Source organism: Bubalus kerabau, chromosome 10, assembly GCF_029407905.1.
Source record: "Bubalus kerabau isolate K-KA32 ecotype Philippines breed swamp buffalo chromosome 10, PCC_UOA_SB_1v2, whole genome shotgun sequence".
Lineage (NCBI taxonomy): Eukaryota > Metazoa > Chordata > Mammalia > Artiodactyla > Bovidae > Bubalus > Bubalus kerabau.
Window position 1 is genome coordinate 17,982,794 of NC_073633.1, and position 121,026 is coordinate 18,103,819.

The 121,026-nt window shown below is 48.5% G+C and overlaps 3 long non-coding RNA genes across 12 annotated transcripts; 2 read left to right on the top strand and 1 right to left on the bottom strand.

Annotated features, from left to right (window-relative positions):
• Positions 1-219: 219 nt before the first annotated feature.
• LOC129620927 (uncharacterized) lies at positions 220-89,303 on the top strand. 10 transcript variants are annotated; one of them, XR_008698866.1, is made up of 10 exons: positions 220-370; positions 1,060-1,160; positions 8,715-8,891; positions 25,256-25,328; positions 47,540-47,634; positions 48,157-48,382; positions 85,729-85,820; positions 87,152-87,238; positions 88,005-88,070; positions 88,646-89,303. It is a non-coding gene; the product is annotated as an uncharacterized LOC129620927 (long non-coding RNA). The 10 variants fall into 10 exon arrangements; XR_008698865.1 differs by lacking the exon at positions 8,715-8,891 and having other exon boundaries at positions 226-370; XR_008698864.1 differs by lacking the exons at positions 220-370; positions 8,715-8,891 and adding an exon at positions 899-955.
• Positions 22,112-23,196, top strand: LOC129620930 (uncharacterized). Its single transcript, XR_008698876.1, has 2 exons — positions 22,112-22,190; positions 22,933-23,196. It is a non-coding gene; the product is annotated as an uncharacterized LOC129620930 (long non-coding RNA).
• Positions 72,629-80,506, bottom strand: LOC129620928 (uncharacterized). Its single transcript, XR_008698874.1, has 4 exons — positions 80,378-80,506; positions 79,224-80,152; positions 73,718-73,882; positions 72,629-73,435 (listed from the first exon to the last, which is right to left on the bottom strand). It is a non-coding gene; the product is annotated as an uncharacterized LOC129620928 (long non-coding RNA).
• Positions 89,304-121,026: the final 31,723 nt, after the last annotated feature.

Consider the following 121,026-nt stretch of genomic DNA (forward strand, 5'->3'; position numbering starts at 1 on the left):
ACAAGCCTTGGTGTGGAACTCCAGTTCTGCCCTGGACATGCTGGGTTGCTGGAAGCCTCTGTTTCCCCATCTGTAAAGTGGCTGGCTGGCTGCTTCTCAAGGGCATGCTGAGGGTTCCAGATGATGGAAGGACCGGTGTGAGAGCTCAGGTGCTGCGCACAGTGCCTGTTACCATGGAGATTTCTGAACGAAGGCCCTCCCACAGGCACAGGCTTTCAACAAAGCAGGATTTCCTGGTCTCCAGGACCCATTTGGAACCTTAGCTTCTCAGGCAGCCGCCTTGGACCTCCTCTGCACCCGTGCCCTCAACTCCCAGCCTTTCATAGCCTCTGGCTCCAGAAAGCCTTGGGTCAAAGTCTGGAATGTAAATGTGAGCCGCAGCCCAGGCCTCACTACCTGGCCATATTCCATGAGCCTGGAGACTCAGGCAGAGGGGACCTGGTGGCTAGAAAACCCCAGTGCTAGAGGGAATGCTCACCCAGCGAGGACTCACCACTCACACGCCCACAGGGAGTAGGACAGTGGCTCAGGGGGTGGCATGCAGCCTCTTTCATACTGGGGAGCGTGTGCCTAACCAGCTCAAAGGAAGTGTTTTTATACACCCCCCTACTCAAAGCACTAGCCCTGAAAGGCAGGACTGAAGACTGGCGACTTTGTGATCTGGATTCCCAATCACCAGTGTCTGCTCTGTAATGTATTAGGGGATAGGGAGGCTTTTATTTTTTTTACAAACCAATAAAATCAGCCCAGCGTGGAAGAGAGCAGTGCCCATCTGCTTTGCTTCTGTGATGGAGGTGGGGTGAGAGTCCTGGGTCTGACCAGGGGGGCGGAACCCAGAACAGGCAAGAGATGACTGTTGTTCTCTTTGTCCGATGTTGTCCCCTTGCGGGAAGCTGTTCCCCATCATCATCGGCCACAGGTTTCCTACAGGATTGGCCATATTGATGCTCCCCAGGTGGGGAATCACCTGACCCAGGCTGAGCCAATCTCTAATTTGTGCAGAGAATTTGGAATCAGAACCAAAAGACTTCAGCTGAGGCTGGCTGTCTTTGCATCTAGAGGCCAGGAGCTGTTGACTGCTGGGCTTTCTGCTACTGGTTGGAGTGGTGGACAGAGCCAGGGGCTGCAAGGAAGATGAAGAGACAGAGGAAAGCAGCAAGGTAAGAGGAGGGGAGCCCTGCTGGGCATCCACAGGGCTTTTAGCCCTGATGGCACCCTTTCCTGAGACCCACTGTGTCCTGGTCGAGGATTCTAGAAGGTACCCCAGGCACCTTTCTGTAACTTCCACGCCCCTCCCCCAATATCTTCCTTTTCTTGTTGTAGCTAGTTGTATTTTTTTAATATTTATTTTAATTCTGGCTGCTTTGGGTCTTTGTTGCTGCATGCGGGCCTTTCTCTAGTTGCAGCAAGTGGGGGCTACTCTGCAGTTGCTGTGCGCCGGCTTCTCGCTGTGGTGGCCTCTTTTGTTGCGGAGCATGGTTCTAAAGCTCAGAACCTATGGTGTGAGTTGCAGCTCACGGGCTTAGTTGCCCTGTAGTATGTGGAATCTTCCCAGACCAGGGATTGAACCCGTGTCCTCTCCATTGGCAGGTGGATTCTAACCACTGGACCCACCAGGGAAGTCCTTGCTGTAGCTAGTTTAGGCAAGTTTGTGCTGCTACTAAAATAATCCCAACTGATATGAAGAAAAGCACAATCAGACCTATTTTTCCATGACTGCCACTTACTGAGCCAGCTGTGTTGTTTCACTGTGTCCTTATGACTTTATATGGTAGGTAATGTATTATTTCCATTTGGCAGATGAGAACATTGAGGCCCAGAGAGGCTCAGCAATGTGTCCAGGGTCACACAGCTGACAGGAATGAATCTGGGCTGGCTGATTCTAGAGGCTGAGTAGGAGTCTTCCTGTGCACTTCCCTTCCCTGCTAGAAGGGGTTGCAATCAAAAGCCACTGGCCTGGGGGTTCTGTTGAGCCTTGTACAGAGCCTGTGATTCTCTGTTCCACTAAGTAGGTTTGTATGTCTTGAAAAAGAGTCAAGCTGGTGGAGGTTTAAATTTTTAGTACTGGGCTAGAGGTGGCCTCCTGAGGGAACTCAGCCAGGGCCTGGCCGAGCCCCCAGTCTAGGCTGGATGAGGATGCTGCCATTATGTCCTGCCACGGCTTTGAGCCCCACCTCTGAGTCATGGGCTGACCAGCCTCGGGCAGATGGTCCCCCCCCCCCCCCCAAGACCTAAGTCACCCCCTCTAGGAGGCCTTTTCCTGTGGCTCTAATCGTCTTTCTTCTGTTCTCCCTGATACTCATTTTGTCATGGCCCCAACTCAGAACCCTTGGCTGGGTTCCTCTGCTGAAGACTCATGCAGGACAAAGCTGACACCTGGGATAAGCTCAGCCCCTGCCCTCACCCCAGGTGGGGAAGGGGGCGGTGCTTGTCCTTGGAGACAGAGAGAGAAGACCCAGCACTGCCTGGGCTGTGAGAACCCAGTAAATTCTGGAAGAAATAGCACCTGGCAGCTCCTTCAGGAGACACAGGGAGCACTCTCAGGGATGGGCCTGGCTGGGTGCAGACAGGCGGAGAGAGACACAGAGACCAGCTGCCCCCTCCCTTAAAAAAATCTTGAAAATTTGCTCATTTGAATTCTATGTATGTATAGTTTTCAAAGTTAAGTGAGATCATATGATGTGTTTTATATCCATCTATCTATATCTATCTATCCGTAGGTAATAGATATCCTTCCAAATGAACAATCACTGGACCACCAGGGAAGTCCCTAGACATAAGAATTCTAAATAAAATGAAAGGCATTCTCACTTAAGTCCAGAGCAGAAAAGGCTCATGGTCCAGCCCATGACTGTTTTCCATGTTTGCCTAGGTAGAGTGGAGCCCAAGAGCAGTGGTGGAGGAGCTAGTGCCTGTGGCCTCTGGGCTTTCCTCTGTCTGGAGTCCCTTTGCCGGAGGTGAATTTACCCAGAGCTAAAGCAATATCAGCCTCAGAGCCCCTCACTCACAGCAGCCCTTCCAAGACTCTCTAACCAATGCTCAAGTCACTCAGTCAGGTCTGACTCTTTTGTGACACCATGGACTGTAGCCTGCCAGGCTCCTCTTTCCATGGGATTTCCCAGGCAAGAAGACTGGAATGGAATACTGGAGCCATTTCCTCCTCCAGGGGATCCTCCCCACCCAGGGATCGAACCCAGGCCTCCTGTGTCTCCAGCATTGCAGGCAGATTCTTTACCACGGAGCCATCGGGAAAGCCCTCTGTAACCAATACTATATTCCTAATTTGGTATTCTTATTCTTCAAACAGCCCTTGAGCTGTAGAAGCCTCAGGCCCTCACATCTGAACCCTCTCGACTCCAGCTCAGCTCTTTCCCCATGGATTTTAGTCACCTTGAGTCCCCAGCACCCAGCCTGCTCCTGGCCAATCATGCAGAACAGGTTGTGGAGTGAATGAATGAGGAAAGCAGAGGAACGGAACTTGTCCAAGGTCACTCTGAGGTCAGTAACAGAGCTGAGACCAGAGCCCGGGTCTCTACTCCCCATGTGCAGGGCCCTGCCCACCTCACCAGGTGACACCTTGGCCTGAGTTTTGCCCTCATGACATCCAGGAGGTGCTGGGAGCATAAACAGGGTTATGCTGTGACCTTGAGTAACTGGAAGGAGACCCAGCTGAGGGAAGACACCCAGGCTGCCCAGTGCATGGAGCTGCAAGGCTGGTATCTGTGTTCCTGACTCTCTGCCTGCTGTCCTCTTAGGGTCCTTGTAGCCAAGCATCCTGAGAGCCACCCTCTGGGCAAGCCCATCCCCCGAGTCCTCTTCCTCTCCAGGTCCTAAAAGCCATGTTGAGTTTATGTCACTTCTGGGGCAGCCTTGAGGGGGGTGGTGACAGGCCGAACAGATGATAAACATAGCCACGTGCGTTCCCTACTCAGGTTGTATGGTGTTGAATGAAAACAGCAGCTTAGACAACAAGATGATCCCCTTCTGGGGAAAATAAGTCCATATTGATATGTGTGTATTCACGTGAGGGCAAATCTAGAAAAACACCCAAAAAGTTAACAAAAGTGATCTCCAGGTAACAGAATCCTAGTGGGTTTCTTCTGAATTTTAGCTTTTCTGGGGTTTCTAATTTTTCTGTCATCATCAGGTATTACTTGTGGAGAGGCAGCATAGTGCAGCGTTTAAGAGTCAAATAGGGCTTGCATCCTAGCCCTCGCTCATTTTTAGCTGTGTGTGTGTGTGTGAGGGAGAGAGGGAGGCAGGTCACTTGACATCTTGAGCTTTAGGCTATTCATCTACACGATTAAGTGGAATTGAACATTAAGCGCTTGACTTATTACAGTGGAAAAACCTGGTGGACCCCAGCAGTGATAGAATTTAATACCACCAGTAATGGGGCAAACCCACCTGAGAAGCACACAGCATCGAGGTTCCTGGATCCAGTCTTGAGGAAACTTCAGACACATCAAATTGTGTGACATGCAGCAAGGCACCTGAACTGGATTTTCAAAACATGCCAATTGGATGAAAGAAGGGAAGAAAGAAAAAGTCTGGAAAACTATTCTAGATCAAAGGGGATGAGAAAGGTGATCCTTGATTGGGTTGTGAGTAGGATAGGGACGCTACGAAGGGCATTATTGAGACAGTTGAACACATTTGCATATAGAGAGGACATTAGATGATAGTATGCTGCTGCTGCTGCTAAGTCACTTCAGTCGTGTCCGACTCTGTGCGACCCCAAAGACGACAGCCCATCAGGCTCCACCTTCCCTGGGATTCTCCAGGCAAGAACACTGGAGTGGGTTGCCATTTCCTTCTCCAATGTATGAAAGTGAAAAGTGAAAGTGAAGTCGCTAAGTCGAAGACTGCAGCCTACCAGGCTCCTCTGTCCACGGGATTTTCCAGGCAAGAGTACTGGAGTGGGGTGCCATTGCCTTCTCCAGATGATAGTATCACAATGTTAAATTTCCTGAGTGTCATCACTGTGTAAGGATGTTACAGGGAAATATCCTTATTCTAAAGAGATATTTGTTGAAATACTTAGGGGAAGAATACCATGATGAATATACCATGCTGTCTGTAACTAACTCTTCAATGGTTCAGAGATAAAGTCTGTGTAGCAAAACTGAATTAAATATAATGCTCGGCACCGGGTGGATCTCAGTCCTGACAAGCCACTACTCCATCTTGCCTAGGGTTGCCTCTGCCCTATTTCCTTGAGATGCCCCTTGCCCTTCTACCCCCTCCCCTGAGCCCCCTTTCTCCTACCCCTCCCCATAGGGGAGGCTCTGGGAGAACAACAGGAGTCAGGAAACAGCCATCTCCCTGAGATTCAAGGCTTCTCCAGACTCACGCTCCTAACAGCCTCATTCCACCTCTGCCCACTCGCCCTGGGCCTTCCTTATTACAGACACACATGGGTTATCTTCCTCCTCCAATTTGCTTGCATAGTTCTCTTGGCTTAGAAAGCCATCCTTCCCTTTCCTGTCAATAAAATCCCACTTATCCTTTAAAGAATGCCCACACATGTGCTCAAAGGCCTACCTCTCTCCCAGCCCAAGGAAGAAGCATGCTTTCTTGGAATGGCTCTTGGGCTGTTATCCCACTCTGTGATGCTAAGGTTGGTTGGTCACCTTCATGAGCCTGGGAGCTCCAATTCACAGGGAACAGGTTGCAATCACCCGTGTCTGTAACATATCCTGAGCCATAGTAGACAATCTGCATGTGTTTATTGCCCAAGGGTTAGGTGCCAGTATGAATCTACGAATCGGGTGCTATTTGGAGAGAGATATATATATGCTGCATGGGGTCTTAGAGCACATGGGATCTTTAGTTGTGGCATGCAGGATATTTTTTAGTTGCGGCATGTGGGAACTTTGATCTTTGTTGTGACACGTGAACTCTTAATTGCAGCTTGTGGGATCTAGTTCCCTGGTCAAAGACCAAACCTCGGCCCTCTGCATTGGGAGTGTGGAGTCTTAGTCACTGGATGACCAGGGAAGCCCCCTTGAAGACTAGTTAAAAATACACATTGGTATGTTCAAGTAATAGAATACTTATGCAGCTATCAAAAGAATGACTTGGATTGGTATGGAATAATCCCAGATGTAACAGGAAGTGAATGCAGTGAGCTACTTCTTATTCGTGTAAGAATAAAAGCGTGTGTCCTTGTAGTAGCAAAGATTGCCTCAGGAAGAGGGGAAGCGGGGCTGGGAGGACGGGGAGGGAGTGAGAGTTCTTGAGTTTGTGCCTTGCATATGTGAACCTAGGTGTAACAAATTACATGATTTATATTTATAGTAGAGCACGCTCTCTCTGAGGGAGACTGAGGAAATCCTAGGAGTTGGGTGCTGAGGGAAAAGAGAAGCAGGTGAGCGTTGCCCCTGGGTGGAGGAGGCATCTGGTCTCTTGCCTGTGGCTCTTGCTAGAGGACCCAGACTGTGAGCCGCATGGCAGCAGAGAAGGGCAGTAGCCTCCCAGAATCCTCAGCACCGCAGGCATCTCTCACATATTGGAGTCCCGTCCTCTGGGCCCTGCAGCATCTCGTGCCACCCTCTTCCACAGAAATGTCCTGCCTCCACTTTTCACATGTAGAGTCATACTCAGCCCTCAGGGCCCTACTCAGTGCCTGTCTCTGTGCCAGTGATCCCCTTACTCCCTTATCAGAGGCCTCCTCCTTGCCATCTTGCTCACCAAGGCCCCTTTGCTCCAAAGGCCTCAGGGCTGAGTGGGCCCAAGTACGAGAGCAGAAGGAGGGGAGGGCGTTTAGAGGATTCTGGCCCCACTGGCCTTTCTCGGGCCCAAGGCCACCTGCTGCCCAAGCCCTTTGCTCGTTCCTGTGTTGGGCAAAGGACTGCCCACTCCAAGCCCACGCTCCCCTTTCATTACTTGAGGAGCAGTGGGAATGTCATGCCTCCTGGGACCCCTTTGCACAGGGAAGGGATTGGAACTTGGATATCACAGGATGCATGGTTAAAGGAATGCGCTTCCTTGGTGGCTCAGTGGTAAAGAATCCACCTGCAATGCAGGAGCTGCAGGAGACACTGGTTCCATATCTGGATCTGGAAGATCCCTTGGAGAAGAGAATGGCTACCCACTCCAGTATCCTTGCCTGGAGAATTCCATGGACAGAGGAGCCTGGTGGGCTACAGTCCATGGGGTTGCTAAGAGTCGGATATGACTGAAGTGACTTATCGTGCAAGCACATGTTTAAAAGAAAGTTATCCTACCATTTGTTAAATGGTTAAAACAATAAGGAAGGAAGGCTTTATTCAGGACTATTGCGATAGATGTTAAGACTTCACAATAGCAGGGAGAGATCAGGCTCAACTCTAGATACAGCAAACACAGCGAGGCTTAGAGCCAACAAGCGGATGAGGGGCCAGTGGATGGAAAATGACTAAGAGGAGCCATCAAGGGTAGGGGCGATTCTTACTAAACCAACTTAACAGGACACCTGTTTAAAGCAGGCAAGGTGGTCAGCTACCGAGGGTGGGGATTCTCCACCCTCCCCCTGGGCGGGGCAAGCCAAAGACAAGACCCAAAGACAAGACCTAGTTGAAAAGAGGAGCCTGTCTGAAGTTTGATCAAGGAGAGAGTGTTTGTCACATGTTATAAGGTCTTGGGAAAATTCCCCCTTTTATAGTGAGAAAACGGAGGAGGCTCAGAGCAGTCATTTGGGCATTCTGCTTTAGTTTACCTTCCCCCGCCCCGCCAGAGGCTCAGCCCCGAGACTCCTGCTGCCTCTGCCCCTGGCCCGCACGCTGTGGGTGAAAGGGCCTGAGCTCCAGCCCCACTGTGACTGCTGACTCAGTGCTGTGTAACCCTGGTTTAGTCTGGCCCATCTCTGGGCCTCTCAGTGTGACCCAAGAACAAAGCCACCAGAGTCTTCTGGCCAAGCCCTGGGAGCTCAGGGGAGCCGGGTGGTCCAGGCCTGGGCTGGGCAAGGCAGTAATTAGCTGAGAGCTCCTCTGGAATGTTAAGTACCCAGCCCTGGAATGCAGCTCCTGCCGGCTGCAAATACCCCCCACCATCAGATAGGCCCCATAGTGAAGATAAAAATCAGGGTCGGCAGGCATAGGGATGCTGTCTTAAGACACCACCCTACTACCACCAGGCACACTTCTCAGGCTTCTCCCAGGGTTGGGGTTCCCTCTATCTTGGGGCTTGCTTGGAACAAGTTTTTGCAGATGTGTTGTTGTTCAGTCATTCAGTTGTGTCCGACTCTTTGAGATCCCGTAGACTGCAGCACACCTTCTTTTCACTATCTCTCGGAGTTTGCTCAAACTCATGTCCATCAAGCTGGTGATGCCATCCAGCCGTCTCATCCTCTGTCATCCCCTTCTCCTTCCCTCAATCTTTCCCAGCATCAGGATCTTTTCTAGTGAGTCAGCTCTTCGCATCAGGTGGCCAAAGTATTGGAGCTTCAGCGTCAGTCCTTGCAATGAATATTCAGGGTTGATTTATTTGGATTGACTGGTTTGATCTCCTTGCTGTCCAAGGGACTCTTAGATGTGGTAGGGGCTTCTAAGATGACCCCTGCCTCCTGGTACTAATGCCCCTGTATAATCTCCTCTCCTTCCATGTGGGCTAGCCACAGGGAAGGCTTCTGACAAACCAAAGGCGGCAAAGTGATGGAACGTCACTTCTGATATGAGGTTACAAAAGGATCACGCCTTTCATCTGAGACACACTTTTGCTCTCTCTGTGGGAAGCCAGTTGCCGTGTTGTGAGCTGCCCAACAGAGAGGCCCATGCAGCTGGGCTCTGGTCAACAGCCAGCGGGACCAGCAAGGCCAGCAAGGAACTGAGGTCTGCAGTCCAGCTACACATGAGGCGCCAACTCCTGCCAACAAGCCCATCAGTGAGCTTGGCTGCAGATGCATTCCCCAGGTGAGCTCAGATGACTGCAGGCCTGGCTGACAGCTTGACTGCAGCCTGTGAGGAACCAGGAGGCAGAGGGCCAGCTAGACCCGGCCCAGGCTCCTGACCCACAGAAACTGGCTTGCCCAAGGTCACAGAGCCTTGGGACTGCCAGGTCCAGGATTAGAACCAAGGTTTTCCAACTCTCAGCCCTGTGTGCTGGGCCCTAGGCCAGTGGTTCTCAAACTTTAGTTTGCCTCAGAATCATCTGGAGGGCTTGTGAAAACCCAGACAGCTGGACCCTACTCTCAGAGTTTCTGGTTCTGTAGGCCTGGGTGGGGCCGAGAATGTGAATTTCTGACAAGTTTCAAGTGGTGCTGATATAGCTGGCGGAGGGCCACACTTTGAGAACCAGTGCTCTAGCGTGTCTCCCACATCACTCTCCTGATGGGTCCCCATAAGCATAGACCAAGGGCAGTTTGCCACATCCTGAGTGCCCATCTGGGCACCATTTCTTCTGAGGGAGTGGGGTGTGGGTTGAAAGAACCACAGAGGGCTGTGCCCTCTCTTGTTCATCTTTGCAGCTATTTCTGACCCGTAACACCCATAGATGCATATGACATTCCAGGATTTTATAAGGTAACATTTTTGGAAAAAAATAATTTCTTTTTATAAAAACCATACCAAAAGTATTTTATTTTGTTCAGGAATAGTTGTGTTAAGGAAACTACCAATAGGATGTCTATAGGAAGTGAGATCCTTCTCTCAGCTGTAATGTTTTCTGTTTCCATGTTTTGCCACTAGGGGCTGATTTTATCCATTACTGTATTTTATCTTTGGGGCACTTAAGTTTCTATCTATCTATCATCTTTATTTGATTTTAAAATACTTATTTATTTGGCTGCACCAGACCTTTGTTGTGGTATGTGGGATCAGGGATCTATCTTATCCCTGATCAGGGATCAAACTTGGGTCCCGTCCATTGAGAGTGCAGAGTCTTAGCCACTGGACCACCAGGGAAGTCCCTAGAATGTCTGTCTTGAAAGCTGATGCCTTGAATATTAGCTAATTGGTGGATCTGTTTGTATAGATATATATTCATATGTGGATGTGGATTCAAATACAGATACAGCTGCAGAGATATAGATACAGATGAAGATGTAGCAGTGATGTTCCCTAAGGGGAAAGGACATGCTCCCTCCCTCCTTCCCCCTCCACCCAAGTTGGGGGGGGCGGCCAACTTGGACACATCAGAGCAGCAAGGTGGAAGGGGCCTGGGTGCCTGGGCAAGCTCATGGACTAGTATCACCATTCCAGTCCTAGACAATCTACCCCTAGGTCATCACAGGAGAGAGAAGTAAACTATTCTGCCATGGCTCTCATCCATCACACGCGCATGTCCCCCAGCAGACTACAAGCTCCTTAAGAGTAGGGCCAGAGATTCCCTCTTTTGTCCCACAGCTCCCAGAACAGGGCCTAACACATTTTGGCTCTGGTTCTGCCCCTTAGTAGCAGGTGACGCAGGGCAAATGACTTCCCTGGCCTCCTTCCTCTTCTACAAAATGGCTAAATAACATTCTCATAAGATTCTCATCAAGCTTAGTGAGATGATGTGCGTGAAACACTTAGCCCTGTACACCTAATAGGAGATAAATAAATGGTGGATATTATCAGCTATAAGTGTTCAGAAATCAGATCATCCCCTCCCACCCTGTTTTTAAAAAATATTAATTTTTATTTCTTTATTTGGCTGTGCTCAGTCTTAGTTGCAGCATGTAGGGTCTAGTTCCCTGACCAGGGATTGGTCCCTGGCCCCTGGCTTTGGGAACATGGAGTCTTAGCCATTGGTCCACCAGGGAAGTCCCCTCCCACCCTTCTTTGCTCCCCTCCCAAACCATTGCTCCCAACGTCCCTTAAGGTAACATCTAACCCCCCTACCATGACCCCTAAGACCCTTTATGATCTAATCCTGACCACCTCTCTAGTCTTCTCACACATATTGTGAACTCTACAGCCAGACCGAGTTGTTCTGGAATCCTGTCTTTTCCAAGGACTTGTCCTAAAGGTCAGAGTGAAAGGTGTGAGATGTGCTAAGTCCAAATGACCCTGGAAAATTCCTTAAATGCCCATAGGTACAGTCATCCGGTCCCATCACTTCATGGGAAACAGATGGGGAAACAGTGGAAACAGTGTCAGACTTCATTTTTTTGGGCTCCAAAATCACTGCAGATGGTGACTGCAGCCATGAAATTAAAAGACACTTACTCCTTGGAAGGAAAGTTATGACCAACCTAGATAGCATATTCAAAAGCAGAGACATTACTTTGCCAACAAAGGTTCGTCTAGTCAAGGCTATGGTTTTTCCTGTGGTCATGTACGGATGTGAGAGTTGGATTGTGAAGAAGGCTGAGCGCCGAAGAATTGATGCTTTTGAACTGTGGTGTTGGAGAAGACTCTTGAGAGTCCCTTGGACTGCAAGGAGATCCAACCAGTCCATTCTGAAGGAGATCAGCCCTGGGATTTCTTTGGAAGGAATGATGCTGAAGCTGAAACTCCAGTACTTTGGCCACCTCATGTGAAGGGTTGACGCATTGGAAAAGACTCTGATGCTGGGAGGGATTGGGGGCAGGAGGAGAAGGGGACGACAGAGGATGAGATGGCTGAATGGCATCACTGACTCGATGGACGTGAGTCTGGGTGAATTCCGGGAGTTGGTGATGGACAGGGAGGCCTGGTGTGCTGCGATTCATGGGGTCGCGAAGCGTCGGACACGACTGAGCGACTGAACTGAACTGAACAGTATCCAGACCTAGAACTTCTTAGTGAGAAAAGCCCGAAACAGATTTCCTCCAGTGTAGGGAAAGGTGGCTTTATCTTTAGTTGAGCATCAGATAACATAGCTGGCTTATGTTTATGGGCCTCATGAGACCCAAAATATGTGTCTTTCATTAGTTTCACATTCAAAATGAAACATTCATTGATTCTCCTTCTGTGCTCCCAGTTCTTATAACATGCACTGCCTCTTACCTCCAAGCCTTTGGACATGCTGTTCCTTCCACCACCCTACCCTTGCTGTCACCAGCTCCACTTGGCCTGGCCAATCCTCATTCCTCTTTCAAACCTCTGTGCAAGTACCACTCCCTCGGGGAAGCTTTCCCTAACTACCCACCCCCCCTCCTCTCTGGGCAAGCAGAGTACCCTGAAACTCCTCTGTTCTGTGCAGCACGCCTCCCACTATACAGTCAGCCCTCCCCCTATCTGTGGCGTCTCCATCTGCAATTCAATCAACCCTGGATGGAAAGTATTTGGGAAGAAAAATCCAGAAAGTTCTAAAAAGCAAAACTTGAATTTGCTGCTGGCTGGGCAACTATTTACATAGCATTTACATTATATTTACAACTATTTACATGTCATTTACTCAGCATTGTATTAGGTACTATAAGTAATCTAGACATGACTTAAAGTTATACAGGAGAATTGAGGAGGAAATGGCAACCGGCTCCAGTATTCTTGCCTGGGAAATCCCATGGACAGAGGAGCCTGTCTGGCTACAGTCCATGGGGTGGCAAAAGAGTGAGACACGACTTAATGACTAAACAACAATACCGGAAGATGCCGGTTTGTTACATGTAAATACTATCCTACCTTAAATAAGGCACTTAAGCACCTCTGGATTTCTGTAACAGCGGGGATTCTGGAACCCATGCCCCCAGCCTCCCCAAGGGTGCGATGATTGTACATTTCTGCATGACGGCTTGTGGGTCTTTCCTACCAAGTTCTTCCTTCTCTTCTGTTTAATGCTAGTTCCCCGGCGCCTAGCACAGAATTTGGCGGACAAGCGGTGCCCACTACGCGCTCATGGAATGAGCTGGCCCATGAGGGAACTGTGGCCGTGGTGAGGGATTCCTTTGCCTGCATCCGCCAGCATCCTGGGGAGGGCAGGAAGGGGGCAGGGAGCGCTGCGGGGGCCTCTCCGCCCCGTCGTCCTCCCAGACCCTTTCCCTGCCCAACAGGGCGCCACTGGCCTGTCCCACACCCTCTCTGCCGCCTGCCCAGTGACCTAATTATTGTTTTTTCTTCCAGCCCCGCGGAGGGGAAAACAGAAATTCCTGGTGGATGACACAGGCCCGGCGGCCGCCTGAGAGCCGAGCACGGGACCGGCTGGGCCGGCTTCGCCCGCCCTGAACCCGCCGCCCGCCCCGCCACCAGGGCCGCGGGAACCCGTCATCAGCCTAAGTACAGAGCGGGCGGCGGGGCGGGCGGCCGGGAAATTGCCGGTTCCCGCTGACCCGCGGGGCCTGCGGGCGCCCGGAGTCTGGGGGCCCGGGGCGGGCAGGCAGGGGGAGCCTGGGGGGCACGAGTGAGCATCCCGGCTGGGCTGGCGCGTCCTCACCGTCCGCCACCCGGCCGGCCCCGGGAAGGGGAAGGATGGGGATCGCAGGGGCCGCGCTCGGGCCCCAGGGGGTGGCGGGAGGCGCCAGCGCGGGGGCGGGAGGGGAGGAATTCGGGCGGCTAGGCCCTGGGTGCGGCCCCGGCGCGAGGCCAGGGCCCCGTGGCGCACAGCGCAACCCAGAGTGTGCGCTTGTGTGTGGGGGCGGGGTGTTACCACCCCTTCCCTTTCTGGTCGCTAACCCCCACTCTTACAAGGAACACTGGGCTCGCGGCCAGACTCATGGGGTCATGCATTCCCACCCCGATGGACTGCTTCATTTGCCGTGTGTCATCTGTGGGCCCTTGATGCTGGAGGGAGCCTCAGTTCCCCCATCTGTGAAATGGGTTAACAACTAGGGATGGCTGCGAGGTGCGCGGTTCCACCCTCTTCTCTCCGCGTGGCAGATAAGAGCTGCGCCACTGTCTTTCGATTATTAGGGGACAAGGCACTCGGTCTCTCGGAGCCTTCCCTCAACTAATAGGAATTGAACTCCTACCCTGTGCCAAGTGTGTCTTAGGCTTTGGGGTTATAGTGATGAGTAAGAGCGACAAAACCTTACATTCTCAGAGGAGACAAACAGCAAGTAAATAATACATGGATATTCACATCAGATAAGGTAATCCTTCAGGTGGTGACAGGTGCTACTATAATGGGCTTCAGAGAGGAAGAAGAATGGTTCTGTTTAGGCTCAGTGGTCCTAGAACGAATGTCTTCGTGTGCAAGTGCCCTTTGAGCTGAGATCTGAGTGAAGAGGGAGGCACTTATCTAGGGGAAGGCTTTTTGGATAAAGCAAACAGCAGGTGCAAAGGCCCAGACTCCCCTACTCGCTCCTTGTTGGCAGAATCCACCTCTCAGGTTCCTGGGCTGCCGAAGCATAAAATCACTCCCTTTTGTCCCTCAGTCCGCAGGCAGGAAGCATAAAGAACAGATCTGGAGTCCGACAGACCTAGTTTTAGATCCTGGCCCCACTACTCACAGCTGTGTGACTTTACATAAGTCACTTAACCTCTCTGAGCGGTAGTTCTTCCATCTGTCAAATGAGGAGAAAAATGATGGCCTTCTTTACAGGTTTGTGTGCGGGGTCAGTGAGGTAACCCTGACATGTGGCAAGCCTAGACTTGGGCGTACCTATGTGCTTGAATGAATGATCTGTGGGATCCCTAGAAAAACCTCAGTTTTCTTCATCTGAAAATTGGGTCTTTCTCTGACTTGGGCTGGTCTTTTCTTGGTCTTGGTGGTAATGGGGAGATGTGGTAAAACTGTGAGCGACGTGGGCAAACTCTTGGGGACAGTGCCTAGCTGTGGTCTGGTGTTGGTCACCTTCTGAGACTCAGAGCCTTATTTGCAGAGGGAGAAGCCAACCACAGCTCCCCCACCCATATTATCCAAAGCCTACCCAGGCTTTGGATATTCAGTGGGGTTCAGAGAGAAAACCTCCAACAAGTCTAGGTCAGAGCAAAGCTATGGCATTGGCAAAGTTTGTATTTGATGTCATCACCCTCTTCCTGTGGCTCCCTCTCCCTATATCCCTGTATAAATTTGTCCTTCCTTGGGGAAGAACAGAAGCTCAGTCATACCTGAGGGAAGATCTCAGTCTTTGGAGATCGTTCTGCTACATTCTCTCATTTGACATGTGGGAATCTGAAGCCCAGAGGGGGCAAGAGCTGGCTAGAGAACACAGCAGTCCTGAGGTATGAGAACTCATACCAGCAGACGTTTGATCCAGAGTTGTTTTCTTCACTGTACATCATGGACAAATTCCACCCCTTTTACAGAAGGAAGAAACTGAGGCCCAGGGTGGTGATATGCATCAGCAGAGGCTTCCCAGACCAGCAAGAGGCAGTGAGGAATGGAGAATGTATTCCAGGGAGGGGTGGAAGGAGGTGGGAATTTTCCTGGACCCATCACATCATTGCCAGGCCCATCTGTTTTGAAGATAATCTTTCAGACTCCCTAAGGGAAAAGTCATTTGGGGAGATCTGTGGCCATTGCTTCCTCTTCTTACCCAGGTCCTAAATTCCCTATCTTGAAGGGTCAGTCCAGCAGGTACCCAGGTGCACACTGGTACCCTTGTCCTTCTGGCTCCACCGAGAGCCAGCTGTGATGGCTGAGTCCCGCAGTGCCTGGAGGCAACCATGGTCAGTGTGGGCATCACCGCACCCTGCCCAGGGGCTCTTGACTGCCGTTGTGGCCTGTGGGAGCTTTATCTCAGAACGTAAACACGGCGGCTGCCTCTGACAACAAGCCCCTCCTGGCCTGCGATTTTGCCACCAGCTGCTCCAAGTGCTTGCTTTTCATTCCTTCGTTCATTCGCTCAGGGCCTATCAGGTGCCGGCCTCTGCTCCGCATAGTCAAGGTAGAACAGTAGACTGTGACTCTTGGGCCTCTGGAGGTCACATTCTAGGGTAGGGGACAGGCAATACACAAATGTGCACAAAAATATTAGGGCAGATGGAGGTGAAAGGTGAGGGGTCAGTGAGGGATGGGGTGCTCTTTTTGATTGGGAAATGAAGCAGAGGCCCCAAAGACGTGGGGGAGGTGCCACGTGGCTGTCTGAGGCAGGAGCAGTTCTGAAGGTGGGAGCTGAAGGCGGGAAGGCCAGTGAGGCAGGAGCCCAGCTGGCATTCTCAGGGCACATCAAGGAAGGCAGTGTGGCTGGAGTGAGTGGGGTTGGGGAAGGGTGAGGGACCGGACTGCATTCTTTTTGGCTCTGAGTTGCCGCATTTCTTCTGTGTCTGTCTGGAATTGCAGCTGTGCCCTCCCAATGCAGCCCGGACATCCCAGGAGCTGATTACAGAGCGGGCTGTCTGAGCTGCCCCTTTGCTTCCCCTCTCTTTTGGCTCTCTCCACCCTTGCAGCCCCTTCACCTGTTCTACAAAGCAGGATTAAAAGGAGTTTGGAGTCTGAAATCTCTGGATTCCAGACTAGGCTCCATGACTTAGTGATTGTGTGAGCCTGGTGAGTGAGTTAAACTCTCTGAACCTTGGCTTCTGTGTCTGTAAAATGGTCCTAAACATACACACTGCCTAAATAGCGATGAAAGCTAAGTGTACACCCACCCTCTGACCCAGTGGGGGTGCTCCTCGGTACTGTGCCACCAAGAGAGGTGAATGCGCATGCCCAAAAGGCACAGGGCAGGGTGATCCTGGGAGCTGGTTACAATAGCCCTGAAATGGAATCAACCCTGGCGTCCATCAGCAGAAGGAAGGACAGCAACATAAAGAAACCATGGACAGACAGATGCAGCAATGTGAACGATACTGACACGCTGTTGAGTGAAAGAAGCCAGGTGTAAAGAGTAAGTCTATGTTATTCCATTAGTAAGAAGTTCAAGGACAGGTAAAGCTGATCTATGGTGAGAGACGCTGTCATAATGGTTATCTTTGGGGGTTGTGGACTGAAAGGGGGCTTGAGGGGAACCTCCGGCGTGTTGGAACTTGTTTGTCTTGGTCTGGTTGTCACATAAGTTTTTGTTTTTGGGGCTGCCTTGGGTCTCCATGACTGCGTGCAGGCTTTCTCTAGTTGCAGCCAGCAGAGGCTACTCGCTGGTTGTGGCGCCAGGGCTTCTCGCTATGGTTGGGGCAGAGCATGGGTTCTGGGAGCCCCGGCTTCTGTAGTTGTGGCGTACAGGCTTCGTTGCCCTGTGGCATGTGGGATCTTTGCGGCCCAGGGATTGAACCGGTGTCCTGTGCATTGGCAGGTAGATTCTTAACCATTAGACTACCAGGGAAGTCCCATCATGTGGGTTTATACGCATGTCAAAGTTCATTGAACTTGAGCTCCATGAATGACTGGAGATTCATGCGTGTCGTCCTATGTATATTTCAATTAAAAGGTAAAAAGTACACTACCTGGAAAGCTGGTGAAGAGTAGAGGAGATGGAGAATGTAGTTGTGCCTGTCTCAGAACTGGCACCTGGGGACATTCTCTGCTTCCCAGCACCACTCTGACAGGCAAGGACTGCCTTCCAGCACTGATGTTCTGCTGTGGTGGAGGTGGTGGTCAGTTGCTTGTGTCCAACTCTTTGCAACCCTATGGACCATAGCCAGCCAGGCTTCTCTGTTTATGGGATTTCCCCAGCAAGGACACCGGAGTAGGTTGCCATGCCCTCCTCTAGGGGATCTTCCTGGCCTAGGGATTGAACCCACATCTTCTGCATTGGCAGGTGGATTCTTTACGGCTGAGGCACCGGGGAAGCCTGATGTCCTGCCACAGACCAAGCCTTAGCTAGGATCAGGTGATGCTGTTAGAAACGAGGGATGAAAGGGGACTGGGTCTTCTTTTCTCATTGATTTGCTTCATCATTAAATGTGGTAACTCACTGTGGTGCTCAGATCCCCAGCCTGGTGTGCAACGAGGACCCTGAAGTGGGGAGCACTCGGCTTTCCTGGTGGGGGGGCCAATGAGATGGCATTGAGAGTGACGCTTCTATTTGTAGATGGGCAAGGTTCCTCAGAAAGAGCCTTGAGGACCCCAGGCCCACCGTGCAATGGAGGGGCAGAGCCCCACTCCCACCTCTCATTGACCTGCATCCAAAATGCCCCCAGGATCAACTGGCTGGAGACCACTGTACCACTTCAACCCTGTTCCAAAGTCACTGTCCCAATCCCAGAGAGGGAAGTGGCATCTCCAAAGCCGCACAGGAAGTTTGCAGCAGAGCAATCAAGGCCGTGGGTGGGTGGGAGAATGAGAGGCTCAGGGCTTGCGTTGCCAGCCAAGCTTTCCCCTTATGCCCATGGGGGCACGGCTGGGGGTTGTGTTCCCCTTGATCTGAAGAGGGAGGGCAGCCATAGTTGTAACCAGGGAAATACCCGACATGACAGGGGCTTCTCTGCCAGGTACCGTGGAGGGTGAACCCAGCTCTCTAAGGAGCTCTCTAAGCTCCTCCAGGACAGGAGCTAGGGCTGTCTCGTTCACTGCTGGGCGCCGGTGCCTGGCACACACAGTAGTGAGACAGTAAATGTTTGAGGGAAGAATAAATGAATGCATGAGGAAAGGCTGCCATAGCAGGCATGTCGATGCCAGGGAGGGAACGGCTCGTTCTGGTGCGCAGGGGTGTGAGTGTGTGTGTGTATAGGGAGGGGGTGATGCAGGGACGGTGTGTGTGTATGTGTGTAGGGGGTGATGCAGGGAAGGTGTGTGTGTGGGTGGGGGGAGGGGGTGATGCAGGGAAGGGGGGTGTGTGTGTGTGTGTGTGTGTGTGTGTAGAGGGTCACCTGGGCTGAGCCTGTGTGGTTGCAGGGGTTTCAGAGGGAGCTGCTGAAGGGTGGGGAAGGGCAGGAGGACTCTCTTGCAATCTGAATACCCCTAAACTCAGGTCCTTCCTTTATGAGCCAGAGGCCCCTGTGAAGCTGTTGGGGCCGGGGCGGGGGAGGTCCCTGCATCTAGAAAAGGCAGCACCTTGGTCCAAGATGCAGGAAACCTGGGTTCCCACCCTCCATTGCACTCCCAGCAGGCAAAACTGGAGAGGCAGTCCTCCTCCGGGGGAGTGGAGGCAGCCCAGGCCTCTCCCTCTGGGCACGCTGGCCCTTGGACAGGGACTCTCCCTTGGGACTCCTTTCCCTGGGAGGCCCAGGAGGACCTGTAGCCCACCCCTTGGAGAGAGCCAAAGGTCTGCCCTGGGTCACTCAGAGAGGAGGAGCAGAGCAGAGACTGGCTTCCAGCCTGGGGTCTCCAGCCTCCACTGTCTACCATGTGTAAGGGCCTTATTCAGCTCAGTCAGCACAGGGCAGGTAGCACCACCCAGAACCCCGCACTCTCTTCAGTTAAACTGGGAGCCCAGTGTCCCCGTGCAGGAGCAGGGCCCCTCCTGTGGGGGCCTCTTCTCTGACAGTGCTTGCAGCCTGTACCTGCCCACCTGCCAGGCTCAGGACGAGGCGAGGGCCGCCTTCAGAGAAGCCTGTTCTCAGGGCCTTGGTTACGGTGTCTTCTGATCCCCAGGGCAGGGCCTGTGTCTCCTGCACCAGATCCAAGACTTAGGTCTCAGTTCTCTAGCCCTTGGGCACTGAAGCTCACCCAAGGGAGCCCAGGGCTGGCTAGGACCGCTCACATACCTCCTACTGCAGGCCAGGCCCTCTGTAGACCTGGGGTGCCGGCCTGGGTCAGGTCTGGCTGGGGTAGATCTTCCAGCACCCTCTTCCTGGAAGCTTCTGTGGTCATGTCTTACTTGTTGCTGTGTCATCCTAGACCCCAGCGTAGAGTGGGGTATTGTGATATTGAAAAAGGTAACTTGGTATGCCATTTGAGAGGCTCTAGGAAGAGATCCCAGGCCCTCCACTCCACCATCCCCCTAACTCCCCGGGAGTCACAGTCTAGAATTCCACCGAGAGAGGCACATGCCTTGACATTCTCTTCATGAGAGTAAATCACAGGATTGGTTTATTCTGCTCTTGGGCCCAGAGGCCTCAGGAGCTTCTGAGAGCCAGACTGAAGATATGGGTGGGGAGAGGTCTGCTAGCCTGTTCTTCAGCCTCTAGAAGAGAAAAGCTGAGATCCCAGGGAGGGGTGGACCTCTGGAGACAGGCTTGAGCTACAGGGGCCCTTGGGGCTGGCGGGAACAGCAGGGCCTGTCTGGGAGGGAGCCTCTGACAGACGCTTTATCAGGCTCTGTCGCCGGCGTTATCTGTGGCTTCTCAGCAGAGAAAGAGCCACGGTCCTCAGCCACCCTCAGACCACTCCAGGGCTGGAACAAAGCAGCCGAGTCAGCTGGCGGCCCCATGGCTCCACTGTTAGGCCGTGGACTGTGCAGCCCTGGGGCCCACGTGGGGTATTCGGGGGGGTGGCTGGCTGGCCTGGCGACGGCCCGTCTGCTGGGACTCCTCCGCCAAGTCCCCACTGCCGCAGGGACCACCTCCCTGGAGCCTGTCTGCAGAATGGGGATGGGGCACCAGGTCACCCCAGCCCCTGCAGGGCCCGGCTGAAAATGTCAGCCACAAAGGACAGGACACAGGGCGGCCTGTCCAGGAACAAGGGCCAAGTGTTGGCGTGGGATGATGGCCGGGGCTGAGCTGGTCAAATGTTTACTTGGAATGGTTCCAAGTGGGCACCCTCCAGCCACGGGGGCAGCTGGCGTCTGGCATTGGGCCCTCCTCTACCCACCACCACGGGGCAAGACAAGAGTTCAGATCCATCCCAGATGGGCTCGAATCCAAAAGCGCTCAGAGGGGGCTGCCAGAATAGGCCTTGGCATTGTCACTCCCTCCTGGTCCCTACCCATTTTGAGGGAGAGAAATTGCTGGGAGGCCAGTTTCAATTGCTTTCCTTCTGGAAGCATCTGTTGCTCTGGCTTCCTGCAGGGCTGCCATGTATGGTTGGGCAGGTTGGGCACTGCAAAAGGACACCTTGCCACTGAAGTAAATGGACCTGAAACCTTGCAACTGGCCATGAGCTGCATCAGCCCAGAGGGTGCTTTTCTGCAACTGTCTGCTAGGAGGGGGCACCTTTGTGTGCTGAGCATTGGAGACATTAAGAAGACAACATGATTCTCTTGGTAGGACTAGCTCATAGTCTGTTACAGATAGGGTTGCCTGATATAATACAGGATGCCCAGTTGGATTTGAATTTCAGATAACAACAAATACTTTTTTAAATGTATAGTTGTGTCCTATGCAATTTTATAATGTTTGAGTGTCATGGGTGAATGCTGTCTGCGTGTCTGCATGTACTGGCCCTGTGCTCCGTCGTCCCTGACTCTTTGTAACCCCGTGGACTGACTGTAGCCCACCAGGCTTCTCTGTCCATGGAATTTCCCAGGCAAGAGTAATGGAGTGGGTTGCCATTTCCTCTTCCAGAGGATCTTCCCAACCCAGGGATCAAACTTGCATCTCCTGCATTGGCAGGCAGATTCTTCACCACTGTGCCACCTAGGATCCTCTCTGAAGTCTGGTTAAGTCAGACCTTCCCTCCAATCTCCCTTAGCACATAGGGCCCTTGGGGTCATGAAGGAGACTGTGGGAGGCTGAAGAGAGGCCAGTGTGGCTGGAGAGGAGCCGGAGAGGCAGCAGAGGTGAGATGGAGTGTGGACTCGGAGGCCGGGGTTCTCTGAGTGAGATGGGGCCACAGGAGGGTTTGAGCGGGGACCTCACATTGTAACAGGCTCCCTCTGCTGGTGGTGTTGAGAATAGGCTGGAGGGGCCTGACCGAAGCAGGCTGGCCTGTGAGGAGGTTGCATCCATGCAAGGGCTGGCTGTGGAGCAGTGATTTTGGAGCTAGAGAAAAATGGCTGATTGTGGATGTAGGAACTTTTGGTCATGGAAAATGTCAAACACATACAGAAGTAGCAAGGATTATGCAAGGAGCTCCCATGGCCCCATCACCCACTTTAACCATCATCAGCTCACAGCCAATTTTGTTTCATACAGACTTTTCACCCCTCTTGACAACTGGATTATTTTGAAACAAATCCCAGATATCATGTTATTTCATCCATAAATATGTCAGTATATATCACTGAAAGATAAGGCCTGGGTATATTTTGAAGCAGGAACTACTAGGAATTTGCCCCCAGACCTCAAGCTATTAAGAGAGAGGAGGCCCCTGACCTCATGAAACTCATGGCTCAGCCTTCTCGTGCTTTCCTCCTCAGGCCTCTTGTGCTTTCTCGTGCTTTCCTCCTCAGGCCTCCTGTCTCCTGCCCTCCCGTCTGCGTGCATTCCTAGAGCAATGCTCCTCAGGCTGGGGCCTGGGGACGCTGGCATGGACTCACTTTTGGAAGTTCCTGCCTTCTCCCCAGACCTCACAGCAGCTCGAAGCCTCCCCTCTCTCTGATCTCTTGAGAACAGGACGGTGCTGTGTCTGCAGCTGAGGTTCCTGAGGCCCTCACAGATGGTCACTCCCCGCAAACTGAGGAAAGGCAGGCACCCCTGGTGAATGTGAGGGAAGCGCCGGAAAGTCACAGGGTGAGAGACAGACAGGGACACAGATTCAGACATCAGAACCCCTTGAAAGTTCAGGGAGGCTTTTTGCTCTCAGAAGTCCACCCCCTCCAGGAAGCACCCGGGCGTACCTCTAATGTGCTGGGAGACTTTGCAGGGGTTCCTTCCCCTCTCTGGGTCTGGTCATGCAGGGCTTCTGCCTTCTCCCCTCCTCTCAGATTCTGCTTCCTCTAAGTCCCCCAGATGGGGGGAGTTGAGGGGCAAAGGCGGACTTGGGCACAGGCTGCTGGGAACATGCTAACCTTGGACCCAGCCACCCACACTTTGAACTCTGTGATGCAGGCATAGTATCCCCACTTTCCAGAAGAGGAAAGTGAGGGGCAGAGAAATAGACACCCAACTAGGATCCCCTGGTTTGTGGGCAATACAACCAGGACTTGAGTCCAAGGCCAAATGCTCAGCATGCTGCCCAGCTGCCCCCATGGTTTTTGAGGTCCCACCCCCAGGCAGGGCCCTCCTCAGTAGGCCGAGTTTCACCAGTGCGACCCAGATTCTAGCCACTCTGCCACCTCAGAACCTCCTGAAGCCTGTGCTCCTCTTAGCCTCCTCACGGTGATGCTGGGAGGCCGACTGACCTTCCTATTGCAATCACCTTCATTCCCCAAGCCCTGTCGAGGGCTGGGCTTCATGGACACCGGATACACCAACATGTTTCTCTCATTTCATCCTCACAGCAACTGAGTGAGGTATTATGCCCATTTTACAGATGTGGAAACTGATGCCCAGAGAGGAGCAGTGACCTGCCCGAAGCCACACAGCCCCACTCTGGTGGAGACAGGACTGAGACCAGAGTTCTCTGACTCCCTGCACTCCGTCCACTACACTGCAAGAAACTGGCTCAAAACACAACCCAGTGCCGTTTGGCTGTCCTGGTTTCTGGCAGCCTTTTGTTTTCTTCCCCAAACAACTCCTTTGTCTTAGTTTCACCTAGGTAGGAACACTTGATCTTTCTAATAATTGTGGGAGAAGGTATGATGATTGGTCTTTATAGGTGAAGTGCCACACATGCCTCCAGGGACATTGTGTTTAGAAACTTCCTGAAAGTTCCCCAAAGCTTGAGTTACTCCCTAGAGCTGCCCACGGATGCTTACGTTCTTCTAGCTCCCCCTACAGCCTTTCAACAACATCAACTCATCCTGCAAAACTTGCTGCAAAGTTTTCTTTCCCCTTTAAGTCAACACCTCCCACGGTTACCACATCTGGACCTTCTCCTCACAGGTTTGGACCCACGTTGTCCCTCCTTGCTCCCCATGTTCAACAATAGTCAAAGCACTTTTGCCTTTTGTAACTCCATCTTCAAGAAACTAGGATTTGGTACAGGCTTAAACTAGGGAGGCTGTCAAGCATGAGAATCACAAAAGCGTGTCTGGGTTTCCATCAACCTGAGAGCTCTTTGTGGGAGAGATCTGTGTTCTCCAATCAGATTACACTAACAGTCTTTCAGGGAAGGGACGTTGTCTCCCCCAGAGTCCCCAAGCCCTGGGTCAAGGCCCCTGTGGAGCAATGATGATGGCAGTGAGTGGGGAGAGGTGGCTCTGGGCTCTGCTCACCACCAAGCCTGTGGGGAGCACTCCATGTCTAGTAGAAGGATGGAGCCTCTGTTTCCTGAGGTTCAGGCAGGACACAGGGAGGACAGGAAAGCCCCGGTGGGGAGGCAGCTTTGGGTTCGTTCTGTGTACCCGCCTATCTGAGAACCCAGAGGAACTTGGATAGGCCTCAGCGAGACTGAGTCCTCCCAAGAGTGAGCGTGTTTGGGTTGAAGCTACTGTTCCTGGAGGCAGTAGCTGGGGACTCGGCATTCACTGTGGGGACGGGCAGGGTCCAGAGAGAGAGGGAGAGTAGAGGTCAGCTGATGTCCAAGTCCCTGTGGTCTTGGGGCCTCCACCTGGGATGTCCCGCTGCCCCTGGTCACCCCGCTCAGGGCTCCCATAGGCCCCCCAGCCCCTCACACAGGCACGTTCCTGCTCTCACCTACTCTTCTTTCTGGACTCTCTTTGCCCACTCATCCATCTGACTTTCAATCAACATTCAACTGATCATCTACCAGGTGCCAGGTTTTTGTTTGTTGGGGGTAGAATTCACTGAGGTACAATTTACATATTGTAAGCTCATCCCTTTTATTGTGTGAGGTTTGACAAATGTTCAACAGTGGTGTAAACACCACCATAATCAAGCTATTGAATATTTCCATCAGTATTTCCTTCCTGCTCCTTTGTCGCCAGCACTTCCTCCTCCTCCCAGCCCCTGATCTATTTTTTGTCCCTATAGTTTTGCCTTTTCCAGAATGCCATGTAAATGGAATCACGCAGCAGGCAACCTTTTGAATCTGGCATCTTTTACTCAGCATAACAGCATATGAGAGTCATTTGAGTTCTTCCGTGTATTTGTACTTGGTTCCTTTTTTATTGCCCAGTGAGTTTTATTTCCGTATGAATTGTATAGATTCCGAGTTGTATAGGTGTAGGTAATTTATTGGGGCTTCCTCAGTGGCTCGGCAGTAAAGAATCAGCCTGAGATGCAAGAGATGCAGAAGGTTCAGGTTTGATCCCTGGATTGGGAAGATCCTTTGGAGAAGGAAATGACAACGCACTCCAGTATTCCTGCCTGGAAAATCCCATGGACAGAGGAGCCTGGCGGGCTACAGTCCACAGAGTCAATAAAGAATCGGACATGACTGAAGCAACAGAGCACACAGGCGATTTATGCGTCTCCTCATCGGTTAATGAACATTTGGATCGTGTCTCGTGCTTGGCAATTATGAATAATGCCGCTGCAAACGTTCATGTGTAGGTTTTTGTGCAAAAAGGAATTTTCATTTTTCTGGGGACGATACCTCGAAGTGGGAGTACTGAGTCATAAGTGTATGTTTAGCGTTATAGGAATCTGCCAAAGTGTTATCTGGAATGGCTGTACTATTTTCAAAATAATAATAACCTTCTAAAGTCTAAACTCTAACTTGAACATCTTGACAAATGCCAGCAGGAATTCTGCTCCTAACTGAAAGCATCTCTCTTTTGGGCAAATGTAAGTCACAGAGAGTTGGACACGACTGAGCGACTGAACTGAGCTGAGCTGACTGAACTGAAGTTTCCATTTCTCTAGGTAAGTATCCAGAAGTGGGCCTGTTGGATCGTGTGTGGATTAAGTTTGTCATAAGAAGCTTCCAGACTACACTACCGCTAGTAATGTTCAAGTTTCAATTGTTCCACACCCTGACCAAGTGCCAGGTTTTGTTTTTTTTTAATGTTTCATCATGAAAATTTCCAACATCTAAGAAAGTAGAAAGAACAGTACTTTACTGAACCTCCACTTACTCATCAGCAGCCTTCAGCAACTACCTCCTTATCAGCCTTGGATCGTGTTTCCTCACCCCACCCACCACGACCCAATTATTTTTGAAGCAAATCCCAGATGTCATACCATTTTATTCATAAATATTCAATGTTACCTTTCCATGGTACTGTTATCACATCTAAAACATGCCATTATCCCAGTTAATATATATCCAGTCAGGGCTCACTTCCTGATTGTCTCCTGAATGTCATAACTTAATTTGTTTTTTTTTTTGCAACTTGGGTGTTTGAATCAGAATGCAAATAAGGTCTTCACATTGTGTTTGGTTCACATGTCTTTAAATTACTTTGCTAGGAAGTCACTTGGGATAGTTCTTCTCTTTGTGGTTATGTCACTAATTCAATGTATATATTTATTTGCTTCATTTTACTTTCATCTTTTATGAATTTATTTAAAATTTTATCTATAGTTACAAAGTCTATGATACAGAATATATTTACAAAGGTATAACTTCCATTTGTGCCCTCCTCATCCCATTCCCCCTTCCTCTAATTATTAATTTGAAAAAAATTATGCTTTATCCTTCAGTTAGGTTCAGTTCAGTTGCTCAGTCGTATCTGACTCTTTGTGACCCATGGACTGCAGCACGCCAGGCTTCCCTGTCCATTACTCAGTCCCAGAGCTTGCTCAAACTTACGTCCATCACGTCAGTGATGCCATCCAACCATCTCATCCTCTGTCATCTCCTTCTTCTCCTGCCTTCAATCTTTTCCATCATCAGGATCTTTTCCAATACATCACCTCTTTGCATCAGATGGCCAAAGTATTGGAGCTTCAGCTTCAGCATCAGTCCTTCTAATGAATATTCAGGACTGATTTCCTTTAGGATTGACTGGTTTGATCTCCTTGCAGTCCACGGGACTCTCAAGAGTCTTCTCCAACACCACAGTTCAAAAGCATCAATTCTTCAGCACTCAGCTTTCTTTATGGTCCAACTCTCACATTCATACATGACTCCTGGAAAAACTATAGCTTTGACTAGATGGACCTTTGTCAACAAAGTAATATCTCTGCTTTTTAATATGCTATCTAGGTTTGTCATAGTTTTTCTTCCCAGGAGCAAGGGTCTTTTAATTTCATGGCTGCAGTCACCATCTGCAGTGATTTTGGAGCCCAAGAAAATACAGTTTCTCACTGTTTCCATTGTTTCTCCATCTATTTGCCATGAAGTGGTGGGACCGGATGCCACGATCTTCGTTTTTTGGATGTTGCATTTTAAACCAGCTTTTTCACTCTCCTCTTTCACTTTCATCAAAAGGCTCTTTAGTTCCCCTTCGCTTTGTGCCGTAAGGGTGGTGTCATCTGCATATCTGAGCTTTATCCTTCCATTGATTTATATACGTGTACACCCATATGTGTGTGTATGTATATAAAATATGTCGATATACACATATATTCACATCCCTCCCTTCTTTTGTTAGTTAAGTGTGAGTACACAGCCACACTCTCCCCTACCTTGTTTGATTCACATTACATCTTGCCCTGCAATATCCCCCACAGTGGTCTGTTGAGAGCTCCTCTGTTCTTTATCATCAGAGGCCTCCTTTGTGTTGATAACCACAGTCCCCTGCTTATGGACATTTTCCTTCTTTCCAGCCCTTTGCTGTTACAAATAGAGTTGTAGTAAAAAACCCTGTACTTCCATCTTTTGGCGTACCAGTTGGAGTGCATTCCTAGCAGTGGAATTCCCAAGTCACAGCTTGAACATAGATGGTGATTTTGCTAGCTGTCGCCCAGTTCCCCTGCAAACAGATTGTACCATTTTGCGTTCCCATCAGCTGCACAGGGCTTGTTTCCCCATAGCTTCCGGAGCAGAATGTGTTGCCAAACTTTCAGATTTTTGCCAGTCGGATAGGTAGGAAATGGTATCTCTGAGTCATTTTGATTTGCATTTCTTTTACTTGATTGAGGTTGATCATCGTTTCATATGACTAAGGGCCATTTGGATTTCTTTTTCTGTGAACTATCTGGCAATATTTTTAGCCCATTTTTCTAGGAGGTTGTTGGTTTATTCTTTCTCTACTTTTAGAGGCTCTTTATAAATAATAGACATTAATCCCTTGAAATTTATAAATTAATATAAATTAATTATAGGACTTCCCTGTAGCTCAAATGGTAAAGAATCTGCCTGCAATGCAGGAGACCAGAGTTTGATCCCTAGGTTGGGAAGATCCCCTGGAGAAGGGAACGGCAATCCACTCCAGTATTCTTGCCTGGTGAATTCCATGGACAGAGAAGCCTGGTGGGCTACAGTCCATGAGGTCACAAAGAGCTGGACTGAGCAACTAACACACACAATCCCTTGAAAAGACCCTGATGCTGGGAAACACTGAGGGCAGGAGGAGAAGGGAGCAACAGAGGATGAGATGGTTGGATGGCATCATCGACTCAATGGACATGAGTTTGAGCAAACTCTGGAGATAGTGAAAGGCAGGAGAGCCTGGCATGCTGCAGTCCGTGGGGTCACAAAGAGCTAGATGTGACAGAGTGACTGAACAGCAATCCCTTGTCTGTGGTAAGGGTTCAAGTATTTTCTTCACTTGGTCACTGGCCTCATTTGCTCATTCATTCATCCATCAGTCTCAAGCCACCAGACGCTGGGGATGTGTTGTGAACAGAGTGGCCCTGAGTGGGTCCTTGTGACACCCGAGCCAGAACCTTGGGCTCATCCCAGCCAGTCCTTTCCCGGGCTGTCCCTTCTGCCTCCTGACCTTTCTCCTGCCACACAGTGACCACCCTTCCCGAGTCCTGCATGCTCAGGCCCTCAGCCCCTCCCAATCTGCACTCAGTGGGAGTCAGAAATGGAGTCGATCATCTCTCTGTCTCCCCTGACATGTCTGATACCTGATGAGGGAGTGAGTGAAGAAAGAACAAGTCAGTGAATGACTCTTAGGAGAATGACATAGACTCAATCCAGGAAGCCAAGAGCTTGGTTTGGCTGCAGTTCTTGTCCCTATTTTACTCCTTCCTGGAGTAGTGGTGGTGTGTACTGGCCCGGAGGATATCTCTTTCTCAGTCTTAATCCTGTTGACTTTCTTGCTTTGCTTCCTGTTAATATTTGTTTGGCTGCACCAGGTCTTATTTGTGCCACACAGGATCCTTAGCTGTGGCGTGCAAACTCTTAGTTGCAGCATGTCGGGTCTAGTTCCCTGACCAAAGATCCATCCTGGGCCCCCTGAATTGGGAACAGGAGTCGTAGCCCCTGGACCATCAGGGAAGTCCTCCTGTTGACTTTCAAATGGAAGTTTATGAGCCATCTGCTCAGGTCCAGCTGCTGAGGTACCCACTCCCTCCTCCCTCCCCTTGACCACATCACCCTGCTCTCTAAGCCTCCGTTTCCTTACATGGAAGATGAGGAAGGTGAACTTGGCTTCTACGACCCTTCTGCCTGGGGTGGGTTCTTAAGCCCATCTGGGAGCTTTCTTTACTGGGATGCTGGAGGCGCCCTCTGGTGGCCAATATTGGCCATGCAGCCCAGAAATGGACTTGGCAACCTGCATGGCCCTCTGAGTGGGTTTGTTTGTGTGTGTTTAAGTGCCCCTTTGTATTGGAATGATACACAGGAGATGTGTGACAGGCTCATGATACATACAGTTCAGAGCTTTACTAGATCTCTGATGAAAATGCAGAGAGAGAGGTGAGACCATTTAAAGGAAATGCAAAAGCTGGCAAAAACTTTCTGGCATCTGCTGGGGACACCTATGATTGCAGAATGCCTTGGGGCATCTATCTCACTCTTACACATTGAGAACATTACTCCTGTGCTCAAAATCTCATCCTGGTTCCTCTGCAGAACAAGGTAGATATCAAACTCCTGACCAAGGGCATTTAGGGCCTTCAGAAGCTGATCCCTACTTGTTACCTATGGCCCCATTTTCCACTCTTGTCCTTCTTTCCTGCCCCACTCCAGGCAAGCTACCTACCCCATTCCCATCTCCTAGTCTCTTCTCATGCTGCTTCTTCCCCCCAGAGTGTCCTGACTTCTCCCTTAGTCACCACACCATCTTTCAAAACTTGGCTAAATGCAACCTCCTCTAGGAAGACCTCCTGGGTTTTTCCATTTGGGTCTGAGCTTTCTTTCCACTGAACTCCCCAGTAACTACATCTGTCTCCTGATATACAGACAATTAGTGTTTATCTAGGTAACTCGGGTTGAAGATGTCCAGTTGAGTAGCCCCTCCTGTAGGATTGATTCCATGTCTGCTCCTTATCTGAGTCTTTCTAAACACGGAACCTTCCCCATTGGCATACAAGCTGCAAAGCCCTGACTCCCATCCTGTCTTGCATCTCCTCTGAGCTCTTGGCTTTAGCCGGAAGAGTCTTCTCTTGTGGAAGGAGGTTTGGTGGTAGAGGAGAAAGATGCGAGCCTTGGGCCAGACTCCTGTTGGACCCTGCCCTTCAGAAGGCAGATGGCTGCCCAGTGCACAGGCTCTAGCTGCTGAGCTGTGTGTGTGGGAGGCTCGTCTCTGGGTGCCCAGAATAAAGCATCAGATCCATGTCAGTGCCCGGCTCTTTCCATGTCAGTGCCCGGCTCTTTCCTTCAAGGACAGAAGTCATAACTGGAGCCATTGCAGGCAGATTCTTTACTGTCTGAACCACCAGGGAAGCCCACGGTGTTCGTTCCTCAGTCGTGTCTGACTCTTTGTGACACTGGACTGTAGTCTACTAGGCTCCTCTGTCCATGGAATTCTCCAGGCAAGAATACTGGAATGGTAGCCATTCCCTTCTCTGGAGGATCTCCTCCACCCAGGGATTAAAGCTGGGTCTCCCACATTGCAGGCAGATTCATTATTGACTGAGCCATCAGGGAAGCCCCCTGGCACTAATATTCCTGATTAATTGTGAAGTCTGCTTATGTCGGTTTGTTGTGCTCTCTAACATGAAATTCTCATATAATCCATTTGTAGATGAGGAAACAGAGGATCAGAGAGGCTGAGTAACTTGCTCAAGGTCACAGAACTCTGAGTATGAATGCTCAGTCTCTGATTTCCAGGTATCTCCAAATCCTGGCAGTTCCTGGAATGTTCTGCTGTCACTGTGTCTTGCACATAGTAGGTGCGTGATGAATTCCTGGATAATAAAACACGGACATAATGTCTGTATAACTATCCCTTTCTGGTAGTATTCCAGTCTGCCTCAGGCCTCTGTGTGTGTGCCCCAGAACTGGGATTGTCCAACAGGGGCATGGCTCTGGGGCTGAAGGGATAGTGATGCCTGGGACCCAGGAGAAGTGAATTCCCTGCATCTGGGTTTTAGGGGGAATAGGTCCTGGGCTTGGCACACATTGGCACCTGCTGGCCCACTGGGTGTGCTGGAAAGCTGTGTGTGCTGGGCTGCAGGGGGTCCCTCTCTCTCAGTTTTAATACTACTGACTATCAAACTGAAGTTTGAGAGCTGTCTGCTCATGTCCAGCTGTTGAGGTGGTCTTCCCTCCCCTTGACCACATCATCCTCTTCTCTGAGCCTCAGTTTTCCTACGTGTAAAATGGTCTTTAAGGCCCAGAGTGGAGCTGCTGAAGCCATCGGTCAGTTATGTTCCCCAGGTATAAATCTGAAAGGACCCTTGTCATGGCCACTGTACTGGCCTCCCTGATACTCCTGTCCCCAACCTGGCCTGGAGGATGGCCCCAGGGGCCACAGCTGGAGGGAAGGAGAACTGGGGCCGCTGGAAACCCAGGAGAGGAGCTGATTGGCCCAACCCGGGTCGGGTGTCTTCTTCTGGTCCAATCAGCTATGGCCAGGGGGTGGAGCCACATGCCGTCTATTCAGCAGGGCCTTGGAGCCTGCTTTCTGAACTGCAGGTGCCCATCGTGGTTCAAGCGCACTGGCAGGGCAGGTGAGGGAGTGCAGGGTGTTGGTGGCATTCTCTTGCTGACGGTGTCAGTGTGACACAGCTGGTGGCCCCATGGGGCCAGGAGCTGGACTTGAAAGGCTCTATGCCTACCCGATGGCCAATCCCCAGGACAGGAACTTGGGGATCTGTCTTCCCGTTAGCTTGGGACCCCAAGTAGGCAGGGAGCACTGAGGTTCAACAGCCCTGCATGTAGTCTTGGGTTTGGGTCCAGCTCTTCTACTCTCTTGAGCAAGTCGCTTCTCTCCTCTGGCCTCAGTTCCCTCATCTGCCCAATGGGTGTCATCATGAGCTGGTGGGGAAGAGACTGTGTGGTATGGAGGTTTGGGGCTCAGTGTTCAAGCTGACTTGAATCCAGTTTCTCCAGTTACTTGCTCTATGACCTTGGGAAAGTTACTCAATCTCGTGAAGCCTCAATTTTCCCATCTATAAAGTGGGGATGAAGAAGAATCTCTCTCTTTGATTCTTCAAATGGTAATGTGAGACTGCTATATTTTAAATGGATAGGCAACAAGAACCTAATGTATAGCATATGAAACTCTGCTCAGTGTTATGTGGCAGCCTGGTTGGGAGAGGGGTCTGGGGGAGAGTGGATACATGTATATATGTGTATGGTTGAATCCCTTCGCTGTTCACCTGAAACCATCACAACATTGTTAACCAGCTATACCCCAATACAAAATAAAAAGTTTTTGAAAAGGCAATGTGCTGTGTACCAGCTGGGGTACACTCACTCATCTCTTATCCTCTCCTCTTTCCTGGCTCCAGTCCTCACAGCTCCCTGGCTAATGAGTCAAGCAGTGATGGAGTCAGGCCCACAGTGGGGGTTCAACCATACAAGAAGAGTGATGTTGTGCTGCAGACCTCTTGCCTGGGTGGCCTCAACCTTGTCCAGTGTTTATGGAGTACTTCCTTCCTGGCAGCTAAGTCCTGTCCCTGAGGGGTTCTCAGGCACTCCTGCACAGGGCAGGCTGCATCCTTCTTTGTGCAGGCTCACTGCAGGCTTGAGACGAGCCTGTCTTGGATGTCTGGACATCTGGATATCAATCCAGTCTTTGCTGCTCAATCCCTGTGTGGCCCCCCACACTAAATAAAGATTCCATGAGCTGGGGAGGGAGGAGACTCATAGGAGAAGTGAGAAGAGAAGACAGATATCCCAGTTAGGTCTGGGGAGTCCAAGCATGAAAAGGCCTTGGCCTCTGGGGCAGATGAGGAGCTGGGAGGGGCCTGGACCTCCTTGTGCCATGACAGGTGCTGGAGTGGAAGCAGAAGTCACCCGGTGGGTATGCCCAGGCAGGTGGGCCTGATGTGTCCTCACAGAGCTCCCAGGAGCAGCAGAAGGCCTCTGTGTGCCCACGAATATTTCCACAGCCTGGAGAGGTGTGAACCTAGCAGCATGCATCTGATAGGCACAGGAGTGTGGTATAGGTGAGGTACAGAAGGCGGGAGGACCCGGAGAGGCTGAGGGATGCCCAGAGGGAGGCCATGTATGGTCCATGGACACCAGTGCCTGATGTCCAGACCTCTTGGGGGAGGACAGCAAGGCAGATCCCCAAGAACTGAATCTGCCTCGTGTTCCCCCTCCCCTGCCTCAGCACCGCATAATCACCACCCCAACTCAAGAACTGAGACGTAGTCTTGACTAAGATGACCTGTCCTCCATCCAAGTGACATGAGGGCTCAAAATAGAAATACAATTCAGTTAGATAAGGAAAGTTCTGTTTATCATGTACCTTGGTTTGTAGTCTTTGTACCTGCCGCCCAGGGATAAAGGGGGCGTGATACAGGTTTGAACAGGTGAGAAGAGGTAGCTTTCAAAGATAAACCAACATCAGTCTTTACATCTGTAAGGCTGGGCCACAAAACTCCCGCAGATTACCAGGGTAAAGATTTGTGATTCATGTCTTTGCCCCAGTCAAGATGCCATTAATTCTGGGGGCGCATGAAGACTGAACAAAGACTCCCCTGATGGTCCAGTGGTTAGGACTTTGCCTTCCAATGAAGAGAGTGTGGGTTCAATCCCTGGTCAGGGAGCTCAGATCCCGCATGCTTCATGGCCAAAATAACAAAAAAAACCAGTAGCAATATTGTATCAAATTCAATAAAGACTTTAAAAATGGCCACATTAAAAAAAAATCTGAAAAAAAAAAAAAAAGACTGAACAAAATACTCATACCAAATGAAACTGGGGTTAGAAGACAGATTTCAAGATACAGGATGAAAAGATATATAAGGAATATTTGATGTATAAGAAGAAATGACTACATGTAGCTAAATCGAAATGGATGATGATGTGATAATAATTTGTAATTTGTAAAGTAGGAATTCTTGAAACAAAGCCATTCTATAAGGGAAAACTTACTAAGTCAGAAATGAAATAAAGTCTGCAGTGTCCAGTGGGGTAGCCACTAGTCATAGGTGGCTTTTTACATTTAAATTCATTAAAATTAAATACAATCAGGTATTCAGTTCTTCAGTTGCACTAGCCACTTTTCATGTGTTTCATGGCCACATGGGTAGTGGCTGCTGGACTGGACATTGGGTATAGAACATTTCCAATATTGCAGAAAATTCTTTTGGACATCGTTGGTCTAAACTATTAGCAAATCCTTGGAAAGGAGAGGATGTTTTGGAGAGTAGAGAATAAAAGTGTTCTAAAGATCTTCTAGGACTTCGCTGGTGGTCCAGTGGTTAAGAGTCCACTTGCCAATGCAAGGGACACAGGTTTGATCCCTGCTCTGGGGCAGTTCCACATGTCACAGGGCAGCTAAGCCCGTGTGCCATAACGACTGAAGCCCATGAGCCTGAGAGCCTGTGCTCCACGACAAGAGGAGCCACTGCATGAGAAGCCCACACACTGCAAGTGGAGAGTAGCCCCCTCCCCTCCCCCAGCATCAACTAGAGAAAGGCCTGGGCTTAGCGATGGAGACCCAGTGCAGCCATGTATAAAAGAGCTCTTTTAAAAGGCCAGGGGAGAAGTAAATGGGCAAAACCAGCAGCAAAACTGAAAAGCAGAGTAGAAGTTCTGAATAAGCAAATGATGACGGTGGTGAAGCAATTTGACATAAGGAATAAAGAGAAAGTTGACCAAGCCAGGGAGAGGGAGAAAAATATAATCAGTAGCAAATATGAAACTAGCTGGGAGAAATAAAACCAAGGTCATTAACTATTGCAATAGCTGTGATCTGGGGGAATTCCCCTATCAGAAGTCAAAGATGTCATTTCCAATAGCTATATATAGAGAAATTCCCTGGGATATAACACGTAAAATGCTGAATAAATTTTTAAAAATACTTTGCAAAGACATAGCTTCAGTTCAGTCACTCAGTCGTGTCCAACTCTTTGTGACCCCATGATTCACAGCACACCAGGCCTCCCTGTCCATCACCAACTCCCGGAGTTCACCCAAACTCATGTCCATTGAGTCGGTGATGCCATCCAGCCATCTTATCCTCTGTCGTCCCCTTGCCTCCTTCCCCCAATCCCTCCCAGCATCAGAGTCTTTTCCAATGAGTCAACTCTTCACATGAGGTGGCCAAAGTATTGGAGTTTCAGCTTTAGCATCAGTCCTTCCAAAGAACACCCAGGACTGATCTCCTTAGATGACAGAAAATAAGGGAAATGTCAAAGTTCAGAAGCATCAGGAAATCTTGAATCCACAGAGGTTTTGGAGCCGATGTATCTGCCTATCTCTGGTGACCCAAAGTCTGGCTTTAACAGGCTACACAGCTTAGGGAAGAGAAGATAATTCTTGGGACCCAACCAAAGTGAGAAAGTAAGCTCCTGCATAAGCCTAGGATCCCAAAGGGCTAGAAAACTAGGAAAAATATTATCTACAGAGATTTGTCTGCCTCTGTCTTCACTGGGGTTGGAGCAGAGGAGAGAAGAGTCTTCCCTGAGAATCTCCAGGACAAGACTAGTTTCAGGGGTGTATGGCGCCAGCATCGCGCTGCCCATATTGCTCCCTGTGCTCCCCTCCTCCAAAAAAAACTAAATACATGCATTTTAAAGTGTTCCCCAGATGCCTGACGAAGTAATTGCAAATGCTCCCTGGAGAAACACACTTTAAATCTAGGCTTCAAAGAATTCACACAGATAAACTTCTGAGGAACAGAAGGTCATACTAAAACCATTAAATAGAAGCTACATGAAATGAGAGTCAGCAGAAACAACACTGCTGAATCAGACCAACAACAACTGAAGATATTAGAATTATCTGTTACAAAGTATGAAGTAATTATGTGGAGTTTGCTTAAGAAATTAGAGATGATTGAATCTATGACCAAAGAATGGGAGTAGCAAAAGTGATCAGATGAATCTGAAAAAGAACCAAATAGAACCTCTAGAAGTGACAGATATAATTGAAATTAAAACCCAATGGTTAATACAACATTGTAAATCAACTATAACTGGATAAAATATATTTTTAAAAGAAACCCAATGGATGGCAGACTAGTCCTGGGAAAGATGGAGTAAATATACTCTACCTGTCTCCTATGGAATGCAGTTATAAGCCCTGGATAGAATGTATGGACCAACTATTTGAGAACTTAAAAGGTAAGTGAAAAAAGTGAAAGTCACTCAGTCGTGCCCGACTCTGCGACCCCATGGACTGTAGCCCACCAGGCTCCTCTGTCCTTGGGGGTTCTCCAGGCAAGAATACTGGAGTGGGTTGCCATTTCCTTCTCCAGGGGATCTTCCCAACCCAGAGATCAAACTCAGGTCTCCCGCATTGTAGGCAGATTCTTTACCATCTGAGCCACCAGGAAAGCCCCAAATATTTATTTTATTGGGCCATACCAGGTCTTAGTTGCAGCATGTGGGATCTAGTTTCCTGATCAGGGATCAATCCCCGGGCCCCAGGCATTGGGAATGCAGAGTCTTAGCCACTGGACCAAAGGGAAGTCCCAAGGTAATTGATATCCAATAGATTAGAGAAGGAAACAAGAGTTTGAAGTACAAGTGAACTGGGGTGAGTATCGCATTTTTCTTCCCTCCAGTGTTGCCTGGCCTGCACTCAGAGGCAGACTGGAAGGGTGTACCAGGTACAGACAGAACAGCTTCAAGATAGAGCTCTCTTTCTGGCCTGAGGAGTAGGAAAGGGCCTCCTAAGGATATGAGGGAGAGTTTTCCTGTTTGTTCCTTTTCGTTTTTCTCCCAAGGTCTGCCATCCTAGCCTCCAGGCAGTCTTGCGGTGGTGGTAGCGGCAATGGTGATGACATCATCAGTCAAGAGGGCACCCAAAATTCTGAGAGAAGGAAAACCCTCTCTCTACCAGAAGACCTGCGAACACAAGTGAAAGGAGTGAAAGTGAAAGCCACTCAGTTGTGTCCGACTCTTTGTGACCCCATGGACTATACAGTCCATGGAATTCTCCAGGCCAGAATACTGGAGTGGGTAGCCCTTCCCTGCTCCAGAGGATCTTCCCACCCAGGGATCGAACCCAGGTCTCCCGCACTGCAGACAGGTTCTTTACCAGCTGAGCTGCCAGGGAAGCCCAAGAATGCTGGAGTGGGTAGCCTATCCCTTCTCCAGGGGATCTTCCCAACCCAGGAATCGAACCGGGGTCTCCTGCATTGCAGGTGGATTCTTTACCAACTGAGCCATCAGGGAAGACCTCAGGCAAACTGTTTTTGCTTCCCGCCACCCCTACTCTCTGTCCTCCCATTGCTTCGCCCCAGATGCAGATGCCGTCATAGGAAGTACATAGCAGAACTGGGAACCTAAAGTCCCAGATTTCTGGCTGGAGGATGAGGAAGGAAGCCCCCATGGATTTAGAAAGTGTTGGGTGATTGAGAGAAGAGAGCACAAGTAAGTGATCCTATAACTTTGTGTATGAACTTCTGGGATCACCTCCAAACTGTGGATGCATGGAAATGATCCTAAACAGAATGTGAAAGGTTTTGAGAACTGAACCATGGGGCAGACTGCCACCCAGGTCCCAGACGGGTCAATGATGTTGCACGTGTAGGACACACTTGAGCAACACTGCAAAAGGCTTTGGAAACTCAACCGATATTGGAACCAGAGCCCAGAAAGGGGGTTGAAATGTATGGCCTGAATCTAGTCTAGATAAATTATATGTATATAATATTACAATATAGATTTATATTATATATGTTATAAATATTATATATTTTATATAATATATATACACATACATATATATATGTATGTGTGTATCAACATTCTCCTTGATAAACAAAACCCAGAGTCACATAACATGGTATGTAAAATGTCCAGAATACAATCTAAAATGACTTAGGATATAAAGAATGAGAAAAATTTCAATTCTCAGTTAAAAGGCAATCAATAAATATGAACCCTGAGAAAACACAGATGTTGAAATGATCACACAAAGACTTTAAAGTATCTACTATAAGAAGTAAGGGGGACGTCCTTGGTGGTACAGTGGATATGAATCTGCCTGCCAATGCAGGGGACACAGGTTCGATCCCTGGTCTGGAAAGAGTCTACAAGCCCGTAGAGGAGCAACTGGGCCTGTGTGCAGCAACTGCTGAGCCCCAGTGCTGCAACAACTGAAGCCCGTGCTCCTAGAGCCTGTGTCCGCAACGAGGAGTGGCCCCTGCTCACCACAAATAGAGAAAGCCCACATGCAGCAATGAAAACTGGGCACAACCAAAAATAATAAAAATTACAGATGGAAGGGCGAGCGCTCTTGAGTGAAAAGATAGACCGTCTCAACAAAGAAATAGAAGATATGAAGAGGAGCCAAATGGAAATTACAGGACTGAAAAATTCAATGACCAAAAATTTTAAATAACTGGATGGATGGGCCTAAAGATTATCATCCTAAGCGAAGTAAGTGAGAAAGAGAAAGAGAAATACCATCGTGATATCACTTATACATGAAATCTAAAATACAACACAAATGAACGTAGCTACCAAACAGAAGCTGACTCACAGACTTGCAGTTGCCGAGGGGGAGCGGGGAGAGGAGAGGGTAAGAATGGGATTTGGGGTTAGCAGATTCAAACTGCTACGTGTAGATAAGCAACAAGGTCTTGCTCTACAGCACTGGAAACTATATTCAATATCTTGTGATAAACCATAATGGAAAAGAATGTGAAAAAAATATATGTATAACTAGGTCACTTTGCTATACAGCATGAATTAACATTATAAGTCAACTATACTTCAGTAAAATTTAAAAAATAAAATAACTAGATGGGCTCAATAGCAGCAGAATAGAGATGACAGAAAAGTTAGTCATCTTGAAGATATATCAATAGAAATTGTTCAATCTGAACAACGAAGAGAAAAAAGATTGAAAAAATTGAACAGAGTCTCAGGAACCTATGTTCAGTTCAGTTTAATCACTCAGTCATGTCCGACTCTTTGCGACCCCGTGGACTGCAGCATGCCAGGCTTCCCTGTCCATCACCAACTCCCGGAGCTCACTCAAACTCATGTCCATTGAGTCCGTGATGCCATCCAACCATCTCATCCTCTGTTGTCCCCTTCTCCTCCCGCCCTTAGTCTTTCCCCGCATCAGCATCTTTCCCAATGAGTCAGTTCTGCTCATCAGGAGGCCAAGGTATTGGAGCTTCAGCATCAGTCCTTCCAGTGAATATTCAGGAGTGATTTCCTTTAGGATGGACTGGTTTGATCTCCTTGCAATCCAAGGAACTCTCAAGAGTCTTCTCCAAGATGCATGGACCACAAGAACCTGTGGGACAATACCAAAGAGTCAAACATTCATGTCATTTTTCAGTCCTAGAAAGAGTGGAGTAAGAGTGCAGTTCAGGAAGTAATAATTGAAAAATACTTGCTGAATATTTTGCAAATGTTTAGGTTTAAGAAACTCAACAAATCTCAAACAGGATAAACTCAAAGAAATCACCTCCTAGATATATGAGAATCAAAGTTCTTTAAAAACAAAGAAAAAGACCTTGAAATTAGAGAGAAAAGCACCTTATCTGTAGCAGAACATTTATTTGACTGTTGATATCTCATCAGAAACTATAGGGACAAAAAGGAAGTAAAACAACTGTTTTTAAAAATTGAGGCATAGTTAATTTACAGTGTAGTACTTTCAAGTGTGTAGCAAAGCGATTCAGTTGTATGTGTGTGTGTATTATTTTTCAGATACTTTTCTGTAATAGGTTATCATAAGATATTAAGTATAGTTCCCTGTGCTATACAGTAGGTCCTTGCTGTTTGCCTATTTTATATATTGTAGTGTGTATATGTTAATCCCAAATTCCTAATTTATCTCTTTCCCCCTACCCCTCTATCCCCTTTGGTAGCCATAAATTTGTTTTCTATGTCTGTGAGTCTATTTCAGTTTTGTAAATAAGTTCATTTGTATCATTTTTGAAGTGCTGAAAGAGATGAACCACTAACCCAGCTTATCCAGTGAAAACATCCTTTAGGAATGAACATAAAAATATCCTGAGATGAAGAAAAATTGAGTCTTTGTTGCCATCACACCTGTTCTGAAATAGACACTAAAGGCAGTTCTTCAGGTGGAAGGGAGGTGATGCCACAGGGAAACTTGGAGCGTCAGGAGTGAAGGATGAATGACAGAAATGAGAACTATCTGGGTAAATAGACTGTTCACTTTCTCTTGAGTTATCTGAAATATGATTGACAGTTGAAAGCAAAAACCATGGAATTGGTAGAGGAAGTTTTCAGTGTAGATCTATTATATGAGTTATAAAGGAAGGAGGGTAAAGAGACTTCTTTTTTTTTTTTTTTAATTTTATTTTATTTTTAAACTTTACATAACTGTATTAGTTTTGCCAAATATCAAAATGAATCCACCACAGGTATACATGTGTTCCCCATCCTGAACCCTCCTCCCTCCTCCCTCCCCATTCCATCCCTCTGGGTCGTCCCAGTGCACCAGACCCAAGTATCCAGTATCGTGCATCGAACCTGGACTGGCAGCTCATTTCATACATGATATTTTACATGTTTCAATGCCATTCTCCCAAATCTTCCCACCCTCTCCCTCTCCCACAGAGTCCATAAGACTGTTCTATACATCAGTGTCTCTTTTGCTGTCTCGTACACAGGGTTATTGTTACCATCTTTCTAAATTCCATATATATGCGTTAGTATACTGTATTGGTGTTTTTCTTTCTGGCTTAAGAGACTTCTATGGTGGTGAGATTTCTACATTCGATTTAAGGTGGTAAATAAAGTATTTCTTCTTATTGTCTTCTAAGTAGACAATAAAAAGTTAAGTATGTATATTGCAATCACAAAAAAATTTATCTAAGAATACAGTAAAAATACAAGAAATAAACTAAAATGAAATACAAAAAACAGTTTAACCAAGGAAAGAAGGAAAGGGGAGACAGATGAACACAAAAACAGAGCAAACAAAAAATAAAATAATTAAACAACAGAACTAGGTCCAAACATATCAATAATAACATTAAATCGAAATGGGCTAAACATACCAATTAGTGAAATGATCAAAATGGATTTAAAAAGATACAACAATATGCTGTATATAATTATGATATAGATAGGTTAAAAGATTGAAATATGTGTACTAAAAACCACTGAACAATATTCTTTAAATGGGTAACTATATGATATGTGAAATATATTTCAATAAAGCTCTTAAAAATATTGAGATATACCATGGAAACACCAATCAAAAGAAAGCTGGAGTGGCTATATTAATATCAAAATGGGCTTCAAAGCAAAGCAAATTACTAGGGATAAAGAGGCAACATTACATGACAATAAAGAGGCCAGTTCACCAGGAGGACACAGAAATCCTAAATGTGCATGCATATGATAACAGGACTCCAAAATGCATGAAGGAAAAATTGATCAAACTGAAAGGAGAAATGGAAACTCCAAACGGAAATTTGGAAACTTCAGCTTTCCTCTCTCAGTAATTAATAGAGCAGATAAATAGAAAATGGCAAGGATATAGAAGAACTGAGCCATAAATCAGCTGGATTTAATTGAGGTTTATAGACCATTCCATCAAAATCCAGCTGAAAATAGTCTTTCCAAGTGTGCAAAGAATCTCCACTAAGAAAGACTGTATCTTGGGTCATAAAACAAGTCTTAACAAATGTATATTGAAATCATACCAAGTATGTTATTTGATTAAAATGAAATTAAACTAGAAATTTATAGCAGAACAATAACTGGAAAATCTCTAAAACTTGGAACTTAACACACTTTTAAATAACTCGTGGGTCAAAAAGAAAGTCTCGTGGGAAATTAGAAAATATTCTGAGCTGAACGAAAATAAAACATACCAAAATTTGTGAAATGCAGTTTAAGCATTGCTTAGAGGAAAATTGATAGTATTAAATGATTATATTTTTTAAAATCTCAAATATCTAAGTGTTCACCTTCAGAAACTAAAATAAGAGAAATATAAACCTAAAGCAAGCAGAAGGAAGGAAATAATGAAGAGCAGAATTTAGTGAAATGGTAAACAGAATAGAGAAAGATCAGTGTAACAAAAACTTGCTCTTTGAAAAAATGAATAAAATTGATCAAACTTTAGGTAGACTGACTAGGAAAACATGTATTACCAGTATGAGGAATGAAAGATGAATTATCACAATAGACCTCACATGCATTAAAATGGTAATAAGGTAATAATAATACAAACAATTCTACAGAATAGACAACTTAGATGAAATGAATGAAATCCATGAAAGTCACACACTATGAAAAACTCATCCAAGAAGAAAGAGGTAACATGAATAGTCCTATATTTATTAAAGAAACTGAATTTATAGTTGAATGCCATCTGAAAAATAAACTCCAGAACCAGATTTCACTGGCAAATTCTACCACGTGTTTAAAGAAGGCATTGAACTGATCTTTTCACATATGCTCTCTTCCAGAAAACATATGAAAGGGGAATACTTCCCAACTCATTTTTTAAACAACCAATATGCTATGTTCTTTATTATTAGTAATTAACTAATTTTTGGCTGTGCTGGGTCTTCATTGCTGCACAACCTTTTCTCTAGCTGCAAAGGGCACGGGCTGCTCTCTAGTTACAGGGTACGGGCTACTTATTGGAGTGGCTTCTCTTGCCGAGACAGGCTCCAGAGCATGCAGGCTTCAGTAGCTGCGGCTCCAGGGCTCTCGAGCACAGGCTCAGTAGTTGTGCAGTATGAGCTTAGTTGCCCGTGGCATGTGGGATCTTCCCAGACCAAGGATTGAACCCATGTTTCCTGCACTGGCAGGCAGATGCTTTACCACTGAGCCACAAGGGAAGCCCCAAACTCAATTTTTGAGACTAACTTTATTTTGATGCCAAAACCAGACAAAGACAATACAAGAAAAAGAAAACTACAGATCAGTGTCCCTCATGAACATAGATACAGAAATCCTCGACAAAATGTTTCCTAATTGAATCCAGCAATATGTAAAAAACAAGTGGGTCTTATCTCAGGAATGCAAGGCATTGAAGATCAATCAATGTAATTTACTATATTGACAGTCCAAAGATGAAAAACCACATGAGCCTGTCATTCAGAAAAAACATTTAATTAAATTCAACATCCAGTCATGGACATCCATAAAGTACTTTGATAACATCCACAAAAGCTCTCATAAACTAGGCACAGGGGACTTCCTTAAACTGATAAAGGGCATATACAACACAACCTGTATCATACCCAGTGGTAAAGACTGAATGCTTACCCTCTAGCATCAGGAGCAAGACAAGAATATTCGTTCTCATCATTCCTATTTAACCTTGTCCTGAAACTCCTAGTCAGTACCTTAAGTCAAAACAAGCAAACAGAAGGCATACAGGTTGGAAAGGAAGAAATAAAGCTATTATATTGGCAGATGACATTTCTATGCAGAAAATCCCAAGGAATCTACAAAAACATCTAGTGCTTGTAAGAGATTTTAGCAGTGCTGCAGGATACAAGATCAGCCCACAAAAAATCAATCATATTTTTACATACCAGCAGTGAACAATTGGAAACTGACATTTAAAAAACCGTACTTACAACAGTACCCCCAAAATGAAATAATTAGGTATAAATCTTACAAAATACTTGCAGGGTCTGTGTTGAGACTGCCCCCTTTTAAGGGACTTTCCTGGAAGTCTTGTGCAACATCTGCCCTCACGTGACATTGACTGTCACACGGGTACCCATGGCAAGGGTGCAAGGGAAGCTGGGAAATGCTCCACAAGGACTTCATTAATTTTCAATGTTAGGATCCTGAGGGGGTTCCAAGACCACATAGGCAGAGGCTGGCAGCTTCCTCTGGGTTCTTTTGGGAATGTTGTCTATCTCAGAGTAGATAAGAGCCATCCCTAGGAAGGACATTTTTTAGATATCTGGCTGAATGGACATGGAGAGCAGCTTCCAGTAACAGAGCTGAGGGCATGAATGTCAGATGGGCAATCAGGGGAGAGAAGAAAGAGCTGCCTGGAGGAGGAGTCACTGAGGCCTCGCAGCAGTAAGTGCTGGCTGGGCCAGGGCCCCCAGTCAGCGCCCACTAAGTCCATCGTCACAACCCCTCCTAAGGAAAATGTCCTGTGCCCCCAGGTAACCTCATTCTGTCCTGGGTTACCTTGTGCCACCCTTTGCCCTGGTCTCAGCTGATTGGACTCAAGCTTGGCACCTAACCCAGGAGCAGCCAGTTCACAGGAGGGTCAACCATCCATGTCTTGCTCAAAAAATTGTCGAGCCATTCAGATTCCCTGGTTCAACTGAACGGAAAGAACTTGCAGGTGGGAGCAGAACAAAGACATAGACGCTGGGGCACTGGGGGCCAGGTCTTGTCCTGGATCCCTGTGGTCTCTCAGCAGTTTGGACCGGGGCACTCCAACTCAGATCTTCATGAACTTCCCTCCCGGCTCCTGGTACAGTCATCCCCACCACCAACCCTCTCCTTCAGAGCTGGAGGGCCTCAGCTGCTTGCAACAAACATACCAGCCCTCAGTTGTTTTAAATCAAGGTCCTCAAGCACTTCCTATAGAAATTCAGTAGATTTCAATAATAGAATCAAAGTCGAGCTTTTGAGAGTTGGTTCTGGGGAGCGCGAAATATCTGACTTTGTTGTAAATATTCTTGCACATTCATTTAAAAAGTTCAGCATCAAAGACAGAATTCTTTGTGCTTGCAAGGATGAATATAAATTTTAGTAGAACACAGCAGCATGGTAAAAACAATATTCATATCCAATTAGGAAATTCATGGAGCAGAAATGAACTTGGAATCGGTGTGGTGCAAATATAATTGAAAATTGGGATAAAACAAGCTGTGATGGAATATCAATTGAAGTGGAAACTGTAGTCATTTGTATGTACATATGCATACATAAAGAGTAATTACACTACAATACTTTTTTGGCATGGGTGTTTAATATAAGACATATTTCAATCTGATCACAGGGCCAGGACTAGGAAAGGAGAGGTACAAAGTTTAAGGGGGGTTTCCCAGGTGCCTCTAGCGGTGAAGAACCTGCCTGCCAGTGCATAAGAGACATAAGAGAGGCGGCTTCAACCCCTGGGTCAGGAAGATCCCCAGGAGGAGGGCATGGCAACCCACTCCAGTATTCTTGCCTGGAGAATCCCATGGACAGAAGAGCCTGGCGGGTTACGGTCCACAGGGTTACCAACAAAGAGTTGGACACGACTGAAGTGACTGAAGCACAGAACAAAGTTTAAGGGGTAGCAAAAAACTCAATAATCGAGACAAATAGCACTTTTCTACATGTATTTTACAAATAAAAATTAATGCAAAAACCATGATAAGCAAAATATCCAAATTTTACAGATAGGATCTGTATTATCAATTTTCTTTCTGCCTCAGGTTCCCGCATTACTTGGCAGAGCCTTGCAAAGCAGTTTGTTTTCTCATTTGCTGCCTGTCATCAGTCAAATTTTTCAACTGTTTGAGCCTTTGAAGAATTACTTTGTAAATCATTTTAAGTGTTTACAATGGAATTGCACATTTTGTAAATGAATCCTTTAAATTTTGTTCAAAAGCAATTGAAAACCTTTAGTCAGAGTGTTCAACAAGCCTGCCAAAATAAACTTTAACTTTTATCAAATTTAAGGTACTGTAAGCAAAACTTTCATCAAATTTCAGTTATTTCACACTGGAAAACATTTTCACATATCTCTCAAAAGCAAGGGAGTTGCTGAACAAATTAAGTAACTAGAGCATGAATGGTGGCCAAGATTTAATTTAGAGATTCTCAAATTTTTCTTTAGAATGCCTTCATTTGTGGGAAGACTCTTTTGATGGATTTCCTACTTAAATTGAGAAAATTTATATTTTGTACTTGGATTGAAGAGAAGACAGAAGTTTATGGTTTTGCAGCATTTATAACTGGCAAAATAGTAAGAATTATCAAGTCAACTTATATGAGAGTTTTATCTTTGCATAACATTTGTTAAATGTATTCTAAATGGAAATACACTATCTGTGAAAATGTTGGGGCTGAAATAGTTAATCATTCCCACCTAAATAAATTAGAATTGAAAATATCCTCCATTTAGCAGAATCTTCTCTAAGCTTATCAGGTACCTCTGCAGAAAAAAAAAAAACAACCAACCAACCATATTCTTATTAAGAATATTGTAATTTATAGAGAAAAGAGGCCATGAAGTGTGTTAACAACTTCTTTTTTTACAGTTCTTAACCACTGGACCATCAGGGAAGTCCCAGGGAATCCCAGTTTTGAAAGTACATGATGCGATCAGGAGGGCAGATGGATCAGCACTTTGTAAAACCCCAAACCCAGCTAAACTAGGATGGGGGAGACTCGTGGTATCCAGAATTGTGACCGAATGATTCCCCGTGAATTCAGACAATGAACCTGCCGTTGGTTTGCTGCAGGAACCCTTCAAGGAACAATTGAACAGAGTGACTGCTGAGGGTGGGCTGGGGCCACCCTCCCACCCGGGCCATCCACTGCCCAGCTCCCCAGCACGGGGCTCCCCAACCCTCCAGTCTTCCCTGGCCTCAGCTGGGAGGGAAAGGTGACCTTGCTGGCTGCAGCTAGGCTGCAGAGGGAGGCTTTGAGGGGACAGTGGCAGGTGGCAGCTGCATCCTTGACTGTGCTGGAGCGCTGTGTGCACGGAGGAGCCTCAGTTACCAAGTGCCCAGCTCCACAGGCTCTGCACACACCCACACATGCACACCCCTCCTCCCTAAACGTGCTTCCACGCGTGGTAGGAAGAATAACAGCCCCCAATGATGTCCGCATCCCCACTGCAGAACCTGTGAGTACCTTACTTACCTGGCAGAAAGGGACTCTGGATATGTGGTTAGGGATCTTGAGATGGGAAGGTGGTCCTACGTTACCCAAATGGACCTAACATAGCCACAGGGTCCTTATAGAGGAAAGAAGGAGGCAGGAGAGAGGTTTTTCGGTTGGCTTTGGAGATGGAGGAAGAGGCTGCAAGCCAAAGAGGGCAGGCATTTCCATTCTGGAAAATGGGAAGGACAAGGAAGCAGATTCTCTTCTAGCATTCTTCAAAGGACAGAGCCCTAACAACCCATCATGGACTTCTGACCTCCAAGACTATAGAATAAGTAGTTTGTTAGTGGTTTAAGCCACTGGGGTATAAACCATTAACTGTTTTAATAAACCTTTTATAGTCAGCATCCAGATCAGGAAACAGAATTTTACCAGCTCCCCCAGAACATCAGTCATTCACAAATCACCTTCCTGATTTTTGACTCATCCACATACCACTACATGCCACCTCTGGAGTTTTCCTTACAATTGTTAACATTTTTCTTTAAATATTTACACTCCTTAAATATTTAAATATTTACTTAATGAAATCTATCTGAAAAGAAACTTTCTATCGCTTTGTGGAGTGTTAAAACTATTATAATGACCCAGTATTTATGGCAAGAATTTTATTTGAAAGCCAGTATAAAAATAATTGTTACCCACTTCCAGCTAGACCCTTCTACCTGCTGGAGGCTCTGGACCCGATGGCTGCTCCCTCTGTGTTAAAAACAGTGGTTTATCAGAAGAATTTGAGAGGTGCTGAGAACTGATGCACACCAAGCCCAGGCTTTCACTTATATCTAGTCATAAAGATTGAAAGAAACTAGCTAATACCATTTAATGACAAGTCTGCGTCTGCTCCCTCACTTATGTCCCAGGTCACCAGCATTTACCTCCACTTCATAAAAGAGCAGAGGGCTTGTTTCTGACTCCTCTCAAAGTGACCTGCAACTCACTGGCTGTGCAAGCCCAGGTGAGTGACTTAGCTTGTCTAGGCCCTAGTTTCTTTACCAGCAAAGAGTGAAAACACAGCTGATTCTTGTTATTCGGGGTAGTCATGTTCTGTAAAGTAGCTTGGAACACTGAGTTAGTGTGTGTGTGTGTGTGTGTGTGTGTGTGTGTGTGTGCTCAGTTGCTTAGTTGTATCTGACTCTTTGCAACCCTTGGACCGTAGGCTGCCGGGCTCCTCTGTCCATGAGATTTTCCAGGCAAAAATACTGGAGCAGGTTGCCAATTCCCTTCTCCAGGGGATCTTCCTGACCCAGGGATTGAACCTGCATCTCCTGCATTGGGAGATGGATTCTTTACCACTGAGTCACCTGGGAAGCCTTTTGTGAGCCTCTGATCACATTTTTTGCAATTGATCAAACTTAACCTTGTTTTATATGTATTTCTGCTCAGATACATTGCTTGATATATATTGTTCATTCAAAATGGACGCAGCTGCTCTAACACACCTGTTTTCTCTGTAATGCACATCACAACTTTCTTGCAGTTAGAGAGCACTTGAGCACGATGTTTGGGGCCATTTGAAAGAGCAAAATCACTCACAAAAAGCACAAAATTGTGAAGAGCCCTGCACTAGATGGATCACGGAAAGGACATGTTAACAGTGTGAGCTGAAACAGGAGGGTGGAGCATCGGTCGGCTTGCTGGACTTCAGCTGGGAATTTGCATGTGGGCCCACTCTTTGAATGTCCACCAGCAACCTTGAAGGCATGGTAAGCATTGATGGGGGTTATACATTTCTTTTTTCCCCCTCTTTTATTTTGTAAATATTTATTTTTATTTTTTAATTGAGGGATAATTGCTTATACAATTTTGTTTTTTTCTGTCAAACCTCAACATGAATCAGCCATAGGTATACATATATTGCCTCCCTTTTGAACCTCCCTTGCATTTCCCTCCCCATCCCACCCCTCTAGGTTGATACAGAGCTCTTGTTTGGGTTTCTGGAGACATACGGCAAATTCCTGTTGGCTATCTATTTTACATATGGGAATGTAAGTTTCCATGTTAGTCTCTCCATACATCTCACCCTCTCCTCCCCTCTCCCTGTGTCTATTCTCTATGTCTGTTTCTCCACTGCTGCTGCTGCTAAGTCACTTCAGTCGTGTCCGACTCTGTGCGACCCCATAGATGGCAGCCCACCAGGCTCTGCCGTCCCTGGGATTCTCCAGGCAAGAACACTGGAGTGGGTCCTGCCAATAAATTCTTCAGTACCATGTATGCGCACTAGTATATGATATTTATCTTTCTCTTTCTGACTTACTTCACTCTGTATAATAGGCTCTAGGTTCATCCACCTCATTAGAATTGACTCAAACGTGTTCCTTTTTTATGGCTGTGTAATATTCCATTGTGTATATGTACCACAGCTTCTTTATCCATTCTCTGTTGATGGAGATCTAGGTTGCTTCCATGTTCTAGCTATTGTAAATAGTGCTGCAATGAATAATGGGATACATTTGTCTTTTCAATTTTGGTTTCCTCAGCATATATGCCTAGGAGTGTGGTTGCTGGGTCATATGGTGCTTTTATTCCTAGTTTTTTAAGGAATCTCCATACTGTTTTCCATTGTAGCTGTATCAATTTACATTCCCACCAACAGTGCGGGAGTGGTCCCTTTTCTCCACACTACAAAGTACATTTCATTGAGCAGGAGCTTTGGCAAATTCATGATCCATGAGCAAAAAGGATGGAGGGCAGCACCACCTGCCCTGGATCATCACGAGTGTTAACAAGGTGACAGGCCTCCAGCAGCTTCCGCATGGTGGGTCCTCACCCAGGGAATCTTAAAGCTTGTTGTTTGTTGCACACTGGTCCTGTGGCTTTAGCGCCTCAGACTCAGGGCAGGGAGGTACCTGCTTTCACAGTGGGGCTTCTCTGAGGCCAGGTGACAAGATGCCCAGGGAAGCCCTGCACTGAGCTGGCACTGCAAGGCTTTGTTGGATTTTCCTGTCATACTGTTAGTTCAGCCTGAGCAGCCCATGGGTATGCCTGCTCTTGTGCTGGGGTGGCCGAGGATAGCCAGCGAGAGGGATGAGCTGGACCCCAAGAGTGAGGGCCTCCATAAATTTTGTGCTCTGGACATCTCGCCCCTCAACCTGGTACTGGCCATGGCACCTACCTGGAAGGGTTTTCTGGAAAAGCTGGTTGAGGCCAGGTGGTGGAGGAAAGCTGGGTTTGCAGATGAGTTTTATGTTCAGGGTGATAGGGAACTATGGAGGTTTGTGGAGCGGGCCCATGATGGGGATGAAATGCATTTTCTGAAGGTATAGCATTTCTGAATAGGATTCAGAAATAGCATTTCTGAAGGCGGTAGCATGGAGGAGGGGGGCTGGAGACAAGGGTCGAGGAGCCTGCTTAGTGGGAGGGAAAGGCCGAGGGAAGGCAGCTGCTGAGGTCTCCTGTGTCTTTCGAAGCCTCATATTTTTCCCTGGAATGGTGGCTTCCGGGAGCCCCCTGACGAGGGTGGGATCAATGAATGCCGTGAGCCTGCTTGTCTCCCTGGGGCTTCATCTGCTAAAGCCGCCAAGCATGCAGACCTCCCCGGAGCTTGACAGTCATTCGTGTTTGCTGAATTTTTCATTAAGAAAAATGGTCACCGAAGAGTGGCGGGTGAGTGAAGTTTCACCAGCACTCCTTGGGGTGCGAACCAGCCAAACCCAGTGGGGGTGCTTCCCTCCACAGTCTCCCACTGCAGGTGTGCGCTGGCCACACGTGTGCATGTGTGCATAGCACCCCTGAGGGCACATATGTATGTGCACACCTGTCAACACTGGCAGATGGATTGATTCTAAGTGTGTAACACACATAGAAATACTGTGCACCACACCCACAGGCTGACATGACCCAGCGCATCTCGGCTTCAGAGCCTGAAACTTACCAGGGAGTTATTAATCTTCCCAAGCCTCAATTTTCTCATCTGTAAAATGGAGATAAAAGTAGAGCCTCTCTCAGATATCTGGTGGGGCTTCCCAGGGGGTGCTAGTGGTAAAGAACCTACCTGCTAATGTAGGAGATATAAGGGACTCCGGTTTGATCCCTGGGTTGGGAAGATCCCCTGGAGCAGGAAATGGTAACCCACTCCAGTATTCTTGCCTGGAGAATCCCATGGACAGAGGAGCCTGGTGGGCTACAGTCCATGGGGTTGCAAAGAGTCAGACACGACTGAAGCTACTTAGCACCCACGCATGCACAGATATCTGCTACAAGGTTTGAGGGGGTTATCCACGTACAGCGTTAAGCATGGTGCCTGGCCCATGATACGTGTGCCATCGGTGGCAACTGTTAGCATTTCTCATTATGCTGGTGAGGACTCCTACACTTTTATAACCTCTGCCTGGGGAAGGACTTAATGGGAGGACCTGTGGTTATCTTAGCAGCTTTTGATCACCTTTTTAAAAATATTACTTTGAAAAATTATTTATTTGTTTTTGGCTGTGCTGGGTCTTCATTGCTCCTTTGCTGAGCTTTCCCTGGTTGCAGTGCACGGGCTTCTCATTGCAGTGGCTTCTGTTTTTGCAGAGCACAGGCTCTAGGCCCACAGGCTCAGTAGTTGTGGCACACAGGCTAGTTGCTCCATGGCATGTGGGATTTTCTCAGACCGGGGACTGAACCCGTGTTCCCTGTGTTGGCGGGCAGATTCCTATCCACTTGACCACTTACTTTTAAACTGTGCACAGTAGACTGTCAGTTTCTCACTTTGGAAATAGTAGATCTCTCATGTTAGGGGGATGAGAATAAACTTTCATTATAAAATCCTACAGAGAGAGGAGAAGGAAGCAGGGCTGAAAGATGAAGGGGAAGCCCAGTGGGGGGGGCCGCGACTGGTTGCAGCCCATCCTAAGGCCAGCTGCAGCTCCATGGGCCCCTCTTAAACTGTGTTCATGGCCTTCCAGCAGATTCCATTTCCTGATTAAGTAGCTTTAGTTGGATTCTGTTACCTGTAGCCTCTAGTCAAAGCTATGGTTTTTCCAGTGATCATGTATGGATGTGAGAGTTGGACCATAAAGAAAGCTAAGTGCTGAAGAATTGGTGCTTCTGAACTGTGGTATTGGAAAGATTCTTGAGAGTCCCTTGGACTGCAAGGAGATCCAACCAGTATCAGTCCTGAATATTCATTGGAAGGACTGATACTGATGCTGAAACTCCAATACTTTGGCCACCTGATGCTAAGAACTAACTTATTTGAAAAGATCCTGATGCTGGGAAAGATTGAAGGCAGGAGAAGGGGATAACAGAGGATGAGATGGTTGGATGGCATCACCGACTCGATGGACATGAGTTTGAGTAAGCTCTGGGAGTTGGTGATGGACAGAGAGGCCTGGCATGCTGCGGACCATGGGGTTACAAAGAGTCAGACACGACTGAGCAACTGAACTGACTGACCTGTAGCCAAAAGACGTGGCTCCTCCCTTCTCACAGCGCAACCCAGTGTGCAGAGATAGGAGGTGAGCAAGAAACAGCTGCCCTTCTGGAAGTGCTGGGGTGAGGGACTTGGAGCCTTGCTTGGCTGGGGATGGGGTGGGAAGGGGTTTCTCCATAGAAATGTCCTCTGACGTGAGCAAGGGAGGAGGAGATGGCAGTCATAGTAGGGGACACAGCTCGTCAGATACCCGAAAGGGAGCCCGGCACCGTCTATACAGAACATCATATCTGTGTCTTTATCTGGATCACAAACATTAATAGTCCCTGCTGCCTCTCCCCTCCCGTGTTTGTGGTGGAAACAGTGATGTTGTCTCATTTCTAGGGGCAGAGCCCAAGGTTAAGACAGCCCTGCTGTTCCTTCTAGTAGATTCCTGGAGTACACAGAACCTGGCTGAGGTGATGCTGAAGCAGCCGTCTGAGGCTGTGGAGAGAGGGGAGGAGGGGCCACCTGTGTCCTCTCAGAGGTGATGAGGACAAGGTCAGCTGGCTCTGGAGGCAACCGAAGGCTTCCCAAATGGGAGTGGGGTGGCGAAAGCACGGAGGGGAGGACTGGAGCTGGCAGAGGGAGCTGGAACTGCAGTACATGAGAGGGAGGCTCTGGGAGAGCCCTTCTGGGCACTGAGGGCCTCTAGTGAGGACGCGAGGATGGCACTTGGCCTGGGGGAGCTGTGGTGGTCTCCTGCATGAACACGGTGACCCACCCCAAGGCGGCACGCCTGACCCTAATTTAAAATTGTTAATCGCTCAGTCGTGTCCTACTCTTTGCAACCCCATGGACTGTAGCCCGCCAGGCTCCTCTGTTCATGGGATTTCCCAGGCAAGAATTCTGTAGTGGGTTGCCATTCCCTTCTCCAGGGGATCTTCCTGACCCAGGGATCCAACCTGGGTCTCCCACATTACAGGCAGATTCTTTACCGTCCGAGCCATCAAAAATATGTATATCTGTGTCTTAGACGGAAAGAGGGAGAAGGTGAGTGATGGCTTTGTGTACCAAGTGCGTAGCACCATCTCCTTTCATTCTTTCAGCCATCCTGTGAGGTAAGTATGCTTGTCCTCATTTTTCAGATGAAGGACCAAGACTCAGGCAGGTGATGCCACCTGCTGAGGTCACAGTTAGTGACCACAGAGCTGCCATGTTCTTACTGAGCAGGGGCTCGCGTGCCTGAGCTGCAGAAAGCTGAACTCTGACCGCAGGTGCTTGCAGCGAAGTGGTTTATTTGCAGGGCGCCAAGCCAGGAGAATGGGCCGCTCATGCTCTGAAGACCCAAACTCCTCCATGGCTTCCAGGCTAGGGTTTTTAAAGACGGTGTGAGGGGTGGGGGTCTTAGGATGCATGATCAGCACGTGGGCCTTCTTCTGATTGGTTGGGGTGAGGTTACAGGGTGAGGTTATGGGAATCACAGCCTACTGGTTCCAACCAGTCTAGGGTCCAGGGCTTGTGGTCAGCATGAAGTTACCATCCTCCACCTGGGTGGGGGTCTTAGTTTCTATAGAACACAGATATGCATCAGATTGTTGTCTATATCCCTTCAGGAGGAGCTAGGGGGCCTGTGATTCTGTTGTCCTAATAGTTACTCCTTGAGTCTGCTCTTTGGAACTCAGGAAAGCCTAAGAGACTAAAGTCTAATTCTACAAACATGAAGTGGGACACGGAGGGGGCTTTTGAACCCAGGAGGGCCCTGAAGGGTGCTGCTCAGGTTTCAGTCCCCTCTTCTCTTTGATATTCTTCAATCCTGAAGGGGTAGGAAAAGAAAGAGAATAAAGTTTTGGATGGAGAGATTAATCAAAGGTTCAAAGTTACAGTAAAACCACTCCAGTCCCACCCTCATCTTGCCAGCAAACCTGCTGAAACTCAGCCTGTGCTGCAGAGAGGAGCCTGTGCCCCGAGCAGCCAGGAGAAGCCTGTTAAATACTTACGCACCTTCTTTATGAGCTCAGCATCCTGGCTCCAGCCCCATAGTATTATTATCCTCACGATTCCCCACTCCTTTCCCAGACCCTGTTCACTCTTTGTTTACACATACTTCTAGTAAGTGGAGTGGTGGAAAGAGCAGAGATCAGTCAGAAGTCTTAAGGCAAGTCTGTTAGCATCTCTCTGCCTCTCTTCCCACATCTGGAAAATTGAGATAAAAATATTGCTTCAGCACTGTGGTTTTCCCTCCGGTTAGAGGATCATAAAGGTCGTGGCATCCTTTACAGGACATTTTTACATGCTCAATTCCATAATACAAAGGCACATCTGTGGAAGAAAATATAACTATATATCATGTCTGCAGGATAGTATATCTTTTTTAAAAGAGACATTGAACTTAAAATCAAGAAACCGTTTCTCTCTTTTTAAATTAGTATAGTTGCCTTACACTGCTGTGTTAGTTTCTGTTGTATATTGAAGTGAGTCGACCGTATGTATACATACACTCCTGCGTCTTGGACTTCCCTCCCACCACCCCATCCCACCCGTCCAGGTCACCACAGAGCCCTGATCTGAGCTCCCTGTGCCATCAGCAGGCTCTCATTAGCTATTTATTATAAGCCTGGCAGTAGTAAAATGCCTACCTTTGAATTATTTTCTTGTGCCCTGGGAAAGTCTCACTATATGATGTTTTAGACAGGACCCTTGGGTCCAGCTCATCCCACAGGTGCCTGTTTGAGAACCACTGGGGTAGATGGGGACTTCCCTGGTGATCCATTATCTAAGACTCCGTGCTTCCAGTGCAGGGATCTGGGGTTTAATCCCTGGTCAGGGAACTCGATCTCGTGTGTTGCGACTAAGGTCTGGTGCAGTCAAATAAATAAATAAAAATATTGGAGTTCCCAGGTGGCACAGTGGTAAAGAATCTGCCTGCCAATTCAGAAGATGCGAGTTCGATCCCTGGGTCAGGAAGATCCCCTGGAGGAGGAAATGGCAACCCACTCCAGTGTTCTTGGCTGGGAAATCCCATGGATAAAGGAGCCTGGGGGGCTACCGTCCACAGTGTCGCAGAGTCGGACACGACTGACTGAGCATGCTTGCATGAGCTGGAGATGGGAGACTAGTTCGCGCCTGTCCAGTCGCCTTGCTGTGTGACTTTGGACAAGTCACTCACCTGTTCTGGGCTTCTGTTTCTCCTGGATGCAATAAGGGGGTGAGGGTACACTAGAGACCATCTGAGGTCCTTTCCAGTTCCCGCCTTCAAGGATGGCATCGGTTCCTCCATCTCAGTGTCACGTTCAGGATCCCACCATCCAGGGGCAGATGTGAACCCATCTTTTCCTCCAGTTCCCCATCTGTGCATCTGTTCTGCCCTGTGGGAAACCATACAAGAGGGTCTTGGGCCAAGGAAAGACTGCTCCTTCCCCTCAACGGAGACCCCATCTTCCCAGTCCAGAGCCTTAAGCCCCCAAACAATTGTCTGAAGGGGATCCAAGCTATTAAAGTAATTTACATAGTAATTAACAAGGTTCCATTTGCTGATTCCTGGAGCCAGAACGCTCTGCCTCCATTTCCCTTTAGGGGTCCATGGTCCCGGGCTGGGACTAAGGTTTGCTGGGGTTTGACTGGTGGAGCGGTGAGGGGAAGAATTTTCCATGCTCACGTGTCTCAGCTCCACGCCCAGGGAAGAGGAACAATGATGGTGCAAGAGCCCCAGCTGGCTGGGTAATGAGGTCTGGGGCGAAGGGATGCCTCGTGAGCACGTAGGGCCTGAAACCCCAGAAAGAAAGGCAACCACAAGTCTCCTAGCCATGTGTCTGCTCTGCAGCCCAGGACCTAACCCCTCTCAGAGCTCCTCTTTCAAGATGACACAAAATTTCTCATGTCCTTCTGGGCCTCCTGACAACAAATTTTATGTGTGACCACAGCAAGGTGCAAAACTTCCCTGGTTACCCTTTGAGCCTCTCAGCAACCCTGTGAGGCAGATGTTATCTTCTCCATTGTGGGGATGAAGACACCTATGCCCAGAGAGGTGAGGTAACTTGTCCAGAGTCACACAGCCTGAAATAGCAGAGTGGGATGAGAACCTGGGTCCTCAGACATAATCCAGCTCCTGCAACTTGGCCAGTGGTTTCAAAACAACTCTGTGGAGCCCTGGAGGACTCTCAGAATGGTTTGCCTCAGGATAAGGGGTCGCTGGGAGGACTGGCAACTCTACCCATGTGTTCCCCCAGTTCAACTGGGACAATATTTACATGTTGGACATCTAGATGGGATTTTGTTTGGATTCCACAGCTAGAAAAGCTTTGAAAACCACCGCACTTCTAGAAAATTGTCCCAGGAAGGCACCTATCACAGGGCCACTCTCTTGAACACCTCTTGCCATGGAGCTGTGTGATGTGGCAGAATGGCTCTCTGAGGTTCTGGTGTGGGGCCCCAGACTCCTGGTCCTGGTCTCTCCTGCAGGTTAAGCCCAGGACCCACTGCCTGCCCAGCCCCTCATGCTCCCTCCTCCTCCCACCCGGCCTGACTGGCCTCTCTCACCAACCCCCGACCCCCAGCAACCTTCTCCCTGCTCTATAAGAGCTTCTCTTTGGCTTCAATGTGTCTATGGCTAACCAAGGAAAGAGACATCAAAGATGGGGAAGGACAATGGTTCTGGGGTTTCTACCTGTTTCAAATGATTTTCCTACACTTGTCACTCAGCAAACATTCTAGAGCCATGAAAGCCAGCATCTGAGGATAAAAAAAGGTACATGAGGGGACTTCCCTCGTGGCCCAGTAGTTGAGACTCCACGCTCCCAATGTAGGGGGCCTGGGTTTGATCCCTGGTCAGGGAACTTAGCCTGCACATTGCAACTAAGACCCAGGGCAGCCCAATAAATTTTTTAAAAAGGTACGAAAGCCCAAATCTGGCCCTCAGAGAGCTATGGGGAAGACACAGTACAGACTTGTCATAGTGGTTCCCCAGGGACAATGCACTGGAGAGGTGCAGTACTGGAGAGTGTCCCGGACCCCCGTGGAGGGGGTGACTTCTGGTGGGAGAGCGTGGCGGATGTCGAGGAAGAAGAAGCCTGGAGAAGCCTGAGCTCTTTGAAGGTGGAGGAGGAGTTGGCTGTGGGGGAGGGAGGGGAGCACCGTCTCACTAGAGGGGGCGGCACGTGTTGGGGCTCGAGGCAGGCAAACTGAGGGCCTCTTGTATGGTTTCACCTCTGTGTGTGATGCGGAGTGGAGGAGAGGGGCCTGGGGCGATGAGGGGGCCACCTGGTCAAGGTGCCGAGGGAGGGGCCGAGGCCCTCAGGCTGTGGCCCACTCGCTTCTGTAGTTCTGCAGGACCCCTGTGCTCAGGGCTTCCAAGGGGCCACTTAGGGCCGTGGCCACCAGGGAACTCGTAACCCAGGGGCTCCCCACCTTGGTGCCCGACTGCCCCTGGGCCCTGGGCCTGACCTCCTGGGCCTTGCTCCCGGCTAGAGGCGGGGCCAGTGGGATGTGTCACGGCTGCTCTCCTGAGACCTGGGGACAAAGCAGGAAGGTCATCGCTAGGGAGACAGCGGCTCCCCTTTGTGGGCCTCCATCCCTCCTTCTATGCAATAATGGGGTTGTCACGAATAATGGCCAAAGCCCCTTCTGGCCTGGATTCCTCCTTTCAGACAAGGAAAAGTGTTCAGTTTGGCTCCCCCCAAGAACTGGAGCACCAAATGGGATTTGAGTGCAGGTAGTGGGAGGAGGGCACGGTTACCCACTCCAGTATCCATGCCTGGAGAATTCCGTGGACAGAGGAGCCTGGCGGGCTGCAGTCCATGGGTCGCACAGAGTTGGGCACGACTGAGCACACACATGCACACGGGTTATTTGGGAGGTGATCTCAGGAAGCACCAGTGGGGTCATAAGAGGGGGAAGGAAAGGAGAGAACACGGGGTGCTTGATGAGCAGAGGATCCTGTGGGTAGCCAGGGCTCCAGTAACGCACACCTGCAGAGTTGTCCTGGTGAAGGGGATGGGACGTGGGCTCTTTATCCCCCATTCCTGTCTCTTGTAGAGGGCTGCTCCTGCATTCCTGGCACTTCTGACCTGCCCCACCCGTGGGTGCCGCATCCTTCTGCAGCCAGAGGGGGCCTTCAGGCAGGGAGTGGCAGAGGCTGCAATAAGAAGCCACTGACATGATGGCCATGGTGCACAGCAGGACAACACACGTGTGGACAGTGTGTTCTGCAGAAACCAAGACCTAAAGGGACTGAAGTGACCTCCTGGATCCCACTGTGAGTTAGGCTGGACTGAGGGTGTTTTCTGCCACACATCCCTCCCTCCACCACCTCCCTGTGGTCAGGTCTGTGACTCATCCTTGCCCCTCCTCCTTTACATGGTTTAATAAGAAGACTTTGGTGGCAGATACAGCAGTACCTTGAAAAACATTGATTGGTTTAAATCTATGAAACTTTGGAGCCCATCTCTGAAAAAGCCCCTCTCAGAAAAAGACCTTCTCTCCGTCTTTGCATCCCCGGCTCTGCACGTGGTAGGTCCTTTGTACACAAAGGATGAGCTGAAGTTTGGGTCATTTGTGTAGAACAGGGTGATGCTTATGTCTTTATGACCCTCAGTTCCCAGTTTGAAAAATAGTCATGGGATGCCAGCATGCTAACATTCTAGGCTCATCGTATTAGATGTTCAGCAGGATGCGTGGCACCTAGGGGCTCAACAGCAGTCTGGACTGCTGAAGAACAGATAGAAAATCACATAAGCTGTTACCCCAAAGGAAGGGGTGGTCACTGTGCGAGCAGGCCAGAAACATCATGAGTAGGACCATCATGAGCCCAAGGATCACGTTTCATGCCCCCCCCCACCCCTGCAGGACACCCCCGCCTCCCCACACCGGCCCAACTGCAAGTCTGAGGTCATGGGTCAGGTTGCCCCCTCCCAGCTGCACATTCTCGCATCCCTGAAGCTCTGAGTCAGGTTTCCCGCCTCCTGCGATTTCACAGCTCCCTGCCGGCCAAGCTGTTTTGCAGACCCAAGTTGGTAATGACAGATTCTTCTCTCCTGGCCCTCCACTGGTGAAACCACGGAAAGTATTTGAAACACGCAGCCCCGGGAATGTGCAAGCTTCCATTCGCTGGGCTTGGCAAGGACCAACAATTTCTCAGCCAGCACTTTTGACTAAGACTTGAACGGCTCAGGTTTCCCAGGAGCTCCTCAGCTCAGTTTTTCAACATTTATACCTTTTTTTTTCTCCCTCCTTCAGCACATTAACCCTAAAGTAGGTTCTGGATCCTCAATCCCTGGAAGCATGGCTCTCTGTTAGAGGCGTGGTTGTGGATGGGCCGCAGGAGAGCTGGCCTCAGCCTGGGAGGGGAATCTCCTGCCCACCAGGGCTGCTTGGGCCTGGACAGCGTGAATCAGAGGATTCTCTGCTGAAAGGGATCCCTGGAGGACTTCCAGATTTTCTGCCTCCAGAGAGATCTGGTTAACCTATTCCAGGCCTCTGTAACTTTGATTTTAAAATATCCTCCCCTGGGGTTGAAGGAAGGAAGAGATGATGGAAAGATCACAGACTGTGGACCTAGATCCACCTACGTGTCAACGGCACATCTTCTCCCTTTGGAGTTTCATCATCTGTAAAATGGCAGTAATAATAACCATCTCAGGTTATTGTGAGGTTTATTTTTAAAATTTATAGATTTTGGCTGTGCTGGGTCTTCGTTGTGGCATGTGGGATCTCTAGGTAGGACGCACAGCCTTAGTTGCCCCTCGGGGTGTGGGATCTTAGTTCCCAGATCAGGGATCAAACCCCAGGCCCCTGCATTGGAAGGCGGATTCTTAACCACTGGACCACCAGGGAAGTCCCTATCATGAGGTTTAAAGGGCAGCACAGGAAAGCACCTAGTGTAATTCTTGCACACAGTGGGTACACAGCACTTTCCTCTCTTCCTTGTTCTTGGTCACTGATTTTACAATCTCATCACGAAGTTGTTTGGTGAATGAATGAAGGTCTTGATCCATCTAAACACCCCCTTCTTCCCTCAAGGCCATGGAACAAGTATTTCTTGAGCATCAGTTCTGTACAAAGAGCAGAACTGGGCCTTGTGGTGACACCCCAATACCTAAGCCCAGTCCCTGTTATAAAGAAATTTCTGGTCTAGGGAGGGAGCTGGCACCACTTGGGAAATGGCAGGTAGATAAAATGCTGTCTACAGGAGAAATAGTCTCAGTGATTTTGCTCACTTGTTTACATATATTCACCCATTCCTGCAACAAGCATTTGCTATAGGAAGAGGGCTGGCCACCCTCGACCCTGGTGGTGGTTCTAAGGGCTTCTAAAGCAAGCTCTTCCCACTCTACCTGCCTGGTTCTATTTGCTGTGATGGGATACTTGAAAGTGCTCTGGAAATCCAAGAGCATACTGTTCCCTCTGCCGAGAACACCCTTCCCAGCTCACCCACCCTGTCCTGAGAAGCCCTCCCTGACTCCCAGAGGCATGTTTATCCGCCGTCTCTGAGCCCCGACCCCCAGCCCTTTAGTCATAACAGGGGTATCGCCCCCTCCACACTGTGCTTTGAGGGCCTGTTTCCGAGTCTGCTTTTGAGACGATAGCACGCCAGCACCAGGTACTGAAAGGGAAAATGGGGTGCCGAGGTTGGGCTCCCTAAAAGCAGAGCCTGAGATGGGGATTTGGACACACACAGCTTTTTTTTTTTTTTTACATCCTTAAGAAAGAGCTTTTGTTATTTATCATCATTTTATTTTCATAGCTAGAAAAAATGTTGGTAAATGACTATAGGAAATACGTTGTATACATCTGTGTGGGTGTAGGAAAATGCATTGCCCACAATACACAGATATTTTTATCCACTTAGGGCAATCATTTCAAGTCTTTTTTTAGTTTTGGAGTATAGTTCATTTACAATGTCATGTTAGTTTCAGATATACAGCTAAGTGATTTAGTTATACATGTATGGGCAGACAAGCCTGGCAGGCTACAGTCCATGGGGCTGCAGAGAGGCAGACACGACTGAGCATAGCACGTACGTACATTCATTCTTTTTTAGATCCTTTTCTTATATAGGTTATCATAGAATACTGAGCAGCGTTCCTTGGGCTACACAGTAAGTCCTTGTTGGTTATTGATCCTATGTATAGTAGTGTGTATATGTTCATACACATATTCCTGATTTATCACTCCCCTCTGTGTTTCCCCGTTGGTAATCATGTTTGTTTTTGATATCTGTTTAAGTCTGTTTCTGTTTTGTAAATAAGTTCATTTGTATCAATATTCAAAAATCAGATTACATATGAGTGATATCATATATTTATCTTTCCCTGCCTGATTTACTGCACATAGTGTGATAAACTGTTGGCTTATCCATGTTGCAGCAAGTGGCATTATTTTGTTCTTTTTATGGCTGAGGAATATTCCATTGTGTATGTGTGTGTGTACACACACCACGTCTTCCTTATCCATTCACCTGTCAACGGACAGTTAGGTTACTTCCACGTCTTGGCTATTGTAAATAGTGGTGGTATGAACACTGGGGTGCGTGTATCTTTTTGAATTGAGTTTTCTTCAGATATATGCCCAGGAGTGGGCTTGCTGGAAGCTCTGTTTTTAGTGTTTTTTACTTGCATGCTGTTTTCCATAGTGGCTGCACCAATACGCATTCCCACCAGCAGTGTAGAGAGGCTCCCTTCTCTCCACACCCTTGCCAGCATTTATTGTGTGTAGACTTTTTGCTGACGGCTATTCTGACTGGTGTGATGTGGTACCTCATTGTAGTTTTGATTTGCTTTTCTCTGGTAATTAGTGATGTTAAGCATCTCTTCGTGTGCTTTTTGGCCACCTGTATGTCTTCTTTGGAGGATTGTCTAGTTGGCTCTTCTGTCCGTGTTTTGATTGGGTTGTTTGGATACACCCCTAGCAGTGGGGGGTGGGTGGGGCACCCGCAGGGTTCTGGGTGGGGGAAGGGAGGGAAAGGATCAGGAGGGAGCACCAAGATCTCCACCAGAGCTTTCCCAAAATGATATACAGGTTCTGTGCACCTGTCCCCCATCTTTGTCATTTGTTAAAAGGACTCACAGGCAAGGACAGAGATGCACACCCCTGGGTGGGGGCAGGGCCAGCATCCCTGGGAGCTCTGGGCATGGGAAGGGGCCTGAGGGGGGCCGCAGGGAGATGATGGATCCTGGCTCATCACCACTCACCTCGCCCGGTGCCCCACTGCCCTTTATGCACCGGTGGCCCTGACCTTCCCCTGCAGACCCAGGCCCACGGGGTCTTCCCATCGTCAGTGTGACCTCTGCACCTGACCTCAGACCAAGCAGGCTGTGAGGAATTGCTTTGTCTCCCTGAGCCCACGGTAAATTCTTTTTAAAAAAAATTATTTATTTATTGGCTGCGTCAGGTCTTAGCGGTGATGCACGGACTCTCTAGCTGTGGCGCGTGGTCCACAGGGCGCACAAGCTCAGTAGTTGTACCGCGTGCGCTTAGTTGCCCACATATGGGATCTTATTTCCCCCAACAAGGGAGTCCCCTGCGTTGCAAAGTGTATTCTTAGCCACTTTGCAATTCACACCAGGGAAGTTGGTGTGAATTCTTAAAAGCAAAGGCTTCATCTTATTTTGATTTTCCAAGTGTCTGTCTCAGTGCCCTGGCATTTACTAGGTGACCGATCAGTATTATTGAGTAAATAACCTAGGTCGATGCCTTGGTGTTTCCATGAGGCAGTGAAAGGGCCTGGACCCCTTCCAATGGCAGTTTTGGCCAAGGATGCTCTCGTGTTCAGGCGAGAGGCCTGGGCTGTCCTTGCTCTTCCCACGGCTGCACCCTGAGCCCCAGCCAGGGCTGCAGTCTCCGCTCGGCCCCGCCCGCGTGCTGGGTGGCAGCCTTGGGCGAGGGTGGCCTGTGGGACATGGTGAGGATGGGGCGTCCCTGCTGGCCTGGCGTACAGCCTCCTCGGCCTTCATTTATGTGCCATCTGACTCCATCCCTCAAAGCCCATGTCTGGCCTTGGTCGGTGCAGGTAATGATGATATAGGCTCATTTATGCAAGATTATCCTTTTATCACATTTCCAGGCTCATTTATGAGGCTCATGTTTCTCCCCGAGGGCGTCATCAAGCAAGTTAAGTTGTACTATTTCCCTCCTGCGGAGAACTGGCGGGGGCCTCCCTCGTTGACGGATGAGGCCCGCTGCCTTTGCCAAATAGGGTCGGCGTGATGGATCTTTTACTTGTGAATATTATAGCTGGAAATTAGCATGTTTATTGAGGTAGAATGTGTTTGTTTACATTCCACTACCCATGGCATTACCTCTTATGACCTGACTTATTTAGTTGAGGATAAGCACAAATGATCCGCATTTTGGCACCCACAAAAAAATTAATGAACTTCCAGATATAGAATTCAGCCTTAAGTAAACACACCAGCGGGGTGGGTGGAGGCAGAGGACTGGGGAGGGCTTTGGGGGTTTGGGCGGCGAGCACAGTGGAGCATCTGGTACTCGAGGGATGGGGGGCAGTGGGTTCAAGTATCCTGTGTGGTGCACAGGGCTGGCACCCAGCCTGGCTGCCCAGTGGGGGTGATTTCTCAGGATGGAGAAGGAGGAGAGAGGCAGAGGACCAGGATCGTGAGAATTCCTGGGGATTCTCCTGAGCTACCTCTTTTTTAAAAAAATATTTTATTTTTTAGTTTTGGCTGCACTGGGTCTTCATTGCTGTCTGCAGGGTTTCTCTAGTCGTGGAGAGAGAGGGCCACTCTCTAGTTGTGGTCTGTGGGCTTCTCATGGTGGTGGCTTCTCTTGCTGCAGAGCACAGTCTCTAGGGCACAGGCTCAGTAGCTGTGGTGCATGGGCTTAGTTGCCCTGTGGCATGTGGGATCTTCCTGAGCAGGGATCTAACTTGTGTCCCCTGCATTGGCAGGCAGATTCTTAACCACTGGGCCACCAGGGAAATCCTGAGCTACCCCTGATTGTCTTGATGCAGGAGTGAGAAGGAAGGCCCAAGTGGGGGGACTCAGGGAGGGGAGAGAGTATGCTTGGCTAGGATGATGAAGACCCAGGTGAGTGATGATAGGTCTCAAGAGGCCAAGTTATCTCCTGGGAGTCTGCTCCCCTCCAAACACATCCACCTGTGACAGCTTTGAATCCCAACTTCTGTCCCCACCCCTCGTTGCTGATAGTCCACACAATCTGAGATGCAAGCACTCAGTAACTCCAAAACCCTCTTGTTTTATTTTTTAAGCTTTTGGCCACACCACCTGGGCATGTGGGATCTTAGTTCCCCGGCCAGGAGTTGAACCTGTGTCCCCTGCATTGGAAGCACAGAGTCTTAACCTCTGGACCACTACGGAAGTCCCTCCTCTTGTTTCAGAGAACTTGGAAGGACTTGGCCAAGGCCTTAGAGGCAGAGCGAAACCAGGAGCCTTGCTCCCAACACCACCGCTGCCTTCCTGTGCCTTTAAGGCTGCTCCCTCTCTTGTAAGAAGGCGCAGAGAGTGTATTCTCTGGGGTGTTTCTTCGTGGACCCAGGAAAGCTTTGTCCTCTGTGCCTGGCCAGCAGAGGCCTCAATTTCCACCCTGGAAACCAGGTACCTTTGTAGTTTAAATCACTTTAAAGAGCAGTTGTTCCTGGGGGATTGGGAGGGGTCTTGTTATTGGTCATTGCCTCCCGGGGTACAGAAGTGACTTAGGAGAGACAGAGGGAGACAGGAGGGTGCATGGTTGAGGCCCAAAGCCCCCAAACAGCATGACTGAGAGCCCCAGGAACAAACTTCACTTACATAAAAATTTTCCAAGTAAGCAAAGCCATTCTCTCTAAACCCTGAACATAAAGAGGGGAGAGGCAGGACGTCCTGTCTGGACCTCAGAAGCGGACAGAGCTGGCTTCTAATTCTGGTCCTACCTCTTCCTAGTTCTGTGACCATTGTGACCTTGGATGAGTCCTTTGATCCCTGTGGTCTCCATTTCCCCAGCTAGAAAATGGGGCAGGGGGATTATAACACTCATCAGTGTCGCTGTAAGATAAACGAAGAAAAGTGTCCGCTGTGCTTAGCACACAGTACACTTGGTAACTGTCAGTGAACTAGTGGGCATTAATATTGTTATTTTCCTTCCCAAACCAGGTGCTGTCACCTACTGTGGACTTCCAACACGTGAGGATTGGTGGAGGGGATTGAAAGAGATAGGGAGAGTGAGATCAATTTTCCCCACACTCCCCACCCCTTTCCTCTCGTTGGGTTCTAATGTGCGCGTGTGAGCCCTTTCCATGGAGCCTGCGGAGTGCCCACATGGTGGAGTGGGTCAGCACGAAGAGCCAGACTAGAGTTTGATCCATTTCAGCCTCAAATCTCCTGGCTCTCTGGGGAAGCTCAGTGGTTCTAGACCTCAGTCTCCTCATCTGTGAAATGGGGCCAGTGTCACTGCTAACCTGGGAAGCAGCTGAGTCCACAAGTAATTTGTCTCTGAATCACCAGCACCCAGCAGTGTCAGGCATGCAAGAGTTGTTCAGTGATGACGAGATGATGGGCAAATAGACTGGATGCTAAAATCAGGTTCCAGAAAACTTTCTGTAAAGGGCCAGGTAGTAAATGTTTTAAGGTTTGCAAGTCATGCAAGCTCTATTGCAACTACCCGACTCCGTCTCTATAATGCAAAAGCAGCATTATACAAGGTACAAACAAATGAGTGTGTCTGTGGTCCAATAAGACTTTATTTATAAAGTCAGGTGCTGGCTGGATTTGGCCACAGTCTTGACCTCTGGGTTGTGAGGCCATGGTCTTTGGATTCAGCTGGGCTCAACTCCTGGCACCTCTACTCTTTAGCTGTGTGGCCTTAGGCAAGTGACTTACCCTCTCTGAGCCTCCGTTTCCTCCTCTGTGAAATGGAGGACACTGGCTTGTGCTTTTTCGGTATTCCCCTCAGTGTGCCTACTAGGGCTGGCCTCAGAGAAGGAGCTCAAGAAAGACTTGCAGGATGGCTAAAAAAAATGGTCTCTGAAAATCATCACAACTCCTGATAAGTGTATAGTAAGTCCCCTACATACAAAGCTTCAAGTTGCAAACTTTCAAAGATGCAAATGTGCATTTGCATGTCCAATCAGGTATATTAGTTCACATGTCTGACATACATTTGGCCTGTGAGTGCATCCTTAACAACTGTTTGTGATTTGTGTACTTTACAGTACTGTATAGAGTTCTTTGCTGGTGGCAAAGAACCCACCTGCCAATGCAGGAGACACAAGAGACTTGGGTTTGATCCCTGGGTCGGGAAGATCCCCTGAAGGTGGGCATGGCAACCCACTGCAGTATTCTTGCCTGGAGAATCCCATGGATAGAGGAGTCTGGTGAGCTAGGGTCCATGGGGTCGCAAAGCGTCAGACACGACTGAAGAGACGTAGTGTGCGTGCATGCACTGTATAGAGTACAGCATCCATTTTTCAAGCCCAGAATGTCCAGAAACAGGAATAAAAGCAGCAGTGATATAGCTGGTATTGCTAAGAAGCACCAGCTGTTATTACTGTACTACTATATTTTTTAGGGTACTATACTATAAGATTAAAAATGTTTCCTTTATTTTTTGTGTTTTATATGTATTATTTGTGTGCAAAGTATTATAAATCTATTATAGTACAGTACTATATAGCCATTTGTGTTGGGTATCTAGGCTAACTTTTTGGACTTAGGAACGCACTCTTGGAACGAAACTCATTCGTATGTAGGGGATTTACTGTACTGCACTTTTGACTCACAGTGCATTTCACGTCCATCTCATTTCCTCCCCTCCCCTCCTATAGAATGGATATAGTAGTAGTATTATACTCACTTTACAGATGAAAGAAACCAGGGTCCAGAGAGACTTAGAGACTTTCCAAAGGTCCATTTGGGATGCCATAACAAAATGCCGTAGACTGGGTGGCTTATAAACAACAGAAATTCGTGTCTTACAGTTCTGGAGGATGGAAAGTTCAAGATCAAGGTGCTAGCAGATTAGGCGTTTGATAAGAGCCCACTTCCTCACAGGAGGCTGTCTTTTCACTAACCTCACACGGCAGAAGGGGCTGGAGGCCTCTTACCTAAGGCCACTCATCTCGTTTATGAGAACTCTGCCCTAAACACCTCCCAAAGGCCCCACCTTCTAACACCAAAACATTGACTGTTAGGCTTCAACATATGAATTTTGGGGAGACCCAAAGATTCAGTCTATAACAGTCAAACAAGTGAGGGACAAGAACAGGGATTCAAACCAGGTATTTTGGCAGCAAATCTTTGCATTTTCCACTACACCAGAGCTGTCTTAATAAACCTCCCCAGGCTACCTCCCCCTGCCGTGGGCAATCAGCAAATGGACTGGCTGCACAGGAGCTTGAGAAGTGTGTAGACTAGGGCCTATCTCTCTGTGAGAAGGGGTTATTACTTATCTCCTCAGATTTTGAGACTTACAGGCTAGAAATATGGGGTTCTTGGCTCTGTAGTGGAGATCCTGAACTGGGTAAGCAGACTGGGACTGGAGTCATTGTTTCAGTCTGAGGGGCCCCTCTTGGTGCAGAAAGGGGGTAAGCAGGCAGTTCTCACCTGCTCAGAGATCAAGCTTCTAACATTCTGAGAGCCAAAGAAACCCTGTATTAGGTGAGGAAGAGAATTTGGCAGCAAGTAACCATGATCCCTCAAAGCTAAGAGTTAGCAAAAATAAAAGCAAAACAAAAGATAAGGCTTGTTTTTTTTTCTCATGTGCTATGAACCACCAGGGTGGATAGGGCTGGGGCAGCAACTCCACAATGGAGTTGCTTTATCTTTAGTTGCATTATCTAGAAGTTGCATCTTCTATCTTTCTGCTCTGCAAGTGGCTTCTCCTCTTAAGGTCACCTCATGGTTGCAAGATGGCTGCTGGAGTTCCAGCCATCCAGGGCACATTCTAGGTAGGGAGGAGAGGGGTGGAAAGGGTGCTTGCCAGCTGAGTCAACTCCATTTTAAAGGAGATATCCTGGGGAGAGGAAGACTGCCATCCAAGAAGAAAGCAACTTTGGCTTTCATCTCATTAACCAGAATTTGTCACGGACTAGCCCTAGCTATAAGGGAAAGGGTGGGTATAGTACTTTGCTGCTCCAATCAGGGCTGTGCTAGCCAGGAAGAAGGGGAGAATGGATTTAAGGTGGTAAACCTCAGTCTTTGCCTCCTTCCCCTATTTGCCATCTAAATAAACTAAGGCCCAGGGATGGAAGGAAGTTGCCCAATATTGCACAGAAAGCTAGGGGCATGCCTGAAACCAGACTTGGCAACAGATGCCTCTTCCACTGTCTCTGCTGCTTCACTCTGTAGCCACACCTGTTCATGAATACTAAGGTTATTATTATTTATTGAGCATTAACTATGTGCAAGGCACTATGCTGAAGGCTTTCCAGGCTGGTTCCATGAAGTCTGCTATCAATCGTTGAGGTGGGCATTTCTGTTATTCGCATTTTACAGAGGAAGAACCTGAGGCTCAGCTAAGTGAGGTGACTGCTCCAGGTCCCAGAATTCCTAAGTGTTGGAGTGGGCTTGAATCTCAGGTTCCTGACCCTGACCGTGAGCAATTCAGTGTGTGTGATTGAAATGACGCAGCAGCAAGACTCCCACTAACCAAGGGGGTTCTGGTTCCCCACCCACCTGGCCAGCCTCCATCTCTGCAGCGCCTCATTCCAGCCAATTACTCCTAATGGAGTGATATGAAATGTAACTAACTTGGGGAAATATCTGTATACTTTAATTAAATCAGTTTGCAATTAGCCATCTGAGTAATGAAGCTAAGGTGTTTTATCTCCCTGTGCGCCAGCGGGCCAGGGGAGCTAGAAGGCAGGGGGATTTTGCGCGAATAGCGTGGTCTTAGAGACAAACTCCTTAGGGGTATGGAGGCAGGTGTTGGAAGCCCCAGGAGAGGATTTGGCCCAAATTTACTATGATTAAATAAATACAGCACCTCAGAGAGGAGCTACTAATTTGTGGGACTAAATTTTTAATGGCTACAGCCGGTTTTTCTTATTAAAGAAATAGCAGGGCCTTTAATCCAAACACCTCATGGCAAAAGGCTAAAAATTACACATGTGTGCCTTATGACCCCCAAGTCCCCAGACGTGGTAAATGCCTGGCTGGACAGGCTGGCTGTTGTCCAGCAAGTCTTGCTTAAGGCCTCCAGGGGCAGGGCTGGGACCAGGGTAGGGCGGGTGAGGCCTTTTCATTGGGTAGAAAATTTAAATGGGTGTCCAAGTACTCAATCATTTTAATGCAGTGTATTTTTTAAATAATCAAAAAGAATGCAAAAAAAACAAAAAAGGATAAACAAAATTACACAGTTTAAATAAAGATGGGGTTAATATCAATGCTGTGCCATCCTGAGCCATTTCAGAGTCTGGAGCCAAGGAGACAATCAATAATACTGTTGTCTTTCTTTAAAAGTTTGAGATTTGGGGGACTTTCCTGGTGGGTCAGTGGTTAAGATTCCATGTTTACACTGCAGCGGGGGCATTTGTTCCATCCCTGGCTGGGGAACTAAGATCCTGTATGCCATATGGGACAGCAAAAAAAAAAAAAAGAAAAGTTGAGATTTTGTTCATTAATGGACTTTCTTTGCATTGATTTTGAATTTTTTAAATATTGCCTTAAAATATTATATATCATGTTTATTATGGTTTTCGATGCCTCCTTAAATTGTATTCCCAGAGGCTAGGGTCTCAGTCTCCTTCCTGGCCCTGTCAGCTGGGTTGTTCCTCAGAGTTTGAGTTTTATTTGGTAAAATGGTCATTCTGTGTGCTATTCCAGGTCCCAGCTGGGTTCTCAGGACCTCTAAGTGGCAGACTTTATAGGTGTCTGAGACACGGGTATCACTTGGCACCCTAGACCATTAAAGCCAAGAGCAGCCTCATGATGGCTACAGACCCAGAGACCAGAAGCAACTGGCCTGAGGTCACCCAGCCGCTTAGTGGCAGAGCTGGAACTCAGTTTCCTGATTCCCTCCAGGGCTTTTCTACTCATCAGAGGAGAGGAGAGCCTTTAAGATGACCCAGGTTGGGACTTCCCAGGCAGTCCAGTGGTTAGGACTTTGCCTTCCAATGCAGGGGGGTATGGGTTTGATTCCTGGTCAGGGAGCTAAGATACCACATGCCTCATGGCCATAAAGTCAAAACGTAAAACAGAAGCAATATGGTAACAAATTGAATAAAGACTTTGCAAATGGTCCACATTAAAAAAAAAAAAAAAAAAAGGATGATCCAGGGTGAAAGCCATTGCAAAGCCATCCCCCACAATGGGAGGCCCAAAAACAAAATGGCTGTCTGGGGAGGCCTTACAAATAGCTGTGAAAAGAAGAGAAGCGAAAAGCAAAGGAGAAAAGGAAAGATACAAGCATCTGAATGCAGAGTTCCAAAGAATATCAAGGAAAGTAAGAAAGCTTTCTTCAGCGATCAATGCAAAGAAATAGAGGAAAACAACAGAATGGGAAAGACTAGAGATCTCTTCAAGAAAATTAGAGATACCAAGGGAACATTTCATGCAAAGATGGGCTCGATAAAGGACAGAAATGGTATGGACCTAACAGAAGCAGAAGATATTAAGAAGAGATGGCAAGAATACACAGAAGAACTGTACAAAAAAGATCTTCATGACCAAGATAATCACGATGGTGTGATCACTGACCTAGAGCCAGACATCCTGGAATGTGAAGTCAAGTGGGCCTTAGAAAGCATCACTATGAACAAAGCTAGTGGAGGTGATGGAATTCCAGTTGAGCTATTCCAAATCCTGAAAGATGATGCTGTGAAAGTGCTGCACTCAATATGCCAGCAAATTTGGACAACTCAGCAGTGGCCACAGGACTGGAAAAGGTCGGTTTTCATTCCAGTCCCAAAGAAAGGCAATGCCAAAGAATGCTCAAACTACTGCACAATTGCACTCATCTCACACGCTAGTAAAGTAATGCTCAAAATTCTCCAAGCCAGGCTTCAGCAATACGTGAACCGTGAACTTCCTGATGTTCAAGCTGGTTTTAGAAAAGGCAGAGGAACCAGAGATCAAACTGCCAACATCCGCTGGATCATGGAAAAAGCAAGAGAGTTCCAGAAAAACATCTATTTCTGCTTTATTGACTATGCCAAAGCCTTTGACTGTGTGGATCACAATAAACTGTGGAAAATTCTGAAAGAGATGGGAATACCAGACCACCTGATCTGCCTCTTGAGAAATTTGTATGCAGGTCAGGAAGCAACAGTTAGAACTGGACATGGAACAACAGACTGGTTCCAAATAGGGAAAGGAGTACGTCAAGGCTGTATATTGTCACCCTGCTTATTTAACTTATATGCAGAGTACATCATGAGAAACGCTGGGCTGGAAGAAGCACAAGCTGGAATCAAGATTGCCAGGAGAAATATCAACAACCTCAGATATGCAGATGACACCACCCTTATGGCAGAAAGTGAAGAGGAACTCAAAAGCCTCTTGATGAAAGTGAAAGTGGAGAGTGAAAAAGTTGGTTTAAAGCTCAACATTCAGAAAATAAAGATCATGGCATCCGGTTCCACCACTTTATGGGAAATAGATGGGGAAACAGTGGAAACAGTGTCAGACTTTATTTTTCTGGGCTCCAAAATCACTACAGATGGTGACTGCAGCCATGAAATTAAAAGACGCTTACTCCTTGGAAGGAAAGTTATGACCAACCTAGATAGCATATTCAAAAGCAGAGACATTACTTTGCCAACAAATGTCCGTCTATTCAAGGCTATGGTTTTTCCTGTGGTCATGTATGGATGTGAGAGTTGGACTGTGAAGAAGGCTGAGCGCCGAAGAATTGATGCTTTTGAACTGTGGTATTGGAGAAGACTCTGGAGAGTCCCTTGGACTGCAAGGAGATCCAACCAGTCCATTCTGAAGGAGATCAGCCCTGGGATTTCTTTGGAAGGAATGATGCTAAAGCTGAAACTCCAGTACTTTGGCCACCTCAAGAGAAGAGTTGACTCATTGGAAAAGACTGATGCTGGGAGGGATTGGGGGCAGGAGGAGAAGGGGATGAGATGGCTGGATGAGATGAGATGAGGAGAAGAGGATGAGATGGCTGGATGGCATCACTGACTCGATGGACGTGAGTCTGGGTGAACTCCGGGAGTTGGTGATGGCCAGGAGGCCTGGCGTGCTGCGATTCATGGGGTTGTGAAGAGTTGGACACTACTGAGCGACTGAACTGAACTGAACTGAATAACGTGACCCAGGGTGGATGGTGTTGACTGGCTGACCCAGTCCCCAAACACAACCCCTTCCCTCCCCCAGCGACTAGTGCAGAGGTGACCACATGACCCAGTTCTGGCCATCAAGACCCAGAAGTCTTTGGGTGGGGCTAAAGGGGACAGGACCAGCTGATGGCCCTTTGGCCTTTTCTTTGCCTGTTTCCCTTCCCCTTTCATGTCTTGAACTGGCTTTCTGTGTCTGGAGGTGAACAGCTGCTCCATGACCTTGAGGACAAGAGCCGCGTGTTAACAATGGCAGAGCAGAAAGACAAGAGGAGTCTGGGTCCCTAGGCCACTTTAACCCTCCGTTCCAGTCCTGGGCTGCCTGCTACATCCCTTTTCTGATGAGTTGAAATTAATGCTCTCTGCCCAAGCCAGGATTAGTGAGACTTCCTGACGGTCACTCTTTTTCTTCTTAAATTTTTGGCTGTGCTGTGTCTTCGTTGCTGCATGGGCTTTTTTCCGATTGCGATGAGCGGGGGCTTCTCTCTAGTTGTGTGCGGACTTCTCATTGCGGTGACTTCTGTTTTGCAGAGGATGGGCTCCAGGGCATGCAGGCTTCAGTAGTTGCAGTTCCCAGGCTCTGGAGCACAGCCTGAGTAGTTGTGATTCACAGGCTTCATTGCTCCATGGCATGTGGGATCTTCCCAGACCAGGGATCGAACTCATGTTCTCTGCATTGGCAGGCAGATTCTTTACCACTGAGCCACCAGGGAAACCCGATGCTCAGTCTTGAATGCAGCTCCATCACCCACAGCGACGAGAGAAGCTTTTGGTGAAATTCATTTGATATTCACGTGGCTCACTCCCTGCTTCATTTATGTCCTTGCTTCCTGTAGCCTCCTCAGAGAAGCCTTCCCCGACCACCCGATCTCCCATCACTCTCTTTTCCTTTGTCCTGCACTATTTTTTTATGGCCCTTATCAATCATTACCTGACATTATATTATGTAATTATTTGTTTTTGCCTCCCGCATTGGCATTAGTTCTGTGCAGGCCAGGTTCTTCTGCCTTGTGTCATGGCACTATCCCCAGTGCCTACAACAGTGATTGGTACATAGTAGGTCCTCAGTCAATATTGTTGAATGGGGCCTTCCTCGGTGATCCAGCTGCTAAGACGCCACACTCCCAATGCAGGGAGCCTGGGGTTCGATCTCTGGTCGGGGAACTAGATCCCATATGTGGCAACCGAGACCTGGTGCAGCCAAATAAATAAAGTGAATAAATATTTAAAAAACATTGTTGAGTGAATGGACCTACTCTGAGCCAGTCAGGCTGTGACCTTTTACCAGCTGTCTGTGAAAGCAAGTCAACTTGGTCTCTGGAATTAGGATTTCCGCTTCTTCTCGGGCTCAGCCTCTTAGAACCCAGGGTGAATTCCTATTATCAACCGCTGGACACCCTGGATCCCAACCATCTTGCCCCTGGACTCTGCAGCTGCCAGACCTGCCTCATGGGATACCCACCCCATCCATACCCAGTGGTGGCTGGGCACCCTCTCTCGCGTCCTTCTTCATCCTCACTCTCCATGTCATTGTCCTTGAGGGGTCCCAGGCAGTGTCGACATTGTGTGAGGACTGGCTTTCCTGTTGACAGTACATCAAAAGCCATTGCCTCCTGGTTCAGATTTCCAAGATGGAGCCTGCCTCAAAGAAAACAAAATGAATGGGTTTGGTGTGCCAGACCCCATTAACTGGCTGCCTGAACTAATCAACGACAGAAATTCAAGGAAATTGCTAGAGCAAATTGAGACACCAGATTATTTGGGTCTCTTGATTGAGATCGGAAGAATAATTGTTTGAGGGTTCCATTTAATAAGCTTTGTTTACTAACCCTCAGATCCTGTTTTGATATCCCTGCCTCAGTTACTGGGGGTAGGCCCGCTCTGAAAGAGTAGTTCTGACATTGTTTTTGATCGGAGCCTTGGAGCACCTCCTTTCATTTTATAGATGAAGAAAATGAGGGGGGAAGGAACTTCCCAAGGTCCCCAGAGATTAGAGACTTAATGCCTCGGTGCTTCTGAGAAAACCAGCAGGAGATTCAAGGAGTGTCAGAGGACGTGCTTCTGACACGGACCATCAGTGCACCCTGAAAGGGTGTAAAGAGCTGAATCTCTTCAAAGGAAGCCTGTGGACAGATATGGTGGAAGGGGGAAGCATGTCACTCTCTCGAAGCACCTGAGTCTTCCTTGGAAGGTAAAATGGCACCCACATAGGCACCCTAGTCCGTCAAGGATCCGTCTTTACCTCTAGTTACCGAGAACACCATGGAGTCAAAGTTTTACAGAGAATCCCCGTGTGTGAAGGACAACCTGGAGAACCTTCCATGAACCCTGGAGAGGAGACTGGAATTGCCCAGTTCTCTAGCAGCCAGGGCTGGAGTCCTGGTCTCCCGAGTCCCCAGTCAGGATACTCTTCCTGACCCCCCTCTGCCCAGTCCAGCTCATAGCTGCTGCTATGTCACTTCAGTCGTGTCTGACCCTGTGCGACCCCATAGACGGCAGCCCACCAGGCTCCCCTGTCCGTGGGATTCTCCAGGCAAGAACACTGGAGTGGGTTGCCATTGCCTTCTCTGCCAGCTCATGGCACCAGGGTATCAATCAGTGAGAGTCAGACCAGATGGCCATCCCTGTGGGTGCCCCCCAGTTCCTAGGGGAGTCAGGGAACAGGGTATGGATCAGTGAGTGGGGGAACCAGAAGAAGCAAGGACAATGATGGCTTGGTGTAGTCAGGGAGGGTTTCTCAAAGAGGAGGGTAGGCTCTGCCTGTGAAGAAAGAGCAGAACTTATGGACAGAGGGGTGTTCATTATCCATGGAAAGCAGTGGGTGCATGACAGGTGTTCAGGGAAAATTCATTCTTTCTGCACAGTTTGGGGGGGAGCCTTTATTATGTGCCAGGTTTTTTACTTTTGCCATTTTTTAAAATCCTCACAATGACCTTGTGAAGGAGGCCGTAGTGGATATCGTTAGTTATTAGGTTATGTGCTCAGTCATGTCTGACTCATTGCGACCCCGTAGATTGTAGCCCACCAGGCTCCTCTGTCCATGGGATTCTCCAGGCTGGAGTACCGGAGTGGGTTGCCATTGCCTTCTCCAGGGCATCTTCCCAGCCCAGGGATGGAATCCATGTCTCTTGCTTCTCCTGCATTGGCAGGCAGATTCTTTACCTCTGTGCCACCTGGGAAGCCCAGATACTACAGGTGTGAACGTAAAACAGATGTGGTCTTTCCCCTCACAGTTGCCCATCAGGGACAAGCTCTGTCCTGGTTTCCTTTTGAAGCTCAGTCTAGAAGCTTACTCGTGTCAAATGACTGGAGCATCCCGACCGTCTGGTCACTCACCCCGGAGTCCTTAGTGGGCCTGGCACCGTCACCGTGTTAACCACACTTGCACTGATCCCACCTAAGTTGGCACTAGTTCTCTTAGCAGCTATACCCCATCTTTAGTAAAGAATCAGTTTGTGTATTATTGAAACCACGGAGAACATCAACAGGAAAAGTGAAGTGAAAGTGAAAGTCGCTCAGTTGTGTCCGACTCTTTGAGACCCCATGGACTGTAACCTGCCAGGCTCCTCTGTCCATAGGGATTCTGCAGGCAAGAATACTGGTGTGGGTTGCCATGCCCTCCTCCAGGGCATCTTCCCAACCCAGGGATGGAACCCAGGTCTCCCGCATTGCAGGCGGATTCTTTACTGACTGAGCCACCAGGAAAGCCCCTGTTGTTAGACTAAGTATTTCCCATCTTATGCTTCTCCAACTGACAGGTTAAACTTAAATGGGAGACTTTATATTTTTGTCTGTTAAATGTCACCATAATGCATCCAGTCTATTTTTCATAGCCTATTAAATATTTTTTCCAAATTATATTTGTCACCGCTTCTGCAATGCCTTGGAAATGTGGAAAGTCTGCTTTGAAGAGTCTTCATTCAAGGCAGTAAAATGCAGAATAGAGCAGAGATAAAGATTTCACTAGAGACCTCCTTCCAATCAGTTGCTCCATATTCTTTGTGTGGGGTTGATTAACCAGCTGTGAATCTGCATATCTAAATCTTCATCTTGCTCCCTCTTTCCATTTTGTTCAAAGCCTAACAAGAGAGACTTACAAAATGTTTTGTAGAAATCAAAATGCGTTATTTGCAAAGCATCCCATCAGAAGGGAAATCAGGTGAGGTTGGCAGGGCTTTTCCTAGTGAATGTGCACTAATTCCTAGTGGTTGCCAGTTCTTTTTCTTTTTCTTTTTTTTCCTAACTGCTTGTAAACTAGAGGAATGCTATCAGTTGTAAAAGGAAGTTCTATAAAGGGAAGCAACAGCTTTGCAGATCAGGGATGACAGGATTCTAGTGCAGCTGAAACCCAGCTTCCCCCACGGGCAGCAGGAGGAAGTGAAGACATGGAAGATACTAGCAAAGGAAGCTACATCAAGGTGAAATTTCCAAAGAACAGAACCACAAGAGGTTTTCCATGGGAGCAGGATTTAAAAACCGAAACTGGGAAAAGATAGTAGAAACAGAATGAGCTGGAACATTTGATCTCAACTCGGAATCCCGCCCCTCCAGGACTGCTAGAACTCTTGTGTGCAGGGTACACACAAGAAGACCTCATGCAGCCCTGTTGAGCTGGAGCTCCCGTTACCTGGGAGCTAATGGTACCAGAGGGAACGTGATAGCAACCTGATGTGGGGTCATCTTCAGGAGCAGTTCCCTTTGCAGTCACGGAAAAGAGCTGGCTTTCAAGTACAGACGTGCCTCCTCAAGTTCTGATTGATTGCCACCTAGCCACCTTGCTTGCAAATCTCACTACAGCCACCAGAGGCGGTATTTGCCTTATTGATAAGAGGTTGGGAGGGGACAATAGAGGATGAGATGGCTGGATGGCATCACTGACTCAATGGACATGAGTCTGAGTGAACTCTGGGAGGCCTGGCATGCTGCGATTCATGGGGTCGCAAAGAGTCGGACACGACTGAGCAACTGAACTGAACTGAACTGGGTTTTTCCAAAACATGCCATCTGGTGGCTGCTATTGGAATCACAAGACCTGTGTTTCAGGTTAGAACCAGTGTTTTGGGTAAGCGTTGGTAAGGATAAATGCAAAGGATAAAAGATTCCATTTACAAGCAAGCGTGCCGACTTACTTTAGTGTTTGTAAAGTCACAGGAGCTATGAACAATTCCAGGTGGTGAGAAATCGCTTGTGGAGGGGAAACAGAAAAGACCAATGGAAAAACGCATAATAGGCATATTTATGTGTGTTGGGGATAGATGGAGGGGGTTGTCCAGACAAGACAGAAGACAAGAGGGAGAGAATTAGAAGGAAAGGAAAGTGGACCAACTTAATGAGATTGGAGGAGTTCCTGACGTATGCCTTAGACCTCAGTTAATCCTTTTACTCTTAAGGATCTCCCTCACTTTACCATTTAATTTAATTTAACTTAATTTAATTCAACAAGCCTGTATTGAACACAGAAGTGCTTCACAAGATGTGGGCAATCCTGAGTGATCAGGAAGAGCTGTCCTCACTTCTTAAGCAGCTCAAAAGAGTTTAGCCCCTGAATTCTGTGACATGCTTAGGGTTTTGGGGAAGATGTCTTCCTACTTCATACATTAAAAAAAAAAGTTTTTAATTGAGTAAAACACATATGGCATAAAATTTACTCCTTTAACCATTTTTGAGTGTATAGTCAGTAATTTTAAGCACATTTACATTGTGTGCAACCATTATCACTTCAGAACTTTACTCATCTTCCCAGAGTGAACTTCAATAACTATTAAATGCTAATTCCCCATTCCCCCTTCTTCCCCGCCCCTGGTGACCACCATTCTACTTTATGTCTCCATGATTTTGACTGTTCTAGGTACATCATATAAGTGGAATCATACAGTGTTTTTGTGTGTGTGTTTGGGTGACTGGCTTACAGTCACAATGTCTCCAAGGTGCATTTATGTTATGATTTGTGCCAGAGTTTCCTCCCTTTTTGAGGAGGTGCATGGATACACCCCATCTTGTTTACGCACTCATCCCTTGATGGGCACTCGGGTTGCTTCCGCCTCTTGGCTGTTGTGAGCAGTGTGCTGTGAACATGGGCGTGCAAGTATCTGCGTTCAGTTCTTTCAGATATTAATATAACGAGAAGTGAAACTGCTGCATCGTGTGGCAGTTCTGTTTTCAAATTTTTCAGAAACCATCATACTGTTTCTACCACACCTCATGTTTTTTTTTTGTGAAGAAATGCCACCCCTACTTAAGCCAAACACAGAGTCCCCCAATGAATGAGAATTGGAGAATTCCTGAGGTGGAACTTTATCACCAGGTGGGAAGGAAGGGCTTGTGTTTTTCCGAATTCACCTCTTGCTTCTCTCCCTGGTAACCCCTACCCTGGACTTGCCTAGCACCAACATATTTAAGCCAAATTTCAAATCCACCAAGGCTGGAATGGAGAAGAACCCTGACTTTCTCAGTGGATTGAAAGGGGTAGGGGCCCAGTTAGTGAGTTGGAGGGTGATGCCCGCTGTCCATGTGAAGCCTTATCCTCTTGACCTTGGGGAATTTGGGGTCCAGGCTGAGGTCTCATCAGAAACAGAAGGAGAATCAAGCCTCAGTGTTGAAGGGAAGACTCACAAGACTATCATCTTCCCTCCCAGCGCCTGCCCTGCCGCTGAGGACAGCTCCCCTTGGAGCAAAAATGCAAACAAGAGAGCCCAGTCCCGCCGTTACTCCACGTGTCATGCAGGGGGCAGCCTGACATGGAGAAAAGGCAGCTTTGGGATTGGAGAAACCTGAGTTTGAATCCTTCTGGCGCGTACCGGTCATATAACCTCAGATGTGTTCCTCAGTTTTATAGAGACACATTTCAGGGTTGCCAGGGCCAGCGATGAGCACATTGGCATCTTCAGTGCCTGCACTGTAGTAAAGATGGCATGGCATGGCGCGTGTCGAGTGCCAAGCACAGCACCCAGAGCGCAAGGGTTCCCCGGACATTCCCTACCTGCCTTCCGCACCGATCTTGTCTCAGTTACTGACTTTGATCATGTTCCTCCTGAGTTTTCATCTCTCTAATCTACCAGGGCCAGCCTTCTGGGACTGTTCTCACCAAGAAGGGCTCCATCTTTGATTATTTCCAGTTGAATTCTTGGTCCAACTGGTCTTCTCCAGATGAGCTCAGACACATACCTCTCAGGCCTGCAATTCAATACATATGGGGAAGGAGTGGGAGGGGCACCACCCCGTCCTGGAGCTAATGCCAAAATAGGGCAAGTGCTTGTCACTATCTCATCTGAACACCGGCTCTGAATGACGGGAGGTTGCCCAGTCCCGACCTTGTCTGGCTTTTGTTAAATTGTGTTACAGCCTTAACGTTACTTAACTGTAGAGGACTTTGGGATGTGTGTGTGTGTATGAGTCTGTGGGTTAATAGCAATTTGTGATAGATGCCTTTGGCACCCACATACTCAATAACACCCACACTCACCAAAAAAAAAAAAGAAGGGGGAGGGGAGTTGTTTTTATGGGAGATAACATAACTGCTTGCAATTTGGCTATTCATTGTATCTTTGGCATTTTATGTACTGCATTAGCGGAGGCAATTTCATGCATATGGATATAATGCATTAAGTGGAGGCATTTAAATATAGTGAAACTAATTTTATGATGATTAGTTGAAGGAAAACATTGCATTCGTATCATCTATATAGAAGCCAATTTGCATGAAAATGCCCAAAGTTGCTATGCCAACATTTTCTGTGCTGCTGGTCGGGGTCGTCTCCGAGTCAAGACTTTGTATTAAAAATCGGTCTCCAGTGCCCATGTCTTTAATTCATTGCAAGCTGTAGGCCATTTGCTCACAAAGCGCTCGCAGTAAAACAAATGAATAGCTAAAATACTCATTTGCATGATTCCCATTTGAAAACGATTCCCCTGAAATTAAAAAAGCGTGTTACTCGGTTGTGAAGATGGATGGGCCAGTGAGGCGGGCAATTAATATTTTCGGCGTTCTCTTTAAAGCCCTCCCAAGACTAGGAACAGCACATGCCAGACAAATTGGGCCCCACAACAGTTTCAGGGCCTCGGCGGCAGCAGCTTGCTTCCACTGTCTCCCCTTTATTGTCTCACTTACATTATGCAGTAATTAAAACTATTTACCATTCCTACTTATCCGCCATCTGCTACCGCGGGAGGTTCCTCTTCTTTAGAAAGCTTCTTAAAGAGCAGCAAGAAGGCGGCGAAGGTTTGGCCCTGACTGCAGGAAGGGGCTTTGGGGGTTTGTCTTCTCCTCCTGGCCATGTCCACCTGTCCCTCCGTGAAAGGAATGAAGGAATGACGGGGGAGGTAGTGTAGTGATGCTGAGTTTCTGAGCGAGTTGGTCTGGGTGGTGGGACTCTACTAGAGCACAGCTTTCTTCCTCTTTTGGGGGGAGTCCTGGCTTAGATCTGGGGCAATTCATATGTCTAGGGGGAGCCTAAGCCTGGAACTTTTCACCAATAATGACTGCAAAGATCTGGGTTTTTTTTGGCTAAGCCGTACAGCATGTGGGATCTTAGTTCCCCAGCCAGGGATCACATCTGTGGCCCCTGCTTTGGAAGCACAGAATCCTAATCACTGGACCACCAGGAAAGTCCTAAGGTCTGGGGGTTTTGGCCACTTGATTGGGGTCTGGGGCAAAGCCACTAACTATAGTTGTTCAAGTAGTTTATTGCACAAGTGTGCTCAGCCCATGAGGCTGTAAAGGCTGACGTCCCTCCTGTGGTCCCTGTGCCAATCTGGGGACCTATGGAGCCATATACATGCCAAGGGGGTGCCTTCTTCAAATTCACACAAAGACACTATGATCTCACTGCGCTTCATCTGAGAGAAGCCTTTTTTTTTTAACATTTCTTTTTAATTTAAATTTATTTATTTTGGCTATGTAGCATGTGGGATCTTAGTTCCCTGACCAGGGATTGAACCTGTGCCCCCTTAATTGGAAGGGTAGAGTCTTAACCACTGGGTCACCAGGGAAGTCCCAAGAGAAGCCATTTTGAAAGCAACCAAGTTGCTGCCTCTTTTGTGCGGTGCCTCGCAGACTGGTTCAAGCACAGGACCTGCTTAGCACTTGTTTGCAGAGGCTGAGCTAGGATGTCCAAAGAGCAGCCTACTCTATGAGCATTTCTGTTTCCTCCAGGGCCCACCCCCGACAGAGCAGCACAGACAGAGAAACCAAACTGGGCAGGAAATGGGAACCGACTCGCTCAGCAGGATGAAGTGGGCCCTGGAGTCTGCAGACTCTCAACCCGCGGCTGCCCCAGGAGGACAGGGTCTGAATGGAGAACACCTTCCGCTGCTCTCCTGAGCCCGCCTGGAGCTGGGCATGTAGCAGGTTTTCCGAAGTACTTGTTGAGTTAAGCCAACAGTGAGGCTATCTGTCTTGACGTCACCGCCCAATCATGATGCCTGCTCTGAAGCTTCATCCCACAGGCCCTCTCGGCTCACATCTCGCCTTCTTAATGGTCTTTTCCTGGAACGTAACCAAAGGGTTTGGATTAGCCCAGAACCCCGCCCCTTGGCTGTGACTTTTCTGGCTTCATTACTTGCCAGAGGCCATGGGGCCACGCACACAGCACATGCGGCCCCATCTTTTCCTGTCCTGTAACTTCACCTCCGATGTCTGGCCCTCTGGGACCTGGGGCCTTGCCTGCCCAGGTCCACAGAGATAGCTCTCTTGGCCTTCACCAGCTTACGTATTAATAGGTTAGCACTTGGCATGGCTATCACGTCCTCCCTCTCCAGGTGACCCTGGAAGCTCTTAGAATTGGGCAGATCAGAGAGCATGCCTGGCCACTTGTAAGTGGGAGCTTCCCCGGTGGCTCAGATGGTAAAGAAGCTGCCTGCAACATGGGAGACTTGGATTCAATCTCTGCGTTGGGAAGATCCCCTGAAGATGGCAATGGCAACCCACTCCAGTATTCTTGGGCTTCCCTGGTGGCTCAGATGGTAAAAAATCTGCCTGCAACATGGGAGACTTGGATTCAATCTCTGCGTTGGGAAGATCCCCTGAAGAAGGCAATTGGCAACCCACCCCAGTATTCTTGCCTGGAGAATTCCATGGACAGAGGAGCCTGGCATAGAGTCGCATAGGATCAGATACGACTGAGCGACTAACACATTCACTTTTTTCACTTTGTTGATGCTTTACTGACAATGTTGGTTTGGGTTCTACCAGGAAAGGTCAGTTTCAAACCAGAGCTTTGTCCAGTCAATGTGTGGACTGTCTCTGAAGGCAGTGAGTTCCCCATGTCATTGTCACTAAAGATACGATTGCATCTGGGAGTCACATGACAGAGTCTCCACCCCCAACACAAAGGCCCCCGCCAGGGACTAAGAGCTCCCCTGCTGTCTAGACTAACCAGAAACTCATGCTCACTAACGGGACAGAGAAAGAAACTTGGTGGATGATGTGGCCCATATAGTTAAAGTAAATAAATACCTATGTGGTGAAAAGGCCGGACTTAACCTAGAGGATGATTCTCTCTAAGCCTTGGCCACAGTCAGAAGGGGAACCAGGGGTGCCTTTCAAATCCTGTCGTATCAGCAGCTGTTTATACCACAGATAGAAAGCATGTTTCCTGCCCAAGCCTCAGCCACTATGGGCCAGCCAGGGAGCCCAAGGCAGTCAGTGTGCAAGAAAGGGCACTGACCTTGGAGTCGGCAGCCCTGGGTTGGACTCTCTTCTTGGCCATCAGTTGCCTTACCTGAGAGTGGTCATCCAAACTCTCTACCAGTCTTGGTTTTCTCCTCCATTAAATAAGGTTTCACAGCTGTCTGTCTTTTGACAAGTTGTTTTGAGTCCATCAGTTAACAGTGTATTTTAGCACTTAGTCTGTATCCTCAGAGCAGGTGTGTGCTCCCCCTGGAGCAGGTGGAAGCATCTTGGTACACAGGAGAAGCTCTGTAGATATAAGTATGTGAGATGTCAGTTGCCCTTAGCTTGCACCTGAGCATCGCCCAGCTCTGCAATCCAGAGTCGGGCACTTGAAAGACAGGACCAGCCCTTGTGGAGGAAGGACAATACAGTTATATCCTAATATTGCTAAGGCCCCGCTCTGTTCCCAGGCCCTGTGCTATGCCCTTCACATGAGTGACCTCCTTCCAATTTGTACGTCTTTATTCTAATGGGAAAATTGAAACTCAGAGGTTTTGGGTTGAGTCCCAGAGTCCAGTGCTCTTCCTTACTTGCTGTGTGACTTTGGACAGGTCACTTGCCTTCTCTGAGCCTCCATCGCCCCATTTCTAGCCCACAGCTGCTGCAATTCCCCATCCCACACAGCCTTGCAAATCCCCCACTGGCTGCTACACTGCATCTCCTGGCAAATCATAATTGTTACTGTGGGCTTTGCTATTAAGATGTGAGTTAGAAAGAAACATTCCTAGTTGCTGAAGTAGACATCAATAAAAGTAAACCAGGAAACAGGAATCGGGAAACAAGATGGGGTGGGGGCGGGGGCTGGCAGAAAATGCAAAATCAATCCCAGGGAGACCTTCACCTGCTTCGAATTTGGAGGGCATGGCCAGAGGGGAAGAAGGAGGAAAAACCAGCTACTCACTTAGTAATCACCACTAAAGATCAACACTGGACCAAAATAGAATCCCATGTAGGAAACGATCTTGCTTCACGGCCCCGGAAAAAAAACTTTTTTAACATAGAGAAGCCATTTAAAGCAGAAAAAATATTTGTATGTAAAAGGAAATATTTTAGGTAGGAGTTGAATACCAAATGATTTTGGGTCTCTGCGGGGAGTAATGAGGCGTAGCAAACACACAATTCTATATGCATGTAATATTATCATCGCACGCCTCGGAAAGCTTTTAAATCACAGAAATGCAGTTAGGGACCATTGTACAAAATAAACATCCCACTTGGTGTGTTGCCTGCTCTAAGTTCCTTGATCTAGAGTGGCACTGCCAGATTTTTACAGCCCCATAAATTAACGTGGTGCTGATTTGATTGAGCTAAATTAATAAGACTTGTGCTTTGTTGCAAAATAACTATTACAGTATGTTGTGGGGATGCGCTGCCGATAAGGAAATTGCTGCCTTTAACAATCCCACTGAAGTTTCATGGAGGATTTCAAAACCGATTTTAATTAAAACAAAAGCCGATGTGTGGCAATAATGTGGGTGTTAAGGAGAGAAAATGCAAAATGTCTTTTTAAATCCATTTTAATATGTCTTAAGGACTGGATGATCGATGTGGTAAGAGCTGGCGGCTGACACCATGCTGGTACCCAGCCCGTGCTGCCTGCTTCAGCAGCAGTGGCACTCGGGCCCACCCTCAGGTTGGGTGCTGGTTCTCCACTTCCGGCTCAGGGCTCAGCTCCTGAGCTGGGGCTCCTGTGGGGAGGACTTCCTTTGCAGGTGCTTTCTCAGACTTTGGTAGAGTCCTGTTCTCCTGGCCACTCCGGACTGGAGCTGAGAGCTGCAGGGTCATAGCCTCCAGGCCTGGCTCTGGCCCTGAAGACCAGGTTGCATCCTGCTCCCCACTCCCCACTCCTGTAACCAGCTGCCTGGGTGCTACCAAGTGCAGAAGGTGCTGAGGAGTGGGGCTTTGAAATAAGAAACAGCTGGAGTGTGGTAGCATGAGGTTGGGCAAGTGCATGAAATTACCAGGCCAGGGAGGCCAGGCAGGGCACCTGCAGACAGGGCAGCTGGGGCCCAGGAGGCTCAAAACTGGAGCCACTGGGGACCTTGGGGGCAGAGGAGACTCTGAATCAAGGTAGGGAGCGTGGCTGGTGTGGGGGCAGGAGTGAGAGTTGGCTAGACAAGGTCTGTAAGTCTCAACCTCCCATTACCTCAGTTTTGTCAGCTGTAAAATGGGGATGATACAATTTACCTCACCCAGCTGCTGTGAGGGTTAAATGAGGTTGGTACCTGGCACACAAATGCCTGAAAATGTTAGTCATTGATATAGAAAAAACAACAATAACAATACTAGCTTCCTTCTTAGGGCTTCCCTGGTAGCTCAGTCTGTAAAGAATCTGTCTGCAGTGCAGGACACCTGGGTTTGATCCCTGGTCAGGAAGATCCCCTGGAGAAGGAAATGGCAAACCACTCCAACTTCCCTAGTGGCTCAGATGGTAAAGAATCGACCTGCAGTGCAGGAGACCTGGGTTTGATCCCTGGTCAGGAAGATCCCCTGGAGGAGGGCATGGCAACCAACTCCAGTATTCTTGCCTGGAGAATCCCATGGACAGAGGAGCCTGGTGGGCTACAGTTCATGGGATTGCAAGAGTCAGATATGACTTAGCAACTAAACCACCACCACCTCACCACAGCTTCCTTTTTAACTTGTCATGTTTTTAGTCAGAGATAATCAGCCCCTGACCTGGGGGTCTTGATATGTGATCTACACAATGCTAACATACAGAAGAGGCAGCCACGTTCGGAGGCCCTGTGATGTCCTGGATGCCTGTTCTGAGCAGCGTGTTCACGTGCTGTCTCATCGTTCTTCTCAACTGCAGGGAGGCTTGGAGGTGAAGAGATATGCAGCTGTGTCACATGGTGTCCTAAGTGGTGGAAGGAGATGACCCCAAAGCCCTGCTCTGATTACTAGGTCAGTGGCCTTCAACCTTCTTTGAAAAAAATGACCCAGTATGTATACACACGCTAATAACTAAAGTAGAATTTTTACAAAATAATACTCTTAATTCAGAGGATGCACGTAATGTTTTTATTCTATTTCCTTTGTAAAAGAAATTGTTCATGGCACTAAATTCTTGGCAGCCCACACTTAGAACTCAACCTGCAGTGCGGAAAATGCTGCACACGCCTATTACCATGGGGGAGACTTTCTACGTGTTGTCTGATTCAACCATCCCACCCACCCTGGGAGTGATGGTGGTGTGCCCATTTTACAGATGAGGACCTGAGGCTGAGGAAGGAGGGGTGATTTAGTCCCAGCCCTGACCACGCAGCCTATGATTGCTCCGTGTGTTGGCTGTCCCCGTACCACACGTCCACAGGGGAAGAGCCCTGGCTCCTGGCTCCCTCCGAGAGCCCACCCGGCGCCTGACACCGAGCAGCCCCCAGTGACTGTTCATTGCATAAATGGATGGGTGGTGGGGCCAGGGCACCATTTCCTTTGGGGGCTTAGCCTCCCTCCTTGAGGAGGGGCTTCCTGTGTCTCCCCAGAAGCAGAACTGGCTTGACCTCAGAGGCCTCTCCAGGTCAGAGGTTGCAGCTAAGAGAACTGGAAACACTTTGAGGGAGAGAAGAGAGCTGGGCCCTCGCAGAGGGCTGTTGCAGCCCACCACCTGGGGGCCCGTGAGGAGTGGTGGGAGCCTCCCTAGTGGAGGAGCAAGGTATGACCCTTCAGAGGAGGCAGACAGGAAAGTTCATGGAAGAGCAGAGAACTCAGTTGTCTCCAGGAGCCCATGGGGAGGAGGGGTCAGGTCCACATCATTATAGGATGGAGGCTGAAGAGGCCTCATCCGCTTCTGAGGGGACAGTTCCAAGGCAGGAGCAGCAGCCTCCACTGGATGTTTGCCCTTAAACACCGAGGGAACTTGGTCTGCCCATTGACTCCACCAGCCAGGATTGAGACTGAGCCGTGGAATCATAAAGATGCAGACATTGTCTGGGTCTGGTGGAGGCCCAGGGGAGGGGGTGGAGTGGGGAGTGGGCGGCAGAAGTGTGTCCTAAGTGCTGGGAGTCTGCTAAGGGCGGGGGGCAGACGCATCAGAGCCATGTCTCACAGCCCCTGGGAAGAAGATGGTGAGAATGAACTGCGAGAGGTCAAGGCCTCCTAAGGGGCTATCCAGGCCTCCGGGCCCAAGGCTCCTTCCCCAGAGGGAAATTTCCACCTCCCTTTGCCAGGGGACACTAGTCCCTTGTCTGTTTCTTCCTTGGGTTTTATCCTGAAGAGGCTGTTCTGTTCTGTTGCAGATTCCCTTTGCCCCAGCACCAAAGCAGAGGAGACCCAGAAGGATAAGCCAGAACGTTGGAGAGCTGGGTTCCCACCCCAACAATAGGGTAAGAGCACCCCATCTGTACCCTCACCACACCATGGCTGCCTCATTCCGAGGTCTCAAACATACCTATGCAGCATGCTCAGTCACTCAGTCATGTCTGACTCTGTGACCCCATGGACTGTAGCCCACCAGGCTCCTCTGTCCATGGGGATCCTCCAGGCAAGAACACTGGAGTGGGCCGCCATTTCCTTCTCCAGAGGATCTTCCTGACCCAGGGATTGAACTTGAGTCTCCTGCACTGGCAGGTGGATTCTTAACCACTGAGCCACCTGAAACAAACTTATACCAGTGGACTTTGGGGTCCAGGGTCGTTTCCTCTCATTCGCCTCATAGCAGAATGATGAATCTCACCATTTTGAAGTCAGAATACCTGAATCTAAATCCCACCTCAGCTCTTTCCTGGTTGGGCAACATTGGGAGAATGATTTCAGCCTCTGAACCTTAGTTTATCCACCTTGGGATAATAATAGTCCTTACCTTCCTTTTGAAGGAATGATGCTAAAGCTGAAACTCCAGTACTTTGGCCACCTCATGCGAAGAGCTGACTCATTGGAAAAAACTCTGATGCTGGGAGGTATTGGGGGCAGGAGGAGAAGGGGACGACAGAGGATGAGATGGCTGGATGGCATCACTGACTCGATGGACATGAGTCTGAGTGAACTCCGGGAGTTGGTGATGGACAGTGAGGCCTGGCATGCTGCGATTCATGGGGTCGCAAAGAGTCGGACACGACTGAGTGACTGAACTGAACTGAACTTACCCTACAGGCTGTTGTGAGGATTAAATGACCCCGTGCAGATGAAGCAATGGCACCTACCAAGCACTGACAAGAGGTAGAATTCCCATTTTTATTTTCTTCATCCCTCACATGTGCAGTGACGAGGGTCTCAGTAAGATTCATGCTGGGGCCTGGAGTTGGGGCTGAGATAAAGTCCTACATAAGGCAAGCACCTGCCTTCAAGCAGCTGAGTGCCAGGGAACCAGAGAGATGGTGAAAAGCTGAAGAAGCCCTGCTCTGGGATACTGCTCACGTGGCTGCAGGGTGTGGCTGGGTTTCCTCATGGGCGGGGTGACTTACATGGATGGTTGTGGTTTGGGGACTTGGGAGGTGGCAACCCCCGCCTCCCCCTGCTGCCTGTTGAACAGCGCTTGCTTGCTTGCTTCTAAAATATGTTATTTATTTCTTCATTTGGCTCACTGGGTCTGAGTTGCGGCACGCGGGATTTTAGCTGCAGCATTGTGGGAAAGCTTCTGGTTGTGCCCTGAGAACTCTTAGTTGTGGCATGTGGGATCTAGTTTCCTGACCAGGGGTTGAACCTGGCACCCTCCACTGGGAGTGCGGAGTCTTAGCCACTGGTTCACCAGGGAAGTCCCCAGCCCTTGTTTTCTGCTTTCTGCTGTGCTCTAGAACCCTAGGGACTCACACCCAGGTCTTCAGCCTCCAGATTCAGTGCTTCCCCTAAGAAGCCAGGAAACCAAGCTTCTCAGTCTCCTTCTTGCTGCTGCACCCATTTGCCAGCCCAGACAGCGCAACAGAAGGAACCCCGTGCCTATCAAGTCGGTGCTCTTCTCCTGTAGCTGCGGAGACTGAGGACTGGTCGGGAAATTAGCTCGGGCCCTGCAGGGACGCCATCAGACCCCACTGGGACCCAGTCCCCTGACTCCCAGACTGGGGCTCCTTCCACCAGCTCACAGCACCCCCTGTGCCCCTCTGCCTGCTGCACTGGGAGGGTTTGAGGGCAGAGGAGCAGGCGCCCTCCTGACCAGGCACACTCACTGTCCCCAGGAGCTCGAAGGCCCGACATTAACGGGATTTTCCTATTTTATTATCTCATTTTTCCTTATCCCGCATTCCCATTTGGACCCCATTTATCAATCCTCCCATTTCCTGCACTTTAAACAATTAATTTATTATCGCTTTTAACTTTTTGAGTTGGAGCCACTCTTTCAGTTGCTCCTAGTGAATCACTCTCACTTTTAGATTTTTGGCATTTTATATCTGAGGTTCTAATATTGTTTTTTAATCCAGTTGATTTTATTATGCATAAACTCAATATTTTCAGATCCTGATTTCTCTTATTATTTGTTTTTAAGAATATTTGTCGTCTTATTCTCAACTTTGACCTTTGATGATTCTCTTACCCTTCCTTTATTATGTGACTCTATTCTTCATTTTCGCTCCTCATACTCTCTTTTTGCAATCCTCTTTGCCTGAGGATAGGTGTTTACACCAGGAAGCAAGATGAATAGATGATGAGTTTGAAGGGTCCAACCCACACTTAGAGATGGTTGGATGCCTTGCACCAGCACCCCCCAACCCCCCACCCCACCACTGTCTTTGTGGTTGTCCATCTGGCATGGCCACTTAAGGAAGACACTTCAGATCCTTTATCCAGGGAGTCTCACAATCAACTCTCCCCAGGCCACAGTTCTCAATGTGGTGACAGGGCTGGTTCATTGGAATCAAGTCTCCACTCATGTCCGCTGAGCCTTAAGAGGAGCTGTGCCTCTTACCCCTGCGATTTTCAATTATGTTGAGTCCAGGATCACATGTCAACAGTGTGATGCTTGTTGATGGTACCTCCTGATATCAGTCAGTCTTTTACTTCTTTCTCCCTTCTTGACCCCAGTCCAACCTGTCACTATATTTCACCTTGACCACCATAACAGCCTCAAGACCTCTCCATCCAAAGCTATTTTGTCTCTAACCCTTCTTTAAACAATTGTTGTTGTTGTTTAGTCACCAAGTCATGTCTGACTCTTTGTGACCCCATAGACTGCAGCACGCCAGTCTTCCCTGTCCTTCAGTATCTCACCAGAGTTTGCTTAGACTCATGTTCATTGAACTGGTGATGCCATCCAACCATCTCATCCTCTATCGCCCCCTTCTCCTCCCACCCTCAATCTTTCCCAGCATCAGGGGCTTTTCAAACGAGTCAGCTCTTTGCATCAGGTGGCCAAAGTATTGGAGCTTCAACTTCAGCATCAGTCCTTCCAATGAATATTCAGGGTTGATCTCCTTTATGATTTACTGGATTGGTCTCTTTGCTGTCCAAAGGACTCTCAAGAGTCTTCTTTAGCACCACAACTCCAAAGTATCAATTCTTCAGCACTCAGCCTTCTTTATGGTCCAACTCTCACATCTGTACGTGACTACTGGAAAAATCATAGCTTCAACTATATGGACTTTTGTCAGCAAAGAACAGCCACAGCCATCTTTCCTGGAGTGACATGCGATTGTGTTATCATCCTGCTTAAAAGCTTCCAAAGACCTTGGGAGGTTTGGATGATCAAGACCGTCCTGCCTTGGGAACACAGACCAATTGCTCAGGCGCATGGACCGGGCTCACGTTCAGTGGGTAAGGAACCCTCACCATCGTTAGGAGGACTTTTTGCACAACAGCCACCACCCCATCACCTCACCACCCACTGGACTGAACCATTCCACTCCTTGTTTTGGTCACTTTAATTGAGAAAACTAATCTAGAGTTGTGGGAAAAGCACCTAGCAGATTCTATTGCTAGTAATGCGGCAGGCTGGGTTATTTAGACCAACGTTCATGGTAGAAACAACTAGAAATGTTGAATAAAATGAAAACTATTTTCTTAACAGCATTAAAGGCTGACAAGATGGTAAGAAGCTACAAGGCCAAAAACTGTGAGAGCACCGAAGCTCCTTGTACCCTGTGGGTATTTGCCCAACAAGCAAACTTGAGTTTCAGTCTTGACATGACCGAGGGTATTTGGGGAAAGAAGGTAAAGCCCAGGGCCAGCAAAGGTGGTGAATCTGATAGGATGTCCTTCCTCATAAAGATTGGACTCCAACGGGAAACCCTCAGGGGAAGTGTGAACCAGAGGAAGACTGCCTCACCCCTTGCACACCCAGGGACAGTAAGAAAAGTTGCCTTGATTCTGGGCAGGGCAGGAGGGGAAAGAGCCATTCTTGAAAAGTAGATTTGCAGCCCAAGTTTGTATTACCTGAATGGTCAGAATAACTATGCTGCTGCTGCTGCTAAGTCGCTTCAGTTGTGTCCGACTCTGTGGGTTGCCATTGCCTTCTCCTGTCAGGATAACTATAGCCATGAACTTAATTCACTGTCTTGGATCAGTAATGCCTTTATGGTACCTGACAGAAGTAAGCACAGATCTTTTCATTCCAAACCTCATATTTTGCCAATATCCTGATTGCAAGCACATGGGAGACCCTGAGCCAGAACTAACCATCTGAGTTGTTCTCAAATTCATGTCACACAGAAACTATGAGTCAATAAATGTCTGCTGTTGAGTTTGAGGATGATTTGTTACACAACAAGAGATAACTAACACACACCACTGATATGCAGGGTAGCCAAGCTGCATTTCTTCTCTGGGTCTCACCAGCATGGTGGAGAAATTGGACTAGGTTATGAATGGCAAATATATTTCATCCTGCCATAGAAATGTCAGTCACTTGGTGCAGTGTGAAGGATGCTGAGACTCGCATTTGTGTCAGGGTGACTGAGTACATTAGTTGGCTGGAGGAGAGTAGCAGCTGGTTTGCCATGTGTACGCCGCCCTAGACTAAAGGATCTCTAAAACCTACAGTCCTTAGCGTAGAAGTGACAAAAGCAGCCAGTTTCCTATCCTCCCAAGTCCTGTGTCTGAAATCACTTGAGTAAGAAGCACTGGCCAGGACTCTGGAAATGAACCTGAAATCAAATCTTATCTGTCACTTAATAGTTATATGACCTTTAGTGACTTAATTCATCTCTCTAAGCCCCAGCTTCCTCACCTATAAAATGGAGATTTTATCAAGGATTGAATGAAATTCATGGCAGCTAGTCAGTCTGTTCATCTGAGTCATTGGCTCACACACCACGAGCCCATCCTTGAGCTACTGCTGTCTCCAGGGATATAGAGGAGCAGCTCAGAGTCCCTGCCTTCAAAGAACCTGCTGTCTGCTTGAGGAGAGGAGTCTTGGCCACGAGCTACTATGAGAGAACCTTCCAAGCCAGTGCACGCACGGTGTCTCATGGTCTGGAATCGCTGCATATGTTCTGGTAGTTCTCAAAGTGTGGTCCCCAGACTGTCAGCATCACCTGGGAACTTATTAGAAATTCAGATTCTCAGACCCACTCAGACCTATGGAATCAAACACCCTAGGGGTGGGGCCCAGCGATCTGTCAATCTGTGTTGTAACAAGCCCCCTTGGTTATTCTGATACATACTCAAGTTTGAAAACCCCTGCTCTAGGGGCTCATGAGACAGAAGGACCAGGAGAGGACTAATGGAGGATCTGGAATTTGAATTTTATTCATTCATTTTTTGTTTACTGGCTGTGCTGGGTCTTCATGGTTGCTTGCAGGTGTCTCTAGTTGTGGCGGGTGGGCCTGCTCTGTAGCTGTGGTGGGCTTCTCATTGCCGTGGCTTCTCTAGAGCATGGGCTCTAGGCATATGGGTTTAGTTCCCCTGAGGCACATGGGATCTTCCCAGACCAGGGATCCGACTGATGTCCCCTACATTGCAAGGTGGATTCTCAATCACTGGACCACCAGGAAAGCCCAGATCTGAATTTGAATCCTTAGGAATGATTAGTATTTGAATAGAGGTGGAAGGACAAACGTGGGTTCAGGCAAGGGCAAATGGCATGACCAAAGGCAAGGAGATGGGACAACTTGGGATGTTCTGGGCACAGGGTCAGGGGAAGAGCTGGACAGAACAGAGTACAGATGTTGGAAAGAGCAGGGGCTTGGGTCGGGCAGGTGGGGCCTCAAGTGCCAAGTGAGGAGCTTGGCCTTGACCGAGCAGGCCAAGGCAGTCCTTGCAGGTTTTTGAGCAGGAGAGTGACAACAGTCTATCCCCTCTTTTAGACCCACAGGCCAGGTCTCACTGGGCTCTTGACACAGAGCAGTGCCTCCATCCATCAGCGTCCTCTAAAGCCAAGGAGACCCTGCTTCCAGGAGGCAGTGAGAGAGGAGGTGACCTGCAGCAGCAGCTACGTGGCTCCCTCCTGCAGAGGGCCTCCCGAGCCCCAGCGTAACGTGGGCCTTTGCAGGTATTGAATTATGAATGGAGGTTGCCCAGAAGTAATTGAGAACATTATTGCCCCCCACACATGTGTCCTCTGCAAGGCTGCAACAATAGATTTTGTTGCTTCAACTCTCCAGGCTTGATATAAATTAGAGCTCTCACATTAACAGCGGGGACAGGGAACCTGTGGAGAGGGAATCCCATCCGAAAGACCTAAAAGGGAGAGACCCCTCAACTGTGTGCGTCGGTTACCCTCAACTTTTCCTTTCGCTTGATCTATTCCACCCATCCCTATTAAATAACTAATTATTTAACATCTTTTAAAGCTTTGTTATATATTAGAACAGGCAGGACACAAATGAGTGCTTTTAATAATATAAAAGCCCATTAGCTTCATTTACTGTTAATGTTAAAATAAACATGAGGCAATTTAGATATACTATTCCAATTTCACGGAAACTTTGATGTTTTTCTTCTCTAGTCACATAATTAAGGGAAAAACTACTAATGATATTAAGTTTGTACAGTGTTAATGACAGAAACAGGCACAAGCTGAAATTGCAGCCATTAATATGAAAAAATAAAATATTTAACAGGGGAGATAGATGAGTGCAATTTTAATAAACCAAAATGAAGAAAATTAATTTTAGAAAGTTCCACAGTCTTTCACATGCTACCATTACACAAGCCATCTAATGTATTATTTTTGTGGTCTGGATTATTTATCGATGGTCCAGAGGAATGCCCTGGTTTTTGCGTATTGTTTTGTGGATGATGAAGACTTTGCCTTTATTTGTTTAATTTTTTTTTCCTTTCCCCTTTGCTTTACCACCAGTCCCCAGATGGAAAAGGCTTTATTTACAGCGTGTGCTTTGACAGACAGACCTTACCAGCAACCCGTAGGGGGAATGCAAGGGGCCATCAGGTAACCTCCTGAGAGGGTCTATCAGTGACTGCTGACCTTCAGGGCCTGGGTGGTTCCAGGGGCTGAAGTGTTGAGATTGCCTCACAGGTGATAGTTGGTGTCACAAGGGCTCCTTGTGCCGGGCAAGGCAGCTGCTGTTCCAACTCCAGCTTTCCTCTCTGGATCTGGATCTTGCTACTTAGAGTGTTAAATGGTGTCCTCCCCAAATTCGTGTCCACCTGGGACCTAGAATGTGACCTATTCAGAAATAGGGTCTTTGTAGAAGTGTAATTGGGTTTTCCAGGTGACTTAGTGATAAAGAATCCACCTACAATGCAGGAGACAGGGATTTGATCCCTGGATCAGGAAGAGCCCCTGGAGGAGGAAATGGCAACCCACTCTAGTATCCTTGCCTGGGAAATGTCAAGGACAGAGGAGCCTGGGGGGCTAGAGGCCATGGGGTCGCAAAGAGTCGGGAGACTTAGCTACAAGAATACCGTCAGAAGTGTGATTAAGGTGGGGGTTGAGATGGAGGTGGGCCCTAGATCCAAAGAGAGACAGAACAGACACCAGAGACACAGAGGAGAAGGCCAGGAGAAGACACGGCAGACTGGAGGCATGCTGCCACAAGCCAAGAAACCACTGGGCACCAGGGCTGGAAGAGACAAGGCAGGTTCTCCCCTAGGACCTTCAGAGGGACCGTGGCCCTGCTGACTCCTTGATCTCAGACTGGCCTCTGCAACTGTGAGAGAGTAAGTGTCTGGTGTCTTAAGCCACTAGGTTTGTGGTTATTTCTTATAACAACCCTAGGAAATCAATACACCGCTGAAGAGCAACTCCATGGAAGTCAGCACCCCGACCCATCTCATGGAGGCCACAGAGGGTCCAGGGACAGGAGGGTGCTTTAGGTCAACCTCATCAGTCTCCAAACAGTGGGGCCCCACACTAGGCCCCGTGGGGGAACACAGCTAAGACAGGACCGTGGCTGTACAGATGTCGGGTCAGTTATAGGACCTGGGGAGGATGTTATTTTCTCTCATGACAGGAAATCTGAGGAAGGGCAGCACCCTGGTTTTTCATGGCAGTGTTGTAGCGCTGTTGTCCAGGATGCAGGCACTCTCCATTTGTATCCGTTCTTAGGCTGTTGTCTCAGCTCCTAACCCACCTTCCGCTTTATGACACAAATTGAAGGCCACCAGCCCCGTTTCTGCTTTGCCAGCTGCTCCCTGCCAGTGTCGGTCAATAGGGGACACTAGAGGGAGCCCTTGGGGCTGTTAATACCTTCCCGAGGGCTTCCTGCTCCTGCCGGCTCCCTCCGTCTTAGTCTCTTCATCACACAGACGCCATTCCTCGGAAGGCTGAATGAATTTGCTGTTCTTCCCACTCTCACAGACACAGCGTCGTTGCATCTTCTCTTCAGAAGCTGGGTCCAGGTCCCAGTGGACTTGTCCTTTGAGCTCAGAGACACCTGTACCAGCCACACAACAGCCCCTTCCCAGAGGTCGGCATTTCAGCTCCACGCACCCCTCCTCTAAGTGTTACTGATTCCAGCCTCTTTCCTGTGTTCTCTCAACCCTAAATGTAGTATCTGGCTACCTTCCTTTTTACCCTTTCTGTTACCTGATTAACATCTACACCTAGTGAGCAATTATTTACCCTAACATAACTGGTATGATTCCTACCTCCTGCCAGGACCCTGCCTGATAACAAATCTTTCTGCCTTCCCACCCCCAATATGTAGGTGATATCACTCCTCAGGGTGACAGGGTGGCTGAAGCAATGCCAGTTGACAAGTACTGATGAGCAGTCCCAGAGGCAGAAAAGTACCTTTTTCCTTTTGTCCCCTTCCCAAATGTTTTTAAGCAGAGGCAAACTTCCCCTCATATTTCTTTGGCCAGAATTAGATCACATGACCCCTTCTCAGCCAATACCAGAGAGAGAGATAGAATACTGTGATTGGTGTAAGCCAATCAGGCTTCATCTCCCTGGAGCTGCACTGTGATGCCATTTGCTCTCACTGAGATGGCCAGGCAGAAAAGGAGCAGCTGAACAAAAGTTGGGCTCTAAGCAAGAAAGAAAACGGGGAGTGGGGGAAGAGGAAGATGGGTACAATCAGCACGGACTGCTCCATCATCCCACCATGCAGTGGGAGATGCTGGCAATCACAGGTCTGGATGTTAGGTGCTGAGCAGGGTGCTGGGCCTCAGAGAGCAGGTGGGGTATGAACTGAGACATGAAGAATGAGGTGGGCTTTATCAGGTAGCAAGTAAGAACATTCCAGACAAAAGTTACGGTCCTTGCAAAGGCACATGGAGATGGGGAGAATATAGCACAACTGGGAACAGTATTTTTGGATGCGATTTAATGGGAACAATGTTTTTGCATGTGATTTGAGCACAAGGGGACAAAGGGGAATGGTGAGTGATGTGGCCTTCCAGGTCAGCAGGAATGGAGCGGGCAAGGTCTGGTAGGATACCTGGCGGCATGAGGTGTGTGGCTACAGTACCTGCTTCAGGCCAGGAGAGGGTGGAGCCAGGGCTGCAGGTCTGGAAAAAGGGTCTGTGGGAGATGCGTGCTGTGGGGGCAGGGAACCAAATGGACCCACAGCTCCTGTCTCCAAGCCTGGTGGGCCACTGACCCAGAGAGGCCCTTCTCTTCTCTTCCCCTTTTCTCCACACAGGCATGGCCTTTGTTGTTATAACTGAACAGAGTCCAAAGAAGTAAAAAAGGCAGGCCCTGACCACAAGGAGTTCAAAGCTTAAGTTTGTTTTTTTTCTTCAGTTTTTTTTTTTTTTTAACTGTGGTAAAATGTGCATAACATACAATTTATCGTTTTAACCACTTTTAAGTATACAGTTCAGTGACGTATAGTCCCATTGCGCAACCGTAACCACCATCTGTCTTCAGAATTCTTTTCATCTTCCCAGATTGAAGCTCTGTGCCCACCAAACAGTAACTCCCATCCCTGTCCCCTTCTAGCCCCTGGTATCCTACATTACATTTTTTTTTGGTCTTTGTTGCTGCACAGGGTGTTCCTTTAGTTGCAGTGGGTAGCGGCTGCTCCCTAGTTGCCACCCACAGGCTTCTCATCGCGGTGGTTTCTCTTGTTGCAGAGCCCAGGTCTAGGTAAGCAGGCTCAGTAGTTGAGGGGCATGGACTTAGTTGCCTCTCGGCATGTGGGATCTTTCCAGACCAGGGACTGAACCCATGTTCTCGGCATTGGCAGGCGGATTCTTAACCGCTGGACCACCAGCGAAGCCCACATTATACTTTTGTCTCTATGTATTTGACTATTCTATATACCTCATATCTATAGGGATTTGCCTTTTTGTGTCGTATTTCACTTACGTCTTCAAGTTCCATTCATGTTGTAGCACATACAAGGCGGAACGATATTCTGTTGTGTATATATACTACATTTTGTGTATCCATTCATTTCCACCCTTTGGCTAATGTGAGTAATGCTGCAGTGAGTGTGGGTGCGTAAATGTCTGAGCTCCTGCTTTCACTTCTTTTCCTTTAAACTTATTTCATGTACTTGGCTGCTCTGGGTTTTAGTTGTGGCATACAGGATCTTTAGTTGCAGCACTGTGGGAAATCTTTTCGTTTTCCATGAACAGCCATAAGGAGGAAGCAGGGAACGTGCAGATGGCAGAGGAGTGTGTGAGGTGTGAAGGATGCTTCAGATCCAGGAGGACATGACATCCAGGAGGCAGGGACCTCAGGGGGAAGTCTGGCCTCGGTTACTGCCGGGTCGGGGGATGGCTAGTCGTGGGTGTTGGGGGCCACAGGAGAAGGCCATGAATTCCCCAGTGGGGCCTGGACCTGGGCTTCTGTCCCCATTGAATGATATTCCCACCTGATTTTGCCCAGCTCACAGCCGTTCTCTGCGGCCTTGCTGTCCTTGGTCCCTTCTCCATTCCTCTTCTGCAGTGATATTCCCTAGGCCCTGTCTGGAGTCTGCACACATCAGGAAGGAAGAGATGATGGGTGAAAGGCTAGTTATTAGCCCTACTGAACAGACAAGGACACTGAAAGGGGAGCTAGATCTCATTTCACAGAAGTGCTGCCCAGGCCGGGCTTTCATGATGCTCGTGAGCTCTGCCCCTCATCCCTGCGCCTGAGGGAGGGAACCACCTGCGTCAGATATCTGTTGCATCCTGCATAGTGACCATCCCACTCTCCCACTCTGAGCAGTCCCTCATTGGGCCAGGCCAACTGCTTGTGGCTTCTCAAATGAAACTCCCCACAGACAGAGGAGGCGAGGATTTTCCTCATGCCCACAAATTACAGGAAATAATTGATTATGGGAATTAATGCATTAATATGCATTAATAATAGGAGGTACTGGAGAAGGAAATGGCAACCCACTCCAGTATTCTTGCCTGGGAAATCCCGTGGACAGAAGAGCCTGGAGGGCTACATTCCATGGGGTTGCAAAGAGTTGGAAACAACTGAGGGACTAAACAATGACAGTAGAAGATATCTAAGTGAATTACTTTCACTTGCATGTCTGTGACTACTTGTTTGGGGGGCTCTGCATGCGAGGGAGAGGGTGTAAGAGAGAGTGAGGCCTGCCAGGCAGCTCAGATGGTGGGCACAGAGTCATCTGTTTCCTTCACTCCACAGTCTATGAATCAGGCTCTCACCTGGAGAGCAGGACCTCAGTGGCATTCAGTGAGGCATTTAAGCTGTAACGTATAACAATGTGGCCACCCTGTCCCCGATAGTCACCAAGATTGACCCACAGGTCAAAGGGAAATGCGTTAACCAATTTAACTGTCTGGAAATCCAGCATGATGGACATCCCAAGGTATCTTATTACTAGCTCACTGTGGCTTGCTTTCAATTCAGTTCAGTCACTCAGTCATGTCCAACTCGTTGCGACCCCATGGACTGCAGCGTGCCAGGCTTCCCTGTCCATCACCAACTCCTGGAGCTTGCTCAAACTCATGTCCATTGAGTCGGTGATGCCATCCAACCATCTCATCCTCTGTCGTCCCCATTTCCTTCCACCTTCGATCTTTCCCAGCATCAGGATCTTTTCAAATGAGTCAGTTCTTCACATCAGGTGGCCAAAGGATTGGAGTTTCAGCTTCAGCATCAGTCCTTCCAATGAATATTCAGGACTGATCTTCTTTAGGATTGACTGGTTTGATCTCCTTGCAGTCCAAGGGACTCTCAGCGGTCTTCTCCAACACCACAGTTCAAAAGCATCAATTCTTCTGTGATCAGCTTTCTTTATAGTCCAACTCTCAGATTCATACATGACTCAACATTTATTAACATTTAAATTTTTATAAAGTTAATTCTTGTGTGGGAATGATGCCATGAACGCAGGCCTGGACAAGGATTCAGAGTTGTGCTGTTAGTGAAATGTTCAAAGCCTCCAAGACCCGAACCATTTGGTATATTTCAAGACACTGCTACTGAAGCAGTCTTATTAAGCTGTGTAGGGGAGGTGGGGCAAAGAGGACTTTGAGACATGACAAAGGGGTGAAGGGGCTGTGAGGGGTGTGCTGACAGAAAGAGCCCCAGGGGATGCGTCCAAAGATTGGCCTCTCTTTTTGCTGCAGGAAGAGGGACACCTTCCAGGGCCCAAGAGTGGCTCTTGTCTAACACTTGGAAATGGATTATCTGAGGAGACACACATGCTGATAAAGCAAGGGACTTTATTGGGAAGGGGCACCTGGGTGGAGAGCCACAGGGTAAGGGGATCCAGCAGAGCTGCTTTGCCACGTGGCTCATAGTCTTGTGTTTCATGGTAATGGAGTTAGTTTCCAGGTTGTCTCTGGCCAAGCACTCTGACTCAGGGTCCTTCCCGGTGGCAAGAGCGTCACTCAGCCAAGATGGCTTCCAGAGAGGAGGATTCTGGGAGGTTGGTAGGACATATGGACTGGAGTCTCCTCTCTCCTTTTGACCTTTCCCGATTTCTTCTGCTCGGTGATGGCTTGTTAGTTCTACGTTTCTTACCAGGAGCTCCTGTTGTAAGATAACTCATGCAGGTGGTTACTGTAGAGTCTGGCCAGGGAGGGCGGTTTCAGTCAGTGGTTCCCCTCATATTTTCAGGCTATTGCTAACTTGTGGTGTGATCCAGAGAAAGACACTTCATCCCCGTTGGGTCTCGATTTCTTTAGTAAACACTGTCAGTGCTCCCTGGCCCCAAACATCCCCTGGAAGTATTGTGATCCTATCTACTTACTGTTCCTCTGTACCAAGGTTTCTCAGCCTTGACACTCTTAGCATTTTGGGGCTGAACAAACCTTTGTGTGGGGGCTGTCCTGTGAACCAGAGGTAAATTAGCAGCATCCCTGGCTTTCAGATGCCAGTAGCCTCTTCTTAGCCTTCTACCCCAGATGTGACAACCAAAAATGTCTCCAGACATTGCTTGGTGGCCCTGGGGCAGTATCACCCTGTTGAGAACCACCAATCTATACAAGGATGTGGGCTCTAGGTACTGCCTCATTCATTTTTCAGATACTGTGGAGCAGCTCCCCTGTGCCAGGCACTGTGGGTAAAAAGGGGGTTCTTTACAATGCTTCTCATGCAGTTCATGGTACAGCAGGAGAGGCACCTGGGGAGGTGATGGCCAAAGAGTCTTTGTCTGAGTGGCCCCTGTGCCTTGAAGCTCCTTCTTGCGTCTAAATCTTGCAGTGCCCACTCAAGGTTCACCTCCTCCTGGAAGCCCACCACTGCCAAAGTGAGCTCTACCTCCTGAGACCTCTCCCAGCCCATTGCCCACCCCATTTAAGGACTGAGTTTTCTGTTGTTAGCCATGTCCTCAGCCCAGATCCATGGCAAGAGAAAAATGCCTGAGTACAGGAGTCAAGTGTAATCGATCTTGCAATGCTTGGCTAGAGGCAAACCCAGTGAGGGTTTGTTCACGGACCTACTGAGTGACCACGGGCAGAGACAAGGGATCTCTGACTCTGTGACCCAAAGCAGAGCCCACTTGGTATAGGGAAGTGGAGAATGGAAACTGACATCTAGCATTGACTATGTGGGAGCACATAACATGTTATCCATCTTCATCTTCAGAGTAAACTCTGGAACCTTTGTTATAACCTCATCTGACAGATGAGCAATGTAGGCTCAGAGATGTTACACTGCTTACTGAAGGTCACACAGGTAGTAGGAGCTGAACTGGGATTCAGACATCTATCTGTGTGCTTCCAAAGTCTGTTTTTGTCAACCATTCTGTGAATTGGTCTCAGGAAATCTACATTTCTGGCTATGCTGTATGAGTCAGTGTGAAACCAAGATTTATTGAGCTAAATTTTGAGGTCATCTTGTCCAACTCCTTGTTCTTACTGCTGGTTAACTGAGATGGAAGGAGCAAAGAAATGACTTGCCCGAGGATGTGGTAGGGCCAGGACCAGATCTTGAGTCGGGGTGATGTTAAGTCCCAGTCTCTTTCCTCTGCCAGACTCAGTAGAGCGAGAAAGCCCCTAGACTTGGGTAATCAGGAAGCCACCCTAGAGGGAAGATCCTTGCCATGGGCAGGGAAGGGAAACCCACCATGCATCAGGCAGGAAACACACCACCTCACGTAATCCTCCCAACAGCCCTATGGATCATCTGCATTTAACAAGGTTAGGAAGAAATCGTGAAAGTCTTTGTAATGAGCCAAAAAAGATTGCTTGATGCCTTGCAAGGCTCCTTTCTGGGTGATCTGCTCATTTTATTGTCTTTGGGCATTTTTTACAACTCTAGAAGTTGTAGCAAACTGATAATAACGCAAATAATTCTTGTCCAGGGATGCAAATAAATTTTGCCTGTTGGAATGCAAATGACTATTGCCCCGAGGATATTGACCAGTTTTGCAACTGCTTATAAATTCATTTCAGATTGCCTTAGGTTTGTAAGGTCTTCGAATTCTCCTTTGAACCAGTATTTAACACCGTACTGCTTCCCTCATTAATTAGGTAAATAAAATCTTTTTGACGTTTGTCCATGTTTACATTTATATTAAAGTGGTTATTTTATGTTTTAAGAATTATCCCTGAACATTGATGACAAAATGTAAGTAACTTGCCCAGGGTCACAGCTTTAAGAGCTACAGTGCAATTCAAAACCTTACTTCTGCTACCCATCTCCCATAGCCAGCTTTACACCTCTCCTTCTTCTTTAAAAAAAAATTATTTGGCTGCACTGGGTCTCAGGTAGGCACTCAGATCTTAAGTTGCGGCAGGCGAGATCTAGTTACCTGCCCAGGGATCAAAGCTGGACCCTCTTCACTGAGCACATGACAATCACTGGATTGTCAAGTAAGTCCCCCACCTTTCCTTCTTACAACTCCTGGATTACAAGGGTACAGCTGTGTGGTCCCTTTAACTTCTTGGACCTTCAGTTTCCTCGGTTGGCAGTTGAGGATCTGAAACCTTCGAAGCTTACTATAATTAGTCAAACAGAGTCACATGTATGGAAGCACCCTGAGAAAGATGAAAGCCAAGAAAGTGTATGCTGCTAAGGAGGCCTGTGGGCTCTGGACTTCGAATTAGAAGGTCTGAGGGTAGGTAGATTCTGGCTCCTCCACTTGGCATCCCTCTGACCTTTTTCACATCATTCAGTCCTGTCTTCGACCGTCCAGCCCCTGGACTGTCAAATGGCCCTGCCCTTACAGAGGTGTTGCGAGGATGGAGGGAGATGATGGATGGCAAGTGTGTTATACATTAAGTGCCATAGAGAGGTTGAGCCTTAGTTTGAGTGTGACTGCCATTGAGGTTGTTTGCACTCTGACCACTCTAGATGGGATGGATGGGGAAGTTTGAATCTGAGACTTCTCTGGGGACAAATTGGCACTGCTAGGAGGAGGGGAGTGGGTGGATGGGGACTTGGAGTGGGGGTGGGCCCCCACCTCCAGCTCTCTGCCCCTCGAACTCCTCTCTGCATCTGTAGCCAAGTCAGCCTTGGGTGTGGAATCCACCTATCAGGAGACACTTTCCCAATGCAAGTTGGACAGGGATACATTTTCCCAGGCCCTTCAGACACCTGTTGGGCTAGTGAAGGTATTCCACTATAAGATCATTCACAGAACTCTCGCATCAGCTTACAGGCACTACTCAGTTTATTTCTAGCTACTTGAGGATTGTGGAGCCCCATCTACCTGGCTGTTTCCCCAAGATGACTTTTCACCAGGTGTGAGCTTCATCCAGCTCAGCCAGCTAAATGACCATGGAGCTCCTACTTGGTCTGATGTGAAGAGCAGAAGGAAGGCCCAGTCTCCCAGCCTCCCCTCCACTGGGACAGAACATCACAGAACCTCAGGGTCAAAGGCAGGCTGAGATTTTCCAGTCCAAAAGCCTCTAAATCTGGCTTAGTTTATCAGAATCATCTGAGAGGCTTTTAAAATCCAAAATTTGAAGACCCAGGCCCTCTAAATCAGAATCTGGAAAGACAAGTCATGGCAAGCTTTATTTTTAAAACCTCTCCAACAGCTTGTGGTGCCCAGCAGCCTGCTTTAAAAAGACTTTTCCAAAGCAATATTCTTTCTCTGAGCAAGGAGGAGCCTTTGACCCAGGGATGTGAAGTCAAGTGTCAAGGTCACCCAGACTACCTGCATCCCCTTTTGGATCCATTGTTCCAAAGGGACAGGTTCTTAGGAGGCTGACATTTTCTCTGAGTGAAGCTGCTTGCAGGAGCTGTGGAATGGGGAAGGAGCTCTTTGTCGATTCCAGAGCGGATCTGGCTGTGAACAAATGAGGAAGTGCTTTAGTGTAAGCCCGGCTGAATGGATAATTAAACAGACAGCAAAATGGAATGCTGTTCCCCATACCTCCCGGGAGCCAGCTGGGGGGGATAATACGCTTTCCTGTCGTCAGAAGGCACAGGAGGAAAAACAACTGGGCCTGGCCGTTGGCCATTTAACAATATTGCTTTTGTAAACAAGTTGAAAAATCCAATAACTGTTAAACTTATGGCATGTCTTTAAAAGCCTGTGCCTGTATTCCCCATAAACGAATGAGCGTTTCGACTGAAGGTGTTCTGATTAAACAGTCCACGTCCCCAGGGGAACGAGGTCATCCTCTGGAAGAAGGATCTGCTCTCTTCCAGTGACCTCAGGACTGGAGGTAGGGGTGGTGAGCTTGGGGTGCAAGTGTATTACAGCCAAAAACTCTCCTCCTCTTCCTGTGCTCACCACTAGCGGTGAAGTAAAAGTGTTAGTTGCTTAGTCGTGTCTGACTCTTTGTAACCCCCATAGACTGTAGCCCACCAGGGTCCTCTGTGCATGGGATTCTCCAGGCAAGAATACTAGAGTGGGTAGTCATTCCCTTCTCCAGTGGATCTTCCCGATCCAGGGATCAAACTGGGGTCTCCTGCATTGCAGGCAGATTCTTTACCATCTGAGCGACCAGAGAAGCTCAACCACTAGAGGTGCCTCTGAAAAACAATCCAGCGCCAAGTCAAGGAAGCAAACGCTTAAGATGGAACCGCAGCAGTGAGTGCCCCACCCCCACCACAGAGGCCCCATGAACCAGAGCTTCAGACCGGAAAGAGGAAGGCTATTCAGTTCACCCACAGAGAAACCGTTTGGTGTTGGAACCAACAGAAGAGTAGATAGTTCCAGGCCCAGAGGAGCTCACAGCTTTGATGGGGAATGGACAGACACACACACACTCTGAAAAGGACACAGAGAGTCAAGGGATGAGTGAATGGAACAGACAGTGTAGGGGGCAGGTGCTTGGGGGCTGGGGGTCTTTATGGAGGAATCGCAGAGACTCAGGGCCAGACAGGACTCCAAAAGCCACTTGATCCACCAGCCAGCTCCCGCTCTCTACCTCCCTTCGCCATGCGCCTGGAGTTGGGCCACAGTTCACAAATGAGAGCACAGTCCTTGACAGGGCTCTCACTCCAGACACCAGCGGAAGTTCAAGTGTTCCCAGGGCCCCTCTTACTCCGACCAGCTGGCTACAAATTCAGGAGTTCCTATGACCACCCTCAGGTTGATAATTTGATAGGAAGACTCACATAGAAAGAGCTCAGAAAAGTGCTATATTTATGATTACAGTTGTTTTTTGTTTTTTTTTTTTGTGGTAAGATACACATACCCAGGAGCTTCCCTGGTAAAGAATGATAAGAATGGTAAAGAATGATAAAGAATCTGCCTGCAATGCGGGAGACCTGGGTTCCATCCCTGGGTTGGATAGATCCCCTGGAGAAGGGCATGGCAACCCACTCCAGTATTCTTGCCTGGAGAATTCCATGGACAGAGGAGCCTGGTGAGCTATAGTCCATGGGGTCACAAAGAGTAGAACACAACTGAGCAACTAACATACATACCCTAGAAGTTAGCATCATAACCAGATTTTAAAAATTAATTATTATTTTTGGATGCGTCAGGTCTCAGTTGCAGCGTGCTGGGTCTTGCCGTTGTGATGCACAGGCTTTTCTCTAGTTGTCATGCAGTAGTTGGAGCACTGTGGCGTGTGGGAGCTTAGTTCCTTGACCAGAGATCAAACAAAAGTCCCCTGCATGGGAAGGCATATTCTTAACTACTGTACCACCAGGGAAGTCCCTGTAACTGTTTTTAAATGTACAGTGTAGTAAAGTACATTTGCATTGTTATGCAGTCCATCTCTAGAATTCTTTTCATGTTGCAAGACTGAAACTCGGTACCCATTAAAACATTTTGATATTTGGCAAAACTAATACAGTTATGTAAAGTTTAAAAATAAAATAAAATTAAAATAAATAAATAAATAAAATAAAATAAAATAAAAACTAACTCCCCATTCCTCCCTTGACCCAGGCCCTGGTCAGCTCTGCCTCTATGCATTTGATTACCCTAGATACCTCATGGAATTGTTAAGTGGTTTTCTTTTTTTTTTTTGATGATTTTAATTTTATTATAGCAAAAGTTTACAAATCTGAGCAAGCCAAAGGGAGAGACACACAGGTGAGGTCTGGGAGGGTTCCAGATGCAGAACTGCTGTGCTCTTCAGGGATGCGTTACCCTGTGCGTGGAAGGGCCACAAACTCAGAGCGTACTACCAACCAGGGCAGTTCACTGAGCTTCGTGTCCAGAGTTTTTATCGAGGCTTCACTATTGGTCAAACCACTGGCTATGTGATTGAGCTCCATCTCCATGCCGCACCACCCCACCAGATCAGGCTGACATCACAGACGCAAAGCCTCAATCCTCCAATCACAGGCTTGGTTGTTCTGATCTAGTCAGCCCCAACCCTGAGCCATCTCATTGGCATAAATAAGGGGAGAACAATCGTGAATCATCTCATTAGCATAAACTAAGCAAGTGTGGTCTGAGGGCCCCTCTGAGTAATGGAGACATCCCGTCACTGGGGAGGAGAGACCCCGTCACTGGGGAAACTCCAAGGGGGTTAGGATTACCTCCCAGGGACAGGGGTCAGAGGGCAGCCAAATTCTTTGTGACACATCATCCCAACATTGCAGTTTTATCCCATTGCTCCCAGAGGTTTTCCCAGAAGACCGCTGGCCGATGGGTTCAGTGTGAACAGCCCGGGGACCCAGTTCTGGGTTCAGTCTAGTCGTTTAGCTCCACGTGGCCTTGGGTGAATTACCTAATCTCTCTGCAACACGTCAGCTCTGTGAGGGCAGAGGTGTTTGTCTTGTTCACTGATGAATCCCCAGGGCTGCCTGCAACAGTGTCTGATGGGTACAAAGTTAGTGCTCAGTCAATGTCTGTTGAATGAACGAGTGAATATACTTCAGTCACTTTACTTGAACCATGAGGACTGTTGCCAGAGTCCAATGTAGGAGGGTCTTTGGGGAGCTGTGAGGCCTCAGGCAAGGTTGAGGGGCAGTTACTCTTAGATTACCATAGCTATGGGGGGCCAGAATAGCCCACCCCAGGTAACAGGTGCAGTCCTATCAGAGGGGCTTTCTAGAAATCTCATTTTTGAGATGGACTCAAGGAAGTGCAAGGGAGGGAATAGGGTCCTGTGACCTTCACAGAGGACATGGGGGTGTTTTTTTAACAGCTCACCAGGCCCCTCTGCCTCAGCCTAGCTTCCAAAAAGGCCCTAGTTCCCTGGAAAATGGGTGGGAACATCAACCTGCGTTTTCTCTTAAGGGACAAGAAGGATTAGGAAATTGTGTTATTTCCTGATATTTTCTAGGGTTTTTTTTTTTTTTTTTTTTTGTGCCATTACCCCTTCAGGTCTCTGTTTGGCAGATAAGGATGCTGCAGTTCAGAGGTCAGGCCCCATAGGGATCTGTAGGAGGGTGTCCATGACTCTGGGTCCTGAACCTGGGGCTGGGCTGGGGTGAGGTGAGCAGAGCCCCTGTAGTGACCTGAAGAGTGGCCCCCCCAAAGATATGCCCACATCCAGGAACTGTCAATGGACCTGATTTGAGAAAAATGATCTTTGCACATGTAATTAAGGATCACCCCGGAGTAAGCTGAGTAACCCGGACTACCCAGGTGGGTCCTAAACACAAGCCAAGCGTCCTTGTAAGAGACACAGCAGAGAGGGTGGGGTGGCGGGGAGGGGATGGAGAGGAGAAGGCCATGTGCAGACAGAGACAGGAGGGTGTGGCCGCAAGTCAAGGAACAGCTGGAGCCACCAGAAGGAGGGAGAGTGAAGAAAGCTTCTCCCCTAGATTCCTCAGGGGGAGTGTGCCCTGGGAGACACCTTGGCTTTGGGCTTCTGGCCTCCAGAACTGTGGGAGAATCCATTTCTGTTGTGTTAAGCCAGCAGGTTTGTTTTAGCAGGCCTAGAAAACAAATGCAGAGATTCTGAATGGTACCCTGTGCTTCCCATGGCCTCCCCTCAGGACCAGGAGGGAAACTGAGGCTGGCACCCAGGCAGAGGGGACAGGGAGAGGCTGAGGCAGATGTTCATGACAGCCCAGCCCATAGGCTTCTCCCACTTCTTGCTGGTGGGAGAAGGCCCAAGGCCTCTGGTGTCTACCCTCCTCTGTAAAGGGAAGAGACTCCCTCTTGAGTCATCTAAGCCACTCACCGTGAGCCTTGTCTCTTTTGCCTGTGATTGGTTAAGAGGTGGGCATGTGACCCTGTCCTGACCAATGAGATGTGAAAGGTTTCTTGACTTCTATAAAAGAGATGTATGGGACTAGCCAGGGCTTCCCTGGTGGGCTCAGCAGTAAAGAATCTGCCTGCCACTGTGGGAGGTGCAGGTTCCCTGATCCAGGAAGATCCCCTGGAGAAGGGAATGGCAACCCACTCTGGTATTCTCACCTGAGAAATCCCATGGACAGAGGACCCTGGAGGGCTACAGTCCATAGGGTTGCAAAGAGTTGGATGTGACTTAGCGACCAAACAACAACAATGGGAGCAGACAGTCCCTCATTCTCTTATGAATCTGTCAGGAGTGGATGGGGGCCAAGTAGCCACCTTGTGACCACGATGACAGTGAGATGGCTCGCTGAGGATGGCCTAGGGCAAAGGGAGGAAGGAGAGCACCTGACTCCCGATGCTGTCGTCTGGCAGTGATGAACTGGGCCTGGTCTTGCCCTTGGACTTCTTGGAGTGGTGCTAATAAATCTTGTTGAGCTTGTTTGAGTCAGAGATTTTTGCACTTGCAGCCAAAGTATCTCCACTCAGTACAAACAGTTTTCAAATGTTTTGTCAAATCTCATAGTGAAAACATTTTACATTGGAACCCAGTCAGTCATGTAGAAAACTGAAACAATTCATAGGATACTATGTGAACACATTCAGCTATTCTTTTTTTTGTCTGCTTATTTAATTGCTGGTCACAGTCTAATTCATTGATTTTGTGACCAACAGTCATGATACACAACTTGAAAAACGCTATTCTGAAAACACACAGAAACAGGTGCCAGAAAGAGAGAGACAGAGACAGAGTTATAGTCAAACAACCCCAAGGAGGCCACATCACACAGACCTGGCCTCAGGCCCGAGATGTTGCAGATGTTATCGAGGTAGCTCGGGCATCAAGAAGGTGATGGAGAGGGAGAAGCAGGGAGAGAGATGGACAGGAAGGACCAAGCAGACAAGAGCCACTCACCCGCAGACGCCAGGGAAGGGTGGAGAAAGAGACAGGTGAAATCAAGTGGAAAACACAGAGGTCCAGGGACAGGGAGTTGGAGACAGAGAGACAGGATATTGGCAACGTGTTGCTGGGGGCAGAAACACACACAGGCTGGGAAATGGAGATTCTGAGGCTGAGGCTAGAGATGCTTTGCTGCAGATGTTGCTGAGAAGATGGAGCCGGGCCCGTGTGAGGGCAGTGGTCCTGGGGGACAGAGCCTGCGTTCGGGGACCATCACTCATGGGCTCTGTGGCCTTGGTGGAGGTCACGTGGCCTCCCTCGGCCTCTGCTTCCTCCTCTGAGAAATGGGGCTAACATTCCCTTTCACACGAGCGTGGAGGTCAGAGTGGGCACTGTCCTCTCGAACCCCTGCCCTTGACCAGACGGAGAGTCTGCAGCTGCCAGGTCCCCTAGATGGCTCCAGTGTCCTCCCACCCCCGCAGCCCCTCCCCGACTCCTCTGCCCAAAGAGGGAAACCCATTTCCCAGGGAACAGCTGTGTTTCCTCCACAAGCAAATGTTCCCTTAAAACGCTGCTGAGGAAGAGCGGATGGTAATGAGCGCACATCTGGCCCATCGGCACACTTTCGTTTTGGCAGCTCCAGAGCCCGCCAAGTGACTATTCCCTAATGTTCACCACGTCCTGGCACCTGCTATTCCCAATCAGGCTTGTACCACTGCGCCTCAATTAGGAGCAGATGCAGGCTGAGTGAACGGAGAGGGAGAAACCCCTTCCCCAGCATCCCGCCGCCGCTCTGCTCAAAAGCCCAGGGAGAGGCCTGGGAACCAGCAAGGGCACCACCTCTGCCTTCGCTCTTCCCCCTCTCCCTCCCTCCCTTCCTTCTTCCTTCCCTTCCTTCCTTCTTTCACTCAACCAGCTACCTGTGCTGTGGCCTTTGGGGATGCAGATCCGAATGGCACATCCTTGCCCTCAATTTGCCCTCAAGCTCCTAGACAGACAAGCTCCTCCCTGTAATCGGGGTGCTGGGTGGTTGTTGACAAACTTGTTTTGTGCAGGACCAGATAGTCAATATTTGGCTTTGCAGGCCACACAGTCCATGGTACAACTCTTCTATTCTGCGGTCTGTCACAAAAACAGCCATGGACAGTACATCAGTGAACGAGCATGCATACATGTGTGCTAAGTCGCTTCAGTCGTGTCCGACTCTTTGTGATCCCATGGACTGTAGCCCGCCAGGCTCCTCTGTCCATGGGATTCTCCAGGCAAGAATACTGGAGTGGGTTGCCGTGCCCTCCTCCAGGGGATCTTCCCCACCCAGGGATCGAACCTGAGTCTCTTACATCTCCTGCATTGGCAGGCAGTTTCTTTACCACTAGTGCCGCCTGGGAAGCCCTGTGAATGAGCATAGCTATGTTCTAATAACATTTGATTTATACAAATGCTGGCAGGCTGGATTTAGTCCCTGGGTCATAATTTGCTGACCCCTGCTATACCCTAAAGTCAGGTAGTCACATCTTGAGATATCTGCCATTATTGTCCCTTCCATCCATGCATTACATGAGCCCCACCTCCTTCTCCCCAGTTGCTGAGGGGCACAATCGATTGGACCAGGGTGACACCTGACCCAGGCTGGACCAATCAGAGTCTCTCCCCCAATTTAGCTATGAGGCTGACAGGGTCAGCTTGCCTCTGGAGCTGATCTCAGTGGAGCGGAAGTGTAGCATCTCATGTCTGTTCCCTGGACGGAAAAGGAGAAAAGGCTGGGCTCCGGGCATGTGGATGAAGCAGCGCACGTGGAGCAGGCTGCCTGGGGTGCTGCTGCCCTTCCGGATGGACAGCATGCCTTCCTGAGCCCTGACCACACCCCTGCCCTCAGTTCCCAGCAGCCCCCCTGGATCCTTATCATGATGCCTGCCTTTCTGAGTTTGGCAGCTTAGATCAGTACCTGCTTCTCCTAACCAAGCAAAGCATCCTGAACCACTTTCTCCTTCTGAAAGCCATTCAGGCTCGTTTTGGACATTTGTGCCAGGTCTTGGTAGACACAGATAGGAATGGGTCATGTCCTTGCCCTCTAGCAGCAGATGGGTAGGCAGTCCATCCAGAGGACATTCCTGCTCCTCACCCTAGCACAGCCCACAGCAGACTGATCAGGGCCACCTCATCTGCCAGGGAGTGAGGGGCAGGGGTGGGAGATGGAGGAATCTGAGAGCCTTGGTTGCAGAGGGGCCATTGTAGGCTTTGAAGAATGAGTTGTCTGTCATCAGGCAGAAAAATAAGAGGCGATGGCATGAAGGGAGAGCATCATTTTCCAAAGCATTTCCGTGGGACACCAACTCCAGGAGTTTTATTGTATCCGCTCTTCCGTTCCTCCTTACCCAGAGACCTCCAATTCCTTCTGGGTGATAATGGGCCCTTAAAATTACTCAACCTTCCAGGCTCCCTTGCAGCTAGGGTGCTCGTGTGACATGCTTCTGGCAGATGAGATGTAGCAGAAGTCTGCTGAGGGAGCTTCTGGGATATAAAGGTTCTGCTCCTCTCTTCTCTTTGCGTCTTCCTGCCTGGAACGTAACTGTGCTGTCTGAAAGGGCTGCAGCCATTTTGCCGCCATGGAGGTGGAAGATACCTGTGGGGGATGGCAGAGCGGGAGGCTAGAAGGAGCCTGGATCCCAGGGCCATGTCTGAGCCACTACATCAGCTCTGGACTGCCCATCTCTGCTGGTTCCTGGCTGCTACTGAGGGGCTGTTTCTCTGCCTGCAGTTCTGCACATTCTTAACTAATGCATTGTTTTACGGTAAAAGGAGACTGTGGGCCAATTAAGTGTGAGCACACCAGTTTCCACTTTCAGAGATTAAAAACAATAGATTATTAAACCTCCAAGAAGTCTTAAAGGTGGTTGTCTAACTGAATGCTTCCCAAAATATCTGTTCACCAACATCCCCTGTCCCCACCCTTTCTGGGACACCAATGAACGCCCCATGGAATACACTTCAGGAAACAAGCTATAGAGAAAATAATTTGGGCTTTGGAGTTGAGGAGGATCTGGGTTGAATGCTGTGTGGCGTCAGACATGTCACTCACCCTCTCTGAGCCAGAGATTCCTACTCCATAAGATGAAGGAGGGCCATATAGATTAAAGGTAATCCGGGTAAAGCACCCGCACTGTTCTTGGTTCCTGCTCCGTCATCAGCAGTTCTCATTAACAGTGGATCATATTTTGGAAAGAAACTGGCATTAGAGACAGAAGAACCTGGCTTGTGGAATAGTTCTACCATTTTCTTTTGAGGTCCTGGGCAAGTGACTTCACTTCTCAGGGCCTCTGTGTTCTGAACTATTAAGTAGAGAATATAATGTCCTCTTGGGGAAATGGAGGTGTGTGAAAAGGTCTGGTGCAGAGAAGCCTCACCCAGTGTCAGAGGCATGTCTGAGCTGAGCTCTGTCCACCAGGCCCCGTGGACCTCTGTTGCCACCCCGACTCCAGAAGGCTACATACACTGAGCACCCTGGGGCAGTAAGTCAGGCAGGGTGGCTTTGGCAGTTTCATTCTGCCGGGGGTCTGCCTCGCCTCCCAGCTCACCTCTCCATCTTCCTCCAGGGTCACCACTGGGCCCCCGGGGGCTCTCTGGGGCAGACCTCTGCTCCAGGCCACTCGGACACCTTGTCACCCAAGCCTGCAGGGCTCGCTGCAGCTCCCAGCCTTTGTCCAGCTGGGTTCCCTGGCTCACAAGGTATGAGCCACAGATGTCTTGGGGAGCCTTGGGGAAATCACTGCCCCTCAGAACCTCAGTTTCCTCCTCTGAAAAAAGAGGGCTTTGCAATGTATGGGCTTGAAAATGAAGGTGAGGAGCTGTTAAGATTTGCTTCACCGGGCTGTAAGGAAGACCGGGAAGCAAACCGTGAGTGTGTGAAATTGATGGCTTGCGCGATACTGGTGAGCCACTCCCACTGCCCTTTGTCATCCTGCTTCTCTCTTGAGACCTTTCCTTGTCTTTAGGCGCCCTCTCCCCGCTCCAGAGCCCAGAACTTTGCTCTCTCTTGAACATTTACAGTGTGCTAACTGCTAACAGCTGCTTCCCCTTCACTCACAACCCCAAGGCCCCCAGACCCGCGCCTCCACCCGCCCAGAGCATCTTCCCATGGCTCTGTGTCTTCACCCCTGCAGGGCCTGCACAGAGACCCGGCTGCACTCTTCCCACGGGAGGTCTTTCCATTCTCACCATCTTCGCCAGGCCCCCAGCCAGCCCTGCGTGTGTTTTCTCTCTGTAATGCTCCCTGGTGCTCTATGGTGTGTGTACCACATGCTCAACACTGCTGGGGGCTGGGCTCTCCCTGTTGCCCCCGTTCTGCCCGCAGCCGGCTGAGGCAGCCGCCCTCTCACTCATCACAGGTGGAAACCCAAGTCGGAGCCTTGGGAAGAAACACCTGCAGGTTCCTGACCACCCAGCAGTGGGGGCTGGGCTCACCCTCCATCGTGAGTCTTGCCCCAGCACTTGCTGCTCAGGGCTGTCCACTCGGGCTTCGTGATAAAGGTACGTTTCCCAGTTGGTTATTTTCATGGGAAGTCTCGTGTTTGGGGCAGGGAGGGATTGACAGGGGAGAGGGGTAATGGATTTTGTTTTCTTCCCAGGAAGAAATGAAGGAGGCCGAGGGAGCAGACCCGGCTCTGAGGAAGCAGACACCCAGTGAATCCTAAAGGAAATCAACCCTGATTATTCATTGGAAGGACTGACTGATGCTGTAGATGAAGCTTTGATACTTTGGCCGCCTGGTACAAAGAGCCAACTCATTGGAAAATCCCTGATGCTGGGAAAGATTGAAGGCAGGAGGAGAAGGGGATGACAGAGGACAAGATGGTTGGATGTCATCACTGACTCGATGGACATGAGTTTGAGCAGGCTCTGGGAGCTGGTGATGAACAGGGAGGCCTGGCATGCTGCAGTGCATGGGGTCGCAAAGAGTCCGACACGACTGAGCCACTGAACAACAACAATTAGGCCCCCGCAGCCTGTCCCCAGGCACGGCCAGCTCTCCCGGGGTCTCCCCTGCTGTGTCCCACAGCCCCACCCGGGAAGGGAGGCTCTGTGACCTCCTGTGCAGCATGGAGGGCACTTCAGGAAGGCCAACAGCAGAGAAAACAGGGAACCGGTGGGAGAAGGACCTTCTCCAGAGCCCCGACCCAGCCTCTCTTCCCTCTGGATGTTAGAGCCAGAGGCCCAGCCACCATCACCATTCACCCTGGGCCATCTGCTTTGGCCCCAGACCCTGGGAAGGAGGGGCCTTCAGGCTGCCCATGCATCCGTGTCTCATGCGTGAGGGGTGGGCAGGGAGAGATGGTTCCCAAAGACCCTCAGCTGCCAGACCAACTTCTCCACATCAGCAACCCCCGAGGCGAGGCCCTCAAGTCACTGCTTGGGGTTGGGGTGTCAACCTGGCACCTCCGCTTCCCTCTAAAGCTCAGAACTGCCCTTCCCAGAAGATGCTTCCCTGCCGGGTTTGAATAGTAAGATTTGCAAGGTGGAAGTGAAGTCCAGAGTTGGGGTCATGCCAGACACGTGGAAGTCCGCCACTGGCCCCAGCGTGTCCTGGCTCCCCTCCTGTCCCACATCCAGCCTGTCTTCTTGATCGCTGCAGCCTCCAGCGGTCCCCAGGCCACCACCTGGCACCGTGGCAGGGCAGCAGCCTCCTCAGACTTCTCCCCGCGCTCTCTCTCCATGGCCCCACTTCGCCAATCTCCCCGCAGGCTTGAGCCCAAGTCCTAAGGGTGTACAGGGAGACTGAGGGGCAGAGCTGGCCTGTGGCTCCTCCCAGAGAGAACGTGGGGTGTAGTGGCCAGAATGCAAACAGGCTATCACAGCCCATCACTGACCCGCCTGTGGGAGCTCAGCCGAGTCCCCCCTCCCGTGCCACTGTTGCCGTGTCGATGTTTTGGATGGTGGTGATTTTCTACAGGGTGTCTGTGAGGGTTTGAGAGCGTGTTCTAAAGCTCCTGGTCGTGGAAGGTGCCCCTTAAGTGATCAGTGACATTGCCTCTCGTGTGAGCATTCATATTACTTGTTTTTCTAAAACTTATGCCCTTTTCACCTGAATGTACATTTGAATGTACATTCTTAAAATCTACATCCTGAATGTACATTTAAAAAAATAAAGAAAAATGAAGCTTTAACTTCAAATATCTGCTGCACCTCCCCCCCAGCTCCTAGGGCCTGGCCCCTCTCAGAGGAGCCCATTTGGTGTCTTGGCTGCTCTGAGGCCTCCTCTACACTTGGGGTCCAGAAACCTCTCAGTTCTAAATGAAGCTCAACCTGAATCCACATGCCTCCTAAACCTGTTTATAAAGGCCAGTTTTGTGTATTTCTGTAGCACCCTATTTTCCACCCCTTTTGTAGATGCTATAGGATGTCTGATCATATGGTGTGTGGGGATGGAGGGTAGGGTCTGGCCTGTCGTCTGGGCTCTGGCTGTTGACGTTGTCTCTGCCCCTGCTCTGCAGATGACTCTGTGGTCTTTCTTCTCTGTCCCCTGATGCATGGGGGCTGGCGGCACTCACAGCCGCTGAAGACCCTGTCCAGCCCCCTGACTCCCACCACCAGCCCATCAAGGCCCTGCCCACATGCGGAGCAGGCATAGGACACCACCTTTTACAAACCCCTCCTCTCCTTTCCCGGTGGAAGAGGCACCCACCTCTTCCATGGAGAGGCACCCACCATTCTCTATGTACTGGGTTCAGTTCAATTCAGTCGCTCAGTCATGTCTGACTCTTTGCGACCCCATGGACTGCAGCACTCCAGGCCTCCCTGTTCATCACCAACTCCTTGCTCAAACTCATGTCCATCAAGTCGGTGATGCCATCCAACCATCTCATCCTCTGTCGTCCCCTTCTCCTTCAATCTTTCCCAGCATCAAGGTCTTTTCCAATGAGTCGGCTCTTCGCATCAGGTGGCCCAAGTATTGGAGCTTCCTCTTCAGCATCAGTCCTTCCAATGAATATTCAGGACTGATTTCCTTTAGGATGGACTGGTTTGGTTTCCTTGCAGTCCAAGGGACCTTTTTTTTTTTTCTGTTTCAGAAAATTATAGAATTTTATTTTTATTTTATTTTTAATATAAATTTGTTTATTTTAATTGGAGGCTAATTACTTTACAATATTGTATTGGTTTTGCCATACATCAACATGAATCCACCACAGGTGTACACGTGTTTCCCATCCTGAAGCCCCCTCCTGCCTCCCTCCCCATCCCATCCCTCTGGGTCATCCCAGTGCACCAGCCCCAAGCATCCTGTATCATGCATCAAACCTGGACTGGCGATCTGTTTCACATATGATATTATACACGTTTCAATGCCATTCTCCCATATCATCCCACCCTCTCCCTCTCCCACAGAGTCCAAAAGACTGTTCTAAACATCTGTGTCTCTTTTGCTGTCTCACATACAGGGTTATCGTTACCATCTTTCTAAATTCCATATATATGCATTAGTATACTGTATTGGCAGAGAAGGCAATGGCACCCCACTCCAGTACTCTTGCCTGGAAAATCCCATGGATGGAGGAGCCTGGTAGGCTGCAGTCCATGGGGTCGCTAAGAGTCAGACATGACTGAGTGACTTCCCTTTCAATTTTCACTTTCATGCATTGGAGAAGGAAATGGCAACCCACTCCATGTTCTTGCCTGGAGAATCCCAGGGACGGGGGAGCATGGTGGGCTTCCGTCTATGGGGTTGCACAGAGTCGGACACGACTGAAGCGACTTAGAAGCAGCAGCAGCAGGAGCATACTGTATTGGTGTTTTTCTTTCTGGCTTACTTCACTCTGTATAATTGGCTCCAGTTTCATCCACCTCATTAGAACTGATTCAAATGTATTCTTTTTAATGGCTGAGTAATACTCCATTGTGTAAATGTACCACTGCTTTCTTATCCATTCATCTGCTGATGGACATCTAGGTTGCTTCCATGTCCTGGCTATTATAAACAGTGCTGCGATGAACATTGGGGTACACGTGTCTCTTTCCCTTCTGGTTTCCTCAGTGTGTATGCCCAGCAGTGGGATTGCTGGATCATAAGGCAGTTCTATTTCCAGTTTTTTAAGGAATCTCCACACTGTTCTCCATAGTGGCTGTACTAGTTTGCATTCCCACCAACAGTGTAAGAGGGTTCCCTTTTCTCCACACCCTCTCCAGCATTTATTGCTTGTAGACTTTTGGATAGCAGCCATTCTGACCAGCATGAGATGGTACCTCATTGTGGTTTTGATCTGCGTTTCTCTGATCAAGGGACTCTCAAGAGTCTTCTCCAACATCACAGTTCAAAAGCATCAATTCTTCAATGCTCAGCTTTCTTTATGGTCCAACTCACATTCATACATGACTACTGTAAAAACCATAGCTTTGACCAGATGGACCTTTGTTGGCAAAATAATGTCTCTGTTTTTTTTAATATGCTGTCTAGGTTGGTCATAGCTTTTCTTCCAAGGAGCAAGCATCTTTTAATTTCATGGCTGCAGTCACCATCTGCAGTGATTTTGGAGCCCCCAAAATAAAGTCTCTCACTGTCTCCATTGTTTCCCCATCTATTTGCCGTGAAGTGATGGGACCAGAAGTGATGGGACAGAGTGCCTGAAGAACTATGGATGGAGGTTTGCGACATTGTACACTAGGCAGTGACCAAGACCGTCCCCAAGAAAAAGAAATGCAAAAAGGCAAAATGGTTGTCTGAGGAGGCCTTACAAATGTACTGAGTTACTGCCTCTCTGATCCTCAAGGCAGTGTAGCCCCAAGGCTCTCTCCCCGCTCCCCCTGGGAAAAGCCAGGTCCACCCCCTGGATGGACCAAGCCTGATGACAGCCCCTGAAACATACAGAGGCTGTAACTCTGCCTTCCTTTTCCCGACCCTGGGACTCAAAGTCGTGAACTCTCCTTCCTGGGGAGATGGCGAGAGATGCTATCACTTTCTTCCGTCACAAAAGTACGATACTAACTTTTTTCAATAGATGACATATAACCTAAACTTCCAAGGCCCCTGGGGCCCAGCTACCTGCCCCGACTCCTGCTTTCTGGCAAAGGAGCCAGTTCCCAGCTAGCCAGTGCCCAGCCACTTAAGACAGGCTTAGCTCAGACCAGGATTTGCTTTCTGTGACTGGTAAGAGTGAGTGTGCACCTGTTATTCCTATAAACATCACACCCAGGGGAAGGGGTGAGAAGAAACCACAAAGGTTCAGAAACCTGAAGGCTTTGGAAAACCCACTAAAAGTGAGCCCACAGGTGGCTTGTGGCCATAAAATTTATCATCCACTTGATAGATTATCTATACTTGGTAGTGACCAAATGATTTATCATTCAGACTGAGATGCTTGAGTGTGTGTGTGTGTGTGAGACAGAGAGAGAGAAAGGTCATTAGTGACAATGTCAGGCATCAGGTGTAAATCAGGCTTTTTCTAGACAGCCTTGGACATGTGGGTTACCCATTAAGTGGAAACTGGGATCTATTTTTTTTATCTCATTAGCTCCTGTGAAAGTCTGGGCAAGTTTCTGGTCTCCAATGCAGAAACAAAATGAACTTGGGAGTAGGGAAGTGATGACCCCAAGGCCAAGCAGACCATTAGGGGCAGCTTCAGGCCTTCCATCTAGGCTCCAGCCTCTACAGCCTTTGTTACTTGTCCAGCACCTCATCATACCAGTTTTCCGCTCCCTATCTATCCAGAGAACCTTCAAGGAGTCCAATCCTAAGGGCAGTTTCCAGCATTAGGGCCAGAAAAGGACACTTCTGGAACTTTGAAGACAGAGGACACAGGTATTTTTATGGTTTAGATAAAGAGAAACAATGGCCTGAGACAGGGGACCGAATAAGACGAACTTTGAGGACATCTATATCTGGGAAACAGTAGCAAAATCCCAGACCCAACCTGGCGCTCGGGTGCTGCATTGTACTACAAAAACCACAAGAGGGCGCCCTCGCACCAACGAAGAGCTGCCTTAAACCGTTCTCCCACAGCTACTGAGCCAAGAAAGGCCTATCACTTTTTGTTACTTGTTTGTTTTCGCTTTTAGTATTTTTCATTTTGAAGCAATGTCCTACATAAACCAAAGTTGCAAATACTTTTTTTAAAAAAGTCGTTTTCCCCCCTGAACCATTAAGAATAAGTTGCTGAAATGATTCCCTAAGTCCATCAAATTCTTTTTAAAGATTTTTTTTTTTTTTTGATGTGGGCCGCATTTTAAAGTCTATTGAATTCATTACAATACTGCTTCTGTTTTATGTTTTGAGTTTTTGGCTGCTGAGGCATGAGGGATCTTAGTTCCCGAGCCAGGGATCAAACATGCACCCCCTGCCTTGGAAGGTGAAGTCTTAACCGCAGGACTGCCAGGGAAGTCTGAGTGTGTATTTCCTACAAACAAAGACATACTCTAACCACACTATAGCCATCAAAATCAGAAAATTAACATAGAAACATCGCTACAACCTAATCTGCAGCCACCTTTCATGTTTTGCCATGGCGTTCTTCGTAGCAAAATATTCAGAACAGAAGCATGCTTGCAATTAGTTGTCAAGTCTCTCCTATTTCTTTGACTTTTAGGACTGCCAGGCTTCTAGAGGATGTCCCTCCATCGGGGGTTGTCTAATGTTTCCCGTGACTAGATTCAGGTCCTGCGTCTTTGGCAGGAATTCCATAGCACTCTTCTACGATGCTATCTTCTCATTGCCTCCTACCAGGTAGGAGGAGGGGACAGGATTCAATTTGTCTAATTCATGATGACATTCACTTTGATTCCTTGATTAGGATGGTGTCTGCGAGACTTCACTGCAATATTATTCTTTTGCCATCTGTAATTGGTAAGTATTTTGGGGGAGATACTTTGATATCTTGTAACTGGACTGTTCAATTCTATTATTATTTTAAATAATTTTATTTATTTATTTTTGGCTGTGCTGGGTCTTCGTTGCTGTTCAGGCTTTTCTCCAGTTGTGGAGACTGGGGGCTACTCCCTAGTTGCAGTGAGAGGGCTTCTCCTTGCAGAGGCTTCTCTGGTTGCAGACACGGGCTCACGGGCTCTAGGGTGCGCGGGCTTCCATAGCTGCTGCTCCCAGACTCTAGAGCGCAGGCTCAGCAGTTGTGGTTCAGGGGCTTAGTTGCTCCACAGCATGTGGTTTCCTCCCAGATCAGGGATCAAACCCATGTCTCCTGCTTTGGCAGGGAACTCTCCACCACTGAGCCACTGGGGAAGCCCTATTCATTTATTTACGTGAGTATGGAGTCAGTGTTTGTTATTCTGCTCAGTGGGTTATAATCTGTTACCAACATTATATAAATTGGTACTGAAATTGTCACAGATTGGCCTAGTGGGAATCCCTGCAGGGTGGCCCGTGTGTCCTTCCGGCAGGTCCCCATCATTCTCAGAGCACTTCCTTGCTCTCTAGCACCACAAGATAGTTCAGGCTCATCTGGTATTTTCTCTGACCCAGTTCATTTCTCCAGGAGCCCTGGGTCCCAAAGTGGAGAATGGTATTCAGAAGCCAAGACCTGGGTGCTGTGTGTACTTGTGGCCATTGGAATGCTGCTGCTCCCAGGCCCTTTCCATGGCTGGAGCTATGGTAGGGAACAGCTGTCCTGTACCATGCTAGGGAATATGTATGTATTTCTACACATTATGTCAGTATACACCTGCGTACATTCATCCATCCATCCATCCATCCATCCACCCATCCATCTGTGAGTTTAATCTGAAACTTCCCATTCTACTCACCAGCACAATTTCATCTAGTGCTGTCCCTTTTCATAGTTATAACTCCCTTTTCTGATGGTGAGGAAACTACTCCCATTATCTTTAATATTCTTCTCTATGTAACCAGTCTCCCCCCTCTGCCACCGCCTACCACCATTGCCCCCTCATCCCTCCCAGGCCTTGGCACCCCTCTGCAGGCCCC